Source organism: Convolutriloba macropyga, chromosome 7 (assembly GCF_964194025.1).
Source record: "Convolutriloba macropyga chromosome 7, txConMacr16.3, whole genome shotgun sequence".
NCBI lineage: Eukaryota > Metazoa > Xenacoelomorpha > Acoela > Convolutidae > Convolutriloba > Convolutriloba macropyga.
Genome location: NC_134474.1, coordinates 13,193,843 through 13,310,981, shown reverse-complemented (window position 1 = coordinate 13,310,981; position 117,139 = coordinate 13,193,843). Strand labels below are relative to the sequence as shown.

Here is a 117,139-nt window from a genome sequence, read left to right as displayed (position 1 = left end):
GCAAAAGTATTTTAATTTTCCTTATTTTTCAAGTTTATCTATTGTGGCAAAATTTGCTCTTGTTATTTGACTTAATATTGTTGGATTCTCAACATTAATGCGTTGCGCAAAGATATTAGCTATTTTTAAAGCAAGTTTTTTTCTGGTATACGAATTGGATCATTTAAATTTTTTTTACTGTTGTATCTAATGCGATCTAGAACAAATTACGTTTTTTAATTTACGTTAACTCAAAAACAAAAACCACTTATCAAATGGATATTTGATGAGCTAAATTACGATCCCCTGAAGTCAGAATTTTTTTTTAATTTGGTCAACTGGAGTCAAATTTATGCATCTGGTGATGTAGGAGCAGAAATTTAAATTGTGTTTTGAAAATCCTTTCGCAATTTTAAGAAGGCTACATGCACCACCAAAAAAATTTATACAAATTGAAAAGCTCAATTTTCCGCCTGCTGTTAAATTGGTTACCATCAAAGCCAAACACATCATTCAGAAAAGTTATTAATTTTTATCATCGCGGAACGTTACCATTGACGAATCTTTAATGCAAGGGACATCGCAAAAGATTATGAACGATTCCAAACACAATTAACTGTAATTTAATCGGCTAACTGCTAGAGGAAATAGAGGAATCTGGTGAACGATGTTAGGAATAATTTCAAACTTACACAGAAACTCTTCCCTTAAAATAAGTTTTGAAAATTTAATTACAGAGAGAAAAACTAGCCAATTTGCTGAACTACAATTGCAGCTCACTCCGTGAATTTTTTTTTTTGCAAAAATCACCCTTTTAACAATCACTTTGTCTGATTAGGTATAAATTGCTCTCTTTTCGTTTCTGAACTACATTTGAATGTTGCAAAATGCAATGGAAACAAACCTTTGGGTCTTTGTACACTTCCGCCAATAAAAGATTAGGCGGATTTCTTTTGTAGAGCCAATATGTTTTGTAAAGCTAACTAAAGCTGGAAAACATTTCGGTTACACAAAAACGAATATACAGAGATTCCACTGATTTATAGACCTATTTTTACCACGCGTGCTCTATTAAAAAGTCTTGAAGTACTAATTAATGTTGGAATTGTGGAATATCCATCAAAGCACAACCTTCTATCAAAAACTCAAGGTTGTTTAAGAAAATGCGTCAACAAATATCCGCCTGTTGTTCTGGCCAAAACTGTACGACATAATATTGCCAATTTACTTAAATAAAATTTTAGCATAGTTGTTGAATTCTTTTGTAAAAACCACCTTTTAAACAATCACTTCAGCCATTTACGTATAATATGTTTTTTTTGTTTTTGTAATACATTTGAATGTTTTTAAAATCTTAACAAACGCAATGAAAACAAACGTTTGGGTCTTTCTACACTTCCGCCATTAAAAGATTGTGCTGATTTTTTAGTCGAGTCAATAGGTTTTTTTATCAATTTCTTAATGAAAATAAAAAATCATCTACTAATTACAATCGGGAAAAATACGGCTCTCACAAATAAGAATCTAACAAAAATCCACTGAGTTATAGACATACTGATAGTACAATTGCTCTGTTAAAAAGTCTTGAGGTACTATTTAAAGTACAAGTTGAGGAACATCCATCGAAGCACAACTTTCTATCAGAAGATCAAAACAAATTTTATAAGCTCAAAAATATGATTAAACAAATTATTCGCTTGTTGTTTTGATCAAAACTGTACAATATAAACAAAAATTTGTAGTATTCGCGTTTCTAGTTTTGTCAACAGCTTGCGAGTAAAACTAATTAAAGTCAATTTGCTCTATTGTTGAATACTTTTCATACAACTCCTCGAAATTGAGTTCAGATTTTTAAAAAAACGAGTTCATCGTTTTTGGCATCTCATACATAGTATAGTTCCCCACGGTTTATAATCCTGCATTGGATGAAGCTAATAGTGTAAATTATTGCGGAATAATGCTGGACAAAAAGTTTTTACACCAACAGCAAGTTGAACAAATACATCGAGAAATCCAGAATTCATAAAGCACAGTGCTGAAAAGCGAAATAAAATGCTATTTACAACAAATCCTGTCAATTTTTGTCCTGAATAATTTGTCAATTTAAGTACTGAATCATTTTTTTTCCGTCTCAAAACTGTTATGAAAAATTAGAAAAACTCAATTGAAGTATAGAAGCTTCTAACTTCTATCGATCTGATAACTGTTTGCTATGTATCAAACTAGAGAATCAGCAACCAACAATCACACAATAGATTGAATGCAAAGCTAAACTCTATTCCAACCAATTCCAATTCTTGGCAAATAAGAAACAAAATATAAAAGAGTTACGGGAATACTAGAATACCATCCTATAGGTTTCCTAGACATTCAAGAACAAGAAAGTTTTGTCTGGAAGAAGGTCAAAAATTTCATGATTTGAGGAAATCGACGAATCTAATCAGCCAATAATTGTTTCACAAAAGTCTTTAATAAGAACAAAATAAACGCGCCGTTCACAAAAATCTGTAAATTTTTTTTAAATCAATTTTGGGAGGATCCAATGCAAAATATTGCGGCAAATGTTTCATGGAAGACTTTCAAGTTTTACGAACGATATGCTTGTGGGGTTGCCATCTCACATATGGTCTAAATAAACTCTCTTTCACCTCTCACATAAAAACTTACTTAGTGCGAATTCGCAAGTGGATATTTTCAGATGGCTAATTTTAAAATGCTTTGGCTTTTCGGAGGTCAAACACAGATTAAATTTGTCGTTTTTACGTTTTTTTGTGTTTTATCTTGGCTGTAACGATTTTCTGGCAAAGAGAGTAGAAAATCTTCTAGTGTCGCGTCTGTTGATTTTGCTAAAAAGCTAGAGGATTTAAACAGCGTTCACTTGACACGAGCCGACGAGCCGATAAAGTATTCATCATTGGAATTCACAAAATATACTGAAAAAGAACGGCTCCTGGCCCAGTAATTGGCACACAAAAAATTTAACAGAAAGAGGAAAGCTGGCTTTTCGCAAGGCTTTTCGCAAGGCAAAAAAGAGCTTTGTTTCTAACGTTTTCGCGCATTGCATCCTGTATTGGGTTTCAGTGACGTTGACAGTAAACAAGTCAATTGAGAATTGTAAAGCCTGCAATGCAAAAGGGAACGAAGCATAAACCCAAAGTGTTCTAAGCAGTAAGGTTTTGCTCTTCATTTACGTGTACACTAGATTCAACTAAAGCTCTCCTGATGTCTTGACAACTCTAGACAAAAAATCACTCCACATTCGTAATTCCTGTACCAGCCGAAATGAAGAGGGACACAAAACTTCAAAAACTTTGAATTTGGTTTGCTTTGTGATAAGCTCAAAAGCTTAAAAAACAATTGAATGAGGTCTCTGAAAAAATTGTAAAATCCCATGGGCTGATTATACAGTTCAAACAAAAGTTAAGAAAATAAAACGAGTTGGTCCAGTAACTTATTTGTTGGCTCTAGGAATTGTAAACTGTCGAAAAATAATTTGTTTTCCAAGCATTTTAATTGACAAAAATTGATGACTCAAATTTAAAAAAAAATCAAAACTCTTAAAAGATAATACATTCCTTAACTCAGTGAAACCTGACTTGCTGCCGAATAACCGAAGCTCTCTTGATGTCCTAAAAGATATAGACAGAACAATACCTCCAAATTCATAGGGCTTGTACCAATCGATAAGAAGAGGGACCGAAAGTTTTCAAAACAATGACCTTATTGTGCTCGGTGATGAGCTGAAAAGCGTAAAAAACAAATGCATCATACAAACTCAAACAAAAAAAATAAAATAAAGAAGATGTCCAGGAGCCTATTTTTCGGCTCTGGGCCTCAAGTACTGGGGAAAAAATAAAATGTGTCCCTTCGATCCAGAATATAAGTTTTGTTAAGTTGTCTCCAGGCCAACAACAGACAGTTCAAAAGTCAAGACAACACGCTTTCCATTTTACTGAAGATAATAAAATTGAAAGACCATGCTTAAGCTATGGACAACAATTTTAGTTGATTTCTTGCTGAAGTTTCTGAAAGTTGCCAATTCAGCAGCACTCAAAACATGTCTCTTGCATTCGGAGGAGTCTTCTTCTGGAACCAAATTTGTTAATGGTAATATTTGCCAATGAGGCCAACATATCAAAAGAAAAAGCAATCAACAAATTGTTTACTGTTTTTTGGAACAAATTTAAACCATTGGATATCAACGAGATCAAGAGCCTCAACTATTTTTGCTTGACGTACAACAAATCAATGAAAATCAAGACTTGGAGGCAATGAGTAAATCCTTTGGTCCAGACACTATAGTGTACGTTGTAGGAAACAATTCATTGAAAATTTTGAGCAGGTCATTGAAACTTAGTTTTCCAACTATCAAAAACAAGGATATTATGCTAGGTTATGTCAAATTAGCAAGTAAGTCCCTGTTTGAATGTGGGAACAAAGCTTAGGTAACTTTTTACTCGCCAATCAGTCTTCCATGATGCACCTCAAATGAACTTAACAAATCATCTTTGACTGCAATTACGAAAAAAGCAATCAACATTTTTTAACAAAGTCAACAACAAAGTCAACAAAGTTTTAGACTAAGCAAAAACATTTGACACGATATCATATGACTAGTTATTATCAAGAACCAAACAAATTTTTAAACGGTGGGAATTTTGCTGAACTTTGTCAAACTGCTCAACTGATAGAACACAGTTTGTCAGGACAAATGATACCGCTTCAGAATTTGCCAATCATCACAAGTTGTAACCAAACAGCTTAGTTCTCTTGCCTCTACTGTTCTTTATATCTATTTACCATTAATATAGTTATTCTTAGCCACAACACATTGCACTAGACACGTAATATTTTTTTTGCTTCGCTCCCTTTAATTTGGCCGTGTTCCTTGAATTTGCATCGGAAAAAGAGAGCTTTTTGTCATTTTTTAAGCGAAAACTTCTATATTGAAGATCAGTGGTAATGACAGTAAACAAGAAATGTGAGAGTTTTTATGCCTGATAGCAAAATTGAATGCAGAAAAAATTCCAAAACTTTTTTGACGACAGGTTTTTTGTTTCTTTTCTGAGAACGCTAAATTCGACTCAAGTTCTATTGATCTTCGAAAATCTAAACCAAGGAATCACTCCAAATCCGTAACGCTTGTACCAACCGAAAGGAAGAGGGATGGAAAACATCAAAAACACTGACCTGAGGTTGTTTGGCGATGACCTGAAAATCTCAAAAATTAAAGACATGCGTTCTCTGAAGAGCTTTTAAAATCCGATGGACTGATTTTACAAGTTAAAACAAAAGTTAGAAAAATGAGGAGAGTAGGTCCAGGGACTTATTCGTTAACTTTAGGCCTCGCAAACTGTTGAAAAATTGTAACCCGTCCTTTCAATCCACAATGTCATATTTGTACATCAGAATAAGCAGAGTCTTCAAGCAGGACTGAAGGAAACATGAGTTAGTTGTCGGATAGTGACATTATTGCCGTCGAACCAGTTCTTGTAAACCTTGATATCAACGAAACACAATCTATCAAAACAACCCGACTAGAAAATTATGACCACTGAAACATAGCCATATGACACTTTTAATTAACTTCCTTAGAGTAAAGTGACTAAAGAGCTCGTACAAAGGTGAGCTCATTTCCTCAAACTTTTCAAATAGGAACAAAATCAATGTTTGAAGTAGTTTTTGAACTGTAAACACCGCAAAGCCTTCTTAATATAGTAATTTGTTTTCCAAGCGTTTTAATTGATATAAACTGATGACTAAAATTTTCAATAAATCAAAACTCTTAAAAGATAAGACATTCCTTAACTCAGAGAAACCTGACTTGCTCCCGAATAACCGTAGCTCTCTTGATGTCCTAAAAGATATAGACAGAACAAACCCTCCGAAGTCATAGGGCGTGTAACAATCGATAAAAAGAGGGACTGAAAATGACCATAATCTGCTTGTTGATGAGCTGAAAAGCAGAAAAATTTGAATCCAAACAAAAGAAGAAGGGGAAGTTGTCCAGGAGCCTATTTTTTTGTTCTGGCCCTCAAGAACCGGAGAAAAATAAAATGTGTCCCCTCAATCCAGAAACTCAGTTTTGTTAAATTGTCTCCAGGCCAACAACAGACAATTCAATAATCAAGACAATACGCTTTCCAATTTACTGAAGATAGTAAAATTGAAGGACTTTGCATGACTTATGGATAAAAATTTTAGTTGATTCCTTGCTGGATTTTCTGAAAGTTGTCAATTCATTAACTCTCAAAACATCTCTCTGAGGAGTCATCTGAGGAGTCTTCTTTGGAAAAAGACTTTGTTTTCCAAGCGCTTTAATTGATATAAATTGAAGACTAAATTTTTTTTAAACATCAAAACTCTTTAAAGATACGAAATTCCTTAATTCAGTGAAACCTGATTTGCTTCCGAATAACCGAAGCTCTCTTGATGTCCTAAAAAAGATGGACACAGCAGTCCCTCCAAATTCATAAAGTTTTTACCAATCGATAAGAAAAGGAACTGAAAACTTCAAAAACAATAACCCTAACTGTCTCGGAGATGAGCCAAAAACCGTAAAAAACAAATGAATTATAAAAATTCAATCAAAAAAGGAAATAAATGTAAGTGGTTCAGGAACCTATTCGTCGGCACCCGGCCTGGTGAACTGTGTGCGAAACTTATAACGCGTCTCTTCAAGCCAGAATCTCAGATTGATTTAGTTGTCTCTAAGCCAAAAAAATACAGTTCAATAATCAAGACAATGCGTTTTCACATTTCCTGAAGATAATGAAAATAAAAAGAGTTTGCTTAAGCTATGAACAACAATTTTAATTGTTTTGATACTGAAGTTTCTAAAAGTTGCCGAAGCAGCAACATTCAAAACATCTCTCGTACTTTCGGATGAGTATTCTTTAAAACCAAGTTTTTTAATGGGAAATTTTGTCAATGAGGCCAATTTATTCCAAAAGGGAGAGCAATCAACAAAAAAATTAGATGGGGCATAAAAGTTTGTTTTTCGAACAAAATATGACGGTGCTCATAAACTACTTCTTGAAAATAAAATACTTCCCGCAGAACTTCAAATAGCGAAAACTTCATTAAATAGACTTTTCGATATTGTCCAACAAACAAACATACAAGACCAAAAAAAATCAGAATAATCGGAGACGTTGAAATTAAAGTTAATAATCGTAGAAATGATTTTTCTATCACAACAAAATGTAAATCAAAATGGGGTCAAAATTCAATTATAAGAAACTTTGTTCGGAAATGGAATAAACTTCCAAGAGCTCTAAGAAAGGAAAAATCAAAGAAAAAATTTAAAAAAGAATTAAAGGAAGAGATGCAAAAATGACACGAACGAGTTCCAATGGACAATAAAATTGAAGGCCTTAAAAGTTTATTTTTATAAAATAATTCACGAGAACTAGAAACTGAACCTTAGTTTTTTATTATGATCAGCCACAGGAAATCGGAATAGATTCGTAATTTGTCTTTGCTTTGTTCTCTCTACCTGGACCGCGTCTTTTGTCCTTGAGTGTCCATCGGACAAAGAGAGCTTTTTTGTCAACTTTTTGTGCTACTTCATATATTGAGGACCAGAGATAATGACAGTAAACAAGAAACGTGAAAAATTTTATGCCTGCAGAGTAAAATTGAATGCAGCAAAAATCCCAAATTTTTCGTAGGGAAGGTTTTTAAATTCTTTTACGAGAACAGTGAATTTGACCAAAACACTTTTGGTGATGAAAAATTTTAAACAAAACAACCCTTCTTCCAAATCCGTAAACCTTATACCAATCAAAAAGAAGACTGAAAATTTAAAAAACAATGACCTTTGTTTGCTTGGTGATGAGGTGAAAAGCATAAAACACAAATGCAATATTTAAGTTCAGATAAAAAAAGGCAGTGGTCCAGGAACCTATTCGCCGACTCTGGGCCTGGTGAACTGTGAGAAAATTGTAACGCCTCTTTTCAATCCAGGATGTCAGATTTGAGCATCTTAGTAAGCAAAATACCCGAACCGGCTCTAGGAAACTTGAGTGAGTAGATCATTAATGACCTTATTGCGTTCGAGTCAATTGTCTGATCTCATGATGTTAAGGGAACAAAATCGGGCACAGCAAAGCAACTAAAATTTTGTAACGAAACGAAACCATAACCATAGCCATCCAATACTATTGATAAAATTCGATAGTGAAGTAGGTAAATCGATCGTATTAAAGTAACCTCATTGTCTCAAAGGTAACAAAAAACTGCCAAAATCTGAAGTCCTTTTTGAACAAATAACAACTCTAAACAATCCGACAATGCTAATTTGTATTCCACGCAGTTAAGTTGAAATAAATCGAAAATCATGATTTTTTAACATCTAAAGTCCTAAAAAAATACAATGTTCTTTGCCTCAGCGAAATGTGATTTATTTTTCCTATTTATTCGACGTCCGGGGAAGATGGTCTGAAAACTTGGAGACAGCGGAGGGTGGACTTTTTAGCATTGCGTTGCTTAGACTGCGGAAGAGCATTCGGCACGATGTCATGTGGCAACTTTATATCAAAAGTAAATAAAAATCTAAAAAGGTGGAAGTTTTGCTGAAATTGTTGTCATTCCACTTATCTGAACTGATAGAGGAAAAATTGCTGGGATGGATGATAATGCATCAGACTTTGTCAATTTTCATAAGTGGTGTACCATAGGTCTCAGTCCTCGGGCCCCTGTTTTTCCTCATATCTATTAACCACTTGTGAAAAATGTCGTTTAAAGGACAATTTTAATGTGGATTCAAAGAATAAAGCGAGTCGCGATTATATAACAAACCAGCTTGAAGAGTGTTGTGAAATGAACCACATTAATCTTAGCATAATAAATTAAAAAATTCTTAAAAAAGCACAGGAAATTGGCAGTGTTCTTTGATTTAAAAATTGTTGAGGTCAGCAGGAATCAAACGAGACTTGAGAATGTCCTTTTAAATTGGGATGGTAATAACCAAAGACACAAAAGATTTCCACCTCATCAAAAGGAGTGTGTCAAAACTATGCTCCAAAGTAAACATGACAAATTTCTATAATGCACAAACCATTCATATTTAATTCTAGGCCTAGTTTTCCTTGTTTGAACCAATTTTTTATTTCTCGCTAACAATTTTTGTGCACATGCGGCAATTTCACTTTGATTTTTGCTCTTTTCAAATTTTTGTATCGGTTTTATTTTCTAAATAGTTTTCTCAATCCATTTATAATTCTTTCTAGGCCTAGTTTTGTTTTGTTTAAACCAAATTTCCATTTTTTGCTGATGGTTTGTTGTTCAAATGCGGCATTTTGAAATTGATTTTCTGATTTTTTTATGGTTTTTGATCTGATTTTTTTTAGAAATGGTTTTCTCATTTATTTCAGTCTGTCCTTGGTCTAGTTTTTTGCTTTGCCAATGAAATATGTTTTTTAGATCGTCGTCTCCATGGAAGATTGTTGCGACCTGACTTCTTGGAATCGAACTTTCAATTTCAGTGACTACTGCTTTGCAGTTAAATTTTGTGTACGTGACGTCGTTTGTTCTGCTTTTAGGTCAATTGCGTGCTTACCTCACTCAAAAAAATGACTTCTGAACTCACTTAATGAACTTTAGTATTTATGAACATTTACTAGTTAAAGATCAATAGTTTGCATCCACGTAGTGCCAAACTTGTTTGCCGTAATTCTTGAATCTTAGAGTCTTGAGTGTTTGATATCGAATATTAATTTTGAAAGAGCTCTAATAGGGCTTTTTTCTTAAAGAGCGTGTCATAAAAATGACAGTCCGAATCTAACCAAAAAAAGTCTAGTGGTCTCTTAAAGGACTGGTGGTCAATCTTATTTCTTTAGTTGTTTCAATTCCATGGAAGGCCACAAACGTCTATCGCGGCCATTTGTTTCCAAAGAGCTACAGCGTTGTCGTCCCCTTTTTCAGGACGTTTCTGTGTCCATCGGAGTGTCCATCGGACAAAGAGACCTTTTTTGTCACCTTTTTGTGCTACTTCATATATTGAGGACCAGAGATAATGACAGTAAACAAGAAACGTGAAAAATTTTATGCCTGCAGAGTAAAATTGAATGCAGCAAAAATCCCAAATTTTTCGTAGGGAAGGTTTTTAAATTCTTTTACGAGAACAGTGAATTTGACCAAAACACTTTTGGTGATGAAAAATTTTAAACAAAACAACCCTTCTTCCAAATCCGTAAACCTTATACCAATCAAAAAGAAGACTGAAAATTTCAAAAACAATGACCTTTGTTTGCTTGATGAGGTGAAAAGCATAAAACACAAATGCAACATTTAAGTTCAGATAAAAAAAAGGAAGTGGTCCAGGAACCTATTCGCCGACTCTGGACCTGGTGAACTGTGAGAAAATTGTAACGCGTCTTTTCAATCCAGGATGTCAGATTTGAGCATCTTAGTTAGCAAAATACCCGTACTGGCTCTAGGAAACTTGAGTGAGTAGATCATTAATGACCTTATTGCGTTCGAGTCAATTGTCTGATCTCATGATGTTAAGGGAACAAAATCGGGCACAGCAAAGCAACTAAAATTTTGCAACGAAACGAAACCATAACCATAGTCATCCAATACTATTGATAAAATTCGATAGTGAAGTAGGTAAATCGATCGTATTAAAGTAACCTCATTGTCTCAAAGGTAACAAAAAACTGCCAAAATCTGAAGTCCTTTTTGAACAAATAACAACTCTAAACAATCCGACAATGCTAATTTGTATTCCACGCAGTTAAGATGCAATAAATCGAAAATCATGATTTTTTAACATCTAGTCCTAAAAAAATACAATGTTCTTTGCCTCGGCGAAATGTGATTTATTTTTCCTATTTATTCGACGTCCGGGGAAGATCGGTCTGAAAACTTGGAGACAGCGGAGAGTGGATTTTTTAGCATTGCGTTGCTTAGACTGCGGAAGAGCATTCGGTACGATGTCATGTGGCAACTTTATATCAAAAGTGAAAAAAAAAAATCTAAAAAGATGGAAGTTTTGCTGAAATTGTTGTCATTCCACTTATCTGATCTGATAGAGGAAAATTTGCTGGGATAGGTGATAATGCATCAGACTTTGTCAATTTTCATAAGTGGTGTACCATAGGTCTCAGTCCTCGGGCCCCAGTTTTTCCTCATATCTATTAACCACTTGTGAAAAATGTCGTTTAAAGGACAATTTTAATGTGGATTCAAAGAATAAAGCAAGTCTCGATTATATAACAAACCAGCTTGAAGAGTGTTGTGAAATGAACCACATTAACCTTAGCATAATAAAGTAAAAATTTCTTTTAAAAAGCACAGGAAATTGGCAGTGTTCTTCGATTTAAAAATTGTTGAGTTCAGTAGCAATCAAAAGAGACTTGAGAATGTTCTTTTAAATTGGGATGGTAATAACCAAAGACAAAAGATTTTCACCTCATCAAAAGGAGTGTGTCAAAACTATGCTCCAAAGTAAACATGATAAATTTCTATAATGCACAATCCATTCATATTTAATTCTAGGCCTAGTTTTTTTTGTTTGAACCAATTTTTTATTTTTCGCTAACAATTTTTTGTTCACATGCGGCAATTTCACTTTGATTTTTGCTGCTTTCAAATTTTTGTATTGGTTTTATTTTCTAAATGGTTTTCTCAATCCATTCATAGTTATTCCGGGTCTCTCCCGTTATAGCCCCCCCAGCTTAGAGGGCATGTAACCTATAGCCCCCCAGATGAAAATTCATAACCACCTCTTTAACACAAAATCGGAAATCGATGTAGGCGAGCCACTGAAATTAATAACCACTTCTGTAACACAAAATCAGAAATCATTGTAAGCGAGCCGCCGGATGATGACATGGGCTTGCCCATTTTAATTGATTTTAGTTGACTTCTCATAACCGCATTTCAGCTGCTACAGAGATAATACGAAATGGCTCCTATGAACTTAATGAAAATTGTAGAAACCTGCAAACATAAATGGGAAACATAAATGGGCTTGCCCATTAAAATTGTAACCAACAATTGTAAGCATAAATGATGAATTTAATTGTATGCTATAACTTGATTTTTGGGGGGCTATAATTTTCTGGGGGGGGGGCTATAATGGGAAAGACCCGTTATTTCTAGGCCTAGTTTTGTTTTGTTTAAACTAAATTTCCATTTGTTGCTAATGGTTTGTTTTACAAATGCGGCATTTTGAAATTGATTTTCTGATTTTTGTTTTTTGACCTGATTTTTGTTTAGAAATGGTTTTCCCAATTATTTCAGTCTGTCCTTGGTCTAGTTTTTTGCTTTGCCAATGAAAATTCTTTGATTTGTACGTCAGGACTTTTGCCCTGCTATGTTTTTTAGTTCGTCGTCTCCATTGAAGATTGTTGCGACCTGACTTCTTGGAATCGAATTTTTCAATTTCAGTGACTAATGCTTTGCAGTTAAATTTTGTGTACGTGACGTCGTTTGTTCTGCTTTTAGGTCAATTGCGTGCTTACCTCACTCAAAAAAATGACTTCTGAACTCACTTAATGAACTTTATTATTTATGAACATTTACTAGTTAAAGATCAATAGTGTGCATCCACGTAATAGCGTTGTCGTCCCCTTTTTCTGGACGTTTCTGTGTCATTGGAAGCTACAACTGGCACATGAACATCGCTCAGCAACGACAAATAAATTGGGAAACAGTTGTTGAAGATTCATTCTGATCTATTCAAGCAGAGGACTTATTCTTTTAAATTGTGCCTTTATTTTCGTTAAAGAGATGTCATGATGCTAAGTCTAAAGCTTCAAAGATTGTATACCGAGACGATAAAATGATTTAACATTTCGTTGTTTCAGTTTAGTGACTATGTATTTGTCTGCCAGTTTGGATCTTGAAGCGGTGAACTGAATAGGGTCACAACATGCGGAGTGATTTGTAGTTTGCGGCTTTCGGTCTGCTATTTGTCTAACGTTTCTTTATGGACGGAATTTATTTATCATCGGTGAGTAGACGAATTAGACGGTATTTCCTTCACGTCCGCAAATTGTTTCCCCGAATCGATTGTTATTTACCCCCCTCCCTAAAGTTGTAGCTATTAATTTTTCCCTGTTAGTCTTTTTTGTCATTTATTAAATGGTCTTCCCGGTATACGAGTTGACATTTGGTTTAGAGAAACGGAATATATAAATATCGATTCTAAATCATTCCATCAATTGTTCTCAAACGAAGATTGCAGCAATTATGTTAGTCTGTTGGTCCTTATTAGCCGCCCTCATCGTCCCAGCTAATATTTTGCTCCTATTTTTGTTTTTTTTACAGTTCAAATAATTTGAATTGTATTGGGGTGCTGTGTTTTTTTTACGACTCGATAGGAGTATGTATAGAGCGTCTTTTTGCGACTCGAAGAGTGTTGGAGAAGTGTTTTTTTAATCAATTTTATTGGAGTGAATTTCGAAGCAGCAAATGAAGCACGTGAAAAAGTTTGGAGTGGCTTGGGTGCTCAACGCAATTGAAGAGTGGATGGTTTTTTTTTCAAAGGGCTCTTTTTCTTTACAGCGAGAATTTTGAAAAAAGCAGTTTTTTTCAGATTTTTTGGTTGCGAGGTTTGGCTATTATATTGTATTAGTTTAAGGATTGTTTTGATAGTGGTTCGAAGATTCTTGGTTATTGGTACGTGTTTAAGCTAGTTTGGAGGTTTTTCATCTATTTTGCTGTTTTTAGTTGAATTTTAGCAATTTTTGGCTTATTGTGTTGTTTTACTGATTTACGTGGGACTTGACTAGACGCTTATAACTTACGGAGTTTTTAGATACCAATTGATTACAGTCTTCTTGGCATGAAACGTTGTTGTTGAGGAAAAATGGCCAAAAATTGAGACATTTAAACCTATTTTTCTTAATTTTTCGTGTTTTTTAATTTTACAGATTTTTCTTAGCACTTTATGACGTGCCTATTGTCCTGTGAGTTTTTCAATACTCTATTTGCTAAATAGAACTGTTTTTGGTTTTATTTGCCTTTGTATTTTTTTTTTCAAGTCATCATATTTTCAATTTTTTTAGTTATTCAAGTTATTTTTAAAAGCGTTTTAACAAATTATAATAGGATTTGAAAAGTAAATTGTTCAAGTAAGTTTTCCTGGTTTCTTTGGTTGACTTTTGAATAATTCGATTTTGATTTTAGGGGTCTTTGTCAAAGATAATTCAGTAATTTTGAGCAAATATTGACCGATTTTTGAACATTTTTTGCTTATATTTGCTACGACAGGGTTTCTCTTCAATGAAATAAATAGTACAAATTTCTAATTTTTTCTTTTTTTTTGCTCTTGACATTTTCCTGTTGTTTAATGGAAATCTGCAAGATGTAAAAGTTTTTTATATAAAAATGATGGCTGGGAAGTAGTTTTCTTTAACAATTTGTGAATAACTGTTAGCTAAATTTTGCAAATTTTATAGATTATCATTTTATTGTCCTTCATTTCCTTTCCCTGAACTCTCGTTTTCTCTGCATGAAATATTTTTGTTGGTTTTCCCATTAAGTGGTAGTCGTTTAATAAACGACAGCTAGCCTTGTCGCATGGTATTTTGCGAATAGTTGTTTTGAAGTTGCAACGTAAAAAACAGATTTTAATCCGTTGATTTACCACCTTTTTTGGTTAGATACTTCTCCATTGTTCATTTTCCTGTTTTTGGTTCGAAATGGTTAGTGTTTTTGAGTTGGATGTTCAGTATGTCAGTAAGGATTGTCAGTTTTCCCCTTGGATTGGTTTCTGGAATTCTTCTGGACATGTTTTGACCGATATTTTTTTGGTGTACTTAAAATAGGATGTCAAATTCAATGCCGCATGTAAGTATTTAGGTCAGAGAGTTGAATGGATTGAAGAGCAGACAGATGGGAGAATGGTTTTCTGTCGATGCCGCATTTTTGAGACAGAGCGAGAAAAGTAGGCGTGAATGACAAGATCTCATTACATTTACAACTTTTAAACTCCATCTATGAAGACCGCTTTGGGAAAAAAATCATTCAGTTTTGCAGTCCCTCACGAATAAAACCTACCAAACGAAAACGCCTCCAGAAAGAAGCCAAAAAAATTTTAGTCTATGAAATCTTTTGTAAAGCTCATTTGGGTATGTGAATAGTGCTTAAACCAATAATAATAATAAATGAAATATTACTCTTCTGGATTCATTTTTCAGTTATTTTTTTTTGACATTTTGCGTCTTTAAAATTTAAATTTTTTCAGCAAATTTTGGTTTCATATTCAATTTTATTGCTTTTTGGGGAGTTGTAGGATTAAAATAAGTAATTCTGACAGTTTTGGTGGTCCTTCAATTTGACGGATTTCGTTTTGAGTTGAAGAAAAGCGCATAAATTAAAAAAAATTTTACCCAATTTTTTTGCCTATTTCCTCTCATTTAATGCTAGCTAAATTTGTGTATGATAATTCCTAATTCAAAGCTGTTAGGTTTTGATACTACGAAGCGACACATGAAGACTGAACATGGCAATTGTTACTGAAGTACATTATACACATTTTTCCCCGTTATTTTTGTTCTTTGCATTTTAATTGTGGTTCAATGTTCCCTGCCGCGTTTTGAGAGATTGACTGAACTAGCAGAAAATTTAATGAACCTAATTAAGTGTTGGAGTATAATGCTAGTGGTTTTCATGAATTTGACGCTATTCAATTTCACATTTTTTTAATGATTTTTTTTTAGTTTTGATAGTATGTAATTTTGTGTTATTGTTTAGTGTCATTAGGGACCGGTCTCGTAGAATGCTAATATTGTTTATTGATTTTATTGTTTTAGTTCAAAGCTAACTGTTAATTACTTGTTAAATGTTGTCAAACGAGGTTTGTAGAAATTATATTAGTCCTGTTGGTCTTTTTTTTAATGCAATTTTTCGCTTGGCCCATTTCGTCCAGGTAGCGCCCATGGGATAAACAGGTAGCGCCCAGCGGGCATTAAATTTCATTAAAAGCGTTTAGCCGCGTTTAGTAGTCCTTCAAGTGCTTAGCATGGTAAAGATATTGGGAAGGCCGTGGTTTAAGGTTAAAAGGTCATTTTTAGCCTTTTTGAGCCCAAAATGTTGCAATCATTTTTTGAATTTTTTCTTGGACCAGTCTAAAATCGAGGCTGGTTAAAGTTTATATTGACTTTTGCAAGACACAAGTACTTTTTATGACCATTTTAAGAGCTATGTGTCGTGGTAATCCAAACAAAAATACCCAAATTTATACTAATTTTCAATTTTTTTTCAAATTTTTTGGAAATTTTTGTCATGGTGAGTTTTTTGAGCCATAGGTGTAAAGGAACATCCTCTAGGGTTTAATAATAGGTTATTGCCTAGATTCTGGTGATAATGGAATGGTTTTCTACATTTTAACATCACGAATTTTAGCATTTTTTAAAAAAAAACTTGCAATTTTTTGACATGTATTGTCATTATTCAAGTTTTTCAGACCCAAGGGCCAGAAAACCTTCTTTTGGGTTTGATAATAATTTACTGAAAAAATTGTATTAGTTTTCAACTCTTTAATATCACAACTTTTAGCAATTTTTTTAACGCTGCGAAGCTGTAAGCTGAGCGGAGCTATATTGCGAAGTCCTTGTTTTTTTGTCGTCTGACGCTCTCTTTCGGTTTCTTTTTGTTCACAAAGCAAAGCTGTAGAAGTCAAAATTTCTGAATTACTTCTTCCTCTCACTAACGGCTTTTGAGCGCGCGACGTCATTTCTCACGATATAGAAAGTTTGTCTGATTAGATTTTGATAATACGTGACTTACCTCACTGAATAAAATGAACGTTGCACTTTAAAACCTTAGTTTACTTTGAATTAAATCGAGGTTAAATGAACTCATAAGTAATAAAGGTGCCCAATGAAAGGGCTTCTGCGCAATGAATTTTAATAAGCTTTCTTAATTTATCGCTGAATAATTTTTACTTAGCTTTTTAGACAGCGTCGATACCTTTCTCACCTTATATCTCTATCTCTTTCTGTCTCTATTATATTGCACGCAAGTGTATTTTTTTGCAGCTATTCCGGCAATCTGTCGCTATGTTAAACTTTGTAATATTTTTCAAGTTTAAATGTTTTTGTCATTTTGTAGGTTTCTGTGGCATCAAGAGTCAAGTAACCTCCCTCCTCCAGTGTTTGGTAATAGGTTACTGTATAGTTTCCAGATGTAATGGAATGTTTTTCAAGATTTTAACATCACGACTTTTAGCATTTCTTTGAAAAAAATGGCATTTTTTTTTAATTTTTTGACATTGTCCTTATTTAGGTTTTTTTAGCCTCAAGTATCAGAAAATCTCCGTTTGTGTTTAATAATAAGTTAGTTGAATGGAATGTTTTTCAAGATTTTAATATCACTAATTTAAGCAATTCAAAAAAAATATTTGCAATTTTTTCAAGTTTTTTTGAATGTTTTTGATTGTTTTTTTCTGGCACCAGGGGCCCAGGGACGTCCTCCAAGGTTTGATAATAAGCTGCTGATGGGTTTCTAGAGTTAAGAGAATGGTTAGAAATATCTTAATGACTACAGTTTTTGCAAAATTTTTCTTAAAGTTTGATGCAAAATTTTTCTTAAAGTTAAAATTTGTTAAAATTTTACGATCGTTTGAGAGTTTAAAGATCATTATTGGCCAATGAAAATCTAAGTCATGCAGATGAGTTACCCGATGGAACTCCAGAGACAAAAAAACGGCTGTGAACTTTTTTTTTGCGAATTTTTTTTTCAAATATTGCACTCTTCAGTTTTTCTTTGGTTTAATTCCTGAGAAGGCTAGAAAACCAGAAGTTGCTGAGTCGGATCGCATCTTGGAAAATATTCCTAGCTCTCTCTGTCGGTTGGGATTTCTTTCCTTCTTTTTATCGTTCACATCTCACACTTGAACTCTCACTCTCTCTCCTTGTGTTGATGCCGAACTTCAGCTGCTGTCATGTGGCGTGATGTTATCATTTGTTGCCCTCACCTCACGCCAATCCTCAGCTCTGTACGCTGTTTGGGCGCAGTGCAGCCAAAAACAGTCCTCCCGCCGTTGCCCCCACCAAACTTGCCCCCTCATCAGCCCTTCGGTGCACCCCCGCTGCGCTCACCTCATGCCCATTCACTTAAGCTAGAGCTGGCCTCACTATACCGTGGCTAGCTACTGACAAAGCAAACGCCTGGCCGGAAGCTTGAGAACTATTCGCCCGACGTTAGTGGGTTATTTTCTTTTCATGAGATACTATCGACATTTTGTGGTTTGGTTGTCATCTCAATTGGTTTGTCATCTCAATTGGTTGTCTTATCTATTAGTCACCTTAATGACAAGTCTCATGATTTGCTAAGGATGCCTAAAAATAGATTTAGTCGTTTCAGTTTTTAGTTAAGTTTTTTTAAATGTTACTCTTTTTTTTCAAAAAATGTTTTTTTTTATTTTTGGAGTTTGTTTAGTATTTTTGTTGCTCTTTTAATCACTTTAATCTCCTTAACGAGAGATTCCACTGGTTGCTAACGACTTATAGAGGAAATCGATAGGCCGCAATAGTTAGTAACAATCGATTTTGTCGTTTTCCTTATGGTCTTGTCGCTCAGTCTCAAAAAGGAACATTGAATTATTTTTGGCCTTCTAGTGTAACCTAATTTTAGTCAGCTTATTGGCTGCAACTTTTAGCTAACGTTTTCATCCAATGAGGATTTCAGTTAAAATTTTTTTAAAGTTTATGTGAGTTCGTGAATCTTGGCTCCATTTGTAGTTATACTGTCCCTTTTTCCAATTAGAACTGCAATTTTTTTTAAATGAATTTGAGTTTTATAACATGATGTGTCTAAAGGATTTGGCGTTTAGTTATGAGGTTCTCTATGTGTGGCGTTAGTGGTTATCAAAGTTTTTGTTTTTTTTTGGTTATTTTCCTCAGTTTTGTCTATTTTTGTTATCTGTGATTGATTCCCACAAACTTGATGGATTATTTACTCATTTTAAGGACGAATAGTGTCAATATGTTTTTTAAAATTGTTTTTATCTTGGGGTTTCTTAGAACCATAAGTCTTGGAAAGAGAAATTTTCGACTTTTTTCGGTTTTGAATTTCTTTTGCCTTTATAGGGTCATGGGCTTTGTTGACTGTCTTACTTTGATGTTGCTGTAAAAATTTAATTTTCGAGTTATGAATCTGTTCAAATCTTTGGATTTCAATTAAGGTAGTTTTTTTGTTTTTTTTTGGTTTTACAACTGAAAAAAGATTTTTTTTAAACATTATTTGACGCTTTTGTCTGATGACTTCTGGCTTTTGAAACGGAATAACCAGTTGAATCCCGGCAGGATTTTAGTTGCAATAGAGAACCTCAGATGACTTGATTTTTGTGATTTTCATTGTGTTGAATTTACTGAAAATGCTGGGAACTTTCAAATTGAAGCTGAAAAGGTCGCTTTTGAATTTTTTGACCACCAAATTGTTCGTTTCTCTTGTTTTTGTCTTTTTTTCGAGTGTTCTTAAACATACTTCGGTTTAAAATTGTTTATGCTCCTAATTATCCTGTGCAAGCTGGAAATGCTCGTCATAATTGTTTGAGTTAAGCCATGCAGATGAGTTACCTGACAGAACTCCAGAGACAAAAAACGGTTTTGAACTTTTCTTATTGCAAAATCTAGAAATTTGTCTTTGAATTTTTGCACTTTTATTTTTCTATGATTTATTTACTGAGAAGGCTAGAAAATCAGAAGTTGCCGAGTCGAATTTCTTCATAGAAAAATATTCTGAACTCTCTCTGTTGGTAGGGATTTCTTTCCTTCTTTTTATCGTTCACATCTCACACTTGAACTCTCACTCTCTCTCCTTGTGTTGATGCCGAACTTCAGCTGCTGTCATGTGGCGTGATGTTATCATTTGTTGCCCTCACCTCACGCCAATCCTCAGCTCTGTACGCTGTTTGGGCGCAGTGCAGCCAAAAACAGTCCTCCCGCCGTTGCCCCCACCAAACTTGCCCCCTCATCAGCCCTTCGGTGCACCCCCGCTGCGCTCACCTCATGCCCATTCACTTAAGCTAGAGCTGGCCTCACTATACCGTGGCTAGCTACTGACAAAGCAAACGCCTGGCCGGAAGCTTGAGAACTATTCGCCCGACGTTAGTGGGTTATTTTCTTTTCATGAGATACTATCGACATTTTGTGGTTTGGTTGTCATCTCAATTGGTTTGTCATCTCAATTGGTTGTCTTATCTATTAGTCACCTTAATGACAAGTCTCATGATTTGCTAAGGATGCCTAAAAATAGATTTAGTCGTTTCAGTTTTTAGTTAAGTTTTTTTAAATGTTACTCTTTTTTTTCAAAAAATGTTTTTTTTTTATTTTTTGAGTTTGTTTAGTATTTTTGTTGCTCTTTTAATCACTTTAATCTCCTTAACGAGAGATTCCACTGGTTGCTAACGACTTATAGAGGAAATCGATAGGCCGCAATAGTTAGTAACAATCGATTTTGTCGTTTTCCTTATGGTCTTGTCGCTCAGTCTCAAAAAGGAACATTGAATTATTTTTGGCCTTCTAGTGTAACCTAATTTTAGTCAGCTTATTGGCTGCAACTTTTAGCTAACGTTTTCATCCAATGAGGATTTCAGTTAAAATTTTTTTAAAGTTTATGTGAGTTCGTGAATCTTGGCTCCATTTGTAGTTATACTGTCCCTTTTTCCAATTAGAACTGCAATTTTTTTTAAATGAATTTGAGTTTTATAACATGATGTGTCTAAAGGATTTGGCGTTTAGTTATGAGGTTCTCTATGTGTGGCGTTAGTGGTTATCAAAGTTTTTGTTTTTTTTTGGTTATTTTCCTCAGTTTTGTCTATTTTTGTTATCTGTGATTGATTCCCACAAACTTGATGGATTATTTACTCATTTTAAGGACGAATAGTGTCAATATGTTTTTTAAAATTGTTTTTATCTTGGGGTTTCTTAGAACCATAAGTCTTGGAAAGAGAAATTTTCGACTTTTTTCGGTTTTGAATTTCTTTTGCCTTTATAGGGTCATGGGCTTTGTTGACTGTCTTACTTTGATGTTGCTGTAAAAATTTAATTTTCGAGTTATGAATCTGTTCAAATCTTTGGATTTCAATTAAGGTAGTTTTTTTGTTTTTTTGGTTTTACAACTGAAAAAAGATTTTTTTAAACATTATTTGACGCTTTTGTCTGATGACTTCTGGCTTTTGAAACGGAATAACCAGTTGAATCCCGGCAGGATTTTAGTTGCAATAGAGAACCTCAGATGACTTGATTTTTGTGATTTTCATTGTGTTGAATTTACTGAAAATGCTGGGAACTTTCAAATTGAAGCTGAAAAGGTCGCTTTTGAATTTTTTGACCACCAAATTGTTCGTTTCTCTTGTTTTTGTCTTTTTTTCGAGTGTTCTTAAACATACTTCGGTTTAAAATTGTTTATGCTCCTAATTATCCTGTGCAAGCTGGAAATGCTCGTCATAATTGTTTGAGTTAAGCCATGCAGATGAGTTACCTGACAGAACTCCAGAGACAAAAAACGGTTTTGAACTTTTCTTATTGCAAAATCTAGAAATTTGTCTTTGAATTTTTGCACTTTTATTTTTCTATGATTTATTTACTGAGAAGGCTAGAAAATCAGAAGTTGCCGAGTCGAATTTCTTCATAGAAAAATATTCTGAACTCTCTCTGTTGGTAGGGATTTCTTTCCTTCTTTTTATCGTTCACATCTCACACTTGAACTCTCACTCTCTCTCCTTGTGTTGATGCCGAACTTCAGCTGCTGTCATGTGGCGTGATGTTATCATTTGTTGCCCTCACCTCACGCCAATCCTCAGCTCTGTACGCTGTTTGGGCGCAGTGCAGCCAAAAACAGTCCTCCCGCCGTTGCCCCCACCAAACTTGCCCCCTCATCAGCCCTTCGGTGCACCCCCGCTGCGCTCACCTCATGCCCATTCACTTAAGCTAGAGCTGGCCTCACTATACCGTGGCTAGCTACTGACAAAGCAAACGCCTGGCCGGAAGCTTGAGAACTATTCGCCCGACGTTAGTGGGTTATTTTCTTTTCATGAGATACTATCGACATTTTGTGGTTTGGTTGTCATCTCAATTGGTTTGTCATCTCAATTGGTTGTCTTATCTATTAGTCACCTTAATGACAAGTCTCATGATTTGCTAAGGATGCCTAAAAATAGATTTAGTCGTTTCAGTTTTTAGTTAAGTTTTTTTAAATGTTACTCTTTTTTTTCAAAAAATGTTTTTTTTTATTTTTTGAGTTTGTTTAGTATTTTTGTTGCTCTTTTAATCACTTTAATCTCCTTAACGAGAGATTCCACTGGTTGCTAACGACTTATAGAGGAAATCGATAGGCCGCAATAGTTAGTAACAATCGATTTTGTCGTTTTCCTTATGGTCTTGTCGCTCAGTCTCAAAAAGGAACATTGAATTATTTTTGGCCTTCTAGTGTAACCTAATTTTAGTCAGCTTATTGGCTGCAACTTTTAGCTAACGTTTTCATCCAATGAGGATTTCAGTTAAAATTTTTTTAAAGTTTATGTGAGTTCGTGAATCTTGGCTCCATTTGTAGTTATACTGTCCCTTTTTCCAATTAGAACTGCAATTTTTTTTAAATGAATTTGAGTTTTATAACATGATGTGTCTAAAGGATTTGGCGTTTAGTTATGAGGTTCTCTATGTGTGGCGTTAGTGGTTATCAAAGTTTTTGTTTTTTTTTGGTTATTTTCCTCAGTTTTGTCTATTTTTGTTATCTGTGATTGATTCCCACAAACTTGATGGATTATTTACTCATTTTAAGGACGAATAGTGTCAATATGTTTTTTAAAATTGTTTTTATCTTGGGGTTTCTTAGAACCATAAGTCTTGGAAAGAGAAATTTTCGACTTTTTTCGGTTTTGAATTTCTTTTGCCTTTATAGGGTCATGGGCTTTGTTGACTGTCTTACTTTGATGTTGCTGTAAAAATTTAATTTTCGAGTTATGAATCTGTTCAAATCTTTGGATTTCAATTAAGGTAGTTTTTTTGTTTTTTTGGTTTTACAACTGAAAAAAGATTTTTTTAAACATTATTTGACGCTTTTGTCTGATGACTTCTGGCTTTTGAAACGGAATAACCAGTTGAATCCCGGCAGGATTTTAGTTGCAATAGAGAACCTCAGATGACTTGATTTTTGTGATTTTCATTGTGTTGAATTTACTGAAAATGCTGGGAACTTTCAAATTGAAGCTGAAAAGGTCGCTTTTGAATTTTTTGACCACCAAATTGTTCGTTTCTCTTGTTTTTGTCTTTTTTTCGAGTGTTCTTAAACATACTTCGGTTTAAATTGTTTATGCTCCTAATTATCCTGTGCAAGCTGGAAATGCTCGTCATAATTGTTTGAGTTAAGCCATGCAGATGAGTTACCTGACAGAACTCCAGAGACAAAAAACGGTTTTGAACTTTTCTTATTGCAAAATCTAGAAATTTGTCTTTGAATTTTTGCACTTTTATTTTTCTATGATTTATTTACTGAGAAGGCTAGAAAATCAGAAGTTGCCGAGTCGAATTTCTTCATAGAAAAATATTCTGAACTCTCTCTGTTGGTAGGGATTTCTTTCCTTCTTTTTATCGTTCACATCTCACACTTGAACTCTCACTCTCTCTCCTTGTGTTGATGCCGAACTTCAGCTGCTGTCATGTGGCGTGATGTTATCATTTGTTGCCCTCACCTCACGCCAATCCTCAGCTCTGTACGCTGTTTGGGCGCAGTGCAGCCAAAAACAGTCCTCCCGCCGTTGCCCCCACCAAACTTGCCCCCTCATCAGCCCTTCGGTGCACCCCCGCTGCGCTCACCTCATGCCCATTCACTTAAGCTAGAGCTGGCCTCACTATACCGTGGCTAGCTACTGACAAAGCAAACGCCTGGCCGGAAGCTTGAGAACTATTCGCCCGACGTTAGTGGGTTATTTTCTTTTCATGAGATACTATCGACATTTTGTGGTTTGGTTGTCATCTCAATTGGTTTGTCATCTCAATTGGTTGTCTTATCTATTAGTCACCTTAATGACAAGTCTCATGATTTGCTAAGGATGCCTAAAAATAGATTTAGTCGTTTCAGTTTTTAGTTAAGTTTTTTTAAATGTTACTCTTTTTTTTCAAAAAATGTTTTTTTTTTATTTTTTGAGTTTGTTTAGTATTTTTGTTGCTCTTTTAATCACTTTAATCTCCTTAACGAGAGATTCCACTGGTTGCTAACGACTTATAGAGGAAATCGATAGGCCGCAATAGTTAGTAACAATCGATTTTGTCGTTTTCCTTATGGTCTTGTCGCTCAGTCTCAAAAAGGAACATTGAATTATTTTTGGCCTTCTAGTGTAACCTAATTTTAGTCAGCTTATTGGCTGCAACTTTTAGCTAACGTTTTCATCCAATGAGGATTTCAGTTAAAATTTTTTTAAAGTTTATGTGAGTTCGTGAATCTTGGCTCCATTTGTAGTTATACTGTCCCTTTTTCCAATTAGAACTGCAATTTTTTTAAATGAATTTGAGTTTTATAACATGATGTGTCTAAAGGATTTGGCGTTTAGTTATGAGGTTCTCTATGTGTGGCGTTAGTGGTTATCAAAGTTTTTGTTTTTTTGGTTATTTTCCTCAGTTTTGTCTATTTTTGTTATCTGTGATTGATTCCCACAAACTTGATGGATTATTTACTCATTTTAAGGACGAATAGTGTCAATATGTTTTTTAAAATTGTTTTTATCTTGGGGTTTCTTAGAACCATAAGTCTTGGAAAGAGAAATTTTCGACTTTTTTCGGTTTTGAATTTCTTTTGCCTTTATAGGGTCATGGGCTTTGTTGACTGTCTTACTTTGATGTTGCTGTAAAAATTTAATTTTCGAGTTATGAATCTGTTCAAATCTTTGGATTTCAATTAAGGTAGTTTTTTTGTTTTTTTGGTTTTACAACAGAAAAAAGATTTTTTTAAACATTATTTGACGCTTTTGTCTGATGACTTCTGGCTTTTGAAACGGAATAACCAGTTGAATCCCGGCAGGATTTTAGTTGCAATAGAGAACCTCAGATGACTTGATTTTTGTGATTTTCATTGTGTTGAATTTACTGAAAATGCTGGGAACTTTCAAATTGAAGCTGAAAAGGTCGCTTTTGAATTTTTTGACCACCAAATTGTTCGTTTCTCTTGTTTTTGTCTTTTTTTCGAGTGTTCTTAAACATACTTCGGTTTAAAATTGTTTATGCTCCTAATTATCCTGTGCAAGCTGGAAATGCTCGTCATAATTGTTTGAGTTAAGCCATGCAGATGAGTTACCTGCCAGAACTCCAGAGACAAAAAACGGTTTTGAACTTTTCTTATTGCAAAATCTAGAAATTTGTCTTTGAGTTTTTGCACTTTTATTTTTCTATGATTTATTTACTGAGAAGGCTAGAAAATCAGAAGTTGCCGAGTCGAATTTCTTCATAGAAAAATATTCTGAACTCTCTCTGTTGGTAGGGCTTTCTTTCCTTTTTATCGTTCACGTTTTATGTCTCACTCGAACTCTCACTCTTTCCTTAACTCTTGTGTTGATGCCGCACTTCGGCTGCTCTAATGTGGCGTGATGTTGTCTTTTACCCTCACCTCACGCCAATCACCATCACTGTACAACGTTCAGGCCGTAGGGGCGCCGTGAAGCCAAAAACAGCCCTCCCACCGTTGCCCCCCCCCCCGGCGTTGTTGCCCCGCATCCCACTTGCCCCCCCCCCCCCAACAGCCCTTCGGTGCACCCCCGGTGCGCTCATCTCATGCCCATTAATTTAAGCTAAAGCTAGCCCCTCTATACCGTGGCTAGCTACTGACGAAGCCAACTGGTCATTTGAGAGCAGTTCGCCCGACGTTAGTCGGTTGTTTTTTCTTTTCAAGAAATACTATCGAATTGTTGAGGCTCAGGAGTTTTTTTGTATCTTAATTGGTTGCCCTATCTATTAGTCTCCCTAATGACAAGTCTAATGAGCTGCTAAGGATGCCTTAATAATCGAATTAATCGTTTCAGTTTTTAGTCAGCTTTTTGTTGATTTTTACGGTTTTCGTTTGTTTCTTAATTTTGGTTTATTATTTTTGTTGTTTTTTTAATCACTTTAATTTCCTTAACGGGAGGTTCCACCGGTTGCTAATGAACGATAGATGAATCTGATTGGCCGCGATAGTTGGTCTTTTTTTAATTTTTGATTTCTCGTTTTTCTTATGGTCTTGTTGCTCAGTCTCAAAAACAGCCATTGAATTATTTTTGGCCTTCTAGTGTGGCCTAATTTTAGTCAGCTTATTGGTTCCAATTTTTAGCTAACGTTTTGATTCATTGATGTTTTCATTTAAAAAAAGATTTATGTGAGTTTGTGAATCTTGCCTCCATTTGTAGTTACACTGTCCTTTTTTCCAATTAGAACTGCACAATTGTATTTTATGAATTTGAGTTTTATAACATTATGTGGCTATCAATGGTTATCAAAGTTTTTATCTTTTGCCTATTTTCCTCAGTTTTGCCTATTTTTTGTTTTATCTGTGATTGATTACCACAAGTTTGTTGTAATATTTACTCATTTTAAGGACTCATAGTTTCAATATTTTCGTAAAATGTTGTTATTTTAGGGATTCTTAGAACAATAAATCTTGGAAAGAGAAAGTTTCGATTTTTTTGGTTTTAAATTTTGCGTTTATAGGGTCATAGGCTTTGTTGACTGTCTTACTTTAATGTTGCTGTTAAATTTTAATTGTCGAGTTATGAATTTGTTCAAATCTTTCAATTAAGGAGTTTTTTTGTTTTTACAATTAAAGATTTTTTCTGTTTCTTAACACAAACTGGCGTTGAACGAACAGAAAAACAATGATAAAGATTGATTCTTGTACAAAAACATTTTTATACAAGAATCAATCTTCATCATTGTTTTTCTGTTCGTTCAATACCAATTTGTGTTATGGGAAACAATGGGGATTGTTTTCCGGCAAATTGCCGGATATGCTTCATTTAGGTGTACTGCTAAAATTCCAGGTCTTTCAGACGTGTTTATCATCATGTAGAACATTGGATCATGTTGACGTATGTTTTAGCCCGAGGCAGCTGGAAAGCGGTCGGAACCTCGTTTTTGCCAATGTTTCGTGCTGGCCCTGATTGTTTTCACTCTATCTCTTGCGGTCTCCATCATTACTAGGTAACAAGTTACTATTTGCTGAAGAAATATGATACCCCTCAAAACCAGTTGCGGCTGTTTGCGCATCATTGGCCTAGGTTTTCTTTCAAATCTTAAGTCACGACTTGTTTGAAAGGGAAAGGGACAATATAATTGTGAACTACGAACCGAGAGGATTTTATCCTTCGTCTTTTGGGTTTGTTCTGTTACGCCAATAACGCCGAAAATTTGTGCTAAGGTATTGTGTATGTTGGACCGCATCCTAGTCCCGCCCCGTTTTCGTCAAGGTTTCCTGTCGAATAATTGTCAAATGGAATGCAAATTTTCTGCATGCATCTAAAGCACTTACGAATATAATTTTTTTTTCGCATGGTGTGGTGGGCGAATTGTCTTCTTACCTTGGGCGAAAAAGTTAAATTGTACGGGTTATAGCTTGGGGACTAGTGCTATTTTGTGCTTCCAGTCAATTTAGATCGATCGATGTATTTACTATGCAAAGCTGTGAGTGGAAGCTTATAATCATATATACTGTTTGAAATCGGGGTAGTCTAATTCGAGGATTTCAGCTTTTGACTCTCGAGAGGTTTTGCGTTATGAAATTTCGATAAAGTTAGTTTAATTTGGTAAATTTTTGCTTGGTTCAGCTTTTGAGCACATTTTCCACTTGATTCAAAGTTCTTAACATAATTGGTACAATTAACAGTTAAATGCTAGATTAAATAGAGATGTTAAATAAATGGGGATGAAAAGGAGTATGAACGTTTGAGAAAATTCACGCTACGGATAGACATCCCTCATCAGGTTTTAGAAAACGTTATCAATGTAAAAACTAATTATGATATTCACTTAGTCTGATGAAAACAAAAAATTTGGTGAATCAATCGGGAAAAAGATACAGACAGGTTATTCTTCTTTTCTATCGATTTTTCAAATCGCGGTATTCATGCATCGCCTTTAATTTTTAATTAAAAATGGTAAAACTTCACTTAAGTTTTCAAAATATTCCCAGTTGCTCTCGAACGAAGGTGGATACAATTATTCTAGTCGCAATAACTCACCCAAAATATTGAGACACTAAGCAGCTAAAAACTGTTGAATAGGGAACTAAAAATTTTGCAAGACAAAATTTTGTTCAATTTTTTTTTAACGCTTGTGAATCGTCAATTCAAAAATGGAGCTTCATTCTCAAAGAAATTAGGAAAGCAAGGCTTCAATAACGCCATATCAACGTGATAAAGATGGATGTAAACTGATTGCTCAGAAAGCCAACAGCCATGCATAATATCAAATTTCAGAGATGTTTTTTCAGAGGAAAAGTAATTTCCTTGGCTAATAAAAAGAGTCACCACATTTTTACGAATTTTAGTTTTTGTTTTTGTCAAACTAAAGTATATACATAAACCGATTGATAATCTAGATAAAAAATCTTAGTTATCATAATGATTGTGCTATTAAAGCTGGAAAATATGCTATTGGAATGCACCTACAATTTGTTTTCAACGAATGGATTCAAAATAATGTTTTCCCTAATGTTTCAAAAATATACTTAAAACAACTGTTTTTATCAAGTTCACGGCCAACATCTGCTATAGTCTTTTACTACAGTGTTTCAATGGCTCATTCTTGTGCAAATAATGATTTATCTCATCGAAAGCGAACTATTAAATAGAAAAGCAGAACAAAAAGTCAACAGATGCTGTTCTCTACTTCAGAGAATCGATAATAGAAAAATATGGAAAGTGCAAAGTCTTATAAATCAATTCCACGGAAAATGTTTCTGAAAAAGCGGCAATTTTCAAATGCGAAGTCTAAAATGCAATCTGTTAAAATTGGCTTGGTGTGTATGGATAAAATTGGAATCAAACATGGTGTCCCACAGAGCACAGTTCTAGGACCATTGGTTTTTATGTGAGACAAAATAATAGATGACATCAATATGAATCAATGTTGACGATGCTTAGAAGAAATTGAAAATGTCCTCAAAACATAGCTATTCTAGTGAAAATCACTCACATTGACTGTGGATAAAATATCGCTCTTATTTCTCTAATGGAAAAGAAAACGGGAAAGACATCCAATTCGAAAATCTTATAAAACCATTACAAAGGTGCCAATATCTTGGAATTGGGATAGATTTAGACTTGACAGTCGAATATCAATTTAGCGTTGTTTAAAGCATAATGGTAACCGATATTTTCGCTTGCTGTATTTGGTGAGGTATTAAATAATTTTTCAACTATGTTGAAAATAAGACTACTAGTTTTCAGGTCAAATTGTACGGTCGGATCTACACTATGGTACCAAAAATTTACGTACACCTAAAGATTTTTAAAAAGGCAATAGAAACAACAAATAATAAAACATTTTGAGTTCAAATTAGTTCTCTAATAACGCGTCATTACACCTTTAGCTTTTTTAACGTCTAGTAGACGGTTTGTATAGTTTTCATACAGGTTTCTCTCGACGTCTGCGTCAATTTCATTCCAAATTTCGTACACTTTTTCTAAATTTTCCCAAAAAACTGTCTGTTTTCGTAATTGCTGCTTCAAAATCGCCCATAAATTTTCAATAGGATTCAGATCTGGACTGTATGCTGGCCATTCCAGTACCTCCCACTCGTTTTCTTGGAGGAAATTGCCGATAATCTTCGATTTATGCACAGGAGCATTATCTTGCTGAAAGGTCCAGGAAATGCATTTTTTCTTCGTAAATTTTCAAAATTTCCAAATAACCGACAGCGTTTAGCTTGTTTGGACACTTAAAAAGCAATTTCCGTCCATCTGATCGTATTGCACCCCAAAACATAAGTGATCGTTTGTCCGAACTCAAATTTTTTGTGTTTTCAAGAAATCTTGTTCCATTTCTTCGAAAAACTCTAACGTTTCCGTCGCTGGAGATGCGCACCCTTGTTTCATCAGTAAAAACCACATTCTGCCAGAAAGAGAACGGCTTCTTGAGCATATTGATACACCATTTTGAACGAAAACACTTGCTTTTCTTCTTCAAACTGACTTTTTTTGCAGCATTTCTTGAAAAAACGCCATATTTTTTGAGAATTCGTCTAACTGTACCTCTGGAAATTGAGCGTTATGAGCCACACGAGTTCGCTCCAGTGAGGTTTTGGGATCTTTCAAAACATCGGCAACTAACTTTTTTGATTTTTTTTGACAATTTGGGGGGTCTTCCGCTCGATTTTTGGGCCTCGAAACTGTTGTTTTTCAGGTAACGGTTGTATGCATACTGTGCACTGGATCTTGATTTTAATTTGGGTTGCTTTTGTATTTTAGACCATGAAAATCCGACATCTCTTAGCGTAACCACTTGGCAAACGGTATAAGAACCAAGCGGTTTAACCATCTTTTCTGTTTAAGCAGAGAAAGTGAGAATGAAATATCTCTTAAAACTTCTAAATTTCACACCTTTTTCACGCCTTGTCGCAAATCATGCTTATGAAGCACGAATCATGCTTTAAAAGCAGAAATCATGCTGTACGTAGCTTTTTGGTACCATAGTGTATTTCAAAGGAATTTAATTTCGAATTAAAAATATCTGTTTTTTTCGCCAGCTTAGTTGGAGTACCCAAGTCTGTCATATGCGGGGAAAGTACGACCGACCACTGTAGAGGACCTGTAGGGAAAGTACGACCGACCCCCCCCCCCCCCCCCCCCAGCTTAGTTAGCATAAATTTTTTATGACCCCCAGGCGCATTTGCTATTTTCTTACATAGGAACGTGCTGTATAACAACATATAATTTGTAACTGGGGGTCATAAAAACAGAATAGATCCGAAAATTCAAATATCGGTAGCCATGGGGAACTTCAAAAACGTTTATGAAATCAGCAAAAAAAAACAAAATTTCAGCGAAGCAAAGGCACCAAACATTTAAAACCGCAAAAACTGAATTTAATCGAATGGTAAATCATGGAACAAAAAGCATTTGAAGTGGGAACAAATCACCATGCGATGGAAGGGTAGCGACATATAGTTTAACATTCAAACATATGTTAGCACATAATTTTAAATCCAATCAAATTATTGGAGAACATGTAATTATTTAACGGACCTGGCTATATTTCCTGAATTTGCAATCAGGAAAATAAAGAAAAGGTTCGAATTAGATCCCTACTATTTACAGTCTTTCCGAAAAGAAGGTTGTGTTGGAGTTGAATGGAGTCGAATAGGTATTTTTTTCGCTCATGTAACAACAGAAATGTTGAAGAAAAAATTGAAATTAGTGGTGGAAATGTAGTTCGAATATCTCCTTATTTCTTCAAATTTTCCTTAAATTTGACGTTCAGTCATTGCAACGGCCTATTACGCGGCCCTAGCCATTCCTGAAAATACACCGACTAATGAAAAAGTTGGTTTACAACAATAAGACCACGGAAAAATTGTCCATGCAAGAATTTTTCCTTAGAAACGAAATTGATTTTAGTCTTGTGGCTTATCGATTGGCTCTCAAAGAGTTCACAGCCGGACAGGGTAAAGATGATCACGTTGAAGATGCCAGCAAAGTGTTGGATGGTATCCAGACAACGGAAGTTGATCAGTCCAGTGAAACGAAATTGAGTACCGCTGATTTGGAGATAATTCAGAATATGCTGATGAATCACTCGTTTCAAAGTTTCAATGTTTCAGGTAATTACTAACAGGTATTGTCAATATTAGCAAATGCGATCTGTTTGATGCAAAATGTGCCATTTGGTTTGTTAGATTAGATACCTCTGTTAATGAAATAAAGAAGGCGAAAAAAGAAGGCGAAAAAAGAAGGCGAAGGTTAATCAACATTTGAGTGTTCAATTAATATTAAAAAAGTCTCCTTTTATCATACCGTTTTTTCGCATTATAGTGGAAGAAAAAGATTATTTTAAATATAATTCCTGTAGCGATCAATTATTCTACAATTTTTAGAGGTAGTGCTGGAGCAATTTGACGATCGGATCAAACAGATCGATTTTCGCTTGGATCGGATGGAGTCACTCGTTCAGAAACTAAGTTCAAATTCTGAGGATATTTCATCTGAAGTGAGAGATCTGAGGAGGGAGTGGAATGTTGCTGATGGAAGAGAGCAAGAGGAGTCGAGATACTTGTTAGTACCATTTTCTGCTTCTCGTGTCAAATGTTCAGAGCATTTTCTGCTTCTTTTTAATCGCTCTCAAGCAAAGTTTGTAGCAATTAGCACCCCCCCCCCCCTAGTTGTACGAAATATAAATTCAGTTTTTGACGCAATATATCTCCAACTTTTATTAAAAATTCGACCAAAATATGTCCAACACTGATCACTTACACTAGTTCTCAGCTGTAGCATTGAAGTAGAAAAATACGCAGCGTTAACTTAAACCAGATACCCCAATGTAAAGATGATAAGCTCCATCCAAGAAAAACAAGTTGTAATGAAGTCACAATGTGATCACGTCTTCCTCCATCTAATGCTCATTCAACCATAGTTAATTATTCATTAAAAAGAAAGTTGTCTCAAAATGTGATTTGTTTTTGCATTTCGTGATTTGTTGCTACTGCGGTTCTTAGTCTCTGGAGTTTACCACAGTCATTACCCCACCCCGTCCCCCACCAGATTTATCACATTTTTTTTTTTCAAGAAAGTTGGGAAGATTGGCATTTTTGACGAAAACAGTTTATTGGGAAGTTGCATGTTAACATTAGTTTTTTTTTGTAAAACTCATGTTAAACCCTTTAATGTGTGCATAGTTTGCTAGATTAGAGAATGTCTTCGAATTTTTTGATGCATTTATAACCTAGTTTGTATCATTGGCGTCCTATCAGTCGGTCTATGCAATTTTTTTTGCCGGGTTGAGTTTTTGAACGATTTGACTTTTCTTTTGAAGTGCTCTTACACCTGTTTATTAAAAAAAGAGGTGACAGCACCCAATCTTTTTTGCGTGCCCGTCGATGAAGTTCTCCCGGCTTTGTATAAGTGAAGTCGTTGATGGAGACTTCATCCTATCAGATCTTGCGTTTCCGGACAATATCAACTTGTGGGTCTTTCCCATTATAGCCTCTATAAAAATATGGTTAATTTACCACGATTGAGGGGCTGTAAGCGCATTATAGCCCCACATTATGGTATATTTACCATGATTGAGGGGCTATAGGTTATCTGACCACTGAACGGGGGGGGGGGCTATAATGGGAAACACCTCAACTTGTTTCAATCTAGCCAAAATGAAGTCCATGGTATGATTCACATCGCATGCCTGCTAGTGCTCGACCATAACAAATGTAAAGCGATCGGGCAGAGTGTTCACGTCAGCAAGAAGATTTGTGTGAATGGGAAAGATAAATTTTTGAGAGCTCATAATGCACTCCGTTCTTGCTCATTTTTTTTGCTCGTTTCGCTTTTTCATCGGTTAGACAAACGGCGGCTTGTTTATAGGTTAAGAATAGAGTTTCGGAGTTTTCAATTGCGCCCTCTTTTTTGAAATTTTTATGTTAACGTGAAGGTTTTGTCGTAATTAGCAGCTGTTGCTCCTGAAGACAATGTTAAGCTGAAAGATCATGTTTTAAAAACCTGTTGCACTATTACTACTAATGTTAAACGTTAAATGCTCTCGAATGATGTTCAAAACATTTTTACAGTTGTTTAATAGCCGCCCTCATCTTCTCAGCTGGCTATTATAGCGCTCCTATTTTTTAATAGCCGCACAGCGATAGCTGGGGATATTATTGGCCTTCTCTTGGTTTCTTTTTTTATTATAGCTGCGAAGCTGTAAGCTGAGCGAAGCTATATTGCGGTGCTCTTGGTTTTTTTTTCGTTTCGTCGTCTGACGCTCTTTTTTCGTTTTACATTTGGTCACACAGCAAAGCTGAAAAAGTCAAATTTTCTGAATGACTTCTTCCTCTCACTAACGGCATTTGCGCGCGTGACGTCATTTCTTGCTCGCTTTAGCAAAACTTTTTAGGTTATTTGCGTGATTAGATTTTGATCATACGTGACTTACCTCACTCAATAAAATGACTTTTGCACTTTAAAACTTAAGTTTAAATTGAATTTGTTTAAGGACAAAGGAACTCATTTGTGCAGTAAAGGTCCCTAATAAGAGGTTTCTGCGGAATGAATTTTAACAAGCTTTATTAATTTATCGCTGAATGTTTTTTACCTAGTTTTTTGAGCGGCGTCAATTTTTTTGTCAATTTAGATCTTCATAATTGTCTTTATATCTGTTTCCATCTCTATTATATGGCACGCAGGTCTATTTCGCAGCTATTCCGGCAATCTGCCGGCTATGTTTTCGTCGTCATGATTTTTATTACGACCATATGACGTCACAGCCACTTTTTGTTCATTTGCTCATGCAATTTCAACTGAATTGCATAAGTGACGTCATTTTTCGCTCTTTGTGGAGCGAGTTTTTTTGTTCATGCGCGTGATTAAATTTTTGGTCACACTTGACTTACCTCACTCTCAAAAATGACTTCCTCACTTTGAAATTGACTTTTTTTTACTTTAATTCAAAGAGATAAGGTCAAATGGGTGTGTGTGTCAGTCTAAATGAAGGTTATTAGAGAGCAGCTAATAGAGGCAGCAAAAACTTATACAGATTTTTAATCAAAATATAACATATCAGCCTTCAATGAAAAGACGAGTTTTTTTGGTCTGTCTTTTTTACTGTTTTTTTGAGACTGCAGATCTACGAAGCTATTGCGGCTATTTTCTGGCAATCTGCCAGCTATGTTTTTACAATTGAAAGAGTTTGAGTTGTATTGGGGCGCTGTGTTTTTTTTAAAGATATTTTTACACATTTTTCAATGACTTTGATCTTTCTAAACAGGATAAACAGGTAAAGCCCAGTGGGCAATAAGTTTCATTAGAGGCCCAAAGTGGATGTTAGTAGTCCTTCAAGTGCTTAGAGTGGTGCAGCTGCTGGGATGGCCTCAATTTAAGGTTAAAAGATCATTTTTAGGTGTTTTTGGACTCAATATGGTGTAATTTTTCTTGTTTTTTGTGATTTTGTTTTTGATTAGTCTTAGGTTGAAGTTTTTAAAAATTGATGAATGCTTTTTGCGAGACTAAGTTATGACCATTTTATGAGCTATATGTTTTGGTACTACAAACACAAACACGCAAAATGATAATAATTTTTGCAATTTTTTTGCAAGTTTTTTGAAAATTTTTGTCTTTTTCCAGCTTCAGGGGCCTGGGAATCTCCTTTATGGTTTGATAATTGGGCACTGTATAGCTTCTAGTAACAATGGTTTGGTTTTCAACATTGTATTGTCTCGAATTTTAGCTTTTTTTTGATAAAATCTGCAATTTTTTTAAGGTTTCTTAATTTCTGTCAGTTTTTGATATTTGTTCATTCTCAAGTGCCAGGAAAACTATTCCACGGTCTGAAAAAAGTACTGCATGGTTGTTAGTTTCAATGGATTTGTTTGCAACAATTTAAGAATTTTCAAAATTTTCTGATAAAATTTGCTATTTTAAAAGTTTTTTCGAAACATTTGATTTTTATTCAGTTTTCCTTGCCTACGTAGCCAGATAACCTAATGCATGTTATTAAACAGTTGCTAGGGGACAATTGAATGGTTTTGAACAATTTAGAAGAACGAATTTTTTTTTTGAAATTTGAAATTTTATTAAAATTTTTGCCTATCGACCTTTGAACCAAACAATTTTTTAAGGCTTGGAATTGGGTTACTGGTTAGCCTCTAGAGATACAGAAATGATTCTTCAGACAAGAATAGCACAATTTTTAGCAAAATTTCATTAAAATTTGCAATCGATTTTATTTTTAAAAAATTTTGGTCATTTTTGAGTTAATCGATCTTCAAGGGGCAATGAATTTTTTTCAGGCCTTGCAGATATAATGCTGCAGCAGTTTCAGAAACAGAAATTAGTTTTTACCATATTTTTGAAATAGATTTATTTAAGGGGATCAAATTTTGCCATAGGGGTAAAAGTTTCAAAGTTTTAGCAATTATTATATTTTTGTTTAGTTTGTTTGATTGTTTTTTTCTCAATTTTTTGATGATTCGGTTTGTGTTTTGGCTGCCATTGTTCAATTGATTTGCTGGTCAGGTAGATTATTTCTTAGTTATTCATTCTTATCCTTTGAATTGTTTTTCAGGACTTGTCCTGCTATGTTTTTTACTTCGTCAAACTTTTTTTCGCTTTACCCATTTTGCCGCTTTTTTGACATTTTGCGTGAAATATTTTTGACTTCTCTAGGCTAGTTTCACTCTTCTGTCATTCTGCTGAAAGTCCTTTTAAACAGAAGCTGCTCAGCAAAGCAGTTCAAAATGAAGAGAGTCAATATAGAAAAATCAAAGTCAGAAATAGAAACGGGATAAACCCATAAAGCCCATTTTTAGATGCCCGGTACTTGAACTTTGTTCTCATAAGTTTTAGATACTATCTATAATGTTTATTGGTATTGATGCTAGACTCTGTAGCCTCTCACTGAGAGACAGGAGCATGTTCAATTACGAAATGACATCAAAATAGATCGCACTTAAAATGTTTTCTGTTGATATTTTCTTTTCTTTCAATCCCAATAGAGTTATGGGAATCAACGGCGGCTATTTTCCAACAATCTACCGGGTATGTTTGTCTTTTTGAAGCAAAATGTTTTTGGTTGAACTGTTTGATTTTTTGATTGACCTCTACGTCGTTCAATTTCGGGTTTTACGTGAACTATCTTTTTATTTCATTTACATTTTTAAACAGTTAAGTTGAGTCAGTTTTGCGGCAGTGTACTACCAGAAGTTGATTAAAAACTGCGCCGAAATGGGTTTCATTTTATGTTTTAAATTTAATGGTTGTTCATGAAGACCAAATAAAACCATTGGAAGTCCCCACGAATGTATACACAAAGGGTTTTAAAGTTGGGTATTTTGCTTTCTTGCATGGCAATATTTCTCATTGAATTTGTAAGATTGCGCTGATAATCAGTCTCTCGGTGTGCTTATTGATATTCAAAAGTTTTTGATTTTTATGTTAGAACTTGTCCTGTTGTTTTAAAATTTCTTCAATATATTTTGTCTGTTGCTTTAATAGTTTCATCTCTTAAAGTGATGCCTTTTTGAAAGTTTTTGCCTTCAAAACAATAGAAAACGAATACCTGCTGGGTTCATGATTTCCTCGAGAAATTGAAAGTTCTGTTGCGAAATCAGTCATCATATCACGAACAATATAGTGATGACTTCGATTCAGCGCAAAATAAAATGATTGGCAAAAATTGACTCAACAGGCAAATCTCGAGACAGCGGAACCCCCTCGTAATTTTTAGGGGTTGAATCAATCTGAAAAGACTCGTGAAATTGAAAATTCACTCTGGTTATTTGAAATGAAGTACTATTTTTGTCTAATAATTTGCTAATTCGTAACTTGTTGCAGATCTAACGAGACGATGTCGATGCTATTGAGCCTGCGGGAGACCATGTCACGTGAACTGAATCTAATTCGGGAGCTGAACAGAAGCAGAGTGCATTCCTTGTTCACGTCCAAGATCCTTTCGTCTGTGATGATTGAGAGAATCAACTCTTACTTCAAACAGAAAGGACTTGTCCCTCAACAGTTCACGTTACTGTACAGAGGAAGTGAACAGGATTTCTCATGTTAGTTGTATCGATAGTTTTACATAATTTTTTTAATTGCTCTCAAACAAAGTTGAAATAATTATATTAGTCCTGTGGTCTTTTTAATGCAATTTTTGTCCTGATCGAATTTTCGTCTGGTATAAACAGGTGAAGACCGGAGGGGATTAAGTTATCTGGGAGCTTTTCGGCTTAGTAAACTGATTATGAGATTCACCGAAATTTTTGGGGACAAATTCATAGTGAAGAGTGGTTCCTAGACTTTGCCCCCCCCCCCGCCGAGCTCAACCCATGCCCCTTTAATTAAGATAAAGCTAGCCTCCCTAATTCGTGGTTAGCTACTGAAGAAGCCAACCTCTCGCCAGTCGATCGATTTGAGAGCAATTCGTCCGACGTTAGTCGTTTTTTTTACACCGGGTAGCGTACGACCATTTATTATACTGACTAGTCCTACCGCCTGATATGAAATGCAAGCTTAGCTGCTTATCAAAACAATTTTCTTATGCGCTAATGAAAACCAGCTTTAAAAAACACATTATTTTTTAAGTTAATTAAATCAACCTTCAATTGGGGAGATGTAAGCTAAAAAATAACAAAGCAACATTTCAACGTAATATTCTCATTTACAGGATATCAATGATTTATGTTTTAAAGTTGCATTCATCCCAGGTCAACTTACAAAACTCTACTTGCTCAGGATGTGACTCAAATTCTTTAAAAATTTTTCAACATGGTTTTAACTTTTTTTCCGTTGTTTCGGAGCTTGATTGAAATAATAGGAAGCTGAGTGTGGTTTGAAGGTTGTAATGTTACTTTGGGGCTCATTTTTATCTCTAAATTGAATTATCTGATTGGTGATCTTTAGCTGGACAATTTTGGTTGTGTTCTTCAGATTAATACTTTTCAAGACCCGGGGGCCGCATTTACATTTGGGTAATCGAAACACAAATACATCAAGATTAACGCAAGATAATTAAAACTTCTGGTGAGTGCTGGGACGTGCCGGACACAAATTCAATGCAGAAAAGTGTATATTGTAAGCATGAATACCGGTTAGCACTATCAAAAATTCCTGCGTTTAGTAAATCCAATAACAAAAGATTACTTAGTGGTTTTTATAACAAATTTACTTGAAACTTTTACCGGATTTTAATATAGTTAATATACGAATAAAAAACTCCAGAATATATATGTCCTTGAAATATAGCCCTAAATAAAAAGATTATAGTAATAAGGGAAAACTATATCCATTAACATATGAATCGTAATTTAGAGTGATACAAAGATCAATGCTGCATCCAAGATTTCCATTTTAAGATAGCATACTGAAGTTGAATTTCTAAACCTTTTTTTCTGTGCTGATAAATGATCGAATTCAAACTTGTAATAGAATTTTGATGCTTGAATCCTGCGTCCGTAACGTGTGAAACCAATATGCAGGATGAGGTATAAGAGAGTTTGAAAGTGCAAACAGAGGCTTTCGAGTTTTGATCAGTAACCGTAACGCATTGCTATTAGAAGTTTGGTTGAAATGCTTTAATTGCTGAACGTCAAAAGTAAGTAAGCGCCCCCTCGGTTTAGAAGTAAAATTTTTTGCTGCATTTTTACTACATCTTGCAATCAAAGTTTTACACCACTGAACCTCTTGACTAGTGATCTTGAAGTTCAGATAATCAGTAGCGGATATTTACCAGATACCCCAATGTAAAGTTGACGAACTTCATCCGGTTTGATTGTTAAAGGAAAGTTGTCTCAAAATGTGATGTTTTTAAGTTTATTCAACTGAATGAATTTGTATTTGCGTTAAACATTTGAGAGAAAAATTCGATGTGGGGGTGCTGACTTACATTTGTCGTTCAATCTAATTTTTGTCTGGGCGTCATGAGCTCCGAGGTATTCTTTTGTAACAATAAGTATGATGTTTGTAGCTACTGCCTTTCATGCCCGGTGTGACAAAAGGGGCCCTACCCTAGTGCTGATTAAGAGTGCCTCGGATAAGTCCAACCCCACTGGACAAGTGTTTGGTGGGTTCACCAGTGCCCAGTGGCAGTACTCGGATGCTCACCTCCAGGGATCTATCAACGACTTCCTATTCAGCTGTAAGTTCTTCACGAAATGCATTCTGAATTTTACAGTGACGCTAACTTGATTCCGACTCCAGGACTGGAATCTCATCGAGCAGCAGAAGATTTTTTGGAAAATGATTTTTGGTTATAGAGTTTTTACTGGAGGAATTTTGTATATTTGGAACTGGAAAATAATATGCTAAATAAAATAAATAGTTTGTATCAGTTATTTGTCAAATAATTATTTAGACAATCTTTAGCAAGAAATCATTGGCCTCCCGTTACCATGCAAAAATTTTAGAATCTATATTACAGTTTAAAAATTGTCTCAATTTGTTTTCTCCTGTTGTTATATCACCTTATTTGACCACTGAATTTCCGCCAAAAGTCTGTCGACAGTGATCTCCAAATTTTATTAAGCATTGTTTTAGATTGCTCTAAAATGTTTCAGCATTTAAAGGGTAAATTTGCAGGTGCTGCTACAATTGCCGCTTCTCCCTGCAAAGCTTTTGTTATCCAGCCACACACACTTATTTCATGACATTTGAAAATACTCGCTAAAGATAAACCCGAAATAGCTGGTTTTGTACTTGAAACTTATACGCTTTACTGTTTTGTTTCAGTGGAATGGGAGGATGCGCTCTTCATAAAATCTGTAAGTTTAATTTGTAATTTGCTCTGTAAAGAAGTTTGTAGCAATAATATTAGTCCAGTTAGTCTTTTTGCTTCAATGCAATTTTTCGTAGTACTCACTTTTTGCGTGATAGTCTTTTTCGTCCGGCCACTTGACTGTTCGTCCTCAAAAACGAGATAAATAGGTGAAGCTCGGAGGGCATTAAGTCGCTGAGCTGTCTTTTTGAACTGGAGGTGTAGATTCAAGGTGAAAGGAGCAATTTTTTAAGTCTCGGAATTTGTGCAAACGTTTATATGATCTCATTTTTGTTGACACTATTATTAGATTAGACTATGACGGTAACTACAAAGTCAAGATCGAGGAAACGATATTAAGCAAATTACCAAAAATTGTGTCAACCTATTTGAATGCATGATTATTTCATACTTAATATTTGTGTTTTTCAATGTTCTCATTGGCAATAAAGGCTATGATTGGTTTTTCCATAGTTTTTATAAAAATTTAAATCAATATTTACAAACGGCTAAAAGATTTGGTTGAATAATATAACACAACAACGTGAAAAGCCACCGCCACTGAATTCAATCATAAATGTCAAACGTTATTCTATGTTCGATTCATGCGATTATATCAAATAGCTTCATTGACACCAACTCGAACCCTTAATATAGAACTAATTTTTTAATAGTAGCATCATCTACTTAGCCGGCCATTATTGCGCTCTTAATCGTACGATTCGAAGATGAGTTCTGGCATTGTTCGGTTTTTAATGGGCGGAGTGTCAGTGAAACAGAAAATGCAGTAGGTTTTAAAAAATCACTCGTAGAGAAACAATTATTGTAAACGTTTGTCTTTTTTATGCAAAATTTTCGCTTGACCGTTTTGACTTTTCCAGTGACTTTTACGCCCTTGACTTTTTTTGCGTTTCGCGTGATAAAATTCTCTCAATCACAATTTCAGGCAGCTGAACTCAAATGAAAAATGTCAAATGAAAAGTCATATTAGTAAGTCATATTTTTCACTTAATAGTGTTATATGTTAACCTCTAATGTGGTTATTTGAAGCCCACTATTGACCCACTATTGAACTTCTTAGTTCCATTTAGGTTCCCCCTCCGCGCCTCTCCCGACTGAAGCAGGCTGCAATTGATAAGAGTTCCCACTAGTCGTTCGAGAGCAATTCTTCCGGCGTTTAGTCGGCTATGCGTTATTAATGGCTCATTCTCAATGTGCATTTAAAAATAAATTGCCCAGCAGAGAAATCCAAATAAAGCGCTGGCATGTTGGAAAACGAATCAAAATTAGAAAAGGGATAAACCCGTTGACTGGTACCGAATAGCATTTGGCAATACACCTAGTAAGGCTTCTAAAACTGGGCTTTATGTAAGAAAACAATCAAAATTATCTCATTTTTCATAATCTCATTTTGATCCCAGTCGTTTCGTGGAAATCAATGGCGGCTATTTTCTGGCAGTATGACCGGCTTGTTATGAACCATTCACTATATTTTTTAAATAAATCTTTTAGTATGCAAATCCTATTTTATAGTATACATTTGTTCCCCACTGAGGGATAAAATTTTCTGGATTGTATGAATACAATGTGCATCAGTGAAACATTGACGTGCAATTGAAAATTTAAGCACGTTTTGTATAAAAGACATATAAGAAGAGCTCGAGTTTGTTGAAATGATGGAATTTGCTTTAACCGCAGTAAATTATTTGTTCACTTATATTGCATCCTTCGTGGGTGTATGCAATGTGATTAAGTATCAAAACTGTAAGATAGAGTGCACCGTTTTGAAATTTTGGACTGAGGTGAGTTCTTTTTCAGACCAACATTGGCAACGCAATCTCAACGGGGAGCCACATTGGACCCAAGTTCGGATTGAACCCAGAGATCCAAGTAGGACATGAGTGTCACAAGCACAAGCAGGTAGTTTGATGTATCTGGTTGATAGTTACATATGGGGTCAGAAATCAAGTTTGTTACTAGTTTTTTTTTATTGACTATGAATTGGTTTTTAAATGACACCGCGAGAACGGATACAAAAATCAACTTTTTCTGGTTCTGTGCGTGAATTTTGTATTCGTTTATAAAGCACAGCATCGAGCACAAGTGTTCATTATTACTGAAGATTACGCAAACTGTCGGTAATACTGCTGCCTATTCACCTCAATTGTCCCATAATATTAGCTTGTTATCTCAACTAGCATGAGTTTTCCTTTGTGAGGTGTAGCATATACCGAGTTTAATCAGATTCTGCTGCCACAATAGCGAAAAGGGATCTTTCAATTTAATGCTATTGAAAAATTGTCCGTATTTTGGAATCACCGTAGGCGTCAATATGGAAAATATTTTCCTTAGCTTTAATTTGATATAGCTTTAAGTGTTTTTCAATTAATCAAAAGTCGAGAACCTTCACCATGCTATCAAGTTTTGTATTGTTCATAGGCTTCAATATCGATCCTGGGCTCTAAGTCATCAACATACCAGGAGCCGAAAGGAGGCGCTGATTCGTTTGTCAAAGGAGACTCCAAAAACTTCCTGTGTGAGGAATACGAAGTGTATTCGGTGCAGTTTTATCAGCAGTAGATCCTTGATGCAGCTGTGGACATTGTCAACTTAAAAGTTTGTGAACAGTTATAAACATCCCTTTTATGATGGAAGAGTGAGCAGATACGTTGACCAATCATATTGTATGTTGTTATTTGACTATCGTTCTCTTTATTAGTTGAGAAACAGCTTCATATGTATCTTTCATTTGCATTATTGATTCCATGAAAAAAAATCAGTGTCCTTTAGTCAGTGCTGTAAATTTGATGTGTGCGCGTTCTTTCCAAGTCCTGTTCTTGTTCGAAGAATATTAAAAAAAATATTTTGGTGCTGTTCACATTTTGTCATTGATTTAATTGTATGCCTGATCTGTACGATGTCTACTGTGCTCATGTTTTATACGTTCACTAAACTATTTAGAGTAAAGATAATCAGTCTAAAATAACTTAAATCATGTCATTGCCTTAATGAAACTGAAAGCTTTTACTGTTCAAATCGTAAATGCAATAGTTGTCATCGCCGTTCTGTCGTTCAATGGTGCTCTCGTTTCTATCTTTTTATACAACCTGAGTGATTTTTGTTGTGATTCGTAGTTTCGATTTCTAAATTATATTAGTTTGATTTGTTCTCCGCATAATAATGTCGTAATTTATTAACTTAACATCAAAGCGCTATCTCTGTTTGATACAGTTGATCAGTGTTGCTATATACTATAACGAAATTAAAAGAAAAAATCATAGACCGTTTTTTCTCAAAAGTAATTGAGTCAAAAGAATGTATCGTTGTTTTTCAAAGTCATCTCTCAAACAACAACAGATGCTGAATTGTTTGAGGAAATATTTAACATAGCTAATTTTTTAGATGGTTTTTAAATACAATTTCTAATTGAGAAATTTGTGAGATTGTTCAATTTGCCATGTGAAATAGAATTTAGTGTATGAATGAATTCCTGTTTCATATGGCTCAGAGAGTGGTGAAAAAAGGATATTCAGCTGCTATTGAACCAGTTGTGATAAATTTCTCTGAATTTTGGACATATTGCAAGCACACATGACTACTTGCACATTAATTTTGTTTACTCAAACCTTGTTAAAATTAAAGCTGGGATATCAAATGACTCTTATTTGTCGTGTTTTTTAAATGCAAATTTTTTGACCGGTCGTTTTGATAATTTGTTCTAAAATATTCGTTCCGTGCCCTGAGCTATTTGATTTTCCATCGTGAGAAACAGGATGAATGATAAAGCACGAGGACCTTAAGTGTCAGAATAGCTCTATTTTTGTTTTCGTACGCTCAAAGTGTAAGTTAGGAAGAACAACTTCATGGTTTGGTTTGCAAGTCAATTTGAATTTTGATAAACTTGATCAGCTCCCCCCCCCCCCATAACTCCATCCGCCCAACTCATAATGTCTAAACTGCGGCTGGCCTCTCTAAGCTTAAGTTAGCTACAACTAAAGCCGGCGCTCGTCTGTCTTTTGAGAGCTATTAATGCGACTGTAGTCTCTTTCTGCTTCTTAGATTGTAACTGCGCCTTGGTAGTTCGAAATTTTATCCAGTTCCAGTTGTCAGTGCTTAGGGTTTTATAATAAATCTATGAGGTTGAAAAATTTGCATAACAATGATTTTGTATCAAATTCGACCGCTCTAGAGGACTTGAACTGCAAAATCAGGAGAATAATATCCATTTTGAGACTGCGTAGATCTACGAAGCTACTGCGGCTATTTTCTGGCAATCTGTCAGCTATTTTTCCAACTATTCTTTTGCTCTTATGTGGTATGCTTTTGGTAATGACGTTTTTTAATAGGCGCTGATCACATCCATGCCAAATCTATATGTTGATGCTATCAAACCTATTTTTTGCATTTGTTTTCGGTGATCTGTAATTTTTGTGTCTAATTGTTTCTCCGGACGAGTCTATAATGTTAAAAGTTTGGTTGGATTTTCTGTAATATGTTAGACTAGAACATGCTGCTCAGAAAAGTAGCAAATGCTAGCAAGTTGTTTTGTTCAAGTTTGCCAATTTTTTTAGTTTAACATTTTTCTGGCAGCCAGAGAATCAAGAACGCTTATAAAATGTATATTATATACTGTTTGTTCTCTTATTTGTCATGTTTTTTAAATGCAAAATTTTTTCCCGGCCATTTCGATAATTTGTTGCAAAATTTTCTTTCGGTCGCTTGAGCTATTTGATTTTTCATCCTGAGAAACAGAATAAATGATAAAGCATGAGGATTTTAAGTGTCTGAATAGCTCTATTTTAGCTTTTGTAGGCTCAAAGTGTACGTTAGGAAGCACATTTTCATGGTTTGCAGGGCAATTTGAGTTTTGATAAGCTGGGTCAGCCCTTCCCCCCCCCCCCACAACTCCATCCGCCCAACTCATAATGTCTTAACTGCGGCTGTCCTCTCTAAGCTTAAGTTAGCTACAACTAAAGTCCGTCCTCGCCTGTCTTTTGAAAGCTATTAATGCGACTCTAGTCTTTTTCTGTTTCTTAGATTGTAACTGAGCCTTGGTAGCTCGAACTTATATCCAGTTCTAGTTGTCAGTGCTTGGGGTTTTTAAATAAATCCATGAGGTTAAAAAAATTATCTCAACGATGATTTTGGATCAAATTCGACTGCTCTAGAAGACATGATCCGCAAAATCAGGAGAACAATGTCCTTTTTCAGACTCCAGATCTACGAGGCTATGGCGGCTATTTTCTGGCGTTCTGTCTGCTATGTTTCTAACACTTCTTTTGCTCTTATGTGATATGCTTTTGACAATGACGTTCTTTTAGTAGGCGCTGATCACATCCATGCCAAGTCTATATGTTGATGCTATCAAACCTATTTTGCATTTGTTTTCGGTGATCTGTATTTTTTGTGTTTAATGTTTTCTCCGGACGAGTTCACAATGTTAAAAGTTTGGTTGGATTTTCTGAAGTATGTTGGACTAGAACATGCTGCTCAGAAAAGTAGCAATTGCTAGCAAGTAGTTTTGTTCAAGTTTGCCAATATTTTAGTTTAACTAACATTTTTCTGGCTGGCAGAGAATCATGAACGCTTATGAAATGTTAATTGTATATTGTTTCTTATTTGTGTATTTTTTAAGTGCGATGTTTTTGCCAGGCCGTTTTGATAATTTGTTCTAAATTATTCTTTTGGTTGCTCGAGCTATGATTTTTCATCCTGAGAAACAGGATAAATGATAAAGCACGAGGATTTTAAGTGTCTGAATAGCTCTATTTTAGCTTTTGTAGGCTCAAAGTGTACGTTAGGAAGCACATTTTCATGGTTTGCAGGGCAATTTGAGTTTTGATAAGCTGGGTCAGCCCTTCCCCCCCCCCCACAACTCCATCCGCCCAACTCATAATGTCTTAACTGCGGCTGTTCTCTCTAAGCTTAAGTTAGCTACAACTGAAGTCGGCCCTCGCCTGTCTTTTGAAAGCTATTAATGCGACTCTAGTCTTTTTCTGTTTCTTAGCTTGTAACTGAGCCGTGGTAGCTCGAACTTATATCCAGTTCTAGTTGTCAGTGCTTAGGGTTTTATAATAAATTGATGAGGTTAAAAAAATTAGATCAGCGATGATTTTGGATCAAATTCGACTGCTCTAGAAGACATGATCCGCAAAATCAGGAGAACAATATCCTTTTTCAGACTCGAGATCTACGAGGCTATTGCGGCTATTTTCTGGCATTCTGTCTGCTTTGTTTCTAACTCTTCTTTTAATCTTATGTGATATGCTTTTGACAATGACGTTATTTTAATAGGCGCTGATCACAATCCATGCCAACTGTATCTGTTGATGCTATCAAACCTATTTTGCATTTGTTTTCGGTGATCTCTAATTTTTGTGTCTAATTCTTTCTCCGGACGAGTCTATAATGTTATAAGTTTGGTTGGATTTTCTGAAATATGTTAGACTAGAACATGCTGCTCAGAAAAGTAGCAAATGCTAGCAAGTTGTTTTGTTCAAATTTGCCAATTTTTTAGTTTAACATTTTTCTGTCAGCCAGAGAATCAAGAACGCTTATAAAATGTATATTATATACTGTTTGTTCTCTTATTTGTCATGTTTTTTAAATGCAAAATTTTTTCACGGCCGTTTCGATAATTTGTTGAAAAATTTTCTTTCGGTCGCTTGAGCTATTTGATTTTTCATCCTGAGAAGCAGGATAAATGATAAAGCATGAGGACTTTAAGTGTCTGAATAGCTCTATTTTGGCTTTTGTAGGCTCAAAGTGTAAGTTAGGAAGCTCAACTTCGTGGTTTGAGGAATATTTGAGTTTTGATAAGCAGGGTCAGCCCCCCTCCCCAACTCCATCCGCCCAACTCATAATGTCTTAACTGCGGCTGTTCTCTCTAAGCTTAAGTTATCTACAACTGAAGTCGGCCCTCGCCTGTCTTTTGAAAGCTATTAATGCGACTCTAGTCTTTTTCTGTTTCTTAGCTTGTAACTGAGCGGTGGTAGCTCGAACTTATATCCAGTTCTAGTTGTCAGTGCTTAGGGTATTATAATAAATCGATGAGGTTAAAAAATTAGCTCATTGATGATTTTGGATCAAATTCGACTGCTCTAGAAGACATGATCCGTAAAATCAGGAGAACAATATCCTTTTTAGACTCCAGATCTACGAGGCTATTGCGGCTATTTTCTGGCATTATGTCAGCTATGTTTCCAACTATTCTTTTGCTCTATGTGGTATGCTTTTGGCAATGACGTTTTTTAATAGGAGCTGATCACATCCATGCCAAGTCTATATGTTGATGCTATCAAACCTATTTTTTGCAATTGTTTTCGGTGATCTCTAATTTTTGTGTCTAATTTTTTCTCCGGAAAAGTTCATAATGTTAAAAGTTTGGTTGGATTTTCTGAAATATGTTAGACTAGAACATGCTGCTCAGAAAAAGAACAAATGCTAGCAAGTTGTTTTGTTCAAGTTTGCCAGTTTTTTAGTATAACTAACATTTTTCTGGCAGCCAGAGAATCAAGAACGCTTATAAAATGTATATTATATACTGTTCTCTTATTTGTCATGTTTTTTAAATGCAAAATTTTTTCACGGCCGTTTCGATAATTTGTTGAAAAATTTTCTTTCGGTCGCTTGAGCTATTTGGTTTTTCATCCTAAGAAGCAGGATAAATGATAAAGCATGAGGACTTTAAGTGTCTGAATAGCTCTATTTTGGCTTTTGTAGGCTCAAAGTGTAAGTTAGGAAGCTCAACTTCGTGGTTTGCAGGGAAATTTGAATTTTGATAAGCTTGGTCAGCCCCTCCCCCGCACTCCATCCGCCCAACTCAGAATGCCTTAACTGCGGCTGTCCTCTCTAAGCTTAAGTTAGCTACAACTAAAGTCCGCCCTCGCCTGTCTTTTGAAAGCTATTAATGCGACTCTAGTCTTTTTCTGTTTCTTAGATTGTAACTGAGCCTTGGTAGCTCGAACTTATATCCAGCTCTAGTTGTCAGTGCTTAGGGTATTATAATAAATCGATGAGGTTAAAAAATTAGCTCAACGATGATTTTGGATCAAATTCGACTGCTCTAGAAGACATGATCCGTAAAATCAGGAGAACAATGTCCTTTTTAGACTCCAGATCTACGAGGCTATTGCGGCTATTTTCTGGCATTCTATCAGCTATGTTTCCAACTATTCTTTTGCTCTTATGTGGTATGCTTTTGGCAATGACGTTTTTTAATAGGAGCTAATCACATCCATGCCAAGTCTATATGTTGATGCTATCAAACCTATTTTTTGCATTTGTTTTCGGTGATCTGTAATTTTTGTGTCTAATTCTTTCTCCGGACAAGTTCATAATGTTAAGTTTGGTTGGATTTTCTGAAATATGTTAGACTAGAACATGCTGCTCAGAAAAAGAACAAATGCTAGCAAGTTGTTTTGTTCAAGTTTGCCAATTTTTTTAGTTTAACTAACATTTTTCCGGCAGCCAGAGAATCAAGAACGCTTATAAAATGTATTATATATACTGTTTGTTCTCTTATTTGTCATGTTTTTTAAATGCGAAATTTTTTCCCAGCCTTTTCGATAATTTGTTGCAAAATTTTCTTTTGGTCGCTTGAGCTATTTGATTTTTCATCCTGAGAAACAGGATACATGATAAAGCATGAGGACTTCAAGTGTCTGAATAGCTCTATTTTGGCTTTTGTAGGCTCAAATTGTACGTTAGGAAGCACAAATTCATTGTTTGCAAGGCAATTTGAGTTTTGATAAGCCGGGTCAGCCCCCCCCCTCCCCAACTCCATCCGCCCAACTCATAATGTCTTAACTGCGGCTGGCCTCTCTAAGCTTAAGTTAGCTACAACTAAAGCCGGCGCTCGTCTGTCTTTTGAGAGCTATTAATGCGACTGTAGTGTTTTTCTATTTGTTAAATTGTAATTGCGCCTTGGTAGCTCGAGCTTTTATTTTTATCCAGTTTTAGTTGTCAGTGCTTAGGGTTTTATAATAAACCTATGACGTTAAAAAAAAGTAGCTCAACGATGGTTTCGTATCAAATTCGGCTGCTCTAGAGGAAATGATCCGCCAAATCAGGAGAATAATATATTTTCGCGTTATTTGAAGGCCTTCTCTTGTTCTAATTCGCTCAATATTTTTGGCATCCAACAGATCTTTTTTTACTATGAAAAGAATTCTCTGAAATATAGATCCATGACTTCTGTATTTGGAAGACATCTGGAAATGATTACGAAAATGTAACGAGTTTTAACTATTTTGAAGCATATTTGTGAATATTCGTGGACTTTAATATATCACGCATGCTTTTAAATTGGCCTCACATTCTTATGTTTTATTTCAAAAGCAGTTAACAGTTGTAGATACTGGAATCAAAAATTTTAGTGAAATTTTTTTCTGAAAATTATAATCTTGTTTTCATTTTTTGCGTTTGGGTTTAGTTGACAATGTTGCTCTATTTCAATTTTCTGGTTTTTGCATATTCTAAGATTCAAGTATTGCTTGAGCCTCAAGACATAAATACCACGTTTTCAGAAACAGTTTGCTTTACTATTTTGTAAAATATGACTTTTGTTTGACTGTTGCTAAAATAAAATATAAGGTTATAATGGAAGGATTAGATGTTGACCTAATGTGTCCAAATTTTACTACATAGGTGCTTCGTGACAGTCAGTGGTGACCTTCATCGAAACAATTTTGACAGCTTCTAATTTGATTTCATCAACTCAGTAATTCATTTTTAATTTAGAGCCTTGTAGAAGATTTTGCATTGTTGATTTGCTTAAAGCTAAGTTCCATCATTAGTTCAATTTCATATTACGATGTTAAAATAATGTTTCATAGCTTTGTTCTATTTTTTGTCACGTAAGTATTATTTTTCCGAGTAGATTTTTTGGCGGTATTTTCTGGTTCCAAGCTTTTGCAGTTATTTTAATTGCTCTCGAATGTTTCCGAATGTTTAATTGCTCTCGAATTGTCTGAAAAATGTTTCGCTTTTGTTCTAGAAAATTGTTTGATTTCTGAAATGACTTTTTTACGCTTGTCTTGTTCATTTTTGAGTGATCTCAATTGCTCCGACTCCACAGTACAGTCTTTTGCTAAAACAGAAGAGATTGTAACCTGGGAACTAACGTATTTGCAATAACGGTATTGCCAGGCCTGTTGTTCGAGAGCAATTTGTCCGATGTTAGTCGATTGATGTTTATTGTGTTTTACTAATGGTTGCATTCTCTCAGAGTCGTAAACGCAAAAAAATTGCGTAAACAATCTCGAGAAGTAGTGTAAGTAATTCGTCGACAAATTTCGTCAATCCTTGTTATTTTGTCGGGTACATTACTTTCAACGTTTCTCTGTTTTTCAAGTAGTAATAAGGGGCGCGTTAATGTGCGTTGCATATTACTTTGAGCATTGGCAATAGCTATTGCTAATAAAAAGAATCTTTTTGCACACTTACTATGTAAGCAAACTAATTTGTCTGAAACATATTCTAACGGGAAGCAAACTAATTTGTCTGAAACATATTCTAACGGGAAGTCTTAGAATTTTCATAAAAACTTGAGCAACTGATTTTTAGAGAAATGCATTTAGATTGGGGTCACCAGTTATCCCTATGATTATGATATACGGCCGAAGTGGACGAGAACACTGTCGGATTTAGAGCAATTAGGGTCAAAGGTAGCGCACAAGTGTTCAATGTTTAAACCTGATTGTGCATTGGAAAAAGTAAAGCAGTGAAATTCGAAGAAAACTTTACTGTTTTTTTTAAATTACAAAGCAACACGGTGAAAATATTTGAAGATGGTCGAATGGAAGGCAAAACTGTTAACAAAATTTAAACCAGGATTGCCGGTGAAGAAACTGTGTTGAACGAAATTTTTTGCTCTATGTGTACTCTATTTAAAAGGTATTCTGCAGAGTTTAGATAAAACCTTAAAAGGAGGTGTAAAATCTTGCAAGATTAACCACTAAACTCTTTGAGACCACTTACACATCTGGAAGTGAAATACATCAATTAGCTAAATTTTATTGGACAAAGAACTACCCCGAGTGTATTTCTTCCTTCCCACTGAGGGGGGGGGGGTAGATTAAAATAATTTCTAAATGTTAGTAGTTTTCAGTGGTTCAACTGAAGAATGCAGTTCATTTGAATTAACTTTTTCCGGAAAATTTTATTGGTTTTGCCAACTTGTAGAGTCGAATGCAAAAAGTGTCCACGTGGTAAAGCCAATTATATTTATTTAGTAATGCTGATTGGTGTAATGTATGGGAGGTAGCTCTGCCTGATTATTGTCAGTGCCTGATATTGCTTTACTGAATTACTTTGCAACAATTGTTTGCAAAAGAAGAAATTCAATTGCGACCCATTTTTGCCAAATGCGTTTACCTCGTTTGCATCGCTTTTTGCCTTGCATCTCATATCTTCTGCCTTGAATTTATTTACAAATTTGGTTTTAACTTTCAGGTTTGTCAATGTTGCTCATTTGAAGTTGTGTTGTGTCTGTGGTCTTATTGTTGTAGTCGTGCTGTGGAAAATATTGCGCTCAGCTTCAAAAGTTGTCGAGTTGAAGAAAAAGTTAAAGCCGAAACGATTCAGCGGCAAGTACTTATAATTAGCTAATCTTAGTACCTAGTAACCAAAGTTACTGTTCGAGAGTCGTGATTATGCCGAATGGAAGTACCGGTGCCGAGAAGTTTGGGGACAAGTTGGAGGAATTGGATCTGACCTCTGATGAGATCCGAAGACTGACAGAAGCGATGAAGAAGAAAGAGTTTAGGGATCTGCTAGCGGAGTATGCTAAGGAGATCCAGGATCCCGAGAACAAGGTACGGCGTCTTCTAAAACTGTTAATTTTCGCACTTAGCTCCTGTTGATCAATTTATTCCATCACACGATTATTGGTTTTGATCATTTTATATAACATTTGATCGAATGTTTCCGTACCCCTCAATTCCCAAAATTTGGTAAGCATATGTGAACAAAATGAATAAGCTTTGTTGTAGAAACTGTTATTAATAGCCGCAAAGCGATAGCACGGGTTTTATTGGCTTTCTTTTCTCTTGGTTTTTACAGTTCAAAGAATTTGAATTGTTTTGTTGCGCTTTTTAAAGATCTGTTCTCGTTTTTTCTCGACCTTGTCAACGAAAAGTCAATTTGGAGTACTGATTTTAATCACGCTGGAGTAGCAAGAGGAGTGAAAATTGAATAGTTTTAAGGCGTGACATTTTTGGAAACTGCTTTTAAAGTGAAGTGTGAAGAGTCTGTTCAAAAGATTTTCGGTTTTTGTGAGTGACTTCACATGCGGTAATTTGACTCTGCTTTTGCTGGTTTTTTCATTTTCTGTATAAATATTTTCAAGTGGATAAGTAAGTTTTGATGATGCATAAGTGCAGTTATTTTTAGCAAAATCCAACTGTTTTTTGAGACTTAGACGCTATTTATCTTATGAAATCAGCGATTTTTTGGGTTCTACCTGTTTTTGTAGATTATACCTGTTCTCTGTTGTTTTGTTATTTACTCCCGCTAATGATAGGTTGCAATGGCTTTCTTTTCGGGAGTTTTTCCTTTATTAATAGCCGCCTCGGCTTCTCAGTCGAGCCTAATTTTTTTTACTTTGTCGAATAAAAATTTTTCGCTTAGGGATCTGCTCGCGGAGTATGCTAAGGAGATCCAGGATCCCGAGAACAAGGTACGGCGTCACCTAAAACTATGTTAATTTTCGCACTTAGCTCCTGTTGATCAATTTATCCCATCACACGATTATTGGTTTTGATCATTTTATATAACATTTGATCGAATGTTTCCGTACCCCTCAATTCCCAAAATTTGGTTTTAAGAATATGTGAACAAAATGAATAAGCTTTGTTCTAGAAACTTATTAATAGCCGCAAAGCGATAGCACGAGTATTATTGGCTTTCTCTTGGTTTTTACAGTTCAAAGAATTTGAATTGTATTGGTGCGCTTTTTAAAGATCTGTTCTCGTTTTTTCTCGACCTTGTCAACGAAAAGTCAATTTGGAGTACTGATTTTAATCACGCTGGAGTAGCAAGAGGAGTGAAAATTGAATAGTTTTAAGGCGTGACATTTTTGGAAACTGCTTTTAAAGTGAAGTGTGAAGAGTCTGTTCAAAAGATTTTCGGTTTTTGTGAGTGACTTCACATGCGGTAATTTGACTCTGCTTTTGCTGGTTTTTTCATTTTCTGAATAAATATTTTCAAGTTGATAAGTAAGTTTTGATGATGCATAAGTGCTGTTATTTTTAGCAAAATCCAACTGTTTTTTGAGACTTAGACGCTATTTGTCTTATGAAATCAGCGATGTTTTGGACTCTACCTGTTTTTGTAGATTATACCTGTTCTCTGTTGTTTTGTTATTTACTCCCACTAATGATAGGTTGCAATGGCTTTCATTTCGGGAGTATTTCTTTTATTAATAGCCACCTCGGCTTCTCAACCGAGCCTAATTTTTTTTCGTCGAATAAAAATTTTTCGTTTAGGGATCTGCTCGCGGAGTATGCTAAGGAGATCCAGGATCCCGAGAACAAGGTACGGCGTCACCTAAAACTATGTTAATTTTCGCACTTAGCTCCTGTTGATCAATTTATTCCATCACACGATTATTGGTTTTGATCATGTTATATAACGTTTGATCGAATCTTTCCGTACCCCTCAATTCCCAAAATTTGGTTTTAAGCATATGTGAACAAAATGAATAAGCTTTGTTGTAGAAACTGTTATTAATAGCCGCAAAGCGATAGCACGGGTTTTATTGGCTTTCTCTTGGTTTTTACAGTTCAAAGAATTTGAATTGTTTTGTTGCGCTTTTTAAAGATCTGTTCTCGTTTTTTCTCGACCTTGTCAACGAAAAGTCAATTTGGAGTACTGATTTTAATCACGCTGGAGTAGCAAGAGGAGTGAAAATTGAATAGTTTTAAGGCGTGACATTTTTGGAAACTGCTTTTAAAGTGAAGTGTGAAGAGTGTGTTCAAAAGATTTTCGGTTTTTGTGAGTGACTTCACATGCGGTAATTTGACTCTGCTTTTGCTGGTTTTTTCATTTTCTGTATAAATATTTTCAAGTTGATAAGTAAGTTTTGATGATGCATAAGTGCTGTTATTTTTAGCAAAATCCAACTGTTTTTTGAGACTTAGACGCTATTTGTCTTATGAAATCAGCGATTTTTTGGGTTCTACCTGTTTTTGTAGATTATACCTGTTCTCTGTTGTTTTGTTATTTACTCCCGCTAATGATGGGTTGCAATGGCTTTCTTTTCGGGAGTATTTCTTTTATTAATAGCCGCCTCGGCTTCTCAGCCGAGCCTAATTTTTGTTACTTTGTCGAATAAAAATTTTTCGCTTAGGGATCTGCTCGCGGAGTATGCTAAGGAGATCCAGGATCCCGAGAACAAGGTACGGCGTCACCTAAAACTATGTTAATTTTCGCACTTAGCTCCTGTTGATCAATTTATCCCATCACACGATTATTGGTTTTGATCATTTTATATAACATTTGATCGAATGTTTCCGTACCCCTCAATTCCCAAAATTTGGTTTTAAGAATATGTGAACAAAATGAATAAGCTTTGTTCTAGAAACTTATTAATAGCCGCAAAGCGATAGCACGAGTATTATTGGCTTTCTCTTGGTTTTTACAGTTCAAAGAATTTGAATTGTATTGGTGCGCTTTTTAAAGATCTGTTCTCGTTTTTTCTCGACCTTGTCAACGAAAAGTCAATTTGCAGTACTGATTTTAATCACGCTGGAGTAGCAAGAGGAGTGAAAATTGAATAGTTTTAAGGCGTGACATTTTTGGAAACTGCTTTTAAAGTGAAGTGTGAAGAGTCTGTTCAAAAGATTTTCGGTTTTTGTGAGTGACTTCACATGCGGTAATTTGACTCTGCTTTTGCTGGTTTTTTCATTTTCTGTATAAATATTTTCAAGTTGATAAGTAAGTTTTGATGATGCATAAGTGCTGTTATTTTTAGCAAAATCCAACTGTTTTTTGAGACTTAGACGCTATTTGTCTTATGAAATCAGCGATTTTTTGGGTTCTACCTGTTTTTGTAGATTATACCTGTTCTCTGTTGTTTTGTTATTTACTCCCGCTAATGATAGGTTGCAATGGCTTTCTTTTCGGGAGTATTTCTTTTATTAATAGCCGCCTCGGCTTCTCAGCCGAGCCTAATTTTTTTTACTTTGTCGAATAAAAATTTTTCGCTTAGGGATCTGCTCGCGGAGTATGCTAAGGAGATCCAGGATCCCGAGAACAAGGTACGGCGTCACCTAAAACTATGTTAATTTTCGCACTTAGCTCCTGTTGATCAATTTATTCCATCACACGATTATTGGTTTTGATCATTTTATATAACATTTGATCGAATGTTTCCGTACCCCTCAATTCCCAAAATTTGGTTTTAAGAATATGTGAACAAAATGAATAAGCTTTGTTCTAGAAACTTATTAATAGCCGCAAAGCGATAGCACGAGTATTATTGGCTTTCTCTTGGTTTTTACAGTTCAAAGAATTTGAATTGTATTGGTGCGCTTTTTAAAGATCTGTTCTCGTTTTTTCTCGACCTTGTCAACGAAAAGTCAATTTGGAGTACTGATTTTAATCACGCTGGAGTAGCAAGAGGACTGAAAATTGAATAGTTTTAAGGCGTGACATTTTTGGAAACTGCTTTTAAAGTGAAGTGTGAAGAGTCTGTTCAAAAGATTTTCGGTTTTTGTGAGTGACTTCACATGCGGTAATTTGACTCTGTTTTTGCTGGTTTTTTCTTTTTCTGTATTAACATTTTTAAGTTGATAAGTGTGTTTTGATGATGCATAAGTGCAGTTATTTTTATCAAAACCCAACTGTTTTTTGAGACTTAGACGCTATTTGTCTTATGAGATCAGCGATGTTTTGGACTCTACCTGTTTTTGTAGATTATACCTGTTCTCTGTTGTTTTGTTATTTACTCCCACTAATGATAGGTTGCAATGGCTTTCATTTCGGGAGTATTTCTTTTATTAATAGCCACCTCGGCTTCTCAACCGAGCCTAATTTTTTTTACTTCGTCGAATAAAAATTTTTCGCTTAGGGATCTGCTCGCGGAGTATGCTAAGGAGATCCAGGATCCCGAGCACAAGGTACGTCGTCTTCTAAAACTATGTTAATTTTCGCACTTAGCTCCTGTTGATCAATTTATTCCATCACACGATTATTGGTTTTGATCATGTTATATAACGTTTGATCGAATGTTTCCGTACCCCTCAATTCCCAAATTTTGATTTTAAGCATATGTGAACAAAATGAATAAGCTTTGTTCTAGAAACTGTTATTAATAGCCGCAATGCGATAGCACGGGTATTATTGGCTTTCTCTTGGTTTTAACAGTTCAAAGAATTTGAATTAGCTCCTGTTGATCAATTTATTCCATCACACGATTATTGGTTTTGATCATGTTATATAACGTTTGATCGAATGTTTCCGTACCCCTCAATTCCCAAATTTTGATTTTAAGCATATGTGAACAAAATGAATAAGCTTTGTTCTAGAAACTGTTATTAATAGCCGCAATGCGATTGCACGGGTATTATTGGCTTTCTCTTGGTTTTAACAGTTCAAAGAATTTGAATTGTATTGGTGCGCTTTTTAAAGATCTGTTCTCGTTTTTTCTCGACCTTGTCAACGAAAAGTCAATTTGGAGTACTGATTTTAATCACGCTGGAGTAATAAGAGGAGTGAAAATTGAATAGTTCTAAGGCGTGACATTTTTGGAAACTGCTTTTAGAGTGAAGTGTGAAGAGTCTGTTCAAAAGATTTCCGGTTTTTGTGAGTGACTTCACATGCGGTAATTTGACTCTGTTTTTGCTGGTTTTTCATTTTCTGGATAAATATTTTCAAGTTGATAAGTGTGTTTTGATGATGCATAAGTGCAGTTATTTCTTAAGCAAAATCCAAGAGTTTTTTGAGACTTAAACGCTATTTGTCTTATGAAATCAGCGATTTTTTGGATTCTACCTGTTTTTGTAGATTATACCTGTTCTCTGTTGTTTTGTTATTTACTCCCTCTAATGATAGGTCGCAATTGCTTTCATTTCAGGAATATTTTACCTTTTAATAGTCGCCTCGGCTTAGCTTCTCTAGGCTAGTTTCGCTCTCCTCTCATTCTGCTCGAGGTGCTTTTAGACTGCAGTTGCTCAGCAAAGCAATTCAAAATGAACAGAGTCAGTATTAAAAATTGAAATCAGAAATAGAAACGGCATAAACCCATAAAGCCCAATTTTAGATGCCCGCTATTTGAACGTCGTTCCTATAAGTCTTAGTTACCATCTCTAATGCTTATTGGTATTGATAGTAACCCTGTAGCCTCTCTCTAAGAAATAGAAGTATGCTCAAATACGAATACCGATTTTAGATGCCCGTTACTCGAACTTTGTTCTTAGTTACCATCTCTAGTGCTTATTGCTATTGATAATAGCCGCTGTGTTGGCTCGAAAGAGGAATTGGAGTATGTTCAGCTCCAAAATAACATCAAAATAGTTCGCACTTTATCATTTTTTGTACGAAAATCATTTATTTCTCTAGGTTTTTCTCTTCTTTCAATCTCAATAGTGGTTATGGGAAACAACGGTGGCTTTTTTCCGGCAATCGGCCGGGTATTTTTGGAAATCGAATGGCTTTCACGAATTTGATACTACTTGTTTCCAAAAATTTATTAACGATTTTCTCATCTTTTGTCATTCAGTTTATTGTTCTGTCACTTAGTCTCTTTATGGACAACTCTAAGTGTCACTCTTATGATACCAATTTTGATAAATTTAACATTTATCGAACCTTTTGCACTTTGACACAAATTGCTTTAAAAATATATTTTGTCGTCCTATTTGTTCGGTCACTTAGTCTGATCAGTCTCGTTGGCTCTTTTTTTAGTCATTTTTGTGCTAATAACTTTTTAAATCAAACCCAATTGTTTCAATGACTTTGATATGACTTTTTTTCAAAAATTATTAGTTTTTAATATCGCTAGTTATTTTTGTTATTAGTCTTTTTTTGAAATTTTCTCGTTTTTTGTTTCTGTTGTTCTGTTGGTTACTCATTAATGACAAGTCACCTTTGCTCTCTGGTTAAGCATAATTGAATCCTCTTAAAAGTTTGAGTTAATAGCTGACAATTTCGTTGACTTTGACACCGTTTAGTTCATATTTTACTTGCGTGTTTCAATGACTTTGGTGCCACTTATTGTCACCTCGTAAATTCAGTTCTTTTTCAAATGGTTTTTGGTTTCCTTATACTTTGCCTCTCAGTGGTTTTCTAAAAAGGTTGCGTTTGCTGTCTTAACTCTCAGTATGTGAGGATCTTTCGAATTTGAAGAAAGTCCTTCACTTCCTTTTTCTGTGAAAGGGATATAAAAAAATGGTTCTTATTCTCAATAGTGTTCTCTTTCCTGAGGTGGACGTCTTGGTATATGACGTGCTTCTCTTGGTATATATCGAGCTGTTCTTTTAAGGAGTCTGATAGTGTTGTCTTCAGTTAATCAATTCTTTGGATAATAATTCAGGAATGGTTCTGCTGTTTTTTTTTAGTTTTCAAGATTTTTGTTCTGACCATATGACGTCTCAATCACTTCAAATCTGCCTTTTGTTTGTTGGTTCATCAATTTTGACTAAATTGCGTTTGTGTTGTCATTTTTCACTCTTATCGGAGTTTTTCGTGCATTCGCGTGATTAAGTTTTTGGTCGCGCTTGACTTACCTCACTCTCAAAAATGACTTCTTCACTCTCAAATCCACTTTTCTTTGCTTTAATTCCAGGAGATAAAGTCAAGTGAATGTGTGTCACTCTACTTGAAGATTTCGCATGACCAGCTAATAGAAGCAGCAATAAGTTATGCTTACTTTTAATCAAAATAAAACATATCAGCATTTAATGAAAAGAAGAAATTTCGTTGTACTGATTTTTTGTATTACGTCTTTTTTTTATGACTGTAGGTCTGCAAAGCTCTCGCGGCTACTTTCTGGCAGTCATCCAGCTATGTTAGAGGCATTTTGAAGTATAATGATATAACCGCCTTAAAGACACTGAGATCAGTTTGTCATCATAACAGTCAACTCCTTAGTTGATTTGTTGTTAAAATGCCATTCAAGAACAAGAATGTTTGGTGGCTCTTAAATAAAGCAACAAATCCTACCAAAGATTGCAAAGCCATATTAACTTGATGATTTCAACGGCTACTGCAAATTAAATTAAATGATGCTTATAAAAACAGTGAAAAGGTTTTTTTTGTGATTGTACATTTATTTAACCAGTTGCAACTGTTTATACTTTCGTCGAGTTTTGATTAAAAATTTGAATTCGCATTTTCAATAAAAAAATTGAATTTTTGTTGAATTATGTTTTATTTAGAAGCGATATGAAGAAGAGATCCGGATGATGGAGTCAGAGAGAGGTGTGGACGTCAAGTTCATCACACCCACTCCTGGCTACGTCATCAAGACAGTCCAGAACGGGGACATCAAATGCTTCGTCAACATCTGCCACTCTAACACCATCGACAAAGCTACATGTACCAAATCACCTCAGAACAAAGGTTGAAAATTCTTTTGGTGTCTTCCGTTAGACCTATTTCCATTTTCCATCAAATTTTCTTTCTATGCTATTTAAATGACTAACTATTTAATGAATTTTGTGACACGGTTGTATCTAAATTTATCCTTTAGTTGATTTTCACACCAATAAATGAGCATAAATTTGAGTTATCTGAAAACAAGGTATGATAAGAGAATAATTCTTTTTCAATTATACTTCCATTGTTTCAAGACTTGTCGTGGTATGTTTTTACAATTCATTTGTATTGGTGGGATGTCTCTTTTTTAAGATCTATTCACACTTTTTTGACCTTTTCTAGTCAACGAGAAGTCAAATTTGATTATTGATTTTAATCACACTGGAGTAGTAAGAGTATTGAAAAACGACTAGTTATAAGGTGTGACATTGTTTCAAACTGCTTGAAAGTCAATTGATAAAATGGTGTTCAAATGGATTTTTGATTTTTGAGAGCAAATTGTTTAATAGCCACCGTCAATCTCTTATTTAGTCGCTCTCCTTTTTTTTAATAGCCGCACAGCGATAGCTGGGGCTATTATTGGCCTTCTCTTGGTTTTTTACAATTCAAAGAATTTGAATTGTATTGGGGCGCTGTCTTTTTTTTAAAGATCTGTTCACACATTTTCATGATTTTTGAAGTCAAATTGGAGTAGTGATTTTGGTCACGCCGAAACAGGAAATGGAGCGAAAAAGCGAGTGGTTTTGGGGCGTGATTTTTTTTCGCTCTATTTTTAAAGTAGAGTGCGAAAATGGTGTTTGAACAAAAATTCGGTTTCTCGGTAGTGGTTTTTTGTTCACATGCGGCAATTTCACTCCGATTATTACTGTTTTTTCGATTTTTTGGAGCGGATTTTTTTCTAAATGGTTTTCCCATTCCATTCACAGCTCATTCTAGGCCTAGTTTTTTGTTTTAATTAAATTTTCATTTCTCGCTAGTGGATTTTGTGTTCACATGCGGCATTTTGACATTGATTTTTTTGTTTTTTTTTCTTATTTTTTGATCTGATTTTTTTAAAAATGGTTTTCTCAATTCACTCATGGTCCATTCTAGGTCCAGTTTTTCTGTTTAGTCAATGAAAATTTTTTGAATTGTACGTCAGGACTTGTCCTGCTATGTTTTTTATTTCGTTGTCATGATTTTTCTTACGACCATATGACGTCACAGCCACTTTTTGTTCATTCGCTCATGCAATTTCAACTGAATTGCACGTGTGACGTCATTTTTCGCTCTTAGTGGAGCGAGTTTTTGTTCATGCGCGTGATTAAATTTTCGGTCACACCTGACTTACCTCACTCTCAAAAATGACTTCCTCACTTTGAAATTGACTTTTATTTTAATTCAAAGAGATAAGGTCAAATGGGTGTTAGTCACTCTAAATGAAGGTTATTTGAGATCAGCTAATAGAGGCAGCAATAACTTATACAGATTTTTAATCAAAATATAACAGATCAGCCTCCAATGAAAAGACGAATTTTTTTGGTCTGTCTTATTGTTTTTTTAGACGGCCGATCTACGAATCTATTGCGGCTGTTTTCTGGCAATCTGCCAGCTATGTTTAATTTGCTTCACCTTTTGATCTTTTTTTCGTTTAACTTAAGTCACGATTTTCACGCTTGACTTCTGACTTACTTCACACTGTTTCAACTGAATGGATTTTAAATCATTTTAAGCATTCAATTACGCAATATGGTGAATACTTTCAATGTCAAGAGTTCAAAACTTAAAGGGACGTGGTAAACCGATAAAGCCCGGTCATTAAGTCATTGAGAATTATGTTATCACAGTTTTTTAGTGTTTGATAGCTGACATTGGTACTAAGCTCATTAGCTTTCAGTTTAGAAGCTGAATTAAGTATAGTTTTAGAATGCAGCAGAATTTGCACGACAATTTAGAACACTTTTTGACACAAAAGTAAACGAAAAAAAAAATCGGTCAATTTATCTTTTTCTGTTTCAAGCCCGATGTGCATCAAGCGCATCAACGGTGTTTTCTATAAAGTTAGCGTTTGCTGTCTTTGGTACCATTGTGTAAAGGATCATCCGAAATTGCCGTTTTTTGACATACTAAGTTCGATAACCCTAAAAGTGAAAGGAAATAAATTTCTTTTTGTATTCTGTTTTACTTTCGGGGACGTTTTGGTTTAAGACTTATTCATTATCTGAGGTTGCTCTTTTAAGGAGGCGGATGTTGTCTTTAATTTGTTCAATTCTTTGAATTGTAATTCAGGATTTGTTCTGCTATGCTTCTTCGTCAATTGTTGTCGGTAATATGACGTCACAATCACTTCAACTCTGCTTTTTGATAGCTCATTCATGCAATTGCAAGTGAAATGCGCGTGTGACGTCATTTTTCAATCTTAGTGAAGAGAGTTTTTAGTTCATTCGCGTGGGTAATTTGTTGGTCACATGTGACTTACCTCACTCCAAAAATAACTTCCTTACCCTGAAATTGACTTTTCCTTACTTTAATTCAACGAGATAAGGTCAAAATAGTATGTGCCACTCTAATTGAATGTTATTTAAGAGCGGCTTATGGAAGCATAATTAAGTTAAACAGATTCTTAATCCAAATATAACATCTCAGCATTTATTTAAAGATTTTGCTGGTCTGCTTATTTTACTAGCTTTTTGAGACTGCGGTTCTACGAAGCTATTTTATGGCAATCTGCCGGTTATATTCTTGAATTTTTTTTTCGTATAAAAGAAAATGGGAACTTGTAATTGTTTTGATTCTTTGAAAAAAAATTTATATTTCGTCGACAACTTGATGAGCTCTGTTGCACCAATATCTGTTGCTCTTTGTATTCTACGGCACGCGAGTCTGTTTCGCAGCTTTTCCGGTAATTTGTTGAATTGTTTTATTTTTTCATGTGTTCAATTGATGGTTGCAGATCCGCATTCTTAGCTCAAGTGAAACTGATGTCTATGATTATCGTGTCTGCGTTATTATTGTTACTCGGTGTTTTTTTCGATAAGTTTATAATCCTTATTCAAGTAAAACGTATTTTTTAGGAAAAGAATGAAATCTGTTGGCTTCTTTTAAAAATCTTATGCATGTTTCTAGTGAAATTTCTAAAGTAAACTCTTATGATGGTTTTCAACAACCCTTCTTGGAGCTCGCGCGAGATCTTGAATTAGTGTCCGCTTAAGTTTAAGGCTATAAATAGGCAGTGTAAGTTTAAAGTGCTATTTATTTGTGATTAGGTGAGCACTGGTCTATTCCATACAGCACTGCGGCCGGGAGAGAGGACACGGACAAGGCAGGAGGCAAGTGTTTTGTGTATGACTGTGTGTTCCACGAAGAGACATACAACAGGGGACTCAAAGATGCCAGGTTCAGGAAGCTAATACACGACACGGCACTGCAAGGCATCGAAGGACAGCTGGGAGTGAAGTTGGACAAAGTGAACCTCAAGTTCCCGAAGCTCAAGTTTAAAGGTCATCCATTGGTTGAATAAAACTTCGAATCATTGTTGATACTCAGTACAACTATTCACACTGTTTTCGCAAATTTTTTGTTCGTTTCACGGCAATTAAACTGTATTTAACCAAGATTAAATAGTAAACGTTTTTTTTTCAGCTTACATAGTTTCTGCCATTTTTTGCAGCGGAATTAAATAAAAAAATTCGACGAGTAAATTTACGTAGTAAATAGTGCCAAAATGAACAGCTGTTTGAATCGAAAAGGATTAAGATTTGTTTGCTTGGTTCTGCTGAGTAAAATTGAAGTTTTTTACTAGGTGTGGTACAACCCACAATGATACGAAGAAAACGAGATGAAGAAACATCTCCTGCAAGTGTTGATAAAGGTTCAGGTGATCAGAAGTTAAAACAATCCTTGTCTACTTCGACTTCAACAACAACAGCAACAATCGCCACCAAATCAGCAAACAACCAATCTCAGGAGGTGAAAGAGAATCAGGACCCCAATTTGACGGAAGAACAAAAGGAAATTCAGGACAAACTTAACTTTCCATATCCTTATCCAGTGCCTGGTGATGAACCAGAACAAACCTCCAAAACTGAAAAAAATACCGCAGGCCAAGGTCAGCAGGAAAAACATCAGTCGACTTCTGAAAAAAGCAAAACGAAAATCTCGGGGGTCAAGGTGCAAGTTGAAGATTGCGTGGAAGTTGACGGGAAAATGTTTACAGTTCCGCAGTACTCCCTAGTGCATAGAGGATACAGTGACATGCAATCGTGTGTCGATATGTCAGATTCCAAATTAAACTTAACTCGACCAAAAGAATTAGTTGTTCAAATTACTCTACCGTTGCTGAGCAGCGCAAAAACTGTGTCTTTAGACGTCTTAAAAAAGCAGCTTCTCTTGCATAGTGAAACTCCAGCTGCGTATCATTTAGACATTGCTTTGCCTTATCCTGTTGAAGAGGAAAAGGGGTCTGCTAGGTTCGATAAAACCAAGAAAAAACTTATAGTGACTTTACCAGTGCTGCCTCCTGAAAACAACTCAGCGGTTTCTATTCCTATCGAGGATCAAACATCTGTTTCCAGCAACGTCGATCAGTCACCACAAAAGACTGCATCTTTAGTTGAAGAAATAATAGATTCCGACACAAACATAAAAGATCAAAAAACCGATGGAAGTTCAAACGATGGTCAATTGGCCGAAAATGACACTGCCGAAAAGTCGCCGACGGAATCGGTGGACGAATCATCGCCTCATGAAGGGATTTCGCTGGACGAGTTGCCCGAAGCTGACCAAGCTGTGAGGAACTCAGCGAAAAAAGACTCCAAACAAAGTAAATCTGAAGCAAAACCCAAATCAAAACAGGGTAAAAAGTATGACTACAGTAAAGATTGTGACAAGTATTTTGAAGATTGGCCCAGTACGGAGTTAAAGATTCCTCCGGATCTGGAACGCCAATTGGAAGCATTGCCAGACAGCTGGTTCAAAAGTCCAAAATCGACCAAAAGTGCTAAAAATGTTAAAACGTTCCCAATTGATCCGTTTTTGTATGAAGTCGATATTCCGAAGTGCAAGTTTACTCAAAGACTTGATTCCTTAACAATGATAATTCAAGAAAAGCGAATTAGAAACAACTTAATGGAGGTAAAGCCATTTAAAAACGACGATGGTCTGCATATACGATTGTGCTCAGTGGCAGAAAATGAATGCAATAAATGGTTCTACATTTACGTCGAGTTTGATTCCGCGGCTAAATGCTCCATCGAAAGATCGTCGATCAGAACGGACATCAACGAACTGAATTGCGTAATTTTGATGAAGAAAGCGGGAAGTTCTAAACGACTGTGGCCTCTAATACGGTTAGGACCTTGTAAGGACACGTTAAGTGTGGTGTACTTGGACAAAGAAGCCGAAGTTAGAAAAATGAACCAAGATCTCTTTGCCAATTATCATTCGCCACACCTTCCCATGCACGTTGTTGATCCGATTTGCACACCTGAGAAAATGACCTTGACCTTGAAACCCGGACGGGATCCGAAAGACAATGACGATGATGATGACGAGGATGATCTCGGACATCCCCCTAGTAAAAATCACCCAAACGATAAGGAAAAGGGAAAATCTCAGAAGTACTCCAAAACTGCGGAGGAAATATCAGCTTTAATCCAGTCGGGTAAAATTGATGAAGCAATTGCGAAAGAGATTGAACTGGAACAAGAGAAAGAATTGGACGAATTGATGTTGTCTAAAGACGAGGTGGCGACTAGTAGTGAAAAATTTGACCAAGATTTCGAAAATAACTTGGACCAAGAAGAAGCAGATTCTGTGTACCAATTGAGCGAAACGATAAGCAAATGCAGAAAACTTGTTTCTGAGAAGTACTTCCCAAAGCGAGAGTTGAACTTATTCGCGCCTGAAGAGGGCTACATGCTACAAACCCTGACTGATCAAATTGATGACGATGATTTGCAATTGGACGATAAAGTCGCGGAACACGAAAATCCCATTCGCGAAGATTCTGAACCGCGTAATGTCGAAACTGACCAAAAATCAAAATCGTTGGAATTGTCAAAAGAAGACCTGTCGCTAGAACTGAATCCTGACTTCGACGCAGATTCGGAGAAGAAAGCGGACGATGATAGTTCACCTCGCGATTCGAATCCGCCAGCTCAACAGTCGAAAGGTGGCAAACAGAAACAGAATGAGTCTAAATCGGCCAAGAAGAAGAAAAAGCAGCAGAAAAATCAGCAGAGAGCGAGGCTAATGAGTCACTCGAGTGATGATGAACAGACAAGAGTGAACACGTACAAGAATATTGAGAACTGCAAACCTGTTCCTGTCGGTGGGAAAGCAAAGAAAAATGTCCGAAATGGGTAAGATTTCTTTCACTGTATCCGACCGCACCGTTAGAGAACTCTACCTCAGTGTTTTTTGGGGATTATCGAGCCGGCTGATGATCGGTACAAAAACATTCGAAGTTTTTAATAACTAAGGCAGAGTGAGGAAAGAGTTCGTTTTTCTGGATTTCGAATACTATTTTAGCAGATGTCAGTAGTATAAAAAACTGACCAGGACCTCACAAGGGACAGTTTTTTTGCATCTGACCTAAGTTTCGTGGTGTAGATCTACCGAAAAATTGCGTTGTAAAACTCCCATGTGAAGTGCTAGTGAGATTTTCATTGAGCGAATATCCACAGTTAACGAGTTAACTATCTTCTAACCATGACGAATTAACCTTGATTGATTGCCCGTAAACGAGGTTTGTATCAATTATATTAGTCCGGCTGGTCTTGTTCATGCGATTTTTCGTACCGCCAATTTTTCCTCTGATCAATTTCTTTTTGTCTGGCCATTTGAATTTTCTGAGTGACTTCTTCCTCTCACTAACGGCTTTTGCGCGCTTGACGTCATTTCTCACTCTCTATAGGTAAGGTTTTTGCATGATTAGATTTTCATCATAAGTGACTTACCGCTTTCAATAAAATGACTTTTACACTTTAAAGTTTAATTTAAATTAGTTTAAGGTCCAAAGAACTCATATGTGTAATAAAGGTTTCTAATGAAAAGGATTCTGCGCAATGAATTTTAACAAGCTTTATTAATTTATCTCTGTATTTTTTACATAGCTTTTTGAGCGGCGTCGATAACTTTTTCAACTTATATGTATCTGTTTCCATCTCTATTATATGGCACGCAAGTCTACTCTTTCGCAGCTATTCCGGCAATCTAAGGGCTATGTTTGATGTGTTTGTTTTACAGGTCCTACGATAGCTCGTCTACAGCTAGCCCAGCACAGAGTCCCCGGGTGGATGAAGAAAATGACAAACCAGCCTTCCATTTGTCATCTTCTTATCCTAGACGAATTAACAGCACTGGAAGTGCATACTCTGCAAACGAGGACGAAAACCCAACCTACAGCTCTGCCAGACCCATTATCAAGCGATCATGTAAGTTTTTACACATGCACACGATTTGTCAGATGGCTAATGTAAAACACAATTCTGTACACAATAACAATACAGGGTGACGTGATGCACTTAAAAGACGGAAACAAGTTTTTCAAATTCACAGCGATTCCGCATTTATTGTCCCGAACCCACTTTTAGTGTGCTGGACTCTATTCTCAACTGTTTTTTTTTGTTCAATCAATTTTGGCCGATCGATATTCATCGTAGCGAGTTGTTAGTGGTATCATTAGAAAGTCTGTCCACCGCAAAGTTCATAATTATAAAGATTTTTGGATAATCAGTGCAAGAATGGGTTAGTCGTTCATGTGATGTATTGAAAACAAGAAATTTTCTTTGGAGTAAGAACCGGAGGACTTTCTATGGCTGTGAAGCTATAGCTAAGCGAACTGTTGCTTCGAACTTGTTTATCTGTCATTTCACGCCAGTTCACATTCACAAGAAAGCTGAGCAGTAATTTTGTTGTTCTCTCTCTAGTTCCAATTTCGACGTTATGACTTAGGTCGCAGCTGTGCAGAACAGGATGACAGCGACGGAGAATTGGATGGATCTCTGAGGAAGAGTGTGAGCTTCTGTGAGGATGTGGATGTCGTTAACATCAGAACAACCACTACTAAATCTGCCAGGAAATCCACCAAGAAAAGTAAGCGCTGTGCTTTGAGTGAGTCCAAAAGGAAGAATTTGTCGGTAGCCAATGAATACCAAAACAAAATAATCAAAGATAGACATTAAAAGACTCGGAAAACGCAGTTAAAGGTACCATACATTACTCTCAGCTCTGCGCTGACCATTTTCTACAAATTTTTGTGAAAACTCAAAAATAGTAATTATTATTTTTGCTTACTTAATCTAACAAAAACTCGTTTGCTTCATCCAATTTTGTCGCTTTTTTGAGATTTTGCGTGAAATCTTTGATAATTCATTCTCATTGATAGTTAATTATTATTCACTCATTCTGCTCGAATTGCTTTTAAACAGCATTTGATCGCCAAAGCAATCTAAGATCTACATAGTCAATATCGAACAATGAAATCAGTAATAGAAACGGCTAATAGCTCAAGCAAGCACAATTTTGTTCGATGCCTTGTATTTGAACTTGGTTCTTATTAGACTTAGTTACGAGGTATCATTTCTGAGTGTGCCTAAATACAATATCCAATCAAAATAGCGTGCACTTCATTATAATTGTGAAGCCATCATTTTTTTAATTTTTCAATCCCATTTAGGGTCTTGGGAATCATTGGCAGCTGTTTTTCGACAATCTCCTGGGGTTTTTTTGTTTCGATGTTTTTTTTATGCAAGCTGATCATTTGAAGACAGCGTAAGCACTGTGCCTCGCTCATATGTTTTCTGTCGAAATGTAGTTTCACCCAAACATTTAAAAATTCAAAAATATGCTTTGTTACCTAAAACGTTTTGTTGAACAAGCAGACCGTGTTAAACACAACTCTACTAAATCCAAAAATTTTGTATCAATTTAAATAGTTTGAACTAAATCCAAAAATATCTAAATCCAAAAAATATCAATTTAAATAATTTGAACTAGTCAAAAACCAAAGAGTAAAAAATAGAGCGATATCTCCAAAACTAGTTGTGCAGTCAAAAGTTGAATTATGATTCAAAGCTTAACAGTTTGTAGCATTTTGCCAATGGTTGTAAAATTTATGACTTGAACAATCAGATATGTTTCACCAAGTCATGGTTTTGCAGTATGTACAAACTTCTAATTTTTGAATGCTCTCAATCACAGTTTGTAGCAATTATAATAGTCCTGTGGTCTTATTCGATTTTTCTTCTTACCAATTTGACATTTCATCCTCAAAATGGGATAAACAGGTAACACTCGGAGGGCATTAAGTTGTCTTATAGCCTTACATCTAATCAGTCTCTAAGAATGCAATTCACCAAATCCGGTGATTTGGTTTCACTGCCGGTCATTTGAGAGCAATTTGCCCGACGTTAGGAGGTTATGTTGCTAATTGCTCTCAAACAACGTTTGAAGCGTAAATGTGTGTCAGTGTTATGCAAAATTTTTGCCTGACCGTTTTAGTGCTTTTGTTCTGGACCATTGTTTCAAGTTCACTTTTCGAGTAATGCGCTTAACGTTTGACTTCTTTTGCGTGATCTAAATAGCTCCTATTCAGAAATAATGCCTGTTACTGAAACAAAAGCAATTGTAAGATAGGACATTAAAGGTTAATGCTGTAGATGTCGCGGTTTCGAACTCCTCCCTAGTTAGAACTTGTTGCAGCCGTAAAAGTTTTTATGGTTTTTGTTAAAACTTTTCAAAACTTGAGATTCTGTATATTATCAGGTAAAATTGCTTTTAACTTGAACGTGTTAAAAAAATATAACGGGAGCGAATCCAGTAACCTTCTAATTTATTGTTCTTACAAGGCTCTGCAATAAAATAACTTTCTCTCAACTTTGTCAGAAAGCTGACAAAGTTATTCAAATGTCAGTGTTTGTGATCATCTATGATTGAGCTTAGGACAAATTTGAGGAATTCATGAATGTGGAATTCGTAAACAGTTAATAATTCTTATCTCTGATATCTGAGATATCTGTTTTAATTGGGAAATGCGTAAACTTTTGACGTTAGATTATGGGTTTGAAGGGAGCTATAGCCTGTAGAACCTTAGACTAAAATACTGTACTGAATAATTGGTTGAAGACTGATGCGATAGTATTGGATCAATTGACATCGTGGAATATAATGCCTCAACTAAGCTATCGCCCTGCACTGCCTTCCAAGTCTCAATTCAACATAATTGGTGTTTGATAGGAAAGTTTATTGGATGCGTGGATAGAAAATTCATTTATCCGGAGCAAAGCTAAACATTTGGAATTTTGTTAAACGATTTTTGAGAAAGGTGCCTGGATCGGTTTTAGGCACTTTCATGTGATAATTTGCTCTGTATTGAATTATCGAAGACGATACTCAAATAAATCAGCCACTTTTAACACAAAAAGTTCGATTACCTTAATGAAAGCTTATCTTGGATCTCTGCCGTTAAAATTGGTGTGTGGTTATAGCAGAGGTCTGTGTGAACAAACTAGGGCACTTTCTGTTTGGATTATGACCCAACTACTGTGCCTGATAAGATGTGGCTCTAATGATTTTTACTAAAAAACTGTTGTAATGGTGAAAAAATGGTGGAAGTATCAATTATAGATTACTCTAAGAGTAATCTAAGAGTGCTCTAAGTAATCTAAGAGAAATCTTATAGTACTCTAAGAGAGGCAATTTTTTTGATGTGATGTCAAGCGTTTTGACGACAAGCTCCTACGCAGGTTAGCAATCCAATGTATTGTACTTTTTTTCTGCCGATTGTACAAATGTTGTTTGTGATGTGTAAGTGAAAAAGAAGGACCGAAGGAGGAATGGGTCTGGTGCAGCGGGGAGTGGTGAGCCCAATTCTGAAGATGAGGCTGGCGACGGAGAGGACACTAATCGCGGTGGACAGCAACAACAGGTTGAAGTGAGGGAACAAGCGACGTGGAATAAAATTCCGCTTTCTACTGTTCCACTCACTTTCGACCTCGACTAGCCAAGAGAAAGCAAGAAAGCTCTGAAATGTAACTGCCCTCTGTCAACGGAAAGGTGTAAATTTGTAAGAAAAAGACTTGAACTGTTTTGACTGTAACTTGGACAGCGTACAGGAAATGCACAAATTTGGAAGCTGCTAAAAATTGCGTTCGAGAATTGACGAGAGGTGAACAAACAAAACTTGAAACTCGAAACTTAAAAAACTAGCTGATGTATAAAAACTGGTAGTAGAAACTGAAATCTTATTAGTAGAGCGTTTTATCATTATATCTCTGGAAATATGTAAAAAGCATATTCCAATTTGGATCTGACTCGAGAAATTAGTTGTTCATAATGTTGTGCGGATATTGTCAACATGCTTAGTAGTACTGATTACTATCACGTTTGATCATATATTTGTCATTTATATCGTTAGATAGTCACTAGAGCAGGGATTTTTTATTAAGTCTCCTTAAACGTCAGCAAAATCAAAAGTAAATGTGTGATGATATTTGATGATTTACTTTTAGTTGTTGTTCCATCTAAACTGCATATGAAACTTCTACAAAGGTCACGCGTGTTTTAAGATTGGGCGTTCTTTTCTTCTTCAAAACACTTGGAACTTTTTTTTCAGGGACAGTGGGCTATCATTTTTCATTAGTTTGTACGCATATATTGACCTCACAAGGGTTTAAAGTCTTTTTGGCGGTTTTTTGGTCTCATAAGTTAACTTATAAATAACGGAATTAATTTGACATTCGTGTCTTAAACGTTAAACGAAAGTTGAAGGCGTGTATCACTTTTGAAGTTTCAAAGAAATGGAGTTGATGGAAAGTGTTTGCGTGACAAATGGCAATTTCACCTCCTATTCGGTAATGGAATAACATATCCTTTTCAAATGTGATGTTATTTGGCACCATGAATGACAAAAAATCAATTCATTATATACACAAAATGAAAAGGGTTTGTTTAGATGAAAAATTTGTGTTCATATCATCAACTCGTCGCTGCAGCCGATTTTAGTTATAACCACTGCTATTATTACTACTACTAGTTAGTGCTCCCTAGTACAAAGCTTTCTTTCTTTTCTCGGCCTTCACTTAAGTGAAGAAGGCTTTCCTCTCGTTCGTATATCTTAAACTGTTGTCTGCTAACTTGTGTCCATTTGTAAATAAGCCATACTGATGTTTATTGTAGTAATATTCTTTTCTTCTTTGCTGGAAATAGAAACAGTCATGCTGTTTTGTTCACACAAACCATAACCCCCGATAAAGGACATAGTGTACAATAAAGATTTGAGCCTAGTTACCCACTTTTTCAAAGGAGCGCTGGTTGCGACATTAGAAAGCGTAAAATAGCGGTTATGAATTAGCGTCTATGCAAAAGGCGTACCTTATCAGTACTTCAGTTTCATGCACTTATGTCGCGCTAATCGTACTAATTTCTGAGAATCGAGTTTTATATGAGCATATAGGTAATCTAAAAATCAGACATTGCTACGCATTCTAATACACGATGTTGACTAAAGAATTTGATTATGATGGCTGCTTAAATTACTGATTAATAGCCGCCCTCATCTTCTCAGACGGCTATTATTGCGCTCGTATTTTTATTACGACTCGAAGAGGAGTATTGGTTTTCTTAAGGTTTTTTTTTTTACCGGAAGTACTATTCGTTCAGACGATGTTTTGACCTAAAAGCGAAAGCGAGTAAAATTGCAGTGTGAACTAATTTTTTCTGAGCGAGAGAAGTTTTTTGATCATGCGCTGCGTTTAGTGAATGACTTTTTGACATTGAAAAGTAGTTTTTGACTGAATGGCACATATAGATAACCGTTTTTAGCCGTTTTTTCGTCTAAGTGGCCTAGTTTTTTTCCTTGTAATTTGGTTTTTTGTAGAAATAATTTTTAATCGATGCTATGTTGAAATGTAAACCCTGGAAATTGTTAGCACAGTATTTTGCATAGCCTGAAATTGCGTTTCAAATGCGAAATTGGCACATATTTCTTGATTTTTTAGTTAATTTTTGGTTTTTTTTCTATTAATTTCTTCATTTTTGGATCTTTTAGCTGTTTTTTGTCAAAAATCAGTTAATATGGCAACTTCCCTTTGATATATACTCAATGCCTCTTTCTACCTCGATGTAATTTTGTTTCATAAAATTGTACATTTGCTAATCCGATTTTCGTAGTTTTTTGCAATTTTTTTTCAGTTTTTTGTTTGTATTTTGCATTTAATTACTAGAAATAGTATTTTGGGGAAGATGAGGGACTTTAATTTCGTTTCATTAAAAATTCAATCATTTTTTGGTGTTAAGTTTTTGAAAAAACAGATAAATTTTTTTTATAAATGCAGTCTTAAATATTTTTTGATCACTTTGTTGCAAAATGTTTCATTGTTTCGTATGTCTGAATTCTGCTTTTTCTTGTTTTATTCTGTTCAGCAAGCTGGATTTTTGTCTGGAATGACTCGTTGTCTTTTCTATGTCTCGAATGCTGATCAATGAAATGTACTCGTTTTTCTTGATTTTTTAAAATTTGATTTTTAACTTTCAAAAATCAAGAATTGGTCGTTTTGTTACGGTGTTCCTAACATTGTGTCCATATTCTTCACATTCTCGTTTCTATCATTCTAGTTTTGTCCTGGCACCTACTTTTGTTTTCGTTATATTGATTTTTTCAGTTGTTAAAAAATTGAATGAATTCAGCTTTTTCTTAGATCTTGGTTTCTTCGGTTTGCAATTGATTTAATTCAAAATAAGGCAGTACTGGAAGTTTGCTAGAAAGTCTTTTCCAACATTTCGACTTATTACTATTCATTGCAATTTTATTCCGGGCTGGGTATTGTTTTTAGACGATTGTTTGCCTTTGAATATTATTCTGTTGCTTTTGTTTTTCTATGATTAATTTAATTTTTGAATTAGTATGAAATCTTGTTGTCTAGCATATATACAACAAGGAAGAATCATGTATTATTTTTGTCTTAATTGCCGTGATTAGAAATCTAATTGTAGTGGTTCTCTGATTCTTAAGTTTGAGCACTCTTTTTTGAATAATTTTGACTTTCCTGTCTTTTTTTATCTGCCGTTTTTATCTGCCGTTTTTATCTGCCGTTTGCTTTCGCGATCTTTTTGAGAGTAGAATCATTAATTTTCTGAGGGCATTTGATGGCCCTGTCAGCTTTGTCAGGCTATTAGTTTTTGACCATCCTAAATATTTCAGACTTTTTTAACGTTACCAAACGTTTTCAATAAAAAAATTTTGCTGCACTTTCTTTCTCTTGGTGACAGTGGTTTAAATTTCACCGATTTTTAGATCAGACCCGCGGAGGTAATGAGTTAATGGTTTAATACAAAAGGTAATGGCTTCAGCTGCAATTACGGTTTTGTTAGTGAAGTTTTGGTGCTTCGAGTCGCTTCCGGAATTCTTCCGGCTATGTTCTTAAGGTTTTTTTTTACCAGAAGTACTATTCGTTCAGACGATGTTTTAACCTAAAAGCGAAAGCGAGTAAAATTGCAGTGTGAACTAATTTTTTCTGAGCGAGAGAAGTTTTTTGATCATGCGCTGCGTTTAGTGAATGACTTTTTGACATTGAAAAGTAGGTTTGACTGAATGGCACATATAGATAACCGTTTTTAGCCGTTTTTTCGTCTAAGTGGCCTAGTTTTTTTTGCTTGTAATTTGGTTTTTTGTAGAAATGATTTTTAATCGATGCTATCTTGAAATGTAAACCCCGGAAATTGATAGCACAGTATTTTGCATAGCCTGGAATTGCGTTTCAAATGCGAAATTGGCACATATTTCTTGATTTTTTAGTTAATTTTTGGTTTTTTTTTCTATTAATTTCTTCATTTTTGGATCTTTTAGCCGTCTTTTTGTCAAAAATCAGTCAATATCACAACTTCTCGTTGACAATTCATATACTCAATGCCGCTTTTTACCTCGATGTAATTTTGTTTTATAAAATTGTACATATGCTAATCCGATTTTGGTAGTTTTTTTCCTATTTTTCTCAGTTTTTTGTCTGTATTTTGGTTTTAATTACTAGAAATAGTATTTTGGGGAACATGAGGGACTTTAATTTCGTTTCAATAAAAATTCAATAATTTTTTGGTGTTAAGTTTTTGAAAAAACAGATAAATTGTTTTCATAAATGCAGTCTTAAATATTTTTTGACCACTTTTTTGCAAAATGTTTCATTGTTTCGCATGTCTTAATTCTGCTTTTTCTTGTTTTATTCTCTTCAGCAAGTTGGATTTTTGTCTCGAATGACTCGTTGTTTTTTCTATGTCTCCAATGCTGATCAATGAAATGTACTCGTTTTTCTTGATTTTTTTAAATTTGATTAACTTTCAAAAATCAAGAATTGGTCTTTTTGTTACGGTGTTCCTAACATTGTGTCCATATTCTTCACATTCTCGTTTGTATCGTTCTAGTTTTGTCCTGGCACCCTCTTTTATATTCGTTATATTGATTTTTTTAGTTGTTAAAAAATTGAATGAATTCAGCTTTTTCTTAGATCTTGGTTTCTTCGGTTTGCAATTGATATAATTCAAAATAAGGCAGTACTGGGAGTTTGCTAGAAAGTCTTTTCCAACATTTCTACTTATTACTGTTCATTGCAATTTTCTTCCGGGCTGGATATTGTTTTTAGACGATTTTTTGCCTTTGAATATTATTCTGTTGCTTTTGTTTTTCTATGATTAATTTAATTTTTGAATTAGTATGAAATCATGTTGTCTAGCATATATATACAACAAGGAAGAATCATGTATTATTTTTGTCTTCATTGCCGTGATTAGAAAGCTAATTGTAGTGGTTCTCTGATTCTTAAAGTTGAGCACTCTTTTTTGAATAATTTTGACTTTCCTGTCTTTTTTGAAAAGTTTTTATCTGCCGTTTGCTTTCGCGATCTTTTTGAGATTAGAATCAATAATTATGTGAGGGCAATTGATGGCCCTGTCAGCTTTGTCAGGCTATCAGCTTTCCGACCATCCTAAAAATTTCAGACTTTTTCAACGTTACCAAACGTTTTCAATATTAAAATTTTGCTGCATTTTCTTTCTCTTGGTGATAGTGGTTTAAATTTCACCGATTTTTATATCAGACCCGGGGAGGTAATGAGTTAATGGTTTAATACAAAAGGCAATGGCTTCAGCTTTTTATGAAGTTTTGGTGCTTTGAGTCGCTTCCGGAATTCTTCCGGCTATGTTTTTTTTTTACTTCGTCAAACTTTTTTTCGCTTTACCATTTTGCCGCTTTTTAGACATTTTGCGTGAAATCTTTTTGACTTCTCTAGGCTAGTTTCTCTCTTCTCTCATTCTGCTAAAAGTGAATTTGAACATCAGTTGCTAAGCAAAGCAATTCAAAATGAACAGAGTCGGTATAAAAAATTGAAGTCAGAAATAGAAACGGGATAAACCCATAAAGCACAATTTTAGATGCCCGCTATTTGAACGTCGTTCCTATAAGTCTTAGTTACCACCTCTAATGCTTATTGGTGTTGATAGTAGCCCCTGTAGCCTCTCTTTAAGAAACAGAAGTATGTTCAACTACGAAATGCCATCAAAATAAATCGGACTTAAAAAATATTTTTGTACAAAAATCTTTTTTTTTTCAATATATTCTATTCGTTCAATCCCAATCATGCTTATTGGAATCAACGGCTGCTATTTTCCGGCAATCTGCCGGGTATGTTTTGGATAGCAATGGGAATCTGTCTTCCAAAATCCGGTCACACTTTCGATTTTTAGGTCTCAAAGAGGAGTCGAATTGGAGAATTAATTCCAGTCACTCTGGAATAGTGAAGGGCACTAAAAATCTAATAGCTTTAAAGCGTGAAAATTTGAAATATACTCTTAAATTCGAATTGAGAGAGCAGTTGAGATGCGGTTTTAAGGTGATGAATGCGCTTTCAGTGCCTTAATTTAGTCTCAATTGATCAGTGGACATCGATTTTTGTGACTCTGGTACTATGTAATTGTGGATTTTGCCCTCATTTGTTGTTCAATATTTTAGTCTTGTTATTTAGTTCCATTACTGACAACACCCATTCACTTTTTTTAAAATTCTAAGAACATACATTGTTTATTCAAAAATTTCTGCGTCATTATAGTATTGAAACTAATCTGTTTGAGAAAATTTTTTGATTTTTGACTTTTATTGTTGTTCTCTATTTTTGTCTATTTTTGCTACTCAGGAAAAACCAATCTATGACAGAAGTTCAAAAGCTATTGTTTTTAGGAATTCGACACTATTTTTTTTTGAAAGAGAATAGTAACTTTTGACATCTTGCTTTTTCATAGCCGCGAAGCGTTAGCGGCTATTATTGGGGACATCGTGTTTTTTTTACAATTCAAAGAATTTGAATTGTATTGGGGCGCTGTTTTTTAGATGTGTTCAAACATTTTTCAATGACTTTGATCTTTCAAAACGGGATAAACAGGTAAAACCACGAGGCATTAATTTTCTTTAGAGGCGCAAAGTGGGTTTTAGTAGTCCCTCAAGCGCTTAGAGTGGTGCAGCTGCTGGGATGGTGATAATTTGAGGTTAAAAGGTCATTTTTAGGAGTTTTTGGGCTCAAAATAGTGCAATTGCTCATGTTTTTTTTGTGATTTTTCGCGTTTGTTGTTTGATTAGTCTTATGTTGAAGTCTAGTCTTTAAAAGTTGATGAAGGCCTTTTGCGAGACAAAATTTGGTACGATAAACACAAACAAGCAAAACATTACCAGACGGAAAAACCTCTGATCAGACCGTCCCCATTTGTGCGCTTTAATGTGACCCTAACTAGACGTTAGTCTAGATTTTTCTGAAAAAATGACAGTTGTCGCATAATTTAGTAAAACAGAGCGCTTTATCTCAGTTCATTTATCTCAGACCAGCCCAGACAGAAGTGTCTTCTGATCAGACCAGAATCAGTTCTTTGTCCAGACCATTATGCGCTTGATTTTGATCTGCAGACCCTGTTGTTTTGAATCAAATCAAGACTTTTGCAACAGCCTTTTGTTGCCATCTCATATGCTTTGTCCTTTTTTTGTTTGGATAATGTCTTGGGGCGCACGTTTTGCAGTTTTCTCGGACCCAATTCTCCTATAAATGTTTGCTTGTTACTTCGCCACTGGCGGTCCCAGGAACAGAGGGATGGAAAAAGAACAAACAATTTCGAAAATCTCGACAGATACGTTTTAAACTCATTTTAATATAACTTTCGAGAACCTTTATTTGCGTTACATATCTACCGTGTTGTTTTTTGCCAAGTAATTTAGAAAACGGTTTATCCGGTTTCCTCAGAATCATTTCTCATATAATCGTTCGTTTGTAACTCGACCGTATTCTGTCTCTCGCATGGACCAGAAGGTAGGGAGGGAGCACCACCAAAAAAACTTAAGAAATCTCCAAAGTTTTTTTTTAAATTTCCTTTTAAGGTAGTCTAATGACAAATTTTAGCTGCAATATATATCATTTATTTTTTGGCTAGAAATAGAGGACCCGTATAAACCTTTTACTTGGATTCAGTTTTCATATAGTTGCTTTTTTTTCTAATTTTGCGATAGCGGTTCCTCAGGACGCATGAGATTGGAGGATAGCAGCATCCCTTGAAAACAGAGGGCAAAAAGTGTTCTCTGAAACCTACTTGAGATCATTTGCAAAATTTTTTTAGCTATAGCATAATTGTTTTGATTTGATTTGCTGGGATAATGTTTTAGAGCGCAGTTTTTACTGTTTGCTCGGACTCAATACTTTTTTAATTTATTGTTTGCAACTCGTCCGTAGCCGGTCTCTGAAAAGAGGAGGGAAACATCACCAGAAACCACTTGAAAAATCTCAAAATTTGTTTTTTTTAAACCAACATCAGGTAATTTTCGGACAGTGTTGTCGCTATATTGTTATATCATGATTCAGGCTCTTACGTGCAAAGCCCTTTTCTGATCAGAGTATTGTCTGCTTGAAATAACCTCTGTACATTCGAAACAGATCAATGACTTAGGCCGTTACCAGACGGAAAAACCTCTGATCAGACCATCCCCATTTGTGCGCTTTAATGTGACCCCAACTAGACGTTAGTCTAGATTTTTCTGAAAAATTACAGTTTTCGCATAATTTAGTCAAATAGAGAGCTTTATCTCAGTTGATTTATCTCAGACCAGCCCAGACGGAAGTGTCCTCTGATCCGACCAGAATCAGACCTTTGTCCAGACCATTATGCGCTTGATTTGATCTGCAGACCCTGTTGTTTTGGTCCGTCTGGAAACACAGGGTTCGTCTGGAAACACAGGGTGCGTTCGTCTTGAGTCTGAGCAGAGATCGCTTCCGTCTGTGACCTTAACCTGGAGACGTCAATGCATTTAATCAGCTTTGATTTGCCCTGCTGCACCAATCAATGAGGAATTTTTCCCAAATCAAGTTAACTTTCCCTTTCAACTAATCGCTCAAATTAACCAACGGTAGCTCTTCTATTTTATAAACAATATCGGAAAAACTAGTAATAATTTCTCTGGATTTGCATAAGTTCATCAGAGGTGTTTTGATGTAAAATTTAGAGGCGGCATTTTCGTTTGTACAAAGCTCAGTTTTAGTTATTTTGATAAATTGATAATACTGAGCAAATTTTGAGCCGATCTTAGTTGTTATCAAGATTTGCGGTTGTTTTCAACTTAGCACGAACCTGCTACTTTTTCCCTGTTACCCTGCGTTAGTCTAGATTTTTCTGAAAAAATGACAGTTTTCGCATAATTTAGTCGTCAAATAGAGAGCTTTATCTCATTTCATTATAGTTTTTCCATATTTTTGTTATTGCATTGGAGTGATTGAAGATGGAGTAATCACTTAATCAAAATCAAATTACAATTCGAGCCATCGAAAACGTAACGACGATAGAATGGTATAAAGTACAGGCCAAGTCGGAATCCACATTGGTTTGAAAACTCCAAATTCATTATAGGAAAAACGATGACAAAACTGAAAAACTTGTGCCAAAAAACTCTTCTCCAAATTTGACCAATGCCCTCATTTTTTTTCTATTTTGGTTGTGCCGTGTTTGCTAAAAATCTTTATCGAATTTAACCAAAAACGTAACCAGCAGCTTCATTAGGATAACACACATTTTAGAACCTTAATGATACATCAATTTTATAAGTTTTGGAAGACTGTTTGCATCGATGAGCAACACATGAAGTTTTGCTCTCATAATAAATCTTGGCCAGATTTCTGATCATGGCATTTATTATACCTTCATTTAACTCATTAACTCATTCAACTATTTATTTTTTTGCCTTTTTAAATTGATACTCATTTTGTTTTAACAAAGTCAACCATATTTTCATGCTCAAAATTGAGGTCCGTCAAAACTTCAAAATCATATTTGCAAGTTTCATTTTTCTTCTGATTTAATGGAAAAACAAAATCCAAATGTTTATTATAATTTCTCCAAATAATCCAAATGTTTATTATAAATGATACACAATCGAGATCCTTTCGGCCCCTATGAATCAGTAATGAACTTTCGATTCGGGACACGTACTGTTCTATTCGATCTTTTGTGTTTTGATCGACACTTTCATTGATAATTTTTCACTTATGTCAACCGGTTTAGTTTAATTTTTTTTGCTTTCTGCTTTCTTCGTTGTTTTTTATTGTTCTATTGCAGTTAAGCGTTGCCCATTGCTCGGTGCTTCTTTATTTGCACTAAATCTATAAGTTTGGAGTCGTAGGACAAGCTACCTTGATGCTGCTTCCGGATTAAATTGTTTTCAGCTAAATTTAGGTGGCTACATGACAATTTCTTTAACTTTTTCAATAAAATAGTGATTGCTGTTTCTCCATGTCCCAACAAGTGGTCAATTGCAGTTAGAATAAAGCGTCTTAAGATACCAGCATTGTAGTAATGGCTTGTTGTTGATTCGAAGCTGACGTCATTTTTACAATGCTGTTTCATTGTTTTTATTTTTGGTCTCTTCATGTCACTTTGAATGAAGATCTCAGCTTCCCATTTCTTTTCAAAAAAGTGCCCACAGAATCGTTCTTGGAAGATATTGAGTCGGGCCTAATCAATGGCATATGGTCATGATTGGTGAATGCGTTTACAGAAGAGCAGTCTCAAAAGACATCCAACATTGAGGTAAATATAAATCTCAATTTCTTTTTGGACAAAAATAGTTAATAAGTATCAATACACACTTTTGAAATTTCTACATGTGTTAAGTTGACAACATATATAAAAGGAGTAAAAATTTTCTGGGGAAAACAATTCAAGCTTATGGATTAGATACCGACCAATGATGTATAAGAAGGGAATTTCAAAAAATTCTATGACTTCATGTCGCTGCTGAAAGGTAGCTGCAATAATGACACGCTCAAAAAACTATTATATTTAGTTTAATTGAGTTGTACAGGTTGCATCCTGACAAACGAAAATTAGCCATTTTTAAGGGATCGTTTTAATATACTTCCAAGCATTAGCTTCAAACTTTCCATTGAGAAATTTGATAATAAATCTGAGGTTCGGTAGATGTAGGTGAACACATATGGGTAAAGTACTATTCTTCCGACGTATACCGTCATACAAAAACCTGTTGCCAAATATCCATCAAAAGAAACGTGCTTGATATTTGTCTATTTTCATTATCAATGAATTATCAGCGTGCCATACTTGACTTCCCCAAAAAAGACCTACAATTGTGGTTGTCGTGGTTCCTGTTTGCTGATGAAGGTTTTCGTGGTGGTGTTGGTGATGGGCGTGGTGGTGCTGGTGGCGATGGTGGGGGTGATGGGGTTGGTGAATGTGGAGGTGGTGGCAGTGTTGTGGACCGTAATGGAGGTGTTGATGGTCTGTTCGACGGCCTCCATCTTGTTGTTGCTGTGACTTGATGATGATAGTAAAGACAGCTGTTATGGCGCAGTTGGGTGACAACTTCACTGGTAGTGAGACGGCAGCTGCGATGTCTGTGGTAGTTATGGAGATTTTTAGCTGTGTTTATAATGGTTGTAGTTTGTGGTGGCTGTGCTTAATGTGCTTTTATCAATGACTCTGGCAGAAACGTTGGCAGTGGAAGCTCTTGTTTCGGTTGCATTTAAAAAAGATAGTGGTGTTGTTGATCGCGGCGCTGATTCTGGTGGTGAGCACTGTGACGGTGGCGACGATGGTAGTTGTGATACTGGTGAATGCTACAAGGGAGGTAAAAGGTTGAGAATTTTGAAAGTAATAAAAGCTCTGTGGAGTCTCTGGATGACTTCAATGGTAGGTTTTACTTTTAGCTTTGATGATAGATATTCCAATGATTAATCTTGCACCCTTTCAGATTTCAATGTTTTGTTTATATATTTCAATTTTCATTATGTATTTCAGCTTTGATCTCGCAAAAACCAATGTCTTAGTTTTTCTAAGTTCAGATAAGAGTCTTATGCGTTGACTTAAAACATAATAATTTCACATTTTGCATTTTCTGCAGTTTATTTTTCGCTTTCCCCTAGTTTATTGCTACGTAATTAGGTAAGTTGGCGTTGTTCCAATAGAATTCAGTTTCAATTTTTGCATTGATCATCACTTTAAAAAAAATAACAGAAGGCATTCTATTACAGTTTTAAACCTCTTTTGCAACATTAGGGTTGATGTAAAAGTAATTTCAAGTAAAACTTCCTGCTAAAGGACTGACTGTAGTGGAGGTGGTTCCTGCAGCAGCGGCGTCGGATAGCGAATTGGTTTTGATGGCTTGAAAGTGGTGTTGTTTTATTTCGTGAGGTTTTTTCCCATGATGGGGTTAATAGCTGCTGTGATTATGGCGTTTTTTTAATTGTTGTTGACGTGGTGTTGTTTTTGTCATTATTAACACTGCGTTTTGCTGATAATGGATCGGTAGTGATGCTTGTGGTTGAGGTGGTGGAGTCTTTTGTGTGGTGATAGCGGTGGGAAACTTAGCCTTGTTTCTGTTGCTGGTGATGCTTTGATTGCGATAGCGTTCATGGGTGATGGTGGTGAAATGTGTTGTTGTGGTGATAGTGATGGTTGTATTGGCAATGAGAGCAGTAGACGTAGATTTGAAAGCGGTGTCAAAAAGTGTTTTTCATTTTGATGAACTCTAGAAAGTAAACCCATATTCACTAAATTAAAAGGGTTGTGCTGAAAAGTGCAAAAATTGATAACTTACTTTTTCAGTTGGGTTGTTTTGTTGCTGGCAGCCTCAGTGGCTGCGATATGTGGTTGTAGCATCGACGTTGGTGAAAATGGCGTTGCAAATAGTGGTAATAGTGGTCGTGTTGGTCGAGGTTGTAGTGTTTGCGCAGATAGTTTAATGGCGGTAGTAAGGCTGATGGTGGCGTTGTCGGCGAATGTTGGCGCTTGTGTTAGAGTTGTTTGAGTGGGTGAAAAAGTGATGACAATAGTTTTTAGAAGGTCGTGGTGTTATTTGCACTTGTTTTTGAATTAGCGGTGAAGGTGGTTGTTGAATAGTTGCGCTGAAGGTGGTTGTGTTGGTGGTGGTGGAAGTGACGGTTGGGGTGGTGATGCCGGTAGTTGTTGTTTCAACAGTGACGACATTGCGGATGGCCATGTTGGTGGTGGTGACGATCGTGTTGATTGTGGTCTTTATGGTGATAATAGTGATAAGCGCGAGAGTGGTGGCAGTGGCAGCGGCAGCGGTGCTAGTAGTGGTGGCCATAGGGAACGTTGTGTTTATGATGATAGTGTTGGCGTTGCTAGATTGGTGGCTGCAGCTACTATTTTTGAGGTGGCGTTAGTTATGGCAGCAGCAGAAGCAGTGAAGCAAAAGTGGTGATAGTGACTGCCATGGCAACTCGGTTACTGCTATTGTTGTTGTTGTTGTTTTTGTTGTTGGTGGTGCTCCTCGTGGGGGTTATATTGAGGTGGTTGAAGTGATGTTGTTGGCCGTACAATGTATGCAGTTCGTGGTGAAGGTTGCAGTTGTAGTGGTGTTGGGGCAAGCTGCTGCTTCGATAGTAATGATGTTGGCCTTGGTGCTGGTAGTGGTGATGATAGTTTTGCTGGTTGTAGTGGGGATCTTAGGTTTGGCAATGGTGGTAGTGACGACACAGCAGGTGGTTTTGTGATGGTGATAATGACGGATGAAAATTATGCTTGTTGTGGTGTTCATTTTGGTCGTGTTCAAGAAGTTGATACAACGCATCCTTCAATTTTGAACTTTTTATAATAAATGTCTGTCAAAAAATATTGAACGGGAGCTTTGTAAATAAGGGTTGTGGCGATCAGGTGAAGATAGTGGAGGCCCCGCTGTTAGTGTCCCTGTTGTAAAAGCTGGAGGCAGTTGTGGTGGTCAGAGTGATAGTTGTAGCCGTGGTCGTGGGTCGTGGTGTTTTTGGCTTTGAATATGAGGACAGAGGTTGTGGAGTTGATGGTGTTGGTAATGGCTGTGGCGGGGTTAGTCGTCGTCGTGATGATTTTCATATCTCTGCTGTCTTTGTGTTGGCGGTAATCTTGACGTTGGACGAAGCCGCGGGGGCAATGGTGGTGGTGATTTTCTTAGTTGCTGTACTGGCACTGAAAGCTGTAGTGGTCTGGTTGCTGCTTCTTTAAATTGTTTACAAAACAACCGAACGATTTTCTTAGGACGTCAACAAATTTTGCTCCCTAATGCTTACAAATGATTGTAAGTATGATTTTGGTTGGGATTCTGATGATGGTGATCATATTGATTGTTTTAAATGAAGTATCTGTGCTTGTAGTTTGGAAGTGGTGGTGTTGTTGGCAATGACAGTAGTGGTGATGGCATAGTTGGCAGCAATGTTAATGCTTCCGGTGTTTTTGTTAGTGGTGGTGGTTGTGGTGTTGTTGGGGTTTGTTGTATGCGTTGTTTTTTGTGTTGAGTTTTTTGCTGGTTGCTGTGGTGTTTTTAAAAAGGTTGCTGGTGGAGTCGGCGGCTTTGCTTTTGTTTCTGATTATGTTGTTGTTGTTGTCACTTTCATTTTGTATGTTTTGTTATGGCTAATTTTTTGTTATTATTTTCATTGTCGTTGTTGTTGCTTTTCGTTTTTTCTGTTGCTGCTCTTCTTGTCGTTTTTCTTATTGCTGTTTTTTGTTTTATTTTTTGTTCTTGATGACGATGTTGCTGTTCTTTTTGGTTGATTTTTCTACTGCTTGTTTTTTGTTGCTGTTGCTGTTTTTATTTTTTTGATTTTTTTTTGTTGTTTTTGTTGCTCTCATATTTGATTGTTGTTGATAATGTTTGCTTTATTGTTTTCTTTGCTGTTTTTTTTTGCTGCCGTTTTCTTTGTTTTCGGTGTTGCTGCTCTTTTGCTGTTCTATTCTATCGTGATGTTGCTCTTTTTGTTCTTGGTGTTGCTGTTGTGTTTTTGTTATTTGTTGCTCTCGATCATGATGTTGCTGTTTTCGTTATTGTTTTTCTGCTGTTCATTGTTGTTGTTTATGGTGATATTGTTGTTAGTTGTGGTGGTAGTTGTGGTAGAGGTGAAAGTCGCTGCTGCGGTAGCGACGGTGGATGTTGCGACGGCGGCGTCGTTATAGCTGGTTGCGGGAGGGGAATATGAGATAAAGGTTGTGGGATAAAGAATCACCTGTTTTGTTGTACATTTTGGCTGATTCAAACAAATTTTAGAGCAATCAATTCATTCCCCTCCTTGTAAGATACGTGCTGTTAAGATGTGAATTTATAACGAATACAGATACTAGTAAAAAATAGTGTCAGAGATTTGGAAATAGCGACAGGATTGTTTGAGGCGTGTGGTTCGAGTCTCAGAGAGAAGAACCTGAGCCTTGATTTTGTGTGAGGCATGTGGCGAAAAACCTTTAAATGTTAGAAAATTAATGACATTTTTCCGAAAGAATTTTGGGGAAAATCCGGTGAAAGCCTCATAATTAATTAAGCTAAAAGAGAGATTTGAAGCTGTCTGTTTATTCAACGCAAAGTCGCATTTTCATTCTTTTGGTCATTGCTACATGCCGTTTCTTTTTTCGAGTTTTTGTCAAAAAATAAATTTTGAGTCCAGACACTAAACTATTTATTGGTGACGAGGAAATATTTCAAAATGATATAAATAGCCCTCAGAGCTCTTCTAACAGAGTATAGTTTAAAATGGTCAAAGCGAAGGGCCAACCTATTTTAGTATGTCCAAATTCCGATAACAGTTTATTATACTTTTGATTTTGATAACTCAGCGCAATTCCAATATGCATTGACTCGACGCTCTATTTTATGTTTGGTTCTGTTGCTTTTGGATCTAACGAGCAATGGCAGACTATGTCCATGAGAAGTTTCTACTCCGAAGTTATAGAGGTAGATCATGAAAACATTTTTATAAAATTGTTGTATAGGAGATGAACAATTGTTCGTGTTTAGACAATCAAGTACCGATCGTGTGACCTAAAGATGAGAGCTCATTTTTCACCAAGCTGTCCCTCAAAAGCGGTCGACAATTTTTGAATATCTGTATTTGAAATTTTTGTTTATTTAACAACACTTATTGACAATCAATGTCCAAAAAAGGTATACTATTTGGAAAACTATTAGGAGCCAATTTGGATGTCGCGCTTTAAACATCATTGGAAATGATCATTTAGCGAACAGTAAGTTTTTCAAATAGTTTTTCAAAAGTTTTTCAAATGAATGGTTGTTCTTTTTATAGATTAGAAGTACACATCAGCAAAGTGCGATTAAATCACAAAACAAGCCGTAAAACCTTATACTCATAAAAGCAAGCTGTACAAAGAGTTTGCTTGCTTATAATGTTCCTACACGTTAAAGTTCATCCATAGCTCAACTTTTTTGTACAATAAAGCACAGATAAGATAATTTTCAAACATAACAAAACTTAGATAACGGCTCAGAACCAAAGCTTGTTCGGTTCTTGGCTAGGGGCAATCGCGCTTTGGGTCTTTTTTAATACATGATTATCGAAGAATGTAGTGGGAGTAGATTCAAAACATGAAGACAAAATTCTCTTTAAAAGTTATATCACTCAAAAAACGTTTGTCCAATTCCTCAAAAAGAAGCAAAACCTAATTTCGATACAATTTTCAAACTCTGCAGAACTTTTCAAATACAGACAGAGAACTTGTTGAAAAACAGACCACTTTTGTTGAAATATTCACTAAGTTCTCAATAATCGACTCTTGATCTAATGGTTAACACAAGTACGACCCAGCTGCTCAGTTTCAGTTTTCTAGTTCGTTGCAATTATTTGATTGTCCAAATTTTGATTTGAGGCGAACTTAACAATTTCTGTACTGAGAGTGAAATAGAAAAAAGTTAATCTGTTATATTAAATTTTTACTGGATAGTATTACAAAGGAATATCAGTTTTTTTCCGGCAGATCTCCATCAAGTTCTGCACCTTCCCTTTCAAACTCTCAAACTTTTTTTCATTGGATAATTTTGTCTGAATGAGGCATTCACAAAGTTTACTTTTGCACACTAACGTCTTTTTGCAAATTAGACAAAATTTTCCAAATTCGCGAGTTGGATCCACTGAATAACGCTCGTATCTCGTTTTGTCCACATCAACATTATTAGTTTTACTTGCAATTCACTCTATGGCTGCTCTCCTTTGATTACAGAGTTGGAGGGGGAATATAGGGTGACAGTTCAATAGTGGTTACTTGATATAATTTGACTGGAAAAATAAACAAAGCTCGTCTATTTTTTTTTCAATAACAAAGCTATTTAAGTGCTGTTGATCCGCCACATTAGTTTTTTCCTCGACAATCAATTCAAAATATTTTTTCTATTTCATCAATTTTTTTCAAAAGTTTGAGCAGGGATCATTTTAAGTTTCAGGGCCACTTCATGGTTTTCTGTCAGAAGCCTTTTCAATCCAAGTTCTCCGATTTTCCGAACAAAAATTTGGGTCAAATGAAAATAGCAACCTGCAAGAATTGTTGCTGGCTGGTTGTTTTAGAAGGCATTAATTGCGGCAATTTTGAAATCTAGCAAAACCTTTCCGGGCGTACAATCCGGGGCAAAGGTTTCTAAGGCGTCAAGTAATCTGTTGTATGTTTTTTTTTTCGTTTTCTTGTGAAAGAATGGCATACAGACATGCTGAGGAGATACCAAGAATTTTGATTCTTGCAATGGGTAAATTTGGTACAAGTTTAAAGATGATAGTTTAAATGTTGCAAGCAAAAACTTAGAACCGCCGAGAACGGATATCATGCAGGCATCACAAAAAATACGCTCGTCGTCTTCTTTTCCACTGTCTCACTGCAAAACTCTTTAAACGTGTCGGGTATATATATGTGCCGGTCCAACGGCTCTTGAATTGGCACAGTTTGCATAATCTTTCTTAAACGCTGCGCTATTTCTTTCAAATTGGGTTTTGATGGCAACGCATACTGTGTCGAGAAAACTTCGGTTAGTAGTAAAACTGAGGAAGCTAGGGTTGCTGCGGGTGTTAAGTTTTCACTCATGTCTTGGATCTCTTTTATAATTTTTCGTGTGGCCGGTTTTCCAACAGAAGGATTTTAATTGTGCTCACCGTTTACTTAAATAAGTTGGCGATTTTGTGTAAATGCTGAAATGCGGCACTTCTAGCTTTGATATTTTGATCCTTCCCTGGCAACCTATTTACTCTTTTAACATAAAATTCATGGCCTTCTACAACTAATATTTGTTTGTTTTTGGAAGAAATGATAAACTCATAGTGGCCTGATGTTATCAAGCTGATTTCAAAACGCAAGGAAGCCAGTAGTGTCTTAGAGTTCCACCAATTTTCAGTTGCCTTTAATTGCCCCATTAGGGACTAGATGAGATAGCTAATTTGCTAATTGTTAGAGCTTTGCTTTTAACTATAGAGTCATTAGCTTTTTTCCCTGAGAATAGTGAGCAATCAAATTAAAGATGAAAATTTTGGTGAAATGACTTAGGTGTGAAAAAGTATGTTCACAGCTAATTCATTTCACCCGGATTTTAATCTCTATTAATTAGGCTAATTAGAATTGATTGGTACCAAGTTATCCTCAATTTTAGAAATCCTAAAAGAGGGATGATTCATTATAGGGTTTAATTTATTGATCGGTTAATTGATATTGGGTTTGAAAAACCGGGGTTAAAATATAAGGGGTTTAAAGATTGGGGGTGAAAAAACAGGACACCGTGTAATTTTTCTGTGTATCATAATTTGGAAAAGTTTCAATGGGCTGAAATATATTATAGACTTATATTTAAAAAATTGGTCTAAAGAGTAGGAGCATATTCATCAAATTGGGAACTAATGAAATGACTCAATATACTAAAAAAGAAAGGAATAATTGGAATTATGAAAAACTTCCATATCGGCCAAAATTTATAATTTTTTGGAGCCGTAAAGCCATTAAACATTAAAAAAAATTTAATTGTAATGATATATTTTCAGTATAAAGACCTAAAATCTTTTCAGAAGGGTTTAGAAAATAGCGTTCTTTTCCGTTTAGAAAATAGCGGAGATTATTTGAATTTACAAAAAAAACAAAGATTGTAGAACAATTCATGGTCGGTATTCTTTGTATAACATGAACTTTTCGAAAACGCCTCAATACGGTGACTGAAATCGAGAAAAGATGGCCAAATTTGTAGCTGAAACTCCCCCCCCCCCCTGAGACACATTGAACGCAAAGAATGATATTGGGCAGAATGAAAAACATCATTAAGACAATATTTTGATAAAGCCAAAAAAATTCTCAAGTCAACCAAAAGTAACAACTAAAATTCCAAAACCCAAAACCGTTTGAGAAGTTATTTGCTCATATATCAATTAATGGTCATTAAACCACATGGATTGAGATCAGGAAACAGTTCCCAATTTAGGAATGTCTGTGCATTCATGATTTTAGTTAAGTCTATTTTAGGTTCCAATTTCTCTCTTCACAACAATAATCAATTTGTACTGCTTGTTGGTAGTTATCAATTGCAAAAGTCTGCACAAAGTGGACTATGTGTTAGTGACAATTCAGAGTGCCATTGACTTCGTATTCTCTGGTCTAATTGGAAGCATCTACTACATAGTCCAAATGAGATTCAACTTACGCCGGATGTGTTATGGAGTGGGAGGAGATATTGCCAATTCTTGGGAAATGTTGCAATCTGGACAGGATGATTTACAGACCAGGTATAACTTTGAATGGCCTCTGAACAGACCCGTGTCGAAATTACCCCCTTCCCCCTGATTACCCCCAAAACTGATGTAAGACTATGGGGAGGGAATTTTACGGGGGGTAAAACGATGTAGGATTAGGGGGGTAATGGAGTTTTTGTAGATCCCCCCCCCCCCCGAAAAAATACCCCCAAACAGATGTAAGAATAGGGGGGTGGATTTTACGGGGATAAAACGATGTTGTAGGATCAGGGGGTAATGGGGGTATTGGGGGGAACTTTTAGATTTTACCCCCCCCCCCCAAAAGAGATGTAAGATTAGGGAGGTTATTACAGGGATGAAACGATATAAGACAAAGGGAGTAATTGGGAGTAGATTCATACAGATGGAACTTCAAGAACGGGGCAAGCATTGATAGTTTAGAGGTTAAAGAGAACCGGCGGAGGGTACACGGGTTGCGAAATCAGGACTCTCAGTCTTCGGGTAGTAAGGGGTCCCAGTCTCCGAACTTTTACATTTTTACCCCCCCCCCCCCCTCCCCCCATTGCTCTCTATGATGGCATAAAGAGCACTTTCTGCCATCAACCGAAATTTAGTGAACACAACCTTAAGCAACAAAAAAATTCCTACAGAAGCTACATTGTGCACATTCTTAGTTACGGTTCATGCCTATGGAAACCAAGCAAATCGGATTCAACTTTAATTGAAAGCTTGCAGAAGATAGCAGTGGAGTGGATTTTTGATTTTTTGATCGAAAACACAGCAATCAAACAAATTTAGTCTACTAATTCTTAAGATTTTACTATTATCGCTTTATAAAGAGTTGCAAGTCGTCCTATTGTTTGCTAAAATACTGTCTGGAAAAGTTGACATTGACCGGCATCAATACGTCTCAATATCAGATATCGGAAACACAAGAGCGCAGACAACTCGAAATTTTCAGTGCCTCGATTTTCGTTTTAAAAACGCGCGTCCTGTTTTTGGATGGGAGCCTGTAATCTTGTCGAAATATTCAAAGATTTTTTCAAAAGCAAAATTTTGTTTAAAGAAGATTGCGAGAATAAACTTTTCGATCTTTACCTTTTTTTCTTTCACAATAATTCTAACGAGATTATCTTATGCACATGCAGAATTGTTTGCGGACGTATCAAATGGAAACCAATAAAAAATTTCAATTTCTTCTAAACTACGAGCTTAGAACTACTAAAACTGAGGGTACGAGGACCCGTGAGATTTTCCTCTGAGTTCTTTATTATTATTATTATTATTATTATTATTATTATTATTCTTATTATTATTATTATTATTATTATTATTATTATTATTATTATTATTATTATTATTATTATTATTATTATTATTATTATTATTATTATTATTATTATTGCTATTGTTATTATTTTTATTATTATTATTATTAATATTATTATTATTATATTAGGGCATCAAAGTGGGATAATTACCCCTACTCTTGCATAATCTTACCGCCCCCCCCCAAAAAAATTACACCACTACTCTTGAACTATTTTACTGCCAAAAACCCCATTATCCAATACACCTGCATCGAATTACGTCCCAATACGCACCAAAATCATGTAAGGATTTCGAGGAGAACTGGCTAAAAACTCCCCCAATTACCCCGTATTTTTGAATCTGTTTTGGGGTAAAAACTAAACACGGGGACTTAGATGCCTGTTAAAAGACCAGTCTTTTTGTGCTTGTAGCGCTTGACAAAACCGGAGGAACTCTAAGTATATAAATATACCTTAGACATGGAGGTTCGGTAATATGCGTTCACATATGATGTTTTGACCCCACTCATCCACAATTTTGGCTCAATTTGTTTACAAAATTAGGGAGAGAGACTTTGCAAACTCTTGGGGCCTCTAAGTGGGATAATTACGCCCTACTCTTGCATAATCTTACCCCCCCCCCAAAAAAAAAAATAAAAAATACACCACTACTCTTGCACTATTTTACCCACAAAAACCCCATTATCCAACACACTTGCATCGAATTACGACCAAATGCGCACCAGAATAATGTAAGGCTTTCGAGGAGAATTGGCTAAAAACTCCCCCAATTACCCCGTAATTTTGAAGCTTTTTTGGGGTAAAAACTAAACACAGGGACTTAGATGTCAGTTAAGAGACCAGGCTTTTTATGCTTGTAAGGCTTGACAAAACTGGAGGAACTCTAAGTTTATTAATATACCTTAGACATGGAGGCTCTGTGATATGCGTCCACATATGATGTTTTGACCCCACTCATCCACAATTTTGGCTCAATTTGTTTACCAAATTAGGGAGAGAGAATTTCAAAATTCAAATATAATTCCAAAATAATGAAAATATGATTAAAAATGCTTCCAACTAAAATCCTTGAGAAAAAAAATAATGCCAAATTAGTGGGCCGATGGGAACTGCTGCCATTTTAAAGACTACAAGACAAGACAAACAAAAAATCAGATATTTACAACAGACATTTAGATTCAAAGCGCAACGTATATTTTCTTACAAAAAAAAAAACATAATAACAAAATATTTTGTACATCATCAGCAAACTACTTAAGACCAGTCCTTAATGCGACTAAGTAAACAGCTTGATTATCCAAAATAGAGACAAAAACCACTGGAAAACGGCGTCGAGGCAATTAAAAACATAATCTATTCACTGAATAACTGATATGTTCAATTGTGTTTTTGTTGCCGGTAAGTTGACATCTTGTTTGTCAAATTTGTGCCAAGATGAGAAAAAGACCCTGAAAAATTAAAAAAAAATGTCCAAATGTCTTTTCCCAGAACTTGTATCATTAGATCTGAAAAACCAATACTTAAAACGTTAAACAGTCGCAAAATAATTATATATATATTTTTTTTAAGTAAATGGAAAATTTGTTGACCGTAAGCTACATGTTGACCAGAGTAAAGGGAACAAAGTTGCCAAGCTCAAAAATTCATTGTTTATTATGAATATATATATTTTTAAAAGTCAATAGGCCCATAAGCTTCCAACTAAAAGACGAGATATGTTTCCATGAAACTCCTTTGAAATAAAATGAGATTTTGCTCTGAAGTCTTTATTTTTATTATTATTATATTAGGGCCTCCAAGCGGGATAATTACCCCCTACTCTTGCATAATCTTACACCCCCCCCCAAAAAAAATTACACCACTACTCTTGAACTATTTTACTCCCGAAAACCCCATTATCCAATACACTTTCATCGAATTACGTCCCAATAAGCACCAAAATAATGTAGGGATTTCGAGGAGAACTGGCTAAAAACTCCCCCAATTACCCCGTATTTTGAATCTTTCTTGGGTAAAAACTAAACACGGGGACTTAGATGCCAGCTAAGAGACCAGTCTTTTTGTGCTTGTAACGCTTGACAAAACTGGAGGAACTCTAAGTTTATTAATATTTCTTAGGCAGGGATGTTCGGTGATATGCGTCCACATATGATGCTTTGACCCCACTCATTCACAATTTGTTTACCAAATTAGGGAGAGAGACTTTCAAAACTCTTAGGTCCTCTAAGCGGGATAATTACGCCCCATTCTTGCATAATCTTACCCCCCCCAATTTTCAACTTTTCCCAGAACTTGTAGCACTAGATCTGAAAAACCAATACTTAAAAGGTTAAACAGTCACAAAAATATTAAAAATAATTTTTTTAAATAGATGGAAAATTTGTTGACCGTAAGCTACATGTTGACCAGAGTAAAGGGAACAAAGTTGCCCAGCTCAATAATTCATTGTTTATTATGAAAATATATATTTTTAATAGTCAATAGGACCATTAGCTTCCAACTAAGAGACGAGATATGTTTCCATGAAACTCCTTTGAAATCCCATGAGATTTTGCTCTGAAGTCATTATTATTATTATTATTATTATTATTATTATTATTATTATTACTATTATTATTATTATTATTATTATTATTATTATTATTATTATTATTATTATTAATATTATTATTATTTTATTATTATTATTATTATTATTATTATTATTATTAATATTATTATTATTATTATTACTATTATTATTATTATTATTATTATTATTATTATTTCTATTATTATTATTATTATTATTATTATTATTATTATTATTATTATTATTATTATTATTATTATTATTATTATTATTATTATTATTATTATTATCATTATTATTTTTATTATTACTATTATTATTATTATTTTATTAGGGCATTCATTGTTTATTATGAAAATATATATTTTTAAAAGTCAATAGGACCATAAGCTTCCAACTAAAAGACGAGATTTGTTTCCATGAAACTCCTTTGAAATCTAATTCGATCTGTAATTTTGTCGTTTTTGTTTGATTTGTGTCTTCAACTGATTACAATCCGATTTTTTTGGATTGCAAGAAACAGTGATTACAACTAATCTATACTTGCTATTGCCTTCCGTCGATTAGGAACTCGTAATTGTTCTGAATATTATGGATATGGATAATTTGACAACAAAAGTCAATATAACAAAAATATGTGACGCATTTTGCTTCATTGCACAATTATCGAACTAAATTAGCAAAAAGCCGGTAAAGTTTCAATTCAAGGACCTGTTTTTCCAGTTTCAACATTTTTTGGCATAGAGTTGCCATTAAATTGTCATTAAATTGCATAAATATACAGAAAAGCTGAACAATAACAACAAAAGTAGTGAACAATTGTTCACAAAATTTTAAACCCCGATAACTTAGTGGATAAAATGAAAATAGCAAAAATCTTTGTAGTTTTATATTATCAGCTATTGTCAGGAGGTGCTTTCTAGTGATACCACAAACTACCTTGTTCGATGAAAATATCGATCGGCCAAAACTGGCTGAACAAAAAAAACACATTTGAGTATATATTTCCTCCCCCACTTAAGTTGGTCGGAACGAATATAGTTCTGTAAATCCTAACGCAAAGAAAGCTCAGAGCCGATGTTGCGTAAGCCATAGACTGAGCTCGAATTGCCCAAAGAATACTATTTACTAGAATCACCCTTCGTAGCTGCAACTCGCACATCAAGGGGATTTCATTTTGTTTTTCATTTTCATTTTCAAAAAACAAACATTACCTCGTACAATTTCTTGTTGAAAAAAAAACATTCATTTTTTAATAGTCCACAATTTCTAGTTGCATCAATTGTTCTGCTGTAAGCGCTAATCTTGATTGGATGGCAATAAAATGCAGACCCTTTTTCTTAATTGATAACGGGGCTTCCAAGTGACTTCTCTAAGAAGCTTGCCTTTAATCATTTAACAATTTTTTCCCGTTAGGAGAAACTTGATCACCAATTTGCTCAATATATACCCCCTGTTGTTTGGTATAATGTGCTTAGTGTATTCAGTTTTGCTGTGATATTACTGCAACTCAAAAAATTTTCGGAAGCTTTGCTTATGCACTGGTCCCCTATACTAGTGCTCTGCAATGACAATGAAACTGAGAAAATGGGCATCTTAACAGATACGCCAATGCAAACTTGATGAACTCCAGCCAAGATTCACAAGTAAAAAACAGTCAACAAGTTTTATTTTTCCTCATTTTTCTTTCTCTTACGATTAAAGCAAATAATAACTCAGTCTGTTGAACAAACTCAAGCCGGATGGAGTTCATTAACATTTTCTTTGGGTATTTGGTAAATTGACATTGAGTATTAATCCGACTTCATATAAGCCAGAGCACAAGATAGAGTATCAATGGTTTAAAATTTGTTTTATTGAGGTATTTTTGCGTCTTCTAAATTTTATTATGGGGATTGCTATTTTTTTATGAATATTTCAAATTTGATTTTGAAACTGGGCTTAATTATTACTTGTCATTAGTTGTAAAAGATAAGTGTGAGCTTAAAGTCATTTATAATCAGACATTAGCTCGTTAGCTCTCATTTTGGATAAGAATTTCTTTCGCTCAAACTGTTTATAACCAGACTCAAATATGCCGGTGATTAGGATTTACACGAACCTTGGGTAGCCTCTTCGATCTATGAATGCACTGCTCCACACCACAAGATCGTGCCTCGTAGCCTTTTTTGAGCACATGTGTTGGAGCTGATCTTAAGGAATAACAAAACTGCGTAGGACGAAAACTATTACTGTGTTCTGTTTTTATCCGGATTATACATCCCCTAAGCGAGAAAACTGTGTATAGCGAATCAGAAACAGCCGCGTATGCCACGTAAGCACAAAATATTGTTAACAAACTGAACAAAAATAAGAACTCACAATTTACCTTGTCAGCCTAGCAACTCGAGCTAGCACTTAAACTCAGCAATAAAATTGTTGAAATAATACAATCTTGAGCAGTATATTTGTTACTGCGTCTTGCAAAAACCAAACACTTGAGCAGTATATTTGTTAAATTGATACTGTGTCTTGATTACAAAAATTCGTCTTGAGCAATATTCTATCAAATATTGTGTCTTGTATCGAAAACGTCTCGAACAGTGAATTCAATTTTCTGTGTCCTGATTTCTAATCTTCAACTCGTGATTACTCTGCGAAAATCGCAACACACACATCAAGAATTAAGTTAGAAACAAATTTTTCATAACACTTCTCGGGCATATAGTTTTGAGAAAAATCCAAAACTAAGTTAGTTAAATTAGTTAATGCAACGGTAAGTACAGCAGAGCGGATATACAGTTACAAAAGTGAACTGCAAAAACGAAGTATCCGAACAGATTTTGTATCCACTCAGAACGAACTGGGCGGTGTAAAACTTTCTTTGTGAAACACAAGGAGAGCAGCCGTTACATTTGGTCCGCCGACCCGGACAGTGAAATACAAACTGCTGTCTCAACAAGCGAAGTGCCAAAGGCATCAACCAATAAAACAAAAGTCAACGGGCAAATCAACGACCCAAAGCCAATTAGGCAAAGTGCATTAGAAGTTGAACAGCAAGGCTTAGTGAAAACAATTAAACAAAGTACTTTAGAGATTCAAGCTGCAGTCCCAAAGTACAAACGAAGTGACTCCGTCACAGAGTCAAGACATTTTGTAAAGGCAGATCAGCAACTGTAAAAAACGACTCGAAGAAAAAACTCAGCAGGGCCAGGAGCTAATCAGAAATAAAGATAGATCAAGCAAACTCAAGACCATTTATCAACAGATACTGAAGCTTGACGACTCTTAATGCAATCTTCTTTTGAAGCGAGCAAATATTCTTCGTGATCCCGAATTGTTTGAACGTTACGAAGCCGAACCACTAAAATTCTTACAAACATTAACCGCAGATTGGTTACCAAACATTCACGGAGAAACAAACTTGACGGATCAACAGAATCAAACAGTTCAATTGAAAAGCGATGCAGAACCAGCTGCCGCTAAGAATTCACAGTCTGTTGTAGGAGTTTCTCAACGAACTGTTGAAAATGGAAACCCAAACAAGGACAATGATTCAAAGGCCTCCTCTGATAAACGAGCTAAAAAGGCAGAAAAACATGCGGTTTTAGAAAAAGACTTTGCATCAAAAATGAGGTTGAAGAAAAGTGAATTCGAATTGAAAAGGAAAGAGCTTGAAATGGAGATGCAACTTTTTAAAGAAGAAGGTGCACTGAAACTGGAATACGAGAATGAAGCTCTTGACGCAAGAGCATCAGATTCTGATGATAGTGCAATCCCTAGTATTCGAAGTAGATCACCATTCAATTGGAAAACCTCGAAGAACAAAGATGTTTCCGGTTGGCTCGATAACTCGGATAAATTCTCCAACTTGAAAGATTATGGTTTCGAGCGTGCGAAAACCAGGATCGACAACAATTATCCCAGGGTAAGCTTCAATCGCGAAGGTGTACTTAAGTCGCGGTCAACAAGTGGAATGCGTGCCAGCGCAGCCCGGGAACAAGACAAGTTTAAGCGCAATAAACCAAGCAGTAGTAGTCAGCTGCCTAAGTTGAGGTTAAATTCTTTTCAACAGAAACCCCCCAGAGTGGCCGGAGTTGTCGAATATGATCAAAGCAACGGTTCACCATCGCGATATACCCGACTCAGAGAAAATGGGCCACTTGAAAACTTTGCTGTGAGGAAAAGCAAAGTCAGCTATATCAGGTATGGGCTATTCGGGAGAGTTCTACGCTCAAGCGTGGGAACTCCTGGGACTGAAATTTGGGCGACCTTACCTAATTGTCGACGCTCAGCTTAACATATTGCGCAAACAATAACCAATTCAAATGCACGACTCAATGGCTATAATTTTTTACTCAATAGCAATCAGCAACCTAGTTAATGTACTGAAACAATACAATTACGAGGGCGACCTGCGTTCAAGTTCAACACTGCAAGTGGCAATTGAAAAACTGCCCCCAAACTGGAAAGAAAAGCGGTTCTTCTTCGTTGACGAGTGTCAAGAAGATAGACCCGATCTCACTCACCATGAAAAAATGGTTAGCTCGAATGGTTTTTGTCCATGAAGGAATGCCATCAACCAAGAGCAAAAGAGGGGAAGATGATCGACCAAACGCTAACAAGAAAAAACGATTCTCAAAATCGTCAAATATTAGTGCGAGTTCGAATGCGAACTAGACGAAGCAAATGCAAAACAACAACTGCCCACTAGCGGATGGCACTCATAAACATGGAACTGTCCATATTTAAGAGTATGAATGTCACCGATCGCTATGCGGCAGTGAGAAAAGAACGCTTATGTTATGGATGTCTGAGGAAAGGGCATGCAATCAAAGATTGTAAAGTCCACCCGTGCGGTATAAATGGATGTACCAAAAAGCACAACAGACTGCCACACTCAGGAAACCAAATTGACGAGGGTAGTCACGCAAGTTACTAGTCTTCTTCAAATAGTTCCGGTATCGGTTCAAAGCGGTGTTAACAGGTTGACTACCTACGCTTTCCTCGATAGTGGGTCAACAGTATCATTCATCGATCAAAGTGTCAAGGACCAACTACAAGCCAAAGACACAGACGTTATCTTGAACATAGCTGGCATAAATGGGACGCAAGATTTGAGGACAGAAGAGGTTCCCATCACAATAAAGGGACTACATTCAAAGGTGCATTCGATTGAAGCGTTTGCACAGCCATCAATCTCGTTGGGAAACACGACATATGATTACAAGGAACTGAAGAACAAATTCAAACACCTGAATGTTCTCGCTAACTAAACATTCAACCTGATGGAAGTAGGCATCATTCTTGGACAAGATGTCTACGAAATTCAACGTCCATTGGACTATTAGATTGGAACACGAAGTGAGCCTTTCGCCGTCTTTACAAAATTAGGATGGGTAATCAGTGGTCCAATGACAGGCGAGCAAAGTCAAAATGTTTGCCATTTTGCCTCCACAGAAGATGAGAAAGTGGCGGAAAATATCCAATCCTGGTGGGACATAGAAACTTATGATTCCAAAATAAATGTTGTAAGTCAATCAAAGAAAGAGCAACAAGCTCAGAAGTTTCTAGAGAGCACAACAATTTTTACAGGCGAGCGGTACGAAGTGGGCATGCTCTAGAATGAACCAGAACCTAATTTTCCAAACAATTACAGCTCAGCCCTTGATCAGCTTTACTCACCGGAACGAAGATTCCAACGAGACCCAAAGTTAAAAGAATTGTATCAACAGTCAATTGATACAGATGTTGAAATGGGATTTGTGAAGATCATTGGTAAATCGGAAGTCAACGGCACTTTGGGAAAGGATTGGTATTTGCCACACCATCCAGTACTAAACCCCAACAAACCGGGTAAAATTGGCCGTGTTTGCAACGCTGCAGCAAAATACAAGGATTTATGCCTAAATGACAAGCTATTAGCCGGACCCGATCTATTACACGGATTGATTGTAACAATATTCAGTTTTCGAGAGGTACCGATAGCCCTAACTGCAGATATTGAATCAATGTTTCTGCAAGTGCAATTTCCTGAACGGGATAAAAGCTGCTTGAGATTCCTGTGGCGACCAACAGTGAACGAACTTGTGCAAATTTACGAGTATCAACGTCTGAAGCGAGTAGCCATTGATAACGAGGACGAGTTCCCAATTGCAGCAAAAACAATCCAAAACAACTTCTACCTGGACGATTTCATCAAGTCAGTCGAAACACCTGACGAAGCAATCAAGGTTTCCAAACAACGGCAACCTCTTCTCTCAAAACATTGATTTGAACTGAAGAAGTGGATCACCAACAGCGACGGGGTAACCAACGCAACCCCAGAGGACTTGAGGTCAATCAGCAACACAAAACAGGTTGAAGTAGAACCCGGCAAGGAAGGTTTAGCCGTGCAAGGGCTTCAGTGGACGATTATCGATGATAGTATACAGGTTTGTAGAGGTACAAGCAAAGAAGTTGAGACCCCAATCACCCAAAGGAAGATCTTATCTCTGGTTTCTTCAGCGTTTGATCCTCTTGGACTGTTTGCGCCATTCAGTGTTCATATGAGACGACTACTGAAGAGCATCTGGACAAAAAAGGTCAACATTGGGACAACTCAGTGGAACCTAACGAAGAAGAGGAGTTTCTGAAATGGAAAGACCAGCTTCCAGAAGTAGCAGAAACCAGCATTCATAGAAGATACTTCAGCACAGCCAAGGACAAATGGGAACTTCACGTGTTTGCCGACGCATCTGCAGACACACAGTGCGCAGTGGCATACCTACGTTCAAAACCCAAAGAATACTTAGCAGACTTAGCATTTGTAATCGGAAAGTGCAGAGTTGCACCGATGCAACACCTTTCCATACCACGTTTGGAACTACAGGCAGCAGTGATGGCGGTGAGACTTAAAGAACAGATATCGAAGGAACACGGAACGAAGATTCACTGTTGTAACTTTTGGACAGACTCCACTACTGTTCTGCAATGAATTCATAGCCCCCACCGTAAGCAACAGGTGTTTGTTGCAAACAGAGTGCCTGAGATTTTGGATACAATTAATGTTTCACAGTGGAATCATGTGAGTGGTATTAACAATCCAGCTGACATCGTTACACGAGCGATCGATGTTGACGAACTTAAGAGAAGTTAATGGCTCACTGGGCCGGCCTGGTTGAAGCAACGAGAGAAAGAATGGCCTGAACAGGTGAATTTAACATTTGCTTCAGACGAACAAAACAACCAAATGGTCTTCTCAGCAAAGGTTGAGGAAAAGAAGCCGATGATTCAGTGGGAACGATTCAGCAATTTCAACCGACTAGTAAATACAATGGCATACGTAAAGCGCGTATTCAAAAAACACAAACCGGCAAGAAAAACACTAAGTGTTGACGAAAGAGAGGGTGCGCAAGCGAGCATGTTCAGGCTAATGCAGCAAGAACAGTTTGCTGAAGAGATGACGTACCTCAAAGCTGAAAAAGAATTTCCAAAAACAGCAAAATCCTCCAGTTTTCACCATTCATAGACCAGCAAGGACTTATTCGTGCTCAAGGCAGAATAGGTAAAAGTCAATTGAACTCCGAAACCAAGCGTCCAATACTGTTAAATTGGAAGCACCATGTAACTAATTTATTTTTGCGAAATGAACATAAGAATAGTCATCACAAAGGTACTGAGCATGTCAGAAACATAGTTCAGCAGGAATTCTGGATCCTAGGCATACGAAATGCTTTGAGATCGATCAGAAACAAATGCATTAGATGTCGAAAGGGAAGAGCCCAAACAAAGACACCAGTAATGGCAAAACTAGCTGAAGAACAATTAGTCGCATCAACAGTGTTCTCGAATGTGGGCGTAGACTATTTCGGACCATTCACAGTAAAGATTGGTCGAAGAAACGAAAAGCGTTGGTGCTGTCTATTCACATGCCCTACTGTACGAGCGGTACATATAGAGATTGTGCCAAAACTAGACACTGATAGTTGTCTGAACGCAATTATATGATTCATTGCTCGAAGACGCAAACCAGTCAAAATGATTAACGATAACGGGACAAACTTCGTTGGAGCTGAAAAAGAACTGGCAGAGTATATAGCAGCATGGAACAAGAGGAAAATTGAAGAACATCTGATTCAACAAGGTATCAGAAGGAAATTCAACCCGCCTGCGGCACCACGTTTTGCAGGAGTGTGGGAAGACTGGTTAGGAGTTGTAAGAAGGCAATGTATGCAGTGCTGGGCAATCGATCAGTCACGGAAAATGTTCTGTCAACCACGATGTGTCTTGTTGAACAGACGCTGAATGCTAGACCGCTGACATAGGTCAGTTCTGATGCTACCGATTTAGAAGCTATTACTTCAAACCATTTCCTACTTGGCAACAAGAACCTTTGTTTGCCGTATCTATCAGGTACAGAGCAATTTGTTGATCATAGAAAGCTCTTCCGACAAACACAAGCTCACGCAGACCTCATCTGGGTCAGACTCCGTAAAGAGTACTTGCCAACGTTGAATAGTGGAAAGATTTGACAGACCACAACAGAGAGAAGTCTTCAGCAGGGTGATCTTGTGTGGTTAGTGGAAGACAGTGACAAACAAGGATATTACAATCTGGATTGAATAACCGAAACCTTTGAAGGTTCCGACGGAGTGATTCGATCAGCGACAATCCGAACAAAAGATGGATACTACAAGAGGCCAGTAGTGAAGCTCGCTCCACAACTACCAACTGGCGATGATGTTTTCACGAAGGAAAACAGGGCCGACTATGTTGGAGCTGAGCTTAAGGAATAACAAAATTGAGTAGGACGAAAACTATTACTGTGTTCTTTTTTATCCGGATTATCCATCCCCTTAGCCAGAAAACTGTGTATAGTGAATCAGAAACAGCTGCGTATGCCACGTAAGCACAAAAAATTGTTAACAAACTGAACAAAAATAAGAACTCACAATTTGTCTTGTCAGCCTAGCAACTCGAGCTAGCACTTAAACTCAGCAATAAAATTGTTGAAATAAAATAATCTTGAGCAGTATATTTGTTACTGCGTCTTGCAAAAACCAAACACTTGAGCAGTATATTTGTTAAATTGATACTGTGTCTTGATTACAAAAATTCGTCTTGAGCAATATTCTATCAAATATTGTGTCTTGTATCGAAAACGTCTCGAACAGTGAATTCAATTTTCTGTGTCCTGATTTCCAATCTTCAACTCGTGATTACTCTGCAAAAACCGCAACACACACATCAAGGATTAAGTTAGAAACAAATTTTTCATAATACTTCTCAGGCATATAATTTTGCCTTAGATTTGTTTCATCAAAAGGATTGAACTGGTAAACATATAGAGATCCCGTATTGTGGGATCTGTGGACCCAGTTCGATTGAGAAAAAATCCAAAAGTAAGTTAGTTAAATTAGTTAAAGCAACGGTAAGTACAGCAGAGCGGTTATACAGTTACAAAAGTGAACTGCATAGACGAAGTATCCGGACAGATTTCGTAACCACTCAGAACGAACTGGGCGGTGTAAAACTTTCTTCGTGAAACACAAGGAGAGCAGCCGTTACAACTTGATTAAAAGTTATTTGGAAGAAGACTTCGAAATTGGCTTTGACCAGATTTTAGAACGTTTAAAATGGAACCACAAATGTCAACTCATCATTATTTGTCCAGAGATGATTGTCAAAAAATTGTGTATTCTTCTCAGTTCGACTATGAAAAGTAATATTATGAAATACATGGAGGCTCGGTAATGTGCGTCTGCCCATAATGTTCCGACCCCGCTAATCCTCATTCTTGACTTAACTGTTTACAAATGAGAGAGATATTCAAATATGTTCCAATATTCAAATATTGTTCAAGAATAATTGGCGATGGAATAAAAAAGATTACCTCGAACTCAAATCACTTAATATCACTAAATAATGTAAACAACACCCCATTAGATGGCCGGCGAGGCCTGATTTCATTAAGACAAAGCAGACAACAAAATCATATAACAACAGCAAACATTAATTATATTCAGATCTCAATGTCTACTTTAACAAAAAGTGATTAATATTGGAGTCAAAATAGCGTCAAATAAAACCTAAACTAATTAATTAATTTTTACTTAACTAGAAAAAACATGGGAGCAATCTTTAATGAGACTCGGTAACAGGTAGACCAAAAAATGACACAAACAACGGTAAAAACACAATTAAATTTTTTGAAAAAACAAATAATTTCAGATAATGAAAGTCATTAGGCGTTAAATGAATTCTTTAAATAGGTTGATATTCACTCATACGTTTTTATGAGGACATTGAGATCATTCCTTGCCCACAATACTTCGTACATCAACAAAAGGACCGAAAAAACAAACAAAATCAAAATTGAATTAAATTTTTGCAAAAAAGCCGAGGTCAAAGCCGTTAAGAGAACAAGCAATAAACAGGAATAAAAAACACTAGTTATATTCAAAGGTACCTTTCTTTAACTCAGGTCTTTAACTCAGGTCTTTAACTCTAACTTAAGTTCTTTGTTCATCCTTTTTAGGCTCTCAAAGCCTGGATTTATCAGAAAATTTTCTTACGCCTGTAAAAAGAACTACAAATAAAGAAAAAGATAAAGTCCATTAAATCCTGCTAGAAGACGGCATCGAAGCCGTCAAAACCATATTCTATTCATTGAAAAATCGATATGCTCAATTGTATCTTCTTTTCGAAAGCCAAAAGGTAATATCACATCTATCAAAAATGTGAAAATACAAAAAACTTAAAAGATTGGAAAATGTCCAAAAATCGTAAATTTTTGATGAAAACTCGTAGTACCAAAGACAGAAAGGCATTACTCAAAACGTAAATTAAGAAATAAAAACAAAATTTTAATCTATTAGAAAATCGATGCGACTTGTTGGTGCTGACTTTAGGCTACAATTTGACCCAAAAAACTGAAAAAAAGTGGAAACTCCGTAATCCAATGTTTATTTTGAAAGAAAATATTTTCAATAGTCAAAACGACGATAAACTTTCGGAAAAAAGAAGATAAATTCCTTGAAACTCCTTCGGGGGCAAACAGAACCTGTCATTAGTAGGCCTTGAATAGCATCGCGCTGAGACGCAAATTATGCTGAGTTTGGTTATGCTCTATATTCGGACTTCTTCACTTACAAAATACATCATTTCTACCACCAAAAATATGTAAAGTATCTAGAAATCTACGCTTGAGGAAGTAAAATCAGCACTATTAACAAAACATAAACAAAATGTTTGTCATTTATATCATAAGCAGTGTTTGCCGAATATCTGTGACGTATTAGTCATATTTTATAAAAATACTTGATTTTTTTTCCGATTAGCTAATTTATATTTTCAATGGACATTAATCTTCGAGGACAGTTTTAAAGCACAGTTTGGCACTGCTAAACTTACACGAAAACAAATTCACGTAAGCTTGTAAATCAAAAATAGAAAAAACTCAAATTTCGTCAAATAATGGATATGGTTTTTTTGCCAAGCAGGATGAAGTCCACGACCCAAGACAGGTATTGGCCCGACCGACTTGGGTCGCAGCCAGGGGGTCCGGTGGGACCCAATCCAATGGTGTGGAAAAAAAGTGGGCCGCGCCTTCAGTCTGGCCAATGGCAATTTTGGTCTGGCCAATACCCATATTTCGGTCTGTTTGTTCTGACCAATACCCATATTTTGGTCTGTTCGGTCTGGCCAATACCCATATTTTAGTCTGTTCGGTCTGGCCAATACCCTTATTTCGATCTGTTATGTCTGACCAATACCCTTATTTCGGTCTGTTCGGTCTGGCCAATACCCATATTTTGGTCTGTTCGGTCTGGCCAATACCATTATTTCGATCTGTTAGGTCTGACCAATACCCTTATTTCGGTCTGTTTGGTCTGGCCAATACCCTTGTCTTAGCTTTTGAAAGGGCTTTTGTAGTTTCTTTGAAGACTAGAGCCGGTGCATTTGGTAAAGTACTTTACGAGATATTAGCAAATTGCTTAAAAATAAACCATTTTTAAAGCTATTTTCAATGATCAAAAACTCCAAATAACCTTCTTTAGGGTTTTAGACGGCCTCTCTACCGTGCTTAGAAGGGTCAAACAAACCTTCATGAAGAGGTGGGAAGAACTTTCCTACCTCGCCATGAAGACAGACTTTTGGCCAGACCGTTGTCCAGACCATCGGCTAGACATTTTTGACTATTTCACTAAATTTTGACGAGTGTCGTTTTTTGTCAAACCAACAAAACATCATAGCCGTTTTGTTGGTTTGACAAAAAACGACACTCGTCAAAATTTAGTGAAATCGTCAAAAATGTCTAGCCGATGATCTGGACAACGGTCTGGCCAAAAGTCTGTTCGGTCTGGCCAATGGTATGGACAAGGGTCCGGGCGACGGTCTGGACAACGGTCTGGCCAATGGTCTGGAGAAAGTCTGTTCAGTCTGGTCAATGGTGGTCAAACTCTGTTTGGTCTGGCCAAGGGTGGCCAAAGTCTGTTTGGTCGGGCCAATACCTATTTTTGGGTATGGTCGGTCTGGCCAATGCCTGTGTTGGGTCGCGGACTTCATCCTGGGCACGTTTAACCCCTTCTCTATTGCTAGTGACTCTACAAGTTCCACAAGTTCTTCAACTACAAGCAGCTTCACAACTAACACAAATAACCGAATAACAACTGCGACTAGTAGTAGTTCTACAGCTACTAGTACTAGTTCTTCATCTAGTACTAGATCTCCCACGACTTCCGCCAATCAAATTTTCGGGGATAAAGAAGACTCAAGGGCCTATTTTTTGTGGGAAGGCAAATGCAATATCACAGAACTGGAACCGGAAATATCCAGGTAGGAGTCAAAACTACCGTCCAAAGACAAGTTCACATGAAATTTTGTTTCAAATAATTATGAAAAATGAACTGTTTGAGAAGTGTAATTGGTCAAAAACAATACGTTACTTGACCAGCCTGATCAGTTGATATCAAATATAAACCAATTTTTTGTTTGTAAACCTATTTTTGAACGTAGGAACTGATCATTTTGACAAGTGATTTAAGAACAATACGTTTTTGATAATTTTTAACCTGTTCATTCTAGTAAGTTAAATCAGAGTTCGTTCAGTAAGTTAGTTACCCGGGTTGCCGGTCATACAAAAATCCAGGTAATCATACAAGGTCATATATGATCCCCGGTAATCATACAAGGTCATATATGATTTGTATGATATCCTGGTAATCATACAAGTGTCATACAATTTTTTAAAGGACGCTTAAACGGCTCCAATTGTGACGCTTAGTTCGCTTGGATCAAGATCGATAATCATAACAGCTCATTTTATCCCAGTTATCATATTCAATTTTCCTGGTTGTCGTACAAGGTCATATATGAAAGTATGATTTCCTGGTAGTCATAAAAGAATCATAAACTGGACAGCAACTTTTTCTTGAAATCATTCAAAAGCACACGCCAATCATATTCTAATGTTTTCAGCTAATTTACGCTATAATAAAGAAGGTTGCGTTTTTTCCTGCTTATCATACAAGGTCATATATGGATATATGAATACCTTGTAATCATACAAAATCATACAAAAATCAGAATTCTAGTCTGTATGCCAACAAAATGCGAGAAAAGCAATGCTCTATAACATAAATTGGATACTATTTTCAATATGGGATTGAATGCAATTAATTATAAGGTCAATAGGTTGTAGCCAGAAGGTACCGCTAGCAAGTTCTGCAGATAATTGCACTTAATGCCCCCTTTTTTAAATTTAAAAGAGAACAAAACGTGAAATTCCAATATGCAGAAACTTGTATACCAGAGACGAGTCGAAGAAAAAATTCCACATACTGTCATTAGCAGCTTTAGCTCAAGTCCAGGGTTCCTTTTTATATCAAAAAGAGGTAGATACATTTTTTGCCCCATTTATCTGATTATGGGAGTTTTTTGCCAAACCAATTGCATTTTCAAAGTATGAAGAGTAAAGGTTTATGTGGCAATTGTTTTCCAATATTGTTTTTGGTCTCAGAAAGTGATTTTTACAATGAGATATGAAACTTACATAATTTAACAACTTACACAAAAATTTACGGAAATTTGTTTAAGGTCAGAAGGCAAAATAAAGAAATCAAAAGAAAAGGGTTAAACCAATATTCCCGTGAACTAAGAAATAAAGTTTAAATACTTAAGTTATCGAAGTTCCCTTGAGTTTACTGCTAATTGGTATTAGTGTTGAATGTATTTTCTTCCAATATAGAATCTTAACACTCAATACTTTCGGGGGCAAACGAAACCGCGCATCGACTTGGAACACTTTTTGACACTAAGTAAAAAAAAAAATTGTCAACATTTCTCTTGCTTTAGGTTATCAAAGTCCCTTAGAGTTTATTGCTGCCTGGTTTTTTGCAGAAAGCTTATTTTTGTTCATTTTGAAAAGAGAATTCAGCCAATTATATCATCTAATGAAACGACAGAAGAAATCAGAACATTTTTAGCACTTAGAAAAATTAGGTTAACGTCAATTTTTATCTTTGATTTTAACTTTTTCAATCCCAAAGCCTGCGATGGGTCAACGGCGACTGTTTCCAACATTTTGGCGGCTACGGTTAAACGTCATGATATCCCGGTTATACTACAGGGATCATGCTTGGCTTCCGGATAATCATACGAAACGCATTTATGATTTCCTGGTAATCATACATTAATCATCAATGATTTCTTGATAACCATACATGAATCATAAATGGTTTCAGGTTAATCATAGTAGCCTCATAAGTGAGTTCTTTTTTATGATCTCCTACTAATCGTACAAGTATCATATATGATGTCCTTGTTATCGTACTAAGTCATATATGGTTTCCTAGTAATCGTACAAAGATCGTACTAAGAAATAGCGTATGACTTGTATGACATCATATATGATTTTTGCATGACTACTAAGAAATGAGAACCCGCGTAGATGTTTTAAAAATCCTATGTTGTAGTTAGGTCATGACGTACATACAGGGACTTTATATATTAGAATTATCGGCCAATATAACATGGTCACCAGTGCATTTAGAGACACTCATGAGAACACTATTTGCTACTTGCATGCTTTGTTACTCCTTAATATACTTAATTTATACTAAAAATTACTCAAGTGAATTCAACAAAAAATCGTGTACGTTTACCCAATTTCTCGCGTGAAAAGAGACACACGATAAAAGGCTGATTTACACGTGAAATTGTGTAAAATTGTACGATTCTCACGGGCTTAACCTCAGAAATTTTAGTGAATCGCGCAATAAATCATGTAAAATCATGCAGTTTTTCGTGTTTCTGCCGTGTGAAAAACCACGCATTTTTTTTGTGTGAAAACACGAAAAATTGGTTTAAAAAACTCGAAAAATTGCATGACTTTTACGTGATTTATTGTGTGAATTACACAAAAAATTATGAGCTTAAGCTCGAGAAAATCGTGTAATTTTACACGAATTCTTGTGTTTAATTGTGTGTCTCTTTTCACTCGAGAAAAAAAGTAAAAAAATACAGTGTTATCAACCCAAAAGCTCATCAGTAAAGAATACAACAGTTTTATCAGAAGTCGGTCAAGCTAATGACCTAACTCTGTCAAAACAGGTTTCTTTTGATGATGTTTCTTTGGTGCTCCTAATCAACAGCTTTTGAGTCTGACTCAACCTAATTAAGTTTTGGCGAGAAATCTTCAATACCTAATACACAATAAACAAAGCTCAGAAAACCGTTTGAGTCTAATCTAGGTTGACGCTTTGTGGGTTTCATTACTTCAAGCAGACTAAGCGTTCATGACAATTATCATTTCCGAGTTAATTTAATGACTTTTCAATACAAAAACTGAAAAAACAGCTTCGGAAAAAATCCTTTAAAAAGTGTTCATTGTGCTTAAACGCTCATTCATTCGAAAAATCATGTGATCTTTCATCCCTCAAGTAAAATTTTCTCTTGTAAAATCAAACGAGACGTTTTTTTTCGCACGAGAGCAAGTTAGAGTGTAGAGCCAAATTAATGTCAACTTTTTAACATTCGATTTTTCCTGACGCTTTTAATCCTTAAAATACTTTTGTATAAAATACTGGAGGTGTTATTTTATTGAGTAATTACCTGTCGTATACGTTGACAGTAATTATGGCGACTTATACGACGATGTACCTCTCTACAACTGAAGACAGAGAAAATAAAAATTCTTTGATTCTTATAGATCTTTTCTTACAAACTGTTCGGCAAAAAAGACTTCTCACAAATCAATATCACAATTTCAACAGAGAAAAATAACATCATACAACTTGTAACCGTTCTGAAAGAGAAATTTAATAAACAACGAACACTTGAAAAGAATCGAACTCCATTTGCTTAATTTTTTTTGAATGAGTTCAGCTTGATATATTCGATAGTTTCATTTTAGACACTAAACTTTTTTTAGGAATGCACTTTTATTTAAGTTAACACGTAAATGCTTTGCTCAAAATCAGCCTCTGTCAAATGATAATTTGAGTGGTCATCAGCGAGAACGCATGCAATCATTTATCAAAAGCAGTGGAGTAAAGAGAAATAAAAGTGTAGTAAATGATAAATACTCGTATTTAATTTTTTTGATAAATACACGTGTAAGGTCTAGAAAATTCCCTAGTGCTCATTTGACTAAAAACCTCATTATCAAAAACAATTTATAAGAACTAAGCTATGTTTCTTATCCTCATTTTTTAAGGTTTTTTGGCTTGAAGAAAAATCAAGATTTTGTTATTTTGAAGTGTCAAAAATAGTTCATCAAAAAACCGGAACCAGATAAAAAAAATTAATTTATTTGCACAACCGTCCTAAGGAGTCAAGCTCTAATTTTTAAAACTAATTCAAATCAAATTTTTAATCAAAAAAATGAATATACGACCCAACAAGCAAAGACGTTTTTGTTTGAAAAACATCGCTTTTAATGCTCAAGATATGTATAGTTCGCTTAATCAATCTATTATCCTTGAGAAAGCGAAATTAGTTACACTCCATTTTTTGAAAACGATACCATTTTTTTAAATCAACATATGCATTAAATTTGAATGTTCCAAGGTCAGTTTTCATTTTGCTTGGATCAAATTCTTATCTTTTTTGTTTTCATCCTGCTAAATTTCACCTAACCATACATAACTGTGTTATTTTCTCTGATCGACCGCTGATCATTACAGACTTCTACCGGTACCAAAAGAAAAACTCTTTACAAAAGATGGGGCTCGCACTTCTCGTCGTCTTTCTACGCTCAAAGTAGAAAGCGCTTAAATTACGTGTAGTTTCCACACGGCATTTAAGTAGCTTAAACTGGATCATACTTCGAAGGAATGCTATTATAGTTACATTCGGTGGTACGGGATTTTCACAAAATTTCCAGTTCTTTTTGACGTGAAGTGAATTTGGACAAATAAGATGAGACCGCCGAACTTTTATTGAAAGTATTTTAAAAAAAGATCATGAAATGGCACTTTTTGGTTTCTGGTACACATATTTTAGTACCAATAAGGGAAGCGTTTTCCACACTTCCACACTCACATCATGACTTTCATATTCAAAACTAATCTAATTAAGATAAACGCACCAAAATTTCTACGAAGCACACAACAGGCGGCAGATATGCCTAAGACACTTTGCTTCAAAATTGATTACCAAAATGAGGTTTTATATTGCAACTAGTCTGCCGCATAATTATTATTCCCTTTGTTTGTTCTCGTATCTCTTATCTTAAACTTTCATGTTAAGGATTATGCTCCCCTTAAGCAGTTATATTTGGTGCGACTTTATGAAATTAACATTTCGAGCCTAAAAGTGAATTCGGCTCCTTTTAAGAGTGATTTCTGCTTCCAGGTCTTGAAAACGCAATATGCCCTCCCAAATTAAGTGGAATCTAATTACGGCAACTTTTGCAAACTAAGCTTCCTCAAAAACTATTTTTCGGCGGAAAGTAAATTCCATTTTTCAATTTCGAGCTTACAATGAAAAACATTGGCTGGAATTTCCTTATAGGGCACCGCCTCTTAATACGCAAAGTTTTTAAATAGGCTTCACAGGTACATTGCAATAAAATGGGAAGTGTAAAATATGGTTTTAAAAGTGAGTAAATTTGGCACAGGTGGACGCCTGTTATGATCCTTTCTTTCAACTTCCTTTCCGGTCACATTTATTTTCTTCTATATTTTTGAGATGAAATTTTGTTCAGTTGTATAGCTTGAACTCCTCTTTTGATTTTCGATTGGTTAGTCCATACATGAAATCTTTGAATGTCTGACCATAAAGAAAATATCAAATATTATTTAGATAGAGATTTTCTCGGATTTCTAGAGAATTGTATCATAGCAAGGGGCGATTTTTTTGAACATAACAAGGCCAATCAAGGCCAATCAAGAACCAAACTAACGTTGGTTATAAATTGTCATAAAATTTCATTGAAATATTGAATTTGCGTCAATTAATTGATTATACCTATCTTCAAATTTCAGCTTCTGTTCGAGTTTTATCGGAGGACTGTTAATGGCAAGCGACCACAGTTTACCACAAATTAATCGCTACTTGCGGCGATCGATGGAATTGTTCCCTTTCTATGCACACTGTTTCTTGATGATCGGAATCAGTTTCGAGAGATTCGTTTGTGTTTGCAGACCTCACGACTTATCTGTGATTTTGTCAAATAGCAGACGGCTGACTATGTACGCATGCATAATAGCGCTGGCTCTGTTCTTCCCTGTTTTTGCATTGATTGATTATGGTATCCACGAAAACAACCAGGTGCTGTCATACAGTAATCTGGTCCGCAAATTTGCAATTCAAGATAAGCAGAGATATTTGAGATTTTCATGAAAACAAAAGGGTTGTTAGATGTCGAAACATTTATTCGGAAAAAAATCAGAGTCCACGTTTCAGAAGATTCGGAGATTTACACGTTTAAAATCAAATCCTTAATTGCTCATTTTGGTGCAAAAATGATAAGCGGATGCACTCTCGTATCAAACTCTATATGCAAGTCACAGCTGGTGAAACCTAAATCCAATTGCAAATCAGTACTGGTTCATATCAATTTTTGAGTTGCCAAAATTGGGTTCAGTCTAATGCAGCGTAAAAATTGAGCGTACCGGAATTGAACACGCTAAATAAAATTTTTAAAATTTAAGCTCACTTTAGCAGAGTCGAGGTAAACTCGTGTTAATTTAAAGCTAAGGTAAAAGTTTTTACCTTAAACTTGTTACGTTATATTTACGTTTACTTTTTTTGTAAAGTGCCGAGTAAGTAATTATTCTTTTGTAGTAAATTTTACCCTTAAATGGAGACTTAATTGCACAATTTTCTTGGAGATTCGATGGTAAAGTATCCAAAAATGCAAGTAACAAAACATCGTCTTCAATAGTCATTAAACAAAGTAAGGGTAAAGTGGATCAAGACCAGTTTTCAATACCTGAGCACTGTTATATTTTTCTTTATCACACAAACAGCTCAAATTGGTCCAAGATCAGATCTCTAGCTGCTTAGATATCCATTGATAACCATTTATATGTTTTAAATTTGATGTTTTTATCGAAACTGAAATGAGTGAATGAGAAGTCCTCGGAAGAAGAAACAAACAAAACAAAGTTCAAAGACAGCTGCTGGTTTGGTTATTGCACCAGGCATGTAAACGATGGACGCTATTTTGTAGTCAAGCCTTACATTTTTACAAGGTAGTAGCGCGGTTCGTACCTCTTAAATAAATAGTTACATCGGCTTTTAAGAATCAGGACGTCAGAGAAAAATGTTGATCCGATTTCATGACATCTTCAGTTACCAAATTAGTGAACTCTTTATAACTAAAAACTAGAACGGCTAAATGAACAAAATTTTTTGAGAACAGTGTTCTCGGGACACAAAAAACAATATTTTCACGTGAAATCTCAAAGCTTCTCAAATGTTTTGAAAAACTATTTATGTGCATAATTTTTTTGATAGTTGGCAAGCTATGATCAGAAGAACAACCAGACTTTACTTTTATATAAACTTCACAGGAAGCAGTTTGTTGAAATTGTTTCTTAAAAAAATTTGCTTCCTTTTGCACATCCTATTTTCTTCAATAATTAGAGATATCGATAAATTTTGTAATTTTTTTTTAACAATTTGTTTCAAAAATTATTCCACTGAAAAATCCCTGAAGCATTTTTGGTTAATTGACTTAAACTTAATTGTTGAAGTTAATTTGTTGTTGTGGTATTAGGTTTTTCGATTTGAGTAATCTCGGAATCTTGACGAAACCACCAAATCAGATATAGGGTATCATTTGAACATATAATATTTTCATATTCTGTATGTAATTGAATTATTTTGCGTCGTTGGTTTGAGCCTTCAAAGTTTCTATTGCGCTAATTTTGCTACAAAACTGTTAGCAACCAAAAGAGTCTCTTGAAATACTCCAGTTTTCAAAGCCTTGAGGTTGAAAAATTTGAGCCGCTACTATCTGGTTAAAGGTATTAACCAGACAACGAGGAAGCCAATGTATATAAGAAAACAGATCTCCCTAACATATAGTTGCCTAGTACTTATTTCCACCTGCTTCTACTATTTTGTTGCTTAATTATTGAAATATTGATAACCACATATATGTTTTAGTAATGCTGGTTTTTATTGAAACTGAAATGTGTGAATGAAAATTCCTCGTAGACATACAAAAACGCAAAGACAAAGTGTACAGACAGTTGTTGGTATGGTTATTGCAATAGGCACGTAAACAATGAACGCTAGTTTAGGTTGATGCCTTACCTTTTCACAACGTAGTAGCGCCGTTTGTACCTCTTGTATAAATAGTTACATCGGTTTTTAAGAATCAGGAAGTCAGAGAAAAATGTTGATCCGATTTCATGATATATTCAGTTACCAAATTAGTGAACTCTTAACTACTAAAAACTAGAACGGCTGAGCAAACATAATTTTTTGAGAATAGTATTCTCAGGACACAAAAAATAAATTTTTCATGTGAAATCTCAAAGCTTCTTAAATATTATGACAAAATATTTTTTGCATAGTTTTTTTTGATAGGTGGCAAGCAATAATCAGAAGAACAGCCAGACCTTACTTTTATGCATAACTTAACAGGAATCAGTTTGTTGGGATAGTTCTTTAAAATAAAAAGATTCAAAATGTTGCTTCCTTTTGCACATCCTATTTTCTTCGATAATAAAAGATATCTATAAATTTTGTAGTTTGCTTAACAATTTGTTTCAGAAATTATTCCACTAAAAACACCCTGACACATTTTTTGTTAATTGACTTAAACTTAATTGTTGAAGTTGTTTTATAGCTATAACCATAGGCTCTTCGATTTGAGTAATCTCGGAATCTTAAAAAAGACCAAATCAGATAAAAGCTATCCTTGGAACATAGAATATTTTCATATTCCCTGTGTAATTGAATTATTTTGCGTCGTATAATTGAGCTTTCACATTCACAATTTCTAGCACGCTAAGTTTGCCACAAAACTGTTAACATCCGCAAGAATCTCTTGAAGTACTCCAGTTTTGGATTCCTTGAATTTCAGAATTACCAAACTGTCTGGTAACGGAACGTGTGAAACACTATTAGTAGCAAACGATTGAACGTTTATTTCGAACTTAAAACAACAATTTTGTTTCTGGAGAAAGCAAATCATGAGAGCAGTGTAATTTGCATCATATTAGAACTGGCATCGTTTAATAACCTACCAATGCGTAAGTTAAGCTTAATAGCAGCACACACAGTTGTCAACTAAATTGCCTTTTTTGTTGTTAAAAAAGAGCGACTGCTTCAGATTTTAAACTTTGCTATTTTGCGATTTTCAAAGTTAAGCCAAGAGTGCTTCAAATGAGCATTCTTTTGAGGTGAAGAAACTGGTTTTCTGCCAAAATGTTGGAGGAAAAGTGCATAAAAAGAAACACGCATTCATAATATTGCCCCATGGCAAACCATTTTTGTAATTAATTTGCAAGAATTTTCATTTACCAAAGATATTATAAAAATTTTTTGTAAATTTATTTTCGTTTTTAAATTTATTTTAATGAGCTAACAAGTTTTCGAGCTTTTTCTGTTTTCTGCGCTCTTTAAATATGTATGATTAGTTCCATTATATTTTGCATAATTTATTTAACTTTAGAGTTTAAGTAGTTTCAGTTTTAATTAGAAATTCGTTTGAGATGGTGGAAAAAAAGGCACCCAATGGTCAAGATTAGAAAATCTGGTAATCACTCAAGTAAGCTCCCGTTCGGCAGAACTACCAGAAAACAATTCGACAATACTAGTTCATATTTCGACGCTGAGAGACTATGTGAAGTTTTGCGATTATGAATTGAAAGTGCAACCATTCGAAGCTTTGCCACTATGATCAGCCGGAGAGATTCGGAAGTTTGCAATTATGCGCGAGATAGAGCAAAATTGTTCGACCTCGCGCAATTTAAGACAAGCAATCGAATACAAGCAGACAGTTATAGGCTAATATGATTCCATAATCCAGACGGTGCAAAAAAATCGCGATTATGATTAGACAAAATTTTAGTGCATGCTCAAACCCTTTTGTCTCATTTAAATTATTCTTCTATTACCACATTTTTCACAAGAGCAACTGAAAAAAGAAAACCGAGAAATTTTCGGTATAATATCCTAATGATAACTGATGAAACGACAAAAAAGATGAAAAACAGTTTTTTTTTCTGTGTTAGTTTTGTATAAATCTTCAAAGCGCCATTAAGTAACAACAACACGGGCGACCTTTTTGCCACAAGCTTGACATTTTTTAACATTGCTTGTGTTAATTTAGATTACATGAGCTATTTTTTCTTAGCTAATAGAAAGGAAAACAACAATTTTTAGCTTTTTTGCGGAATATGAGGCGGATTTAATCAGATTATGAATAGAATTGTTGTGTTTTTGTTGACAAATGATCTGACATAACGCGCTTATGACTCAAACTTTTGGGGTTATGAATCGAAATAGTGGGAATGAATCGAAATCTTGATTCAAATTTGCGCAATTTTTGCAGCCGTACCGTGAATATGATTTGATTAAGCGGTCTTGGGTCTTTGATTCGATATATAGCGTGACAGAAAGCACGGTCCAGACCATGTAATTAACATCTGGGAGGGTACCTCCCGACAAGAGTTGTCAAATCATAATTTGACCACCTCACCCCGTGTAATCAGGTAAAAGTTTTGACAAAATTCAAGTTGAATTCGAAACGCAATCAATTACTGTATGTCAACACCATTTACTTCAAGTTCCAATTTTTCGAAAGTTGCCAAAATTGTATCCTTACGCGTTATCGTTTCACCCAACCCATCTTAGAACTGTGTGTTTTCTGTTTCTGTTGTCTTTTATCTGGGTTCTATTACCTTCAGACTATTTATTCACTCT

At 35.5% G+C, this 117,139-nt stretch overlaps 3 protein-coding genes across 3 annotated transcripts; 2 read left to right on the top strand and 1 right to left on the bottom strand.

Annotated features, from left to right (window-relative positions):
* The first annotated feature begins 12,789 nt into the window (after positions 1-12,789).
* Positions 12,790-43,637, top strand: LOC142342107 (uncharacterized). Its single transcript, XM_075393293.1, has 9 exons — positions 12,790-12,943; positions 27,004-27,104; positions 31,520-31,722; positions 31,996-32,173; positions 37,439-37,659; positions 39,567-39,737; positions 40,328-40,359; positions 42,171-42,272; positions 42,792-43,637. Exons 1-9 carry the CDS (start codon positions 12,920-12,922, stop codon positions 42,930-42,932), a joined length of 1,173 nt encoding a protein of 390 aa, XP_075249408.1. The 5' UTR covers positions 12,790-12,919; the 3' UTR covers positions 42,933-43,637.
* An 8,150-nt stretch (positions 43,638-51,787) lies between these two features.
* On the top strand, positions 51,788-71,469 carry LOC142342614 (uncharacterized). Its single transcript, XM_075394027.1, has 7 exons — positions 51,788-52,168; positions 59,732-59,915; positions 63,137-63,370; positions 63,673-66,232; positions 67,119-67,306; positions 67,827-67,967; positions 70,685-71,469. The coding sequence occupies exons 1-7, from the start codon at positions 52,007-52,009 to the stop codon at positions 70,873-70,875; spliced, it is 3,660 nt and encodes a 1,219-aa protein (XP_075250142.1). The 5' UTR covers positions 51,788-52,006; the 3' UTR covers positions 70,876-71,469.
* An 11,020-nt stretch (positions 71,470-82,489) lies between these two features.
* On the bottom strand, positions 82,490-85,220 carry LOC142342106 (uncharacterized). The gene is made up of 2 exons (XM_075393292.1): positions 82,996-85,220; positions 82,490-82,926 (listed from the first exon to the last, which is right to left on the bottom strand). Exon 1 carries the CDS (start codon positions 83,503-83,505, stop codon positions 83,137-83,139), a length of 369 nt encoding a protein of 122 aa, XP_075249407.1. The 5' UTR covers positions 83,506-85,220; the 3' UTR covers positions 82,490-82,926; positions 82,996-83,136.
* Between the last annotated feature and the right edge of the window lie 31,919 nt (positions 85,221-117,139).

Bases quoted from the DNA above. Each gene is read 5' to 3' on its own strand.
- LOC142342107 (XM_075393293.1), top strand. From the start codon at position 12,920: ATGGACGGAATTTATTTATCATCG. The intron at 12,944-27,003 runs GTGAGTAGACGA...CGTATGTTTTAG, and splicing joins ACGGAATTTATTTATCATCG to CCCGAGGCAGCTGGAAAGCG. The intron at 37,660-39,566 runs GTTAGTTGTATC...TGATGTTTGTAG, and splicing joins AAGTGAACAGGATTTCTCAT to CTACTGCCTTTCATGCCCGG.
- LOC142342614 (XM_075394027.1), top strand. From the start codon at position 52,007: ATGCCGAATGGAAGTACCGGTGCCGAGAAGTTTGGGGACAAGTTGGAG. The intron at 63,371-63,672 runs GTCATCCATTGG...GTTTTTTACTAG, and splicing joins CCCGAAGCTCAAGTTTAAAG to GTGTGGTACAACCCACAATG. The intron at 66,233-67,118 runs GTAAGATTTCTT...TTTGTTTTACAG, and splicing joins AAGAAAAATGTCCGAAATGG to GTCCTACGATAGCTCGTCTA.
- LOC142342106 (XM_075393292.1), bottom strand. From the start codon at position 83,505: ATGGCCACCACTACTAGCACCGCTGCCGCTGCCACTGCCACCACTCTC.